Consider the following 144,179-nt stretch of genomic DNA (forward strand, 5'->3'; position numbering starts at 1 on the left):
CATGATCCTGGTACAGAGGGAGCCACCAGATGCCATGCCGCAGGAGAGGCGGGGTGCAAAGACCTGGCCAACGCTTGGCACCTCCTCATGTGACTAGATGGTGTGCGCCCGTGGACATGTTTTGTCTCTATTTGGACGATATTCAAATTTTGCTAGTGTGAATTGCTAGAATTAGCATATTCCTGGGTTCTACTTTATTTCCCAATGCTCCAGAAATTAAATTTCTGAATGTGTGGGAAAGGGTAGATAAACCTGGTCTCTGGAACAATGCATTCCCATGAATCCTGAATATTTATCTAGCTCAAATTGAAGCACTAACAAAGCTATGAACCTTGTAACTTCCACTTTTGCTTCCCTGTGACTCCAGTGTGGAATTAGCTAGTTGTTTCTGGACTAAGCAGCCATTTTTTGGGGGGAGGAGAGCCTATCTGATAAGGGACCTTCATTTGCTGGCTTCTAAATGTTCTGGAGTTGGGTGTTAAAAATAAGTCTGAGCCTAAGGAGTTGGCAGGATTTTGTCAGTGAGATCCTTGTTCTTTAGTTAGGTTGGCAAGAGCCGTGAGGCATCCAAGGATGAGGAAGGCTCCCAAATCAGCTGTTAATAATATCACAGTCCCAGAATATTGGTTGTGGTTAAACCCTGGGTTCTTTACACTGCTTGGTGTGCAGGGATAGAGTTGATTGGCAACATCTATCTACACAGGTTTGGTGCCAGTTTAAGAAAACCAGAGTATAACTCTGCTTAGAATTGTACTGTTAACACAGAGTTATTCTTTGATTTTATTAGACTGGAGTTGCAGTCTGTTTTTAAATATCATTTTGCCTTAATACATTGGTTACTACTAGCAATACTAATTTTAGAAGAGGATCTCTGGTTGAGAGTGAAAACCTGTCTCTGGAAATGATTAAATCCTGCAAATTTCTTGGTCTATCATCAGACAGCTCAGACCTCTGTTTTAGTTTCAGGATTTTTTCCCCCCAGGTGTAAAACTTTATAACTTTTTTTGAAAAGGAATCTGTGACTTGAAGGAATTTTTCCTGTAACTTTCTTTTTGAAGGATTCTGTATCAAGAATGCATTATAATGAATTTGGTGTCAGGTATGGTTAAAAAGGTACTCAACAGCATTTAGAAAATATTAAATTTTGTACAGGCAAAACCACCTTTAAAATATTGCTCTAAAATCAAATTTAAGTTTGAACCATGGGATAAAGGAATAATAGGGTTATATTGCATATTATAAATGCCTAATATTGGCCTGGAGCTATTGGTAGAGATTGATTGAAACATCACCTGAACTCAGTAATAATGCCCAGCAGAATAAAATGGTACTGTTGAAAAGATTGATCAATAAAGATGCTCTCAGAGATCTCTAATGTGTGACATGCTTGTGAATGCTATGAACTTAATGCATACTGGCTGCTGTAAAATAACATGCAATCCATATACCAAAGGCTGTTTTTTGTTGTTATTGATAGTTTATTTAGGGAAAGAAAGGTATTTTGCATTTGACACCATAATCATATCAGTACTTAAAGCTAAATTCATGAGAAAGCACTGCATTACTGTTAAATCCATCATTTTGTATGTGAACAAACAAAACTGAGAGTTCTTCTTTCCTCTCCTTTTTTGAAATAAAATTGATAAACTGTAATTAACACATAAATTATTTAAAACTTGCCTGCTGGCATAAGACCTGCCAAGCAATTCAATTTAGGGCAGACTCAAGGGACTGATGAGGGAATGTGGACAAAGCTAGAATTTTATGAAAACTGAAAACAAGCTTAAGGTAGAAATCTCAGTCCCTGGATAATTTTTCCCAGTGTTATATAGGCTTAACCAGCTATATAACAAGTCATATTACACAGCTAAATATCTCTGTCATTGTTTACAGGACACTCTAATGCTGCTTCTTCATGAACATGAAAGGCACTGCAGACTAATTCAGCCAGAAAAATCAGCAATAGCAGAACACTTGATAAACAAAGCTGGGAAGAGAATATTACTTGAAAACACAGAAATTCTGGACCACTCTGACAACCACTATGTCACTACACAAAGAAGCCATTAAAATCCACAAGTACATGGACAATTTCAACAGAAAGGAAGAAACCATGAAAATGAACAAAATTTGGCTACCTGTACTGAAAAACAATAGAATCAAGACAGTGACTAATGAACACCAACCAGACAAAGGATGTCTCCAGGCAGTAAGCAATCAAAGGGCTAGTGAACACCACTCGAAACACCACCCACCACTCTAGGCAGTAAGCAATCAAAGGGATCAAAAGGCCAGGCTACTACAATGCAGATACCTTCACTATTGATTATGCTAAATTCATGGTTACTCACATGCTAAATAGGTGAATCCCACCCAACACATGCAAATCAAGCTTGCTATTTTCACCCTTTACACTTGTTAACAGGCAAATGGTTCTTTCTCCCACCTTTGACATCCCACAGGTATATATACTCCACTTGCTTTACTACCATCAAATCCTCTGAAGATGCCAGGCACAGATGCAGGGGAAATGTCAGGAGAAAATGCTACTAGAACACAGCCATACAGCCTGGAAACTACACAACAACCCCAAAATGACAACACCTCTGCATTATGTATTGTGAAACTATGGCTTCACATAACTTCATGTAATACCAGCAGAGGTGTATCTAGGGAATATGCAGCCCAGTGAAAAATCTGAGCCCTCCCCCCCCCATGGGCAGCCGCCCTCCCCCACCACGACCAAACACCAGGTCTTGAAGTCAGTGTATGGACCCAAGGGGAAGGAGGAGGGGTGTGGGGGCAGACTAAATGGCCACAGTCTGGGGACATTTGTCCCCATATGTCCCCCTGTGTGGTATCTCCTGAATACCAGCCCTGTATAATAAGCACTGAAGATTGGGTATGTTCTAGGGCACATTCCCTTGTCAGCTCCTCAAATCTTTCATAGGACTTTGTTTCTCTATCAATTCTGTACTCACTATCTTTTGTGTATTTGGGAGATGAACCCTCTTTGCAACTGTTAAGTTAATTTATCCAAAATGAAGGTCAGAAAAGGCCCTGATCTTTGCGCAAAATTTTAATTCTCTCAGAATTCACTTTGAGCGTCAGTTCACTTCCTTAAATATGTATACAAGACAGAGGCTTAAAAAAATCTGGAGATATTTTTAGTGTTCCAGAACAATATATTAATTCTACCCTGAGCTGTTTTGACTTCTAATAATGAGTTACTGGCTATAGCTTGTTTGCATGGAAATAGAACATCAGCTTAATCAGTGTTGTTAAAGAAGTCAATGCTGCAGCAGAGGTCTGAAGACTAACAGTCCCTAAGAAATGGTAAGACAAAGGTTATTGGGCTATAATGCTAACTGTAAGAGCTAATGTTCTAAAATGTAATGTGTTGATCCCTTAAGGGAGTTGCTGGAGACTTAGTGTCAGCCAAAACAGCAATCCAACCATAGGTGTGTGTGCGTGCACCAAGTCTTTATTGGCATATAAGACAGCAATCAAAGCCCCATGGAGTAAACAACCTAAACAAAGAAAAAGTTAGAGGACAGAAGCTAAATAATTGAATAATAATCAGATGCTGATAAAATGGGTGGAGTCAGTTGTAGTTCAGAATATGAATGTTAAACAAAAGCAATATGTAAGAGCTAAAGTATCTTTTGTTTCAAAAAGCAGTAATGTAGAATGTTACACATGTATTATATGTTGGAGGTGCTGCTGCTGTTGACAATAGGTACTCCCACAATGCCTTACTAAGGACATGTCCAGTTCTGAGGCTCTATACCTAATGTTGAGATTGAGAGATGGTATTGGTGACCCACCCAATGCCACTGCCTAAAAGGCTTCCTGTCTGAACTAATAGAGGTCTCGAGGTAGGGCTGAAGCCTCCCCAGTCTGATTGTCAGGGGAACTTTAACATTCATGCTGAGATTGTGTTGTTGGGAGAAGCTCAAGATTTGATGGCCTCCATAATAACCATGGACATGTCTCAGGTAATAACTGATCATACACATTATTCAGGTCACATTCTTGATCTGCTATTTTGCTCTGGCCAGGATGAATGTGATTTGAGGGTGGAGGAATTGATGATAGGAACTGATGATATTTGTCATGGACAGATAACCATTTTCTTGGGTTTAGACTTATAGGGGTACCAAAACTCAGCAGGGACAAAGAATCTATTAAAACAATCTGCACCTGGAACCAAATGGATTCTAATGGTTTTCTGATGGCTCTAGGATTTTCCTGTTGTTATGATTGGTACTGCTGTCAACCCAATGCTTCTCAATGGGAGGAAGACTGGTCTTCCAAACAGCTAAGATTCTCACATTTGTATCTGAGTAGAGCTATGGAGATAGCTCATTGTAAATTAAAAAAAGGTGGAAAACTATATATTGCTGGAAACGGCAGGACCAAAGAAGTACAACTATGTACTGGATCCCTTCCAGTCCTGTTTCTGTGCTGGCCATGGGACAGAGACAGTTCTGGTGGCCGTTGTGGACAAACTCTGACTCCAGGTAGATTCTAATGGCCATTGTTAGGTCTCACCACAGCACTCAATACAGCAGATCACAACCTTATGGTCCGCCGCCTCACTGAGATTGGAGTCTGTGGGACAGTCTTGAATTGGCTGTCCTCATAAAGTCGGGGGGAAAGAAATCCAAGTGGCACCCCATGATGTGTGGGGTGCCGCAAGGGGCAATCCTCTCCCCAATGCTTTTTAACATCTACATGTGTCCCTGGCTGGATTAGTTCAGAGTTTTGGGCTGTGGTGTCACCAATATGCGCATGACATCCAACTCGTGTTCACAATGGCAGGCCACCTGGCTTCTGCCCCGGGGCTCTCCAACATTGTTTAGAGGCTGTGGCTGGTTGGTTGAGTGTGAGCTGACTGAAGCTGAATCCAGTGAAGATGAAGGTTCTGCGGGTGGGTTGGGGAAAGGTTGGTTGACTTTTGCCTGCCTATTCTTGATGGTGAGGTCTTGCAATTGGCCTTGTCAGTCAAAAGCCTGGGGGTGACCTTGGACTCAGCCTTGTCGCTAGAGGCCTAGGTCACCAAAGCTATCCAGGTGGCTTTTTACCATCAGTGCAGGCATAGCAACTGGCTCCGTACCGTTCCCATTATGACCTTGCTACAGTAATCCATGCAATAGTCACCTTCAGATTGGATTATTGTTAACTCACTTTACGCTGGTCTTCCTTTGTCTGTGTTCTGGAAATTAAAGCTCATTCAGCATGCAGCAGCCAGGCTCATTTCTGGAGTGTCTAATGGAGACCAGATTACTCTAGTCCTATACCAACTCCATTGGCTGCTGATTGAGTTCCAGATCATATTCAAAGTGTTGGTATTAACATTTAAGACTGTAAACGGTTTTGGACCTGCATACCTACAGGACCGCCTCTCCCTGTACTGTCCCTCTAGATCCCTCCGCTCGTTGGAGGGGAACCTGCTGGAGATCCCTGGCCCAAAGGCAGTTCGGCTGGCTTCTACAAGGGCCAAGGCTTTTTCAGCCTTGGCCCCTATCTGGTGGAATTATCTCCCTGGTGAGATCAGGACCCTGTGGGACTTGTATGAGCTCCGCAGGACCTGTAAGATGGAGCTTTTCTGCCAGGCATTTCCATTTAGCCAGCTGACCTGAGCACTATCATCATTGGCCTCCCAGGAGCCTCTGTGTGTGTGTGTGTGTGTGTGTGTGTGTGTGTGTGTGTGTGTGTGTGTGTGTGTGTGTGTGTGTGTGTAGGGGGGTTCTTGTTATCTGAGCTGCTTTTTATGGTTGTTGTTTTCACTATTGTTTTATTATTGTTTTTTTTACTATTGCTGTTGTTCAGCACCCTGAGCCCTGTTGGGGAGGTTGGGGTATAAATAGAACTATTAAAAATACTTTTGGGGCTGAAAAGGTACCCAAGATCAGAGCCTGCAGAGCAAAGGTCCTGCAGCTACCTTCAGTAAATGATGCAAGGGAGAATCCCTTCTGTTGCACACAATATGTCAGCACAAGCTGGGGGTGATGCTGATCTGAGAGCAAAACTGTCAGGCAGGAAAAATAAGATACCTCATGAGCTCTGCATTCCACAGACCAGACAAAAGACATCTTGCAGGCTACTTAGGGGGAAAAGGTGCACTTTGAAGAGTTCTCTGAAAAGGACCCCTTGAGCTATAATAATGCATCCTGAGGATGTCTTGGGAAGAAATCTGAGTGGAGTGCCTTTCCAGGATGCCCTTTTTAGTGGGACATCTTATTTAGACTGTGCAGAACAGACTAATATTTTTCTGCTGCCCTTGTGTCTTCACAGTGTGGGACAACCCAGATATTCCAGGTTGTCAGGGGCCTACTGAGATCTGGTCTACAAAAGGACTGTTTGATAACCTCTTCCACTTAGGTAGCAATTTACTTTTATCTGTATCCAACCAGTGGTTGGAGGTCCTTTGTTTTGGGCCTTCTCCCCTGAGCACTGTCTAGTTGGCCAATGGGGATCTAACCAGGCTTAAAATGAGGTCTAGAAGTGACATCATCACACAGGGGATGACAGGGGAGACAGTGTATTTGGAAAAATTCTGTGGCCATTTATGCATGCAGTATGAATGTGGCTATGTGCTTCGCAGTGAGGTTTTCTAAAGGTTTTCTGTCTCAGTGGGTTTCTCCTGCTGTGAAGTGAACACAGCTGATCTTTTGCCTCCCCTTCACTTCCTTTTCTATTCGTGTGGGGAGGAACTGCTGTTGTGTGGGCAGGGAAAGCCAGGAGGAGCAAGGAAACCCAAAGCAAGTGAAGGAGGGATTCACGTTGTGCCAGGTTTCAAAAACTATGGGGCTTCTTTGATCTGTGGCATTATGAGTTTGGGTGAGGAGGGAAAGAATCCAGCCTGAAGGGAACCAGAAGAGCACAAACGGCCTATGGCTTTTAAAAAAAAGCTTTTACTGAAGTTTTGTACAAATAACAGAGTGTCTCCTTTATCACATCATGTCTGAAAGTGATGTCATCATGCAGAAGATATCAAAGTCTAAGCCTCATTTGAAGCCTAGTAAGATACCCCCCTGCCTTTTCAATGGCCAGGAGCAAGCTGGCAACCCTGTGTTCGCTCTACAAAAAGATTAGTATACATCAGGATGCCATGAAAGTATATTTAGAATTACTTCAGTGATTTACAATCTAATACATGCAGAGACATTCTTTGTATACCACTAACCAAATACTGCTCATAGAAGGTGTTTTTTTACTCTTTTTCTGAGTTTACACCTATGTCTTTATCAGCAGTCCAACTCTTAGATTAGAGATTCATGATGTTGTATCCATGGGCACCATGGTGCCCCTGAATTTTTCTTGGAGCCCATCAAATGTTTTAGAAAGAAGGCAGGGCCAGGAAGGGCTTTTGTCCAACAGGATTTCTGATTGGCCATTGGAAATCTGATAGGCTGTGCAGGTTGTTTGAGGGGACTCAGTGAGTTGCCTGTGATATGACTGGAATGCAGGAAAGCTGCTTTGCAAATTCTATGGATACTGCATGGAGGAAAAGTTTCCTCCAACTTCAGACTCTAGTCTGGCACACAGCGTTTCCTTCTATGCATCCCTTGTCTACAGTATTGCCTATGTATGCAAACAAAGCAATTGCCCTAGTATCTAAACCAGGGGTAGGGAACCTGCGGCTCTCCAGATGTTCAGGAACTACAATTCCCATCAGCCTCTGTCAGCATGGCCAATTGGCCATGCTGGTAGGGGCTGATGGGAATTGTAGTTCCTGAACATCTTGAGAGCCGCAGGTTCCCTACCCCTGATCTAGACAGATCAAAAGCCAATTGATCAGCAGATAAAATGGGAGTCACTATGCTTTTTTATAGACTCAAAGTCCTATTGAAGAGGGACTTATCAGGGCAATCCTGCTCTGTGGCAGCATCTGTTTCTAACTCTGTTGATTGGTCAACATGAAGTTTCTCTCTCTCCCTGTGCCTGACTTTTTTGAATGCTAACCCAGAAAGCCAATGAATAGAACAGCACAGAGATCTGAAGTTTTCTGGATATTACGGACTGTTATTGATAGCTCAATTTGAATAACTGTATTAAAGAATGGAGTGTTTGGGGGTCAAAATTATGATTACTTAAAATTCTGCTGAATCTACCTATTGAAAATAGATGGTTGGTTCCTTCAAAGAACTATGAGCTAAAGGAAAATAAAATAACATGGCTAATGGGTATTATTGTCAAGATTTTTTGTCATCATAAATTTCAGAAACCTGCTGACAAAAAATTTCAATTATTAGTTTTATCCTTAGAGACTTGGTTCTCAGTAATTAAAGCAATTTCAATTTTTTAAATTAATGATGGTCCTTGGATAAGGATATTGTTAGTAATAATTGATATATTTTAAAAAAGTCCAATAAACTCCATTTATCTCAAACATATCAATGGCCTTGTTTTTTTAATTATGTATTGCATTTTACAGCAAATTTAAGTATGATATAATTGATATGACCAGCATCTTTTTCTCAGAAATAACTGGCAGATTCAATAATTCTGTTTTGTAATATTTGTATAAATTGTCTAAATGTGTGCATTAGATTGGATTCCAAGACCCAGGATATGCAGCTATCGAAGATTTCATTTGAAAACTGATCTCTGGAAGTTAAGTCATCTGTGTGGAAGATGGCCCGTGTGAGGATCAGCATTGGAAGAGCTTCACCAAAGTGAAGAGGTGAATTGCCAGAGATGGCATGAAGGGTTTACATGCTGATTTGCTGCCCCTCCTTGGCACTATTTCCATTGGCTACCAAGGAGGAGAGGACGGAGGTGACTGAGGTTTCTTGGGTAACTATTACTGGTAACCCACCCATAGACTGGACAATTACAACAACAAGGCTATTACCTCTGTGAGAATTAGGAGAATTAGAGGAAAAAGTATGCAAACAATCAGGCAAGAACTGCTACTGATACTTGCTGCTTGCTTCCAATTATTTGGGGAAACAAACAGATACAGGAAGCAAATTGGGCCTCTGAAGGGCTTCTGTATCTGTCCCCATATTTGTTTACTTATAAGAAGACTTCTAATATGTTTTGTTTTTTCAAAAGTGACATAATGGGTGTTTAACCGCATGTTTGTGTGATCATTTTGAGAACTTCAGTTTTCAAGACTGCTTTAATTAGCCATAACCTATGCAGACTCGCTTAACCACAATAAGTGCCTCCTTGATACTTTTCACCAGTGATCTTAGGGCTGGTTATATCCACAGAGAAAGAAATTCTATAGCAGATCAGGAGATAGATTTGCCATATGGATGATTTCACTTTGTAAGCAGAGGACAATGGTAAGAACACTTCTTGAAATGCATGCTGTGTTACTCTTTTCAACACCTAGTTTAATCCTGACTTGCCATGTTGTGGTAATGGTATTGATTCTGTCCCAGGAGCTTGACTCAGAGTTCGCTACCATAGTTTCAGTTAGCTCCATCAAACCAATCTTTTTAATGGCAGCTTTTCCAATGTCAGCTACGATTTTTTGGATGCAAGGGTTATGTATTAGTGATTTACAGTGTGGTACTGGAATGCCGCTTAGATATCTGATACCATGTTTAAAACAATGAAAATTGTGCTTTTCTGTGGCTGGTTTCTCTGGCTTGTTTTAGCAAACTTTCCAAAGGTGAAGAAAAGGGAAAATTCCAGCATTTGCATAGTGTATTGCTTCACTTTGGCTAATTTTTTCTGGCTCCACAATTGATATATTAGATAGATTTTTTTAAAAAAAAGAAAGCTTTCTTTATTGATGTAACTAGTCCTATGCAGCTCAGCCGAGACACAATGGCAAACAGTAGAAATAAGCTAATATGGCAGCTGGAAGTTTAGTGGAAGAAACAGAAGAACTTTGCAGAACCTGTTTGAATAGGGACCCCGAGGAAAAAGCATGAGCCAACTTTTCTTTCTCTAATTTTCTCCTTTTGACTATGTTTGACATGTTTCCAGGTCTGAGAGCTTTTAAAAAAATTCAGTAGTTTATGGCAGCAAGATGACAAAGTAAGATTTTCTTACAGTTAGTAGAACAAAATGCTTCTTAAAAAACAGCATTTTGAAGGAAGGTAAGTTCCTTTGGCACATTCCAGGCCAGATCCTGTAAAGTAGTTAAAGTCTCCTTGGTTTCATACTAACTCTTGTGGAAACAGATGCTTCCATTGATTACAAAAGCTAAAATAGTCCCCTGCATATCCCAGTATGTATAATATTTATGGCATGCAATGGGGAACATTACATTATGATGTGGGGGTGTTAGCAACCAAGTATCACAAACAATCTTTACTCATCAAGTTGGATCATGCTGCAGTATCAACCATTGTTTTGCAGTAATTCTCTTCTAGTCAGCAGGCAATACAGACATAAGAAGAGCCTGGTGGATCAAATTAGTGGTCCATCTAGTCCAGCATACTTTTTTCACACAGTGAAAATGCAGCACATGTGATAGAGACTGTGGGCAGCAGGGATATAGAGGATCATTATATTCACCTCTGGCCAGTAGCCATTGATGGATTTCTTCCATGAATTCTATTTCCATATACCCCCCCTCTTTTCAGCTAAGTTCATGCTTATGCCTACTCCTATCCCCCCCTCACCAGTGAGTCCCACAATTTAATTCCTTTATTGAAAGTAAAGAACTATTTACTTCTTTGTCTGTTATGAGAACTTGTTTCCCCAGCAATTTCACTGCGTGCTGCCTGAGTTCTGGTGGCATTAGTGGGATAGGGAGTAAAAGTGCCTCCCTAGCTGCTTCCCTCCCACACACAATGTGTATAATTTCCTATAAATCCAATATTATGTCTCCCTCTTAACCATTTTAGTTTCTAGGCTGAAAAGTCTCAGACGCTTCTTAGCCTTTTCCCATGGGAATGATACTCAACCTCCCTAATCATCTTGGTCATCCTCCTTTGTACTGTAGTCCAGTTCTGCAGATTATCTTTTTTTAAATATATATATATAAATAAGCATATATATGTATGGTGACCAGAACAGCATATGATATTCCAAACGAAGTTTCTACTAATTTATCTTGGAATAGATGTTGTTAACTGGCTTATAATTCTACTGAATCCCTCCTCTGGACCCTTCTTAAAAAATTGGTGAGTGATTTGCTATTTTCCAGTCATCTGGAAAATAGATTTATTTTAGAGAGAGTTTAATATGCATGTTGGTAGAACAACACTTTCATATTTGGAGTTCTTTTGAATGTATGCTATTTTGATCTGTAAAATTCTGGTTTTCACTTTTGCCTAGTAACTTCCATTTTCCTTTGCTCTAGAACGCCATATGTTCATCACCTGAATTTGACTCAGGTCTTCAGACACCTTCCTCAAAACAGTGCGGCTTCAGTGTGGTTATGCACCCCTATACTTTCCACAAAGGAAAACATATGCAAATAATTCAAATACAATTCATAATTTATACAAATTATTATCCCAGCACCCCTGTACCCTTTTAAGCATCCCTTTTATTCCCTTTGTCTCCCAAAAAAGCTTAGTCTCCTGGGGTTTTTTGGCATATCTGCTCCTCAGATCTTTTTTTGTTTGCTTTTTCTGCCAACTTACAGTTGTTGTGCTAGATACAGGGTCGGGAACCTCTTCCCTCAAAGAGCCATTTGGCTCATCCCCCCCACTTACTCCTCCCACTGGCCATCCAAGACTTCCCCTGCCCACCTCCCTGCCCCACTTGGTCGCCGCCTCTCTCGCTCCGCCACCCCTTTCCCTTCGGGCTGGCGGAGGCAACCAGTGGGCGTGGGATGGGAGGCAAAGCCTCCAAGCTGCAGCCAGCCTAGCCAGCCATGGGCGATGGATGCGCCTGCCCTGCTGGCCCTGCCTTCGCAGGGCGGCTTAAGATGGGGCCGGGCGGCTCAGCCTCGGCTCGGCCGGCCGCCAGGAGAGCTCTCACCCCACAACCACAGCAGGGTGGGCTGGAGGGCAAAGCCCACGGGCGCAGCCCAGCCGGGCCGTGGGCGATGGATGCACTCCCTCGCCTGCTGCCTGCAGGGCGGGCGCATGGTGATGGGGCCAGTAGCTCGTGGTTCATGTGAGCCGCAGAACAGCGGCGAAGAGCTGCATATGCTCGTGGAGCCGCAGGTTCCTCTTAACCCCTGTGTTAGAACTTCTTGTGTTCTTTTCTTAGTTCATTCAGTGAAAACCCTTCTATCTCTTAAAAAAAGAAGCCTTTTTTGATTTTTATTGTTTCTTTGGTCTGACTTGTTAACCACACAGAACTCCTTTTTTGACTTTTTTTTTTATTTTTAAAAAAATTACATAGATTTTTATAACTCACACCCCTCAAGGGTTCTGTTGGTAACTTTCCCTCTTGAGCTGTGGGTAAATCTCTATCTGGGCCTCCCAATTAATGTAATATTAAATAGTTTCTGGGCATCTTGAAAATACAAACTCTACTCTTTAATTCTATGTTTTAACTTCCCTTCTGACTAGCCCCCACATTGTAGCAAAGTTTTTAAATCAAAATGTGATTTTTTTGGACTTTGGAAACAAAATGTCTGTTGCCATGATTCATCATGCACAGCAGTATCATAACTGTTCCCAGCAGGTACAACAATACAATATTTTGCAGCAGTTCTTGAGACCGTCTCAGAACCACCTCTGCTCAAGACCTGCTCAGAACAAAGTTAGCTTTCTCTGACCAACCGTTTCACAGTGCAGAGTTATTTATGATATCTAGGTATGCGTTTTGTCTCTCTGAGACATGACTCAGGTACACACGCTTGTCCTTAATCAGTAAGGAGTGGATAGCTAAGCCTCACCTGGTATTACAAACACTGTACTCTTTTTTAATCACTACTCTCATTTGTCTCTCATCTCAAGATCTGCCTGCCTGATTTTAAAGGTTCAAGGGACAATAGTATATTCCCATTTTTGGGCAACCCTTGGGGCTGGCATCTCTACCAAGTAGTTATCTGTGGAAGAGTTTATTTCTCAAATGCTTTTTTTTAGTTTATCTCGACTCTTGTGCTGTCTGATATATAGAATAATACCTCCTCCAACACATTCCTCCCTCCTGTGTACAGAGTTTATGCCTAGAGATATCTGTGTCTCCATTTGATTTTCCCCCCTCATTCCACCAGGTTTTTTGAAAGACTCCAGTATACTTATATTGTCACTTAACTGCTTTCAGTACAATAGTATGATGGTTTCAGCAAACAGGAGGAGCTACAGTTCAAATCAGGGACATAGGATAAGTGCTTTTCATGGGTTTTAAAATCTAGCATTACCTCAATTTAAGATTTGCATCTGGAAATATTCCATACCAGAAAGTTTCAAACTAACAAATAAAAACAATGACGTACAGGGCACCAAAAAAGCAGTAGTATGTGAGGAAGTTAAGAGCTCATGTATCTAATCTGGAGGAAGCTGGCTTGATTCCCAGTTCTTGCTGCTACCTGAGCTGTGAGGCTTATCTTGGGGAATTCAAATTAGCCTGTACACTCCCTACACATGCCAGCTGGGTGACCTTGGGCTTAGTCACAGCTCGGAGTTTCTTGAGCCCCACCCAACGCCCCAATTGATGTTTGTTGTGAGTGAGGGGAGGGCAAGGAGATTGTCAGCCCCTTTGAGTCTCCTGCAGGAGAGAAAGGGGAGATATAAAACCAAATCCAAACTCTTCTAAAGAAAAACAAAACTGATGGAAATACAGTGGTTTGGCCCCTTAACACAATTTTTTTTTTGACTAAACAATCATTGTGCCATTTGAGTTGGAGGGGCACTCTGCAAACAACATAACCATGGAGGAATAATAATTATGATATATTAGGAAATATTTTCATGGAAATATTCTTTTTAATTTAATAAAATGGAGGTATACTTTTTTGAACTCCTTGCTGGGAACCTCTTGTGGTGCAACTTCCGTTGCTTGTAGGGATGCATTGTAATTTCTGAACAGTCACTTTCTAGCTGTAAGACTTAATTGGATAGTCTGATATTGCTGGCTGCATTGAATCCACAGAATGAAAAAAATGTGGAGAAAAAATAATCACTGCAGCAAGGTTTTAATAGCAGAAGGGGGGGATGAAAAATAATTGTGTAGCCTTGATTTGCAAAGAATGCAGATGAGGCTACCTAACTCTCCCTCAGCAAGTTCATAACGCTGTTAGCATTATGTTGAGAAAATCAAGAGTCTTAACACTTAGAGAAGTTCAGTGGGGATGATATTCAAAATGAAACACAATTTTGAAACTGCCTACCTATTTTCTACTAGAAGTTAGGACACAGAGTGTGGTATTATCACATCTCAAGAAATTCAATTGTTGCTAAATTGTGTTCCTGAACTTTCCTAACCACCATTCCTAAGACATATTTTAGAAGGCTGAGTAATAAATCATGCCCACATGCACTTCACAGTTAAGACCATATTAGATTACATTACCTGTTTTATCAGGTTTTATCCAGAATTTGGGCATGCCACACAGCACCTACATTTGGCCCATATTAGTTGGCCAGCTTGCTTTTTTCTTTTTTTTTCCCTTGAAGTCTCTAGACTTTCTTGGTCTGGTAAAAGAAGGCAAACAGTGTAGTACAGTTTTCTTCCTAATTTCATGCAGCTGGAAACAGGGCCTCTTTCTTTGTATTTTTTTTTTGTACACCCAAGGATTGACAGGGAAGCAAGAATGGGATGTTGTGCTTCCTAATTGTGTAAGGAATCTATAGAAACAGAAATAAAAGGCTTTTTTGGGAGTAAAAGTCCATTTATTACATTATCATCTTAGAAAGCTCTGTACATCGCAGTGGCAGGGAATGGCACTTCCCCGCCAGAAGCACAGGTTATAACACCATTCCACCCCCCATCCCTCTTCCTGCTTCCCATGGGAACGGAGTTCTCATCTCCCTACAAGAAAGATAAAGTCTCCGGCCGATGCATCTGGCCCATCGCCTCGGGCTGTGGAATGCACTCAAGGTTACTTGCACCATCAACACCATTGAATCCTTTACACTCTGCCTCCCTAGCAGCGACCCTTCCCCAGGTTTATGCGAGCATGTGGAAAGCAGAAATAAGGTGGGGGGCTTCAATAACATTTTCGAATAAACCCATTGATTATACCTAGAGGAATATCCTACCTAAGAGACCACAAATATTGCAAGCGCTATGCATTAAAGCGCAGAGTCCAGGGATAGCGCCACTCTCTGTGAGTGCTTGTGGCCATCAATAATAGTTTCGGTGGGGCCTTCTCCCGCTGGTCGCGGGCAGGCATCGGAAGCGGAGCCTCCCTTTGAGCAAAGCTTCGGAATGGAAGACAGGATGGATGTTACTAAGAGAGTTATGAAAATCTAAGATAGCAGTGACATCATTAATCACTTTAGGTAATCTGAAAAGGTCCCACAAATCTCTTTGCCAAGTTTGGAATACTTTATGCACCTTCTGAGATTTTTTTTTTGTAGATAAATACACCCTAAAGAGCCCACACGCGAGAGGAAAACTGAAAGCGTAAGTTTATCCGCTTTGCAGTTTTTTGGGAGTCCTTGCTTGTTGTGTTGGGCATGGTCTGGACCGGACTTCCATCCCTCGGCTAGGGATGAAATCCATTGTTCTGAAATTCTGGGGGGGTCCAAAGCTGCCAAGCTGGTAGTTGTAGGGTAACGGGCGGGAAGGAGCCACCAGACACAATTTCAAAGGGGCTTCTTTGTACTACTATGGAACCGTGCATTGTTAGTGAGTATGCGATTCGCAAACGTGGAATAAGCTCTGCGACTAACTGTCTTGGTGGTAGCTGCGTGTAACAACGCAAATACTCGCTCTAGGGTTCTTGTTCCGCTCTCTCCGCATTCTCGCCACTTTGAACGCAGTAGGGCGGCGATTTAATGGGCGGCCCCCAACAACCTTCCAAAAAAACGCTTCCAGAACTTCTTGAGATGAATTGGGGGTCAAGGGTCGGAGACCACCTTAACGGGGCGGAATGGAGACGGTAAACACAAGTTGAATAAACAGCCGTACAACTTAGGAGCCGGAGGGGATGGAAGCACATGGAATAAAATGGGCTTGTTGAGAATAAGTCTACCACCACCCATAAAACCGCGGTGCTGCTGACTTTCGGCAAATCTGTGATAAAATCCATGGAGATGACTTCCCAAGGAGCGGAGGCCACCGAGAGGTTTCCCACAGCCCATGGGGCTTTCCCGATGGTTTTGGCTTCTGCACAAACCGAGCAGCCTTTAATGTATGCCTCCTAATGTCTTTATGGCGACAGGCCACCAGAACTGCCGGGCGCGGGCTAAATGCAGAGTTTTCAAAGCCAAAATGTCCAGCCGAACGGGCATCGCGGGCAAGCTTCAAGAACCTGCTTGGCGGGGGGGGGAGGCACGCATCAACATTCCCTCCGCCAAACTCCATTCTCCAAACGCACTGGGAGTCACCTTCGCCGCTGAGGTTTCCTCAGGTAGCCCCTCGGGCCTCCAGTTCCCTTCCGCAGGGAAAGGAGACGACGACTGGGAATGGGGTGGAGGAGAAGTGGACGCTTGAGATCGGGCGACAGCCAACCCCAACTGGGAGGGGAAAGAACAGTGCGGAATGTCTCTCGGTGGCAGCTCCACTCCCTCCTCGGTAGATGTAGAGCTGCCAGCTAGTTTGTTGGTTTTCCCAGGGAAAAAATGGACTGTAAAGAGAAACGAAAAGAAATCGGCCCAACGGGTTGTTTTGCGGACATCTTGAGGGGGGGTGGAAAGAGCTGCCAGGTTTTATGATCCACCAAAACTTGAAAGGGTGCTTTAGCCCCTCCAGCCAGTGGTGGCTGGCCAAGTGGAGAGTGCTACTTTGATGGCCGCAGTCTCTTTGTCTCCCACAGTCCAGTTGAGTTCGGCACCAGAGAATTTTTTAGGACAAATAGCACACCGGAACCAGCCTACCATCTTTATTTTTCTGCAACAGGGTTGCCCCAAGTGCTTTGTCCGAGGCATCCACGTGAACCACAAACGGGAGATCTGGGTCAGTGCTTTTAGGATAGGTTCGTGGTAAACGCAGATTTTAATAGTTGAAAGGCTGTTTGACATTCCTCAGACCAGGAAAGCTGGGGCCCCGGCTTGCATGGACTGTGGATCTTTACCCTGAGTGCGTAAGAGGTCTGTGAGAGGGAGAGTCAGTTCAGCTTAATTGGGGTATAAAGTCACGATAGAAATTAGCAAAACCAAGAAACGACTGGAGTTCTTGCGGTTGGTGGGGTATACATTGAGGACTGCCAATTTTAGCAGGATCCATTTTTAAGCTCCTCGGGCGATCCGTAACCCAAATAGTCAATGGAGGTCTGATGAAACAGCGCATTTGGAGAGTTTGGCAAAGAGAGAGTTGTCACAAGCTGCTTCAATACCTTCCTCGAACCAATATTTCATGCTCTTCTATGGTTTGTGAGTAAATTAAAACGCTATCTACATACAACAACTCCCTTTGTACAGTAAATCATGGAGAACTTCGCTGATAAGGGCCATAAAAGCCTGGGCCCCACTTAACCCGTAATGGCATTATTAAATATTCAAACTGTCCAAACTTTGTGTTAAACGCAGCTTCAGGTGTTCATATAACCTTCAGCAATTCTGACTTCCTGTAGTAAGCTTCTCTCAAGTCCAATTTAGTAAAATGCGCCCTTTGCCGAAAGTGCATCTAAAAGGTCCTTGATCAAAGGCAAAGGATATTTATTGGACAGGGAGACCGCATTGAGACCTCGATAATCTGTGCAAAGTCAGAAGACCCATCTTCTTTTGACAAAACAAACGGGAGCAGCGCGGTGTGTTTGGTAGCCCGCTGTATGAACCCGCTGAAAGCAAGGTTCTTGTCCAAGAAGGCACGGTTCCTTCTCCTCATTGGGACTCAGCGCGTAGATTCTACCTTGGTAGTTGTGCCCTGGTTGCATGACAATTTACAGTCAGTGTCTCTGTGGGTGGCAACTGATCGCATTCCTGCCCTGAAAACTCTGGCTAGATCATGATATGCAGGTGTGGATGCCAATAGAATCGGGAGCAATCACTGGAAGCCAGGAGGGGTGTCAGGAGATCGCTAGTTTTCTCCCAATTCATGTGTTCACCGCAGGGAGGGTCAGGTGAATCTTCTAGGATCCGTTTCTTCCAAAATGAACTTCTCTTGGTTCATGTAACAATAACCAAGGCATGCCTAAAACTAAGTGGAGTGTTTGAATACACTGGCTTTCAAAAATAAACTAATTTTCTCCCAATGGTCGGGCGCTATCGGAGGAGAACCGGCTGTGTTTTTATACCGGGCCGGGTCCTTCGCTCCCCGTAGGGGCTGCCGTCCATTTGGGTGAATGGTATGGGCTTAGCCAGGGGAATTCGGTCCAGACCTAGCCCTCTGCCACCCAAATGGGGCCGTGATTAAGCAGTGGGGAGCAGCCGGAATCCACAAGGGCCGCAGGCTATACGCGAAAAGTGTGTTTAGCGGGTCAGCCAGAAATGCTTCAACACGTATCAGAGCGCTTCGCCTTCACCACCGCCGACGGGCTCCTATGTCCATGGGGCTGAAGAAAAGGCAAACAGCTGCTTCTCCTCTGGGTCACGCCTTCGGTAACCGGGCTTAGACGAGCCTGTGGGAGGCGGCCCTGCGACTCCGGGCGTGGTGGTTTGGCAGGACGGAGTGGAGCTGGAGCGGGGTTGGTTTTTGTTTCTTGGGACAGTTGGCTATGCTAGATGACCTGGCTCCTCCGCAGTAAAGACATTAATCCCAGTCGGCGACGGTATGCTTCAGAGGTGGTTTTTTTCGTAGGGCGGCTGGCTTGGACTTTGGGTGGACACAGTAGTGGTTTTAGCGGGCAAGGCCTCCTTGACGAAGCCGCCAGATTCCAAACGAGACGCCTACTCTGGGACCCCAACTGGATCCAATCTGCAATAGTACGATGAACCCGAATTAAAAAACACCGCTTCATCGTGAAGCTTGTCAGTCTACAGCATCCTCGAGAAGTATTCGTGCATTTCATGGCGCGCTCAGGCCACTCAGGAGGAAGCTTCCAGCAGCCGCCGCATCTAAATTCACGGGCAAATTCTGCAAACGGGCGGTTGCCTTGCTGGATGGTTTTGACGGTGCGCGGATAGCTTCATTCTCGGCGCTTGGATCTGGAAGGCTTCTTAAGGTTTTGCAGAATGTTCGCGTACCAGTGCCAGAGCCCTCATCCTGCAAACTGCAAAGAGTCAATTAACCAGTCGGGTTGCTGCCCCTATCCAGGACTGAGCCGATGTCCCGATTTTTTTTTCACGCCAGACCGGGTGGCAACCATCATAGTCTCCCAAGTGGGTATTGAGCGGGCAAGATGAAGCGTAGGGAAGTTTGGAAGCTGGGTCCCATCAAAACGGGCTGGTATCGGGGTTTCCATAGTAGCCCCGCTCGACGGCTCTTGCCTCGCTGGGGAGGTGGTTGGCGCTGGGCCATGAGCAGGTTGGGCAGGCAGCTGTTGTACCGGGGGGCTGGAATCGGGCTGGCAGAGCCATGCTTAGTGGTGGTGCATCCAGGTACTCGGCCCCCCCTGGGTAACCGCATGATCAGTAAATAACAGCATAGACTCCAACTTCTGGGGCTTCCTGGTCTGCTGCCTCTTAGTTCCCTCTCTCCAACGCAGCCAGCTCCCCTCTCCTGGGCGCAGTCAATGCATCCTGCGCGCATGCAAAGCAGCTTTTCTCGCTCCAATTTAGCCAAGCCAGTTCGTCTGCTTAAGGGCTTCAGTGAGCTCATACTTTATGCAGCAAGAGAGCCTGAACGCTTGCTGTCAGCAAATCCAGTCTGGAATGTTCCAGGACTTTTTTATCATGGACTGACAGATTCTGGGCATATTGTCGCTTGGAGCTGCCAGTTTCGGCACGGTCCAACTCGAAGCTGGACTTCTTTTATGCTGCTGTTCCCCGGGTCCCTCTGTGGTTTCGGCCTTGTTGCAATCTGTGCCCGCTTCCTCCTCCCCATAGCGCTGGCGCTTCACGGGTTCCATGCCGCTTGGCATCTCGCGCAGAGTCGCCTCTGCACTTCTCATATCCTAAAGGCCCCTTCTCGGCGGGGAGAGGAACCAACCGTCCTGCTGGGAATGCAGGCTTTTCTTCGACTTTCTTCGCCGTCCAGGAAGCGAGACATCGGAGACACCAGAGTCAGTCAGGTAGCCACCGGGTGGCTCCTCGAGGCACTACCTCAGGTGCGGTCGCCCGGTCTGGATTAGGGGTCGGGTCCGATTGGAAGCTGCATGCGGATACCCTCCCAATTCCAGAGTTTAGTCCCGTGTCGCTTTGGACGGGCCCCAGTGCTGTGCCACGGTGGTTCCTTTGGGAGCATCAAATTAAATATTTCAGTCCAGGAATGCGCTCAATGGATTCCTGGGTTGTCAGATGAAAGGTGGTCAAAGTCTGCCTCTCCATGACAGGGTTGCATCTGAGGTTTGTAATCCACCACGAAAGCGGGTAGAGATCCGGGATCCACAGGCCGATCCATAGAACCAGCTACCCAATCCACTCATGGAAGTCCCCATGGTGCGCCGCCACGCCCCTCGTTCCAACGGGTAGGCAAGAGGAAGACTCCGTGCTGATAATGGTGGACGGGGAAAGAGCCACCAGCGAGGCCCGCTTCTCCTGCCGGGTTCCTCCAGATCCAGAAGGGGAAAGGTCGAGCTCCCTCTTTGGGGCTACCGCGCACCTTCGCTCGCAGGGCAACATTCAACCTCTCCATCGCATAGAGACAAGAGGTCCACTCGCACAGGAATATAGATGAATTCTAAGTTTCCTGCCTTACGAAATGTAAGGGAATTCCATAGAAGCAGAAATAAAAGGCTTTTGGGAGTAAAAGTCCATTTATTAAGACATCTTAGAAAGCTCAGAAGAATTACACGAGGTGGCAGGGAATGGCACTTCCCGGGCCATGAAGCACCAGGTTATAACACCATTCACCCCATCCCCCCCTTCCTTAAGCTTCCTATGGGAACGGAGTCTTCATCTCAGCAAGAAAGATAAAAGTCTCCCCGGCCGATGCATCTGGCCCATCGCCCGGGCTGTGGAATGCACTCAAGGTTACTTCACCATCAACACCATTGAATCCTTTACAATTGTCCTTCCTGTTTGCATTAGTTTCAATTAGTAGCTCAGTCTGTTTTTTCTGCTTCTGAGACATTCGCTGATTTCTAAAAGTAAGTACTTCAAACTTGCTTCTAAGTTTCCAAACTATTTAAAAAATAATAGTAACAAGTGACAGAGACCAACGATACGGATGGTGCAGAATCTCTTCCTGTTCTAACCTTTATTCTACCTCCACTACACAGTCATCCAAATACCCCTAACAAAGAGCAGCTTTGTGCAGGTCCAGAACTCTGCCCTCCCCCTGATACTGGCAAAGGAGGTGCAGTTCTGACCTTTGAGGCTTCTCCCCATGATGATGTAGGCGCAGAAGGCATGAGAGGGATATATTTTACTATATGCAAAGGTTTTCTTCTTGCCCCCCATTACTTTCTTTCTGTAATGGAGAGTTGGCAACCATAATGCAGCTAAGCAAAGAAAAGATGCAGGCCTGAAAGTCTATTCTCTTCTTTCTGTTACTAGAGCAGAAGCTTGATAGTTTAAACGCAGAATACCCTTTGTACAGAATATATAAAATGTGCAGATTCAACTGTTTTGAGGCCCCTTTACAGTTCCTAATGTCCAGGACACCTTTGAATTTGGCTCCTTCTTTTAGAGACAGAAGAAAGAAACATAAAGATGTTTAGGCTCTCTTTCTGAGAAGAAGAATAACAAGAGGCAAAATAGATAGGAAAGAAACAGGTCCTATTTCATCTTGCGTCAAAAGATCAGGTGTTCCCACCTTCCAATAAGGGTCTCAGAAAGTTTAATTGTTTTGGAAAAAGGGAAATTTCCACCTTTTTGTATGACTAATTGATGATGATGAATTTTGGGGTGTATCCTTTTTTACTGCTATTCTGATGTAACTTATAAAAGTAAGAACACACTGCTTTTCTATAGAGGCTCCCTGGTACTCTATTGCCCATTGTTGGCTGAATAAAATTCCAAAAAAGATTTTTATTCTGTATCGGCTTGAGCTTTCTTGAGCTTCTTTTATTTACTGGTTAACCTGCGTTAACAATGACACCACCATTAGAGACTGAAAACCACATGACTCCCAACCTCCAAGGCTTCCCACAGCAATGTAGCAGCAAGAGCTGCTCAGTTCCTGACCTCAGAGATCCCCATCAAAAAGCGCGGGCAGGAGGAATCTGCTTGAGGGAGCAGTGCACCAGCCACACTGGTGGATTTGTCCTACCAGGGTCATTTGCCCTGGTGGAGAGGAGAATCAGGCGGTATGGAATCCCCCACCCTGGCTGTAGTGGGGGCAGCACCAAATGCAGTGCCAGCTTCCCAGCACCTCTGCCATAGTGGCAGAGGTCATTTGGCTTGCTATGCTGGTGGACTGAAATTGAGACTTTCACTACCCTTTTGGGAAGTGTTATTCTATGAAACCCAGTAGGGGCTTCTCACCAGTGGAAGACTGTCACACTTTTGCAGTCTTCCCATGCTACCAGGAAGCCCCTTTGGGAGTGACAGGGTAGTGCAGCCATAGTACTGCAACCGGCTGCCTGGAACTGTGGATGGGGCTGAAAGGCTCCACCCACTGATACCAGCATTGGAAACCAAGAGCCATGCAACTTCCTACCCCACTCCATCAACAACAACAGCATCAGAAACCAAAGGCTTCTGACCCTTGAAGATTGTCTTCCACGCTTTCACAAATGGTGCTGGCACATGGCTCTTTGCCTTCACAGTCAACAGACAAATGCCCCCTTTTTATTGATTCTGTAATTTATAATGCCAATAAAGGCTTTGGAATTAGTCAGAAAGCTTTCACTGTAGGGAACACCATGGCTTCCTACTCCCTCCTCCACAGTGACGATGTTGACAAGACCAATGCATCACCACCAATTGCCAGCTGCTGAGACTCCCCCCACCATATTATCATCACTGCAATTTGACATGGGAAGAGGAAGTAAGTGCACAAGTGCAGACAACATTCTTTTATTGGGGGAGGCATTTAATCCCCCAATGTATTTTTTCAAAGTTTTCACATTTTTCTGAAAATATGGGAGTTTTCTTTGTCTTCTTTAAACTTGGCCCTGATCAGTAGATTTAGATATTTGCAGATGGAGGCCACACTTCACTTTTAGATATACAGATGTTAAAAAAACTGACAAAATCTTGGAGGATTGGTCTATTGGTGACCATCCACTGTAATGTTCAAAAGCCGTTTATTTCTGGATACCAGTTGTTGGGGGCAAGAAGAGGGCAACCTTTAACCTTTGTGCTGTGACAGTTTAGGCTAAACTTTTTAGCTATTGTGCCCAGATGTGCAGAGGTGAATAACCACAGGACACATCTTGGAGTTAAAATGGGCTGTAGCCCTTTTTATGGAGGCAGAAGCTGGGCAAGCAAGAGGAGCACATCCGATCATCCATGGCTGAACCCTGGCACCAACCCCAATTCATATTGGGGAGGACAGAGAATGTACTGTGCCACCTGGTCGCCCATCCACTGTGGCCCCCTTCCTGCTGGGGTGTCAGGCTCAATTGCACAGGCCTCCGCAGCATGCGGCATGAGCCCACCCCACCCCAAGCCTCTTATGGAGGCCCCCAACTGCAAGGAGGTCCGGCATGCAAGTTTGGCCTCCCCATAAGGATGCGCCCCTCTGCACAAACCACCAGGGCTGCGACAAAATGAGCAGCAAAAAACCCTGCCCAAATAGAGAGGGAGGGTGGGTCAGTTTGCTCCAGGCGTTGAAGAAGGCTGGAGCAACCGTGTGCTGCCTAATATATAGGGAGTGTGCTCCACACCTTGCGCTCATAGGCCAACACAATCAGGCCAGGTGTGGCTCGGCCGCACGGCCCACTCAGGGCACGCATGCTCACTGCTCCGGAGCTCACCATGTGCCCTGCCCCCTGTCGCAATTACGGCCTAGTTGACTCTAGTGCCGTTATTTGTGCAAAACAAGAAGCAGTTCTAAATGGATCTTTATTCTGATCCATGAGATAATTTCTTACGTAAAGTTTGGTACATTGTGACGTTGTCTTTGGCTACAGTCCATATATATGTCTGTCAAAAATTTTAAAGCCTCCCCATGCTACATTGTGTCTTATTTAGAAATATATGCACACAGAATAGCATCACTATTTTGGCAGATCACTATCTGAATACACCTGGATTCCATTATTACTAAATCATGAATGTTCAAAAATATTTTCCAGGGTGTGTGCGATGTGTGGGTTGCAAATATCAGAAATAATGAGTTCTAAGATATGGGTGCTGTGTGGTTTCCGGGCTGTATGGCCGTGTTCTAGCAGCATTCTCTCCTGACATTTCACCTGCATCTGTGGCTGGCATCTTCAGAGGATCAGGAGAGAATGCTGCTAGAACACGGACACGGCCATACAGCCCGGAAACCACACAGCACCCAAGTGATTCCAGCCATGAAAGCCTTCGACAATACAGTTCTAAGATACATGCACTGAAACTTCTTGTTTACCAGTACTAGAATGAGGACACTGATTTGCATTTTTAGGGTTTGTTTTCCTCCCTGGTATCAGTACTGTAAGTTTCTTGTTACCAGTATGAGTAATCCACAGCTACATTAGCTTCCAGGTCACAGACACATTCTGGCATTACTTGTTACATAAGACCTCAGTTAACTGAACTGACAACAAATTCAAATAATTTAACAACTGGTTCCGGTGGTGGGATTCAAATAATGTAACAACTGGTTGTTTATAAGCACCATTTTAACAACTGGTTCGTCGAAGTGATGCAAACCTTCTGAATCCCACCACTTTATGCATCTTCTATAGACACAGGAGTGCTTGCCTCTGCCAGATTTAATTTTATTTTCAATAGACTGTCCCTTTTCTGCCCAGTTCATTTCAGCAAGATATAAAGAGGGACTAATACAGAACCAAGGAGACTTTTCAAATAGTGGGAGATAGGGCACTGACCTGTCAGTTAAAATAGAATTGTAGGAAATGTATGTCAGCCAGATCGGGTACATGACAGCAGCATTACTAAAGAAAAAACTAGGTCACCACTGATCTGTATACAATAAGATTAGATTTCTCTGTGCTATTAAGAGCCTAGTAACAAGAAGAAGAAATTAAAGGTGATAATAGTCCTAAAAATGTTGCAATTGTAATAATGAGAATTTTAAAAGGCTATTACATATAAATGGTTACCTGAACAATCCTGCTTTCAGTGTCTTCCTATTCACTTCAGTGGAAAGTCAGCCATCCTACTTTCAAAATGTGTTATAACAGGATTACCACTTACAACTGAGAAAAATGAGGAAGTTCATGCATATACATGAAGAACCTATGTATGTGTGCATTAAGTGCCTGAGTATGAAATGGTTTATGCTTTATAACAGTCTTTTTAACAGTCCCAAAAACTCATACTGGGTATGTGTGAATTCCGATCAACTATGATCTTCATGTTATTTTAACATTATATGTATCAATGCCAATATCATACACTTCTTACTCACTTCTGCATTAATGATTCTCTGCCTTTGTGTGTATGGACATTTTATATCTTAAATATATTACTATATTATTGTTTTATTATTATATAGAAAATGTTACCCAATGTTAATGAAATTTGGTGGTAGCCACTGACTGCTTGACTTGGTAGAGCAGATTATGTGAAAATCCTAGCTTGAGTATAACGTTTCTACATAGTGACAAAATTTGCCAAGTTTTCTTTACCATTTATTGAATGTAAAATATGGATTTGCATTTTGAATGTGAATTTTTTCCCCTTTAGATTTGATATAGGAATGCTTGAAAAGTGTTGGCATCTGTTCATTGTTTTCTTAGGCATCAAATGTCTTCAACATGAGAAGCCTGAAACAGCCTTTCATGAACTCATCCTGCCTGCTTGGTGGATGAACTCATTCTTCCTCTCTGCTTGGTCAAGGAATGTCAAATCAAAAGAATATGGAGGAGTGAAAGTAGGGCAGCTGGATGGAGTAAAGGAGTTGTGAGTCACATACCCCAACATACTATCCTAAACAATAAATGGCTAAGACATTGAATGCAACAACAATGAACCCTCCCGCACTGGTGGCCGATATTCTATTCCCTCCTGACCATGGAAGTGCCACTACTCTGCGGGGGGCCCAAAACCCTCCCACCCCCACAGTCAGCCTGGGTCTTCAGAACAGCTGATCTGCAGGGCTGGCAAAACCTTCCCCCACCCCAAGACTCATCTTCTAACCTTCTCCCACTCCAAGCCTCACCTTGCCATCCTCATCCCACCCCAAGCCTCACTTTGCCACCCTCCCCCATGAGAACCCTCACCTTTTTACCTCTCTCACTCAAAGCCACTCAGTTCCACTCTCCCCCATCCACCACCCAAGCCTCACCTGCCACACCAAGCCACTTCATTCCATCCTCCCCCACCGAAAGCCTCGTCTTGCCACCCTTCCCCACCCCAAGCCACTCCTTTCTACCCTCCCTCTACCCTCACCTTCCCATCTGCCTCAAGCCATGATTGTCCAACCTTTCCCATTCTAAACCACAGATCCAGAATGATGTAGGTGACAAACATCGCAGGGGGGTGGGGGTGGTTCAGTTCCAGTAAAGCCCATTGCAGAGAGAGATGCTTCCTCTTCCACCCTTTGCTAGGGCCCATAGCATCTCTCCTGCAATGGAATTTGCTGCTAGTTCTTCATAAAGGCCTATCATAGTGATGCCCAATGTGAGTACCAGGGTTCCTTTTTTTAAAAAAATAAAATTTATTGAAATGTTAAAAAAAAGAGGTGGTTTACACAGATATGTAACAAAAACTTATACCATATTTGGTTACAATACCACACAAATATCTAACATTATAACTCATTTTATACAACAAAATTAAAGGACTTACTTGCTGTACTTCAGGAGTAATTTTCCTTTGATTATTCATTAATCCTTCCTTAATGGATAGGTTCTTTGATCAACTTCAATAGTATTGTTACAGTCTTAAGTGCTTTATACATTTGTATTTAACCCTTTCAATCTATCTTTAAACTTACTTCTAAGATTAATTAATCTATTACATATCTATTTCCTAATTTCAAATATAAAAAGTGTTAATGTGTTTAAAAGAAACATTCAAAATTAATTGTTATTCTTATTATTATTTTTAAATTAAAAAATTGTGTACATAAAATATATATGTCAAACTATAACAAAATAGGACATCACGTTCTTAGAGCGCCTTTGCTTACAGAGTGACAAAGAAAAAAAACCCCTTCCCTTAATCTATGGGGTTTGTCTATTCAGCGTGTTGTATAGACAGTCTGATTTTTAGTGATTTCATTGTGGCAAAGAGGAACAAGAACAGATTAATTTTAACTAATTTTTCCATCTTTTCTCTAAGTATAAGTTGAAGTTCTTCCAGGTTTTTTCATATCTTGAGAGTGGTAAGTCTTTCAGATGAGTGGAGAGTTTGTCTATGTCCTAGTACCAGGGTTTCTTAGTGTCTACTTGCTTTTAGGAATATGCATAATGAAACTGCAGAGTCGATATTCAAGGCTGGTTTGGGTTAGTACTGTGATTTGTTTTTATCCCAAAGAAACTAATGTTAATGGAATGCTCCTTAGCAAGTACTCTTTTCTGGAAACACATCTAGTAAAACAAATGCAAAGCAACTGTGAGCACATCCACTCCTGTAAGGTATTTCTGGATCAGGGCAAACATTTACAGATGTGTAATTTTAAAAGGTTTTGGACAATGATTCAGCCTAAAAATATTTGCTATTTGTTAAACATAAATCAAGATAATTCATACTGTGATATTCCCCATTCCTATGTATATGTGCAAAAACTGAATAAAGAGAAAGCTGACAGGTAAATAGTTGATTAATTTTAAATGTAGTATTGGGAGAGAGTTTTATGGATACTATAGGCCATCAAATAAACAAATAAATGGGGAAGCTAAAGGGACTAAACTGAGGCTATCATACTTTGGTCGCATTAGGAAAAGACAATCCTGCTAGGAAAAGTTGAAGATAGCAGGAAAAAAAATACACCCACCTTGAGATGAATTGACTCAATGAAGCAAGACCTAAGCAAGGCTTTTAATGATAGAAGGGCTTGATGGCACTTAACACAACCATTTAGTCATTACCCTGCTGGCAGCCATTTTATGGTGATGGAAACAATCCTTTTTTTAGAATTTCAAAAGTGTCCACCAGCTCAACAATATTGTAGAATCCTTGCCTTTGGGTTGCCAACAGTTTGATGGAAAATGTTTTGCCTCTTTAATAGAGGCCTACTGTTAGGTAGTCGATGTTTTTCCTAGCATGAATATAAAGAACATTACCTAATAAATAATATCCCAAATAAACTCTGGGACACAGCCTCAAGGACTTTGGAAGCTCATCTGGTTCAAAATACAACTGCCTGGATCCTGTAAAGGCCTATATGGTCTGAGCCGTTTATACCTTTATACCTTTGTGGCAGCCAGCATGGCATAGTGATTAAAAGCAGTAGACTCTAATCTGGAGAACCAGGTTGGATTCCCCCCTCCTCCACGTGATCATCAGACTCTAATCAACCAGGTTGGTTTCCCCACTCTTAAACATGAAGCCTTCGGGGTGACCTTGGGCTAGTCACAGTTTTCTCAGAACTCTCTCAGCCTCACTTACCTCACAAGGCCTTCCGTGGGGGGAGGAAAGGAAGGAGTTTGTAAGCTGCTTTTTTACCATTGAGAAAAGCAGGGTATGAATCCAAACTCTTCTTCCCTCTTCTTCCCACCAGTACACAAAACCTACCCCAGCTGATAAGATGACTTATTTTTTCACTTTTGACCTGCAAACTATCTCAAATGACAGGAAGTTAGAAAAGAACTTCAGCACTCCAAGAAGAAGTTAACCATGGCACAGATTCTAAGTGTTGATGATAAAATACCCTATGCCAAGGAGAGTTACATTCAAGTCCTCTAGCATTTTAGAGCCCAACAAGATGTTCAAGGTATAACATGTTGACAGTTAAAGCTCTCTTTGTTAGATACCTTTTGTCAGATGCCAAGGAATGTAGTGCTCATAATTCAAGAGAAAGAATAATCTGAAGATATAGTTTCATGGCTGTAAGCATAAGAACTCTTTTTCTGGGAGCAAGCCCAATTTAATAAAATTGGACTTACCTCTCAGTAGTCCCAATCAGGTTTGAACTAACACATTGTGTATTGTGGTGACCATTCCAAAAAGAAAATCATGTTCAACAGATTGCCACATTTGATGTTGAGTAAACAGGATTTGCAAACCTTACAATCTCATTTGTAAATGAATTATTACGGATTCAAGGCATATTTGTTTTTATGTTCCCAATTAATCACAAAATTGAGGAATGTTTAAACAATACATTTTAAGATGCTTCTGTTTTATTGCCTGTGAGATTTATAGAAGGGGAGTGGTAGGATTTTTTTTTTAAAAAAAGATGAGCTGCAAATGTATTCCTATCAGGGCCCCAAGTGTAAATTAATAATTCATCCATCTGCATCTTCTTGCACTTTGCTGGCAATCCCTAACGAAATTAATGGTCACACATGGCAGAATGACTCCACTGTGGTCTCCCAGGATAGCAGCTGCATTGCTTTACAAATGACACAGGTCCCACGGGTTGATGTGTTGCAGGCTCACAGAGCAGAAGCCAATTCATACTTAATACTAACAAAAGAATGGAGGAGTTCTTGTAAGATTTTCCCAACTAATTCAGGACCTGACTTGAACCAAAACACAACAGGGATTAGACTTTAGTGGTATATTTTCCCCAGGAGTAAGTTCCACTGCGTGTACTTGAGAAGGATTTTCAGAAGGAAGGATTAGGATAGCCAAAAACTGTTACAGTGTCAGGTCTCAGCTTTATCCATCCATCCCATCCGTTTACTGTACCAGATCCTCCATAAACATAACCTAATTTGCATATCAAGTTTTGCAAATATGCATGCTTAATTTCTCTCTCTCTCTCTCTCTCTCTCTCTCTCTCTCTCTCTCTCTCTCTCACACACACACACACACACACACACACACACAAATATTTTATATGTTCCATCCTTCAAACATCCTTTAAAGAATCAATGAATGATGATTGGTTCAAAGGATTTTGTTCTAAATACAGAACAGCATAACTCAATAAGTGAGAGATACAAATCTGACCAGTATAAGAAAGTTATATATAGTAGTTTGAACAAGCTCATTCCCTTGACAAACATACACAGATTTTAAGAGTTTGTTTTTGGCTTCATTTTTTTCAATTTTTATAAAAGACAGAATATTGAAAACTGTAGATGTTGCTTTTTTACAAGTATTGATTGAAAAGAAGTAACTCTTTTAAATTTTTAATTTCAGTCTCTGTAGGATAAGATCAATCTCTGAACGTGATTACTCAATTTGACATGTAAGGTTATTGATTCATTACAAGGTCAGATCTGAGACTTACCAGTGCAGCTCAAAGCTGTAAACAGACTGAAGTGTCTAATTTTCAGCTTTATCCTGAAGACTGGAAATGTATAAGGGAACCTACATCAGTGATTACAAAATGTGAGCCGATCTAAGAAGTCATATATTCTTTAAGGAACCAGGTACATGTTAGACTACAGTATGTAGAAGATTAGTAATAAAACTAAGTAAGCTGTTATTTCCAAGACAGATTATTTAACCATAGAGCATTATGGAATTTCCCCCCTATGTATAAAGTACCTTCACAGTTCCAAATATAATTGTAATTGTTTTACAGTCACAAGCATGCAATACTGCAGCATTGGTTCTTCCAAATTTTTCCAAGTTTATAGTCATTTTAAATCTATCTAGGGCTAGTTAGAGGCATATAGAAGCAAAAAGGTCATTGTGGGGCCAAAATGATGGACAAGGATATACTGTGATACTTCCCTGAGTTTCCTGGAGGAAGGATGGGATAGTAGGTAGATCATTGCTGCTGTTCCCATTGTTATTAGTTGTTTTGGAGGTTAAGTTGAGTAGCAGTGTTGGTGGTGACTGGAGATCACTGTTTCTACATAGTGGAAAGTCAGTGTGGACATTACTCTTCAGCCACCATAGCTGATCCCAGTCTGTTCCAGCCACTTCTGTTGTTTTCATTGTCCCTCTCACTTGTTTCCCCAGTCCTGTCTCCAGCCTCAAGCTCAGTGCAATTTGCAATCCCTAGTATCTATTAAAGAAACAAATGCTCTTCCTATTGTTGCCAAGAAGGTATAATGCTTCAAATAGACCAAGGTCCAAAGAGGTACACAAAATAGATCTGAATGCATGTGGTTCCAAAACAAGCAATTCACAGAATGGGAGGCTCAACAGTATAAAAACAGCAAGGGTGATACTTGTTCTGTTTGTAACTGCCTGGTGGAATGGTAAACACTGTTGTGTGAGTATAAAACAAGCAAAATTGTCTCAGCTTGACTGGATAGTTCTGTAAGTTGGACAGGCCCCTTAAAACTAGGACTTATAATAGTAGAAGAAGCCAAAATGGAATATTGATTTTAATGGCAGAAAGCTGAGCTTGTGACTATTTCTTACTATAATCAGTGGGTCTTGAAAGGTTGAATTGTGTTCTAAGCATACATATCAAGATTATAACCTTGCTTTCACACATTTTTCCTGCTTACACTTTCCCATCAGGTTACTTATTCATCGAAAGATATATTCAAATTTACTTCTAACCTTCAAGTTGCTAAATTGAGAAAGAGACACTTATATTTTTGTTTTCCAATGTCTATTTATTATTAAAGTCATAGTATAGAGAAACATTCTCATGTGTTCCTTAAGACTAATATGTACAATCAGGTGGAATACATTTTAGTCATGTTATTACATTTTTATTCTACCTGTCATCTAAGAAAGGAGATTAGGGCAGTATACATGATTCAAACTCTCTTCTTCCATTTTACTGGTCCAATGATCCTGTGAATTAAACAAGGCTGAGAAGTGATACTACAAGAACATTATTGCCCATGGTTTCAAATCCAGGTCTCTCCAACCCAATTGCACACTAAGCACTACACCACACTGGTTCTTTCTTTTCTACTATCTCCACAGTTTTTATTTAAAATGAACTTATGTTTGAAAATGTATTCCATATAGCTGCCGGTATGTTAATCCTGCTGGTATGTTGGTATATTTGGCCATGTTGATCTTGCCTGTTGGAAAAATAGAATTTTTTTTAAAAAAATGAGAGGAGCAGATTATTTTAGTCTAGAGGTTAGATATTTTAAACTGAAAAATTACCTGACAGAAGAATTACAAATAAGCTTATCTTAATCAGATACACGGCTATACATACTTTTCTCAACAGCATATTGCTTTGTACACCAAATATATTGACCAATTTGCTGGGTTACAAATAGTGGGTTTTTGTCAGCAGAGAAACTTTGGTTTTTGGTAATGCCTTTCACATTCTCCCAGAACTGCTGAACCTATTTAGTAATAGGATCAAGAAGATCATATTCCCACCTGTTACTGGGAACAGATGCTGAGCAGTTATGCAGTTGTGCTAACCCAGGAGCTTTATAAAAAGTCTTGGGAAGCTGTCTTCAAAGCATGTCAGATAGTAACTTCCCTGCTTTTGGCTGCCCATTGGAACATAAAGCAAGGAACATCACATTCTAAGGCAAGGTGCACAGCATGTAGTCACCCCAGAAAGCCAATGAACTCCTGATCAGTTGTGAATGGTACAAAATACTGTGAACATCTGCACTGTGGAGATGATAGCACAGAAAGGGCACATCTGCTCACAACAGTGAGAGGCATCTGTTGTTCTATTTAATTGTGTGCAAAGATTGACTGGGATCTCTAGTATAGATAGCAGAACCAGCATTAATTCCTGCTTTTTAAGCATTTAGAGAGTGTTAGCACACCTAATGGCATGTAGATGCAAATGGAAAACAAAACCATTTGCAATAGCAGAGGAACAGCGGACGAAGGTACGAAGTGAGATGGATACATCCAAAACCAGAGAGTTAAAAATGATCTTTTGCCCAATAAGAGATCAGCCCTTCTATAAAAAGCTGAGAACAAGTCACTACAAAATCTTATTTTGTTAACATTGATTCACAATGTTGCATAGATGTCATGATAAGCTCAAACTGAGAAAACTGTGAAACCTCTAAAAGTCAATTGTTACCCTGTGAATAGTTAGCATGCTTGCCTGTACTTTTTATGCCACTATTTCAAATTACTACAGAGAGGATTTCATTCCTTTTTACAGCTCCTTTAATCTGAGGAAGTAGATATAGAGACTTGCAAAAATTCACTACAACTGTGAGAAAAATATCTAGTAAGCCAGTATGATATGGGAGCAGACCCTAAGGCCTTTTCTGCATGGGCCAGAATCACCAATTCCGGTCTGGTAAAACATCATTTGGGGGGGGGAGGACAGCTCACACAGGGGGCACTGCGAATACGATGCAGCGCCGCTCTTTCCCTCCCCAAACGATGTATTCCAATCTCACTCAGGGAGCGAGGTTGTCAGAATACACCGGCTTCCACTCATTGCCGAGCGAACGGCAGCAGGTGGAAGCCGGCATATTCCCTGCGCTGGCCCCAAATGCCCCCTGGCCTCTGTTGCTGCAGCCGTCGTGCTGGCCATGGGGGCGTGTCCCCTGACCTCCTCAGAGTGCCAGACACCCGGACAAGGTAGGAAGGGGGCTGCACGGCTGTGCGGAGCCTGCTCTGCCAGCTGCGCAACCCGTGGGGCCGTTCGTGCAAATGGCCCCAGGGCTAGCATTCCGCAAATCTGGCCATGCAGAAATGGCCTAAAAGAGTTTTACAGTAAACTGAATATTTAATATTCTGTTCTAAAGGTGTTAAATAAAGCTTTGGATGACTTTGCGTCAGTGCTTACACTCTGACTACTGGTCAGAAAGTACTTTGAATGTGAGTGTCACCATGCATATGTTGAACACTTTGGGTGCCCCACCTCACTATGCAAGTAAAGCTGCCAAGAAGATTAACTATTGTTATGTTTTCTTTTTAACAGCCTTTAATTCATGTTACAAAAAAAGAGAGCTTTGAGTTGTCCCTTTGACGAAAAATCCATGATGGATGTTTGTATCTTCATGAAGATCATGTTGATTCTCAGAAAGTTTCTCACAAACACCACCCTGTCAATATTGGAAAAAGAATGAAACAATTACACAAAGCCGTTAGTTAGAATGGAGAAATGTTAAGAGTCAATCCCCATTCCAGCTCCACACTCTATTATTTATTTCAGTGACACCCCACTTTTCTCCCCAGCAGGGACCAAAAGCACCCTAAAATTTAAACTTGGCTATCATGCCACCATTTAACTTTCTCTTTCCCAGATCCCTAAGTCTCTCTTCAGAATGCATGGATTCCAGACCTTTTACCATTTTAACTGCCCTCCTCTGGACCTGTTCCAGCTTGTCGATATCTTCTTGAATAGTGGTGGCCTGCGCTGGACATAGTATTGTGAGTTCTGACAAACACAGAATAGGGTGGTACAATTACTTCCCTTGATTTGGACACTATACTCCTGTTGATGCAGCCCAGAATTACATTGGCTTTCTTAGCTGCCACATCACACTGTTGACTCATGTTCACCTTGTGGTCTACTAAGACTCCCAGATGCCTTTCACATATACTGTTATCAAGCCATGTGTCACCCATCCTATACCTGTGCATTTCATTTTTTCTACATAAGTATAGTACCTTACATTTCTCCCTGTTGAAATTTGTTTTGTTAGTTTTGGTCCAACTCTCTAAACTCAAAGTATTTTTGAATTCTGATCCTGATAGGATTAGCTCCTCCTCCTAATTTGATGTCATCTGCCAATTTGAATAGCAAGCTCTCTATTCCAACATCCAAGTCATTGATAAAAAATACTGAATAGCACTGGATAGAACACTAGTCCCTCCTCTCCAGGATGAAAATGAACCATTGGTGAGTACCCTTTGGGTTCAGTAAGACAACTAATTACAAATCCACCTAGCAGAAGAATTGTCTAACCCACATTTTACAGCCACGTTTGTTTCTGTGTTTGCCCCTCTCCCCAGCATATGTTTTAAAAGTATACAGATATATTCTGACCCAACCTAGGAAGCTGAGGAACTGAAAACTTCTTTGTTGGTATATATCTGAATATGATACATGAGAGGATGATATGAATTCACAACATATACACTTTTATTTCACTTTTACAAGGAAATGGTCAAGTCAGATTGCTAGGGAGGTTTCCATTTTACATTTAGCAAGTGAAAAGGAAACAAGAATGAAGAAACTTCATATAATTATATACAGCAGATAATTTGATGCAAAAAGTAGCTGTTTTGTTCTAACAGCAGGTATTTGTAACCAGAGACCTAGCTAGGGAAAATGGAGCCTGGGGCAAAATCTGAATTTTCCACCACCACCATATGGGCAGCTACCCTCCCACATCACAACAAAAGAACGATTTTTTGCACCAAGTCATTTCAAAGTCACCATCACATTATAGACAAATGGCCCTCCCAGGGCATTTGTCCCTAGGGTGCCCTGTTGAAACTATTCCTCTGTAACTGCTGAGAGAGATCACTTGGCTGCCACTGCTTATGTACACAGGCACTACCTATTTGACACAAATTTTCAAAAGTCTGTGTATTCTGGAACATACACACAGGTTCCAATTTTCCTTCTTTAACACTTCATTGGGATCACCACCGCTCCCTTTCTAGGAGCTATTTCTCTCTGGGAAGGATTACCAATTTCACTTCCCTATTTCAGGATGCTCTTCAATCTTTTACTCCCCTCTTTTTCTGCCCTACTACCCCCACCTTCCTTCCAAACTGCCACTCCCTCAGGTCAATCAATCAATCAATCAATCAATCAATCAATCAATCAATCAATCAATCAATCAATCATGCCTTTATTGGCATAAAGTCAGGATAAAACAAGCTCATATATAAAAAAGACAAGTTAATTCGTGCAGAAGAATGTTTGGGCACTCATGTGGATATGCTTATAATGTGTACCCTCTTCTAAAATGCTTTGGAGGGGGCAGTCTACTAATATACTCTTCTAATGCTATAATTAAAAAATATGTTGGTGTAGTTATAATATATAATATTAATTACTTTTTGTACCCTGTCATGAAGGAAACAAAACTTCACTACAAAAAACCCACTAACTTAAATGGTGGATGATGTGTGTGTGTGTGTGTGTGTGTGTGTGTGTGTGTGTGTGTGTGTGTGTGTGTGTGTGTGTGTGTGTGAGAGAGAGAGAGAGAGAGAGAGAGAGAGAGATTCTCAGATTATCAAAGCTAACCCAGAAAAGAACAAAACCTTCTTTTATCTCTCTGTGGCAGTGGCTTCAAACTTTGATGTGATCTTTCAAATGGTGCAGCTTTCAATTGTGACATTTCTTCTGCATTCAGCATTTGTTCCCATTCTTTATTTCCCAATGAAAGAAAATTCTAATACACAGATATTCTTTTGTGACTGATATTCAACTATTACCTTTTTCACTTGAAAAGGCTGCTTCCCTTGGAATTTACTGTGCTAAATTTCTTGGCCAAATATAATTGAAAATCATTTCTCTTCTGCAAAAACAACAGTAATATTTATGTTATCACTGGTTTTGCTGCTGGGTTTGCTAGTAGGAAATGTGCTTCAGTGTAATGACAGCACTTATCGACACGACTGCAGAAACAAAATTAAGGCAATTTTCCATTAATCCTCTCACTGAAAAGGTAAGTGAAGATTTCAGGTATGGTGATTCTTATTTTCTACCTTTTCCTAGTCAACTTTGCTATCATTTCAGGCTGCAAACTGATTGCTAACATTAAAATACATACTTTGGGAGCTCAGCTGTAATCCTTGGCCTTATATTGACAAAACAGAGGTGCTCTAGGTTAGTAGAAATGCAAACCAGGAATTTCAGATCTTTTATGTCTTGGATGGGATTACAATCCCCTAGAAAAGTCAGGTTAGTAGCTTGGAAGTGCTACTTAACACAAGTCATCTTAGATAAATCAAGTGGTTGATGTGGTTTTGAATACTTTCACGCAGTTTTGTCTGTTCTTGTTCCTGGCTCAGTCTGCTCTAGTTACAGCTTGACTGGACTATGCAATGCACCTTACTTGGTGATACCCTTGAAGAGTATTCAGAGGCTGCAGATAGTATAGAATTCTGCAGCTTGACAGCTAGTTGGGGTCAACTGTTGAGAGCTTGTGCCCCTAATTTTACAACAATTCCATATGCTTCTGGTCCAGTTTAAGTTTTTAAAAAATCTTTTACACTTACTTAGCTTGGGACTGGGGTATCTGGAAAATTGTCTTCACCCACAAGTTCCTGCTCAGGAAGAAAGATCATGGGGAGAGGCCTTCTTCATTGACCTAAGAACCTAAGAAGAGAGATGGCTTTTTCAGTCACATGATTATGGAACACCTTTCCCAGGGAAGTGTGCCTGATTCCCTCACTTTTGATCCTTAGGAGGCAGCCAAAGACAGTTTTGTTCATGGCAGCATTTGATTAGTTCTGCCTACTGGTCTGTTAGTTCTGCCTACTTGTTGATTAGTTCTGCCTACTTGTTTGTTTAGTTATTTACATTCTAAGCTACCTTCAATTGTTATAAGCTATGTTAAGGTAGAAAGGCAGCTAATAAATGTTTTTATTGCATTCTATTGCTTTTCTGCCCTCCCCGCCAACTTTTACTCCAAGGAATACTGGATTGTGTACCTCATTCTTTCCTTTTCCATTTGACCTTCGCAGCAAACATGTGAGGCAGAATAAGCTAAAAGTCCAAAAGTCAGCTAATGAGTTGCACAGCTGAGCAAGGATTGAATTCAGAAACATATGGAGCTGACTTGTACTAGATCAAACCACTGGTCCATCAAAGTCAGTACTGTCTACTCAGATTGGCACCAACCAGCTCTTCTGGATTTCCAGCAGAGGTCTTTCACATCATCTCTTACCTGATCCTAAACTGGAGATGCCAGGGATTGCATCTGAGACCTTCTGCATGCTAAGAAGATGCTCTTCCAATGAGCTGCAGCCCCACCCCCTAAGCCACTCCCCAAAGGGGAGATTCATCCTCAAAGCTGATCAATCCTTAATTAGCGGTATATCCACCATACTTGTTCCATACCAGCATGGGGGTATTGGTTAGAGTGCTGAAGTAGGATCTGGAAGATCCAGGTTGAGTTCATATTCTACCATGGAAGCTCACTGGCCATGAGATCCTAAGCAGAGCTAGGCCCTCTTAAGCAAATTGACTTTAATGAACTTAAAGGCTGTATCTCTGGTTAGGATTGCACTATTGGTAGTGTGAGCAACTGCCTGTAGGAAAAATGGCCTGGCCCTATAATGGCAGTTTAATAGATTTTCTAGGTGTTATTTTCCTTCAGGCCATGAAGAGATTCAGTCCATTCCCATATATTAAACCTCCATTAAAGGCCTGTTGGCAACCGTAACTGTGAGTGACCTCAGGCCAGTTGCTTTTCTGTAGTCTAACCTACCACACTAGTGGCTGTTGTGAAGATCAAATGAAGGAAAGGAGAACCACACTGTAACTTCATGGGCTCCCCATTAGGGAGAAAAGTGCTATACAAATATCGAAAGAAATATGAAGCCCCGTGGGGCTGTGTGGTAAGCTGCAGTATTGCAGACAAAGTTCTACTCATGACCTGAGTTTGAGCTCAGTGGAAATCAGTTTCAAGTAACCGGCTCAAGGTTGACTCAGCCTTCCATGCTTCCAAGGTCAGTAAAATGATTACTCAGCTTGCCACTAATAAAGTGTAGACAACTGAAGAAGTCAATGGCAAACCACTTTGTAAAAATAATCTTATCTAGTAAATATTATGTGATGTTACTCTGTGGTTCAGTAATGACCAAGTGCTTGCTTGCACAGGGGACAACTATCTTTACACCAAGGGATGACTTGTTTGTTGCAGAAGAGCCATTGCAGATCTGTGTCTCATAAACACCTCAAATACAATGCTATTCAATAGGATCATTCTGCATGTTTAATTTGTAAGTTCTCCACAATCTGAAGAACGAAGCAGCAAACTCTTCTGAGGTTCATGAGCTTTTAAAGTAATGAGGATAATAAAACCTAGAACAGGAAGGAAAATTCTCAAGAACCTCCTGCTTTCATCATGTGAATCTTAGACCTTCCATTAAAAATGAAAGTTGTGTTTACACCCACCTTGTTTTTCTCATTCCATCTTTGTTGTTTCAGGAACTATTAAAAAGATTCCTCCCCCCCACCCCCGATCCCTATCAAACCCTAACCTTCTGTTTCTAAATATGGATTCAGAAAAGAATATATTGTTCACTTTTCAGTTACTTTTCAGTCCATTTTCTGCAGGAATTAGTCATCACAAGAATTAATTATGTGACCCAGATAACAAAGAAAGAGGAGGAGGTGGTGGTGGTGGGGAGCTCTTCTTGCAGTGAATGTAAATATTTGTTTTTGTATGTTTCCAATTGTGAGGTTCTTGACAAATTATTTTGGAGGAAGTAGTGTACTAATTTTTCTTTTTATTCACTAAAATATTCCTGTTGTGTCATGTAGAAAATGCTGAGGAATGCCAAAGAGACAGGAGCAGAATTGAAGTGAAATATGTTGAAGACAAAGCTGTAGCTGAGCACAAGAAAAAAAACCTTCAGGAGTGGAGTAAAAGTTTAAAAGAAAGATGTGTAAAAAGAAAACATCAAACTGTTTCCAAAATTTGCTCTGAAGATCTATTTCATATTACAAGAAATACCGTTCACTGATAATATTATGCAAAAAGTTTCTAGATAGCACAAAATGTCCCAAAACATGTTGTTTTAGTGCTATGAAATTCTATAACACAAAACAATTGCAGTCCAGTTCCTGAAGAAATGAGTTAAACAAATCCTGGAAGATAATCCAGCTCTATTTAATGGTGATATTGTTAGAGGTCAGACCACGCCCTACAGGGCAGTTATGAGAATGTTGGCACTTTTCCTGTGTACAGTGTGCACATTTTGAATCCTTGATTCAGCATGGCTCCAGCAGGTACAAAATGGAGTCCAAGCAAAGGCCAGCTGATATCTAAGGAGGGCTGACCCAACACTAACCATGTCATCCCCCCCCCCCGCCCCACACACACCCTTAATAGAAAACAAGCTATAGGACAATGGGTTTCCTGCAAGACACTACTAATTCCATCCGGATGTTATCTTTCCCCTCTGAAAACACCCCTTAAATATAACTATTATCAACATACTTTGCAGCACCCATCCCTCCATCAAAGTTTTGCCTCACCTTAAAATCAATTTCTAGTGAATTGGATTCACACCCAGCTGCTTAACGTGTCTTTTTGTTACGACTAGAGACTAGTATTCAGAAGTCTCTGGGAACATGCATCACACACAGATAATTTCATCAACATGTTGTCCTCATGCTGGCATAAGAGGAAATTACAATGGTACTGGGGAACTTTGACTGACTGCAAGGAGTGGCGCTGCATCACCATGCATGGGTGCTGGTGCAGCTGTGGTGGCCACACATGCAAGCACACCTCTGACACAGAGGTTTGCACTGGTGTCAATGGGGCTGTGCCTTGTAAGGACAGGGTTGGTGTTAGCTTCATGAGCCCCTTGTGCATGGGAATGTTCACATTTGTCAGTACAAACTTGCAACATTGAAAAAGAAGGCACAAGGCAAGAGCACATGCACAAATGCACCAGAGCTACATACAGCAATTCAGTGGGGGTTGAGGGAGTGTCCTTATTAGGTTGTTGGCTGTGGGACAGCTAACTGCTTAGGAAATGGCTTGACTGCACCATCACTGTGCAGTTCCTGGCTGTAGTGTAGCCCCCACCCCACCCCCAGATTGTGCTGTTAAGTGCCTTGTAGCTGTGAGGCTAAGGAGTACAGATGACAAATAAACCTCTGGATTGTTGCTTGAGACTGCTGCAAAGTATTGGAAAAAGAATACAACTCTGAAACTACAGACTGTACAAGCAGAAATCACAAATATGGCTTTTGTTATATAGAAAAGGATAAATAGAGCATTTATTAACACTTTTTTTGCAGCAACGAAAGTGACACAGTCCACATCTTTTCACAGCAAAGGCTATGATCACGTTTTACATCACTTTGAGGCACAAAGCAAAATATATCATTGATTTTTCTTCAGATCAACATATGGTTCATTTTATTTTATTCTCATTTAAATAAAAAGGAAGAAAATAAAAACAATCCTCGAGTTGTATATTGCAATAGCAGGGCCTTAAAATACTAGCACAATACAAGGAGCAGATCAAAAAACCCAGAATGGCTTCTTAACATACAATGATAGTTGTTTCATAGAAGTTGGGAAATGGATACTTGTTAGAGCATTAAGTGGTCTGGTATTATGCTGAAGTTCCCTGTTGACTGGTCTGGTCTGGTCTGTTTTTATTTTTCATTTTTTTACTATCCCAACTGTCTCAAGGATCTAGAATAAGTTCAATAGTGACAGTAACAAAGAGATTAAAAGAGCATGCACTTAATCGCGCATTGCACTTATTGCTTGGTACACTAACATTACAATTCTTGTTGAACAATGCTTAAAAAACACAAGGCCTCAATCTAGAGCTCCATGCTCATTGGCGTGAATACAAAATTCCTACTTCCATAGACTTCCCTGCTCACTTCAATAGGGAAGGCAGGTCTGCATGTGCAAAGGGGTGCACAGTCTGAATTGTCTTCTCCCTTGAAACAAACTGAGAGGCCTGTTTATGCACCAGTTCAGGATTCACATTGAAGCACTCAAGGTTACCAACCTCAGGGTGGGATCTGGAGTTCTCCTGGAATTACAAACTGATCTCCAGACTAGAGAGATCACCTCCCTTGAAAAAAAAAGTCAATTTCAGAGGGCATGTAGAGGAATTGTCATATTAGATTTTACATCTAATTCTCTCTGAGCTCCCATCCTATCCCAAACTCTGCCCTTCCCAGGCATCACCCTCAAATCTCCAGAAATTTCCTAAAATGGGGTTGGCAACCCAAATGCTGGACCTGTAAAGAATTTCTATATCAGAGAACTACAGCCCACAGCCCCCTGAAGCCAATGGCAAACTTTCAATTGATCTTGATGGATCTGAATTGCACTTGAGCTCTGTATAAGTAGAAATGACTCTCTTCCTAAGTCCAATTCACATTAGATGCCACCTTTGGCTCACCAGGAAGATAGTTGCTCATCTTCAGTGTCCTTTATAATTCTATTTATTTGAAAGAGAAATACATCTTTTAAATTCAGAAATCTTTAAAATAGTACTATTTTTTTAAATTATACAGCATCTTCAATAAACTATGACTTTATATAATTGTGGCACAGCATCGGAAAATATGAAAAACTACCCCAGGATTCAACAAATAGCTAATTTCTTCCCTGATTCTTGCATTTACCTCCTAACAGGTGCCAAAAAAAATACATCCATGTTTGTTCTAGGGCTACTTTTCTGCAGTTTCATTTTCTTTGGATTTTGTTTGGGCCAGAAGATTTCTGGCTAGCCATTTGCTGCAGATATTGAACATTCCAAAGACATTGCTGCCTTGCTTGGCTTTTTTGTTTGTTTTTGTTTGTTTGAACATTTTGTATGGAAGTTCAGATTTAGTACGACTTTATACTGGTTGGTACATGTAAGGAAGAACATGATACATACAACAACCATATGAGTCTGTAAAGAATAGAAATAAAATATTTGTGCCTAAACAACCAATTTGCATCTTTATCACAGAGTAGCCTGCAGCATACAATCACAATAAACATATGCTGTTCCTTCATTTGTTCTGCAAAGGCTTGATTCAGCTCTCTTGGAAAAGGGACTGAATTGGGGCTTCATGATAATCTAAAACAGAATCTTCCTGCCTTAGTATAGCAAGAATGAGAAATTCTTGCCTAAGAACAACCATACGTCTCTTAAATTGTACCAAGTAAACATGTGGATAACTTCACACAATCATTTTTTCTCTTTCAATACAGTGTAACAAATATGTAAGTGCATTTATTTATTTCTGAACAATCAAGTACTTTTGGCTTTCTAAACTGAAGAGTTGATTTCCCAACATGGTTGGTAGTTGTGCTTTAATCCTTTGTTATGAGCTTTCAGCTCATATATACTGAAAGAACCAATTTCCCCTAGTAGTTTTGACCAGTAAACCCTTAAAACTCTACAGAATGGATACATCCAAATGGAGGTGATGAGATGTCACAAACTCATACAGATTGCACTTTAATGGATTGTTTTTAAAGTTTTACAGTAAGACCTTCTGTTTGATATGTGTTTACATGTCTATACCACATTTGTGAGTGTGTGTCTCTCTGCATGTGCAAACAATCACAATGAATAAATCACAAACACTACAAAATATATCCAATATAGGTCTGTTATGAATAATCTTCTCCTTCCTTATAGCTATATGAGTCTTGTACTTCTTCTTGTACAAATTCTTCTCTCTTCTCCCAACCATTTGGCCAGCCACCATTGACCTGGGTCATAGCACCATAAGATTTAGTGGTACCATAATTTACATAATTCTGAGTGATGTCCCCTGTTTCTTCATCAAGTTCATCTTCATGTATGAAACCACATTTTTCTTCACTCGTCTGTTCTGGATCTGCCCATGGCTGTTTTTCTCCAGATGCAAATACTCCATAGAATATGACTCCTCCATAATGGACCAAAGCAGCAATAAGGAAGACGTACTGCCACTCCTCACGTGTCTGCGAGAAAGAAGATTGCCATTTCAGAATAGCTGTCTAGAGGGGGCAGATCTGTTGAATGAAAAACTACTCTTTATGAGAACTATGGTTTGTCAACATTGCACCTATGGGTTGGCTTTATTGTCACAGAAGTTATATCAGCTTTCTATATTTCACGTCAGGCAGAATCTTCCTACAATTTGTGAACATACTAATAAATTTAGCTGCATTGTACTGAGCCCTAACATTGATTGAAGTTGACAAAAAATGTTTATTATGATTCACAGGGGATTGGTAGAAGTCCTCATCCCAAGATCCTTTTAACCAGAGATACCAATGACTGAATCTGGGACTTTCTCCATATTGAGAATATGCTCTACTTCTGAATTTTTATTTTTATTTAGTTGCTCTTTCTGCTATGAAAAAAAGTGGACTTGAGCCCTCTTGGACTGCATAACATCCTATATTAAGGTTGAAACAGATGTGATAAAGTTCTTGGATCTCTGTCAATCCATTGTGTACTCTTGCAACTATGATTCAGAATTAAGCTATGGAGGAATGGAAGTGACTTAACACTTCATGCCTCAGTTGGTTTTGTTATTGGTAGTGGTTTAAAAGAGGAAAAGAATGTGTTCCTTCTAAAATGCTGTATCTTTTTTTACAAAAGCCACTATTATTAGCATAAAAACTCCAGTTTCAGTTGGCAAAATTGATGAATATTTGAATGTTAAATCATCTTTACTCATCCCATAAGGCCCCAATCACAATCATAACTGTGTGCAAACTCAATTTACTTTTAAAAGACTGGAAGAGATTTGTGACCTTCAGAGCATCTCTTTTGATCTTGAGTTAGGCTATCACTGGTACTTGTCCTCGACAATGCCATGCATGCTCCTCTCACAGAATAACAATGTTGCATTAATGTTTGGGTAGAAACCAATGACATTGTTAAACCTTTCCTTAAAATGGATTGGGAATCAGTTTGAGCAAGATTAGGCTGAAGATCGAAACCCAGAATTCTAACCTGAAATTATAATCTGAAGGTGTTGTCTAGAATTTATTCACTCTTGCTAAAATATTATTTAAACGATGCAGTGTATGCTAACAAAATGTCAGTGTTTATAATTCAACCTGTCACCAGTTCTGCTTCAGCAAAATAAATATGATCTTAGAATTACAATAACTAGTATACCTACTATTGGAATCTTTTGAATGAGGGAGAAAAGACATAGCCAAAAGAGATAGTAAAGTCAGAAAGGACTTCTGGGAATGAAATGTAATGGGAAAAGTGTAAACAGTGGATTACTATAATTTTACTTTTAACAATAGTCACACTTTTTATAATGAAACACTTGCATAGGATACGACAAAATATTTGGTGATTTTCAGCCATTTAAAAACATTATAGCCAATTGATGTTATTATTTTCCCAAGATGAATTTACATTTCTATTTTGTGGTAAAGTTGTCACTGGTTTTTTTGATACAGTAACAATATATCTTATCCCAACTCTGTTTACTGGTGTAATAGAATGACAGAGTAACCTAAAGAAGAGATGTTTCATTCATTGTCAAACTTTTAATCAATATTTTAGCCCGATACAAGGGGGGGGGGGAGTGAATCCACTAGTGAGAGTGATGCTGCACTGCGGCAGTGGATTTGCCCTCCCACAGGCACTTGCTCTAGCAGAGGAGCTAATCCACTGGCATGCAGTTACCACGGCTCTCCCCAACAGTGGGACGTAGCATAACATGCTGCACCAGTATTCCTGCTTTTCTGCGGTCTCAGGGCTGCAGGCGTATGCTGCAAAATGGTGGCATAAGTCTATTCATTCCAACAGAGGTTTCCCAGTGGGGAGGCTTTTTGGCATTTTCAGCCTTTTCACACCACTGGGAAGCCTCCATGGGAGCAGCAGCCCGGTGTGGCTGTAGTGCCCAAGACTGGGCTTCTGGTGTCTTGGATGGGGTTGTTCCTGTAGTACTGCAGTCATAAAGCTATGTTCACAACCTGAGTCTGATCTTGATGGAAGTTGATTTCAAGTAGCTGGCTCAAGGTTCACTCAGTCTTCCATCCATCTTAGGTTGGTAAAATGAATACCCAGCTTGCTGAAGGGAAAGTGTAGATGACAGGAGAAGGCAATGGCAAACCACCCATCAAACTAGCCTGCCTAGTAAACATTGTGACATGACTTACCCCATGGATCAGTAATGACCTGTGCTAGCACAAAGGACTACCTTTACCTTTAATTAAACTCACCTTATTCTTTGTCATTGCTCCAACAATTATAGGACACACCATTCCAGACAGTGTCCCAACTCCATTTGAAATCCCCATTAAGATACTAGCATATCTTGGAGCAATATCTAAATGATTAACATTGAATCCTGCAACATAAAAATAGTATTAATTGGTCAGCAAAGAATGTACTACGCTGATCCCATTTAAAGTGGTGTTTCTGACTATTGATATTCTTTTCATATTCACAGAAACCCCGGGCATTGTTTGATTACTCATGACCTCATATTTTAAAATTTTGATAAAATAGTGATGGTCAGTAAAAATGATCACTTACCAGATATGGCAAAGCCACTGAAACCCACAGCTAGCACTAAGAATGAAATGGCCACACCTTTACTATGAGAATAGCCAACCACCAAGAGAAGGGTTGCTTCCATTCCAAAACCTTGAACAATTAAAAGAAGAAGAAAGAACAAATGCTAGTCATGCAATCTGTTAAAAATTCTGGATGGACAGATGGTATTTCTAACACAGCATCCACTTAATTAACAAACTCAAAGGTGAAGTTTCAGTTTTCAACTGACATAATTCAGGATTCAGTTAACATGTAACAATGTTCAGCAAAGATTTCGGGGACTGGTAAGAGACAAAGGTTTCTATAGCCATTCTGGTGCTACCTTAGAACTTACTAGAAAGGGAATGTACTACAGCTGCCCAAACACTGTTAGGGTAGTATACCCATCCAAGGCAGGAACATAGGAAAACCTATATATACTTTAAATGAATTCAAATCTCCAGGCCCTGATAAACTACATCCCAGGGTATTAAAAGAAGTGGCAGAAGTAATCTCAAAACTGCTTGCTATAATCTTGGAGAACTCCTGGAAAACAGGAGAAATCCCAGAGGACTGGAGGAGAGCTAATGTTGTCCCCATCTTCAAAAAGAGGAAAAAAAGTCAGTCTGACATCTATACCAGGAAACGTTCTAGAGCATATAATTAAGGAGACAGTCTGTAAGCACTTGGAAGGGAATAATGTGATCACTGAAAATCAGCATGGGTTTCTCAAAAACAAGTCATACCAGACTAATCTTATCTCTTTTTTTGATAGAGTGACAAACTTGGTAGATGAGGGGAATGCTGTGGACGTAGCATACCTTGATTTTAGTAAGGCTTTTGACAAGGTGCCCCACAATATTCTTGCGAGTAAGCTGGAAAGATGTGGATTAGACAATGCAACTGTTAGACGGATTTGTAATTGGCTGACTGCCAAACACAAAGAGTGCTCATCAATGGCTCATTTTCATCCTGGAGAGAAGTGAGCAGTGGAGTGCCACAGGATTCTGCCCTGTTGGATTTATATCCCCCTTTCTCTCCTGTAAGGTGACTCAAAGGGGCTGACAATCTCCTTTCCCTTCCTCCCCCCACCCTGTGAAGTAGGTGGGGCTGAGAGCACTCAGAAGAACTGTGACTAGCCCAAGGTCACCCAGCTGGCATGTGCTGGAGTGCACAAATTAATCTGAATTCCCCAGATGAGCCTTTACAGGTCAAGTGGCAGAGCAGGGAATCAAAACCAGTTCCTCCAAGTTAGAGTGCACTTGCTGTTAATCACTACACCACCACTGCTCTTGGAACTATGAGTATAGATCTTTAGATAAGCCTAACTGCAACCTAGTTCATAATCTCACCTGCTTCTAAACTAGCTTTTTTCTAGATGTATGTGATTCTCTCTGCTTCTTCAAATACTACCATGTATTGGCCTGATATATACAAGTCCCTATTCCCCATTTTTGAGGAGTAAGAATCATGTGAAGTAAGACTATCCACAAAGCCCTCATGTCATGCTGATATACATGTTTTCTATATTCTTTTGATGATATGGCTATATGTTTATCACAATAACTTACCAAAACATTTTATGTTAGTATAGGGCATCATTTAAATATTATTGGTCTGTGAGTTTTATACCCTAGTATATTCAACATCTGTTTAAAGTGCCTAAATAAAAAAATATTAAGAATTCAGTTGCACCTTTTAAATTAATGTTTTATTTACCAAGTTTAGATTATTATCTGTTTGATCAGATCTGCTGTTAGGTGCAAGCTAGAAAAATCACTTGGTGGAATGTTTATGCAAAGGGTGTTGACTAATAAGAAACCAAGATTCAGGAAACCAAGATTCAGGAAACCAAGATTCAGACATACCATTATTCCCGGCTGTTAAATTACACTATGATCCTCCTTAAGTCTTGATTGACCCAGTCAAAATGAATTATTTTCTGCTCTACCATCTCCCATTCCACATGTCCACCCAAATACAGCTGTTGGAGAATGACTCTTATGTTGCTGATGGAATGACCAGGAAAGTTAAAATGTTCACTCTCAGGCTATAGTATGAATAAAGTGTGAATATAGTATGAATAGTATGAATAAAGCTTACCTCCACAGTTCATTATCTTTCTGACAGTAGTGGTTGAAAGAATTTCCTTGCTCCTTAGAAAGTCTGCAATTTGCCCACCTATGGGCACAATTATAGTCATCACTAAATGTGGTAAAGCAGATAACATGCCGACCTAAGGTTAGAATGAGAAACTTCATGTAAGGGGAAAATCAGGAGATAAACCTTTGTATCTGAGCAGGTTCAAGAAATGGCACCTTGATGATGCTAACCAATATGGGAAAATTTTGATCTCCAAGATGGGAAGCCCCATCCAAAATTGGTGGAGGTGAGCCATGGTGCTGATGTGGTGCCACCCCATTACTCCCATGAAGGCTTCCCAGTGGGGTGGGGAAGTTTGAACAGTAAAAAAACCCTCTCACTGCCAAGAAGTTCCCACTGAGCTGAACTGACTTTTTGGCAGCATAAGTCTGAGGCCCAAGACACCCGTATAACACCTACAAAGGCCAGGAGGGAGCCAACACTGGCCATCCCCCCGGCCCACTCCTGCTATGCCACCACCGCCATCAGGGGCCCTGGGATGCTAGTACGGCATCTAGTATGGTTTTCTAGTGCTGGGGGAGGGGTCATGGTGGGTGCATGCCAGTGAAATCACTCCTCCACTTGGACAAGTGCTTGGGGGGAGGACAAATTTACTGGTGCAGCCACACGCTGCTTCCACATGCGGATTCAGCCTCTCCCTTTGGATGGGGCTGTAATCATCAACCAGTGACTTGATATCACATGTATTTCTTATTGCGAACTATTAGCAATGCTGAAACTTCATGGATCAAAAGATAGATTAGAACAAGAATGGACTTGTTAGGGCCTAGATGCATAATTTCAGCAAAAATTTTGCAAAGCTAGTTCAGGTATATTCTGACTACCTGATAATCAGTTCAGAGAAGCAGCATTATAGCATAAAGCAGTTTAAGACATTGTTTTTTTGACCGCATAACGTATGTCTTGTGAACATGTTCTGCCACAAACTGATCCGAATATTCAATATTCCACTTAAAACGATATTAAACATTTGTTGGACCAAGTACTGAATCTATCTCAGTTTTGCCTGTGGTAGACCATGCATGTGATTGGCTAAACAAATATGGTACAAGTTCCTAAATCTGTGGAAACTAGGGTTTTCTAGTGATAGCCGCATCCTAAAATAACCACATGAATTGGATGACATCTATAACCATGTTTGGACTGTTTCTGGTACACAATGGAACATAACAAGGACAGCATAGCTGGTGGAGGTATATTCTGATCATAGAATTTTTCTTCTTCTATGCAGTTTGTCTCAAATTATGCAAAAAAGGAAAGCTTGTGCACCAAGAAGTACATTTTTGTGCAGTTGGAATATGATGTTTAATGTGGAACCACTTCAAAATAAATAAAGAAAAGTAGACAAAAAAGAAAATGAACATAAATACAGTCTCTCTGTCCTGTCATTTTTTCATTCCTGCTTTTTTCTTTTTTCTTTTCTGAGGTAAACTCTGGGCAAAGTCTAGACTGAGTGGCTGAGACTAGTGACAAGGGTCTCAGGCCACCCGTTGTTTAGTCGGGCCTCCCAGCGACCTGGAGTTTTCCAACTGGAGGTTCCCGGAACCATTCAGCCGGCAGTGTGAGGGTTGAGAAGGCTGGGACCAGAGAAGAGTCCAAGAGGTGCCGAGAGCTGAATTCAATGACCACGATCCAGGGGGGGAGCTGGTGGCAGGAACTCCCCAGTTCCTTCTCTCTGATGGCACCTTGCTGAGGGTACAGAATTGTACTAGTGAGTGACACCAAGTGGGAGAGCAGTGACCCCTGGATGGTGAGAATCCTCAGACCTGATGTTCCCTCTTAATTTAGCGACCACTAGGGGGCATTAGGAGTTGGTGGCAGCAGCTCCTGTCCAGCTTTTGACAGGTGCTCCCTTTCAGGCTATTAACTTTAAAATTCACACTTCCCCACAGGAATTTGACATTAACATCTGTCATCAGTGGCTGCAGCCCTCCACTGGTGAGAGTATTGGTGGGCTGAGCCGAAAGATCATTAGTTCCAAGGCCTTTGCGTTATTACACCTGATTCTTCTCCATTCCTTAGTTTTGACCTGCAGATTAAAGAAGATTGAGGTAGTGCAGGTTAGTTGTAGGTGTAACGGTTTGTTAGGTCTGCTGTGTTATTGATGCTTTTAGTTTAGTGGATAGTTAGATTAGATGGTTAGTATTGTATGTTTAGGTTTAGTTGTTAGGCTTAACTTTTAGAATTAGGTATGATAGATTGTTAGTGGCTAGGCTGGGTTGTTTTTACTAACTGTTAAGTTCTGATTGTCTTGGGTCGCTGTGATGGGAGGGGATGGTGGGGGCATGGGGGCATGGGGGCGGCACTATTCGGGCAGGGGATTCCAGTACTGATGGGACAGTGTAGATATGATGGTAAGCAGAAGCCATATGAGAGAAGGTGGGTGAGAGGTGGTGATACTTGACCTCCTACAGACCTCTGACCTATCCCGAGGAATGAAGGCTGTGGGGTTCAAGTATCCCCTGCTTCGTCCTTGGTGCTGATCAATGCCAGGTCCATTAATAACAAGACCATGATCCTCAGGGATTATCTTGGGACTCAGCAAATGGACCTTGCTTGTATTACCAAAACCTGGGTGCGTGATGGTGAGATGGTTGCCTTAGGTGAAATCTTGCCCTCAGGTTTCACGTCTATCCATCAATCTTGAACCCAGGACTGTGGGGCCGGTGTGGTAATGTTAATTCAGGATTCAATCCCTGTCAGGGCTGTCCCTGTCCCAAGGATCACCAGTATAAAGTGTGCTGGCCTGGAGTGGGTGTCCTTGGAGAGGTTGGCTGTCTTCCTGGTGTACCAGTCACCTAGCATGCCTGGGAAAAGCCTGCCACAGCTGCTGGAGGCAGTGGCTGACTAGATGTTGCAGTTTCCCAGACTTACTGTCTTGGGTGATTTCAATGTCCATGTTGATACTGCCTCATGTTCAGTGATTGTGAATCTATAGTGTCATCCATGGTGATACTAGACCTCTCCCTGATAAACTCTGGCCCCACCCATGAGGCTGGCCACGCTTTGAATTTGGTCTTTGGGTCAGGAATTGATATGACAGTATCCTCTATTGATAGAGTGCCATGGTCCGACCATTATGTCCCGAAGGTTCCGGTGGACTTACCGCGCCAACCCTGTCTAGGCGATGGGCTGATTTCAGGGGAGTCCTGAGCCCTTCGGGGGAGGGCGGTATATAAGTTTAAATAACAACAACAACAACAACAACAACAACAACAACAACAACAACAACAACAACAATTTATGTCTGCCCTTGGAGACTTATGGATCCTGTTGGATTCCTGAATGCTCTGCAGGATCCTGAACCCCCTGGCACCCTTGATGAGCAGGTGGAGGACTGGAATTCCAGGCTCTCCAATACCATCAAGGTGATTGCTCCCCGACATCCTCTGCGCCCCGTTCTCGCCAGACTCCCTGGTATACTGAGGAGCTACACCAAATGAAATGGGAGCTCAGACGTCTAGAGTGAGTGTGGAGGAAGTCTCGTGATGAGACTGTGCAAACATCTTATAGGACATTTATGGAACCCCATGAGATGGCGACAAAAAGGGAGAAGAAGGAGTATTTTTCATCCTCTCTCGTGTCCACTAGCTCTTGCCCAGCACAATTGTTTCGTATTATTCAGTCGCTCTCCTCGTTAACTGAAGGTTCAAAAAATACCCAATTGGCTCTTGGCTGTGAGGCATTTATGAGCTTTTTTGCAGATAAAGTCATGTCGCTCCACCAGGACCTTCCTGCCACCTTTGTTACAATTAATGAACTAGAGGCTCCGTTGCTGTCTTCAGGCCCTCGTTTGGACCAGTTTTCCCTGCTCGCTGAAACCGATTTCGACAGGACTCTGGCTGCTGTTAGACCTACTACCTGTCCCCTGGATCTGTGTCCCAACCCTGCCAAATTAGACCATGCCAGGAGGAGTTATGACCCCACATGTTGAATATCATCAACTGCTCCCTTGAGCAAGGAGAGTTTCCAGGTAGGTTGAAAGAGGAAGTGGTTCACCCACTTTTAAAAAGACCATTGTTAGATCCTGGTGATCTGGCCAATTACTGCCCCATTTCTTTCGTTACTGGGGAAAGTAACTGAGAGGGTGGTGTTGGAGCAGCTTCAGGACTTCCTGGAGAGCACATAGGCACTCAATCCCTTCCAGCTTCCACGCTGGGTTTCCACATTGGGGATGGGATGGAGACCATCCTCGTTAAAGATACATTTTGCATGCAGCTTGACCGAGGCGGATTGGTGCTGCTGGTATTATTAGACCTTACCGCAGCACTTGATGTGATCGATCATGACCTTTTGATCCACTGCCTTGCCATTTCCAGAGTGCAGGGCACTGTTCTTCAATGGATTACCTTGTTTCTTCAAGACTGGAGTCAGCGTGTCATGGGGACAAGGCCTCCCAGAGGTTCCCTCTTAGTTACAGTGTGCCCCAGGTGGCTCCCCCCCCCCCGCTGTTGTTTAACATCTACATGCGACCCCTTGCTCAGTTGGTGTGGAGTTTTGGGCTGATCTGTCATCAATATGCTGATGACACTTAGCTTATTCTGTTGATGGAGAGGGGGCGGCCGCTGCCCCTGCAGCTCTACAGCATTGTCTGGAAATGGTCACTTGTTGGTTTAAGCAGAGCAGGTTAAAACTTAATCCATCAAAGACGGAGATCCCTTGGCTGGGTCATGGGGAGGGGATTGGAGATTTCCAGCCACTGGTGTTGGAAGGGGTCCCTTTGGTACGGACCTCTTCGACCTGCAACCTGGGGGTCCACCTGGACTCATCGCTTTCTATGTAGACCCAGGTGGCCTATGTTACCCAGGTTGCTTTCGTCCACATTCGCCAGGCCCAGTGGCTGGCCCCATACCTCTCCCAGACTGACCTGGCCATGCAATAGTCACCTCCAGCTTAGAATATGGGCCTTTGGTGAGACCAGCCGCTGATATGGGTGCCCAAAACAGCCTAAGAAATATTCTGAGACCCACTGTCCCCCCCCTTTTTTAAAGAGGAGTTTTAAATAACTGGATGCCATCTATTTTAAATATTTAAACTTATTTAGATTTGAAAATTGTATGCTGCATTTTAAAATTTTAAACTTCTTGCTTTATCTGTTTGTTAATGTTGTACACCGCCCTGAGCCCTCCGGGGGAGGGTGGTATAAAAATGAATGAATGAATGAATGAATGAATGAATGAATGAATGAATGAATGAATGAATAAATAAATAAATAAATAAATAAATAAATAAATAAATATTGTAACTCCCTCTACGTGGGCCTTCCCTTGTGGCTGATCCGGAAACTGAAGCTGGTCCAGCATATGGCAGATTGTCTTCTTGCAGGTGGTTCTATTAGAGATCACATCTCTCCCATGCTGTGCCACCTGCACTGGCTCCTGGTGGAATTTGAGATCATCTTCAAGGTGTTGGTGTTGACCATTAAGGGCCTTCATTGGCTGGGGCCCTCATACCTTCAAGACTGTCTTACCCCATATGTCCCAGTTAGGCCTCTGTGCTCTGCAGAGGTGAATTTACTGGTAGTCCCTCACACCTCAATGATGCAGCTAGCCTCTACCTGGGCTTTTACAGTCCTGATCCCTGCCTGATGGAACACTCTTTCTTTAGCTGTTAGGGCCCTGCAGGACCATGGTGAGTTCCGTAGGGCTTGTAAAACTGAGTTGTTCAAGCAGGCTTTTGGGAAGGCTGGCCGCAGATTGCACATCCCCTCTTGATGCCCCAGGTACCATCTGTTATACCATCTTCAGCACTTTGCCAGTCTTTTCCCCAGCATGAGTTCAGACACCGTCAACAAATGTGGTGGGTATTATGATGCTGCTATTGTTTTTAAGGGATTTTAATGTGTTGTTCTATATTTCTATATTTTGTTATATGTTCTTGTTTTACCTTTTGCTTTACTGTACAGACCCCTTTGGGGGTTGGGCAGTATATGAGATGATGATGATGATGATGATGATGATGATGATGATGATGATGATGATGATGATTGAACTAGAAGAAGTCCAGGAAAAATTGCGAAAAGAAAATAACTGTAACACCGGAAGAAAGAACAGTACATACTCCAGAAACAGCAGGAGAGATAATAGTAGAACTGCTAGATGAAAACACCAGCACAGGGGAGAAAATAATAGTACAACTACCAGAGAAAGTCCCCATGGAAAAAACTGATAGACTGACAGAAAGACAAATAGAACTAAGGGAAAAGATCATTCACTGTGGACAATCAAATGAGGAAAGACAACGGCTCCCAGCATTGAAAATGATGCCCAAAAAAGACCTGGCAACCATAACGAGGGATGTAAACATTGCACTGATGACAATTGAAACAACTTCCATCAAAAAAACCATACAGCACATGTACAGTACAGCACAAGTGGTCACAACAGAACTGGGCATTGAAATACCTAAACCCAAGATAAATTATCCATCAAAACAAAGTGGAAAATTAGACTGAAACAGAAGATCAAAAAACTAAGATCAGATGCCAGTAACCTGAAAAATATGAAAGGACTAATATTAAAGAATGGCAAGATCATGAAAGAATTAATTAGAAGGTACTGACACTAGAGCAATTGAAAAAGCACTGGAGATCACCAAACAAATAACAGCCACAGCAAGAAAAATTGAAAGATATGAAGCAAGAAACATCCAGTACAGACAAAATCAGCAATTTAGATCAGACCAAAGGCATTTCTACCAAAGCCTCAACACAAAAATCAATGTCAAAAGCAAAAACCAGAGAAAAATGCGACACTTCGGTTTTGAAAAGATCTGTGGGAAAATGAGAAGGATTACAACAGGAAGGTGCAGTGGATAAAAGATTTTGAGAAAGATGTTGGCCAAAAACAAATGCAAGAGCTGGAAATAACAACTGATATGATAACAAGTCGAAGCAAGAAAGTGAAAAACTGGACAGCACCAGGACATGATCAATTACATGGCTTCTGGCTCAAATACCTAACCAGTTTGCATCTGACAGTGGCCAAGCAGTTCAATGAAGCCAATGTCAAGAGCCACTTGACCAGACAATGCAGACACTTGTAGGAGTACAAAGATCTCTTTATTGCAGGCAGAAAGACAGATCAGGAACAGCTAAAAGAAAGCTCTGCCTGACAAGCAGAGCTTTCTCCAATATAAGCAATACTTCCTTTCCCCTCCCTTGGAAGCGAAGACACAGTTATGAGAACCGAAAGCATTTGGCCTTCATGCGGCCAACACCAGGAACAGTTAAATATCACACCTGGCTACCAGCAAGTACAAGAATTCACACAGAGCAAAGTCTTCCCATCCCCACAGAAAGCAGTCTTGAGAGCCATGCAAAATGGTGAAATCAATGAATGGCTAACAACTGGGAAGACATACTTGATTCAGAAAGATCCAGCCAAAGGAACAACACCTGGAAACTACAGGCCAATCACATGTTTACCCACGATGCTCAAACTGCTCACTGGCATAATAGCAGATGGACTACTTGGAAGTCCTGTCAGTGGAGCAAAAAGGGAACAAAAGAAGGAGCAGGAGTACAAAAGATCAACTCCTGATAGACAAAATGATAATGGAGAACTGCAAGAATCGAAGAATGAATTTGCATATGGTCTGGAACGATTACAAGAAGACATTTGACTCACTGCTCCATAGTTGGATCATGAAATGCTTGGAAACAATTGGTGCTTCCAGCTTAAAACATCTCGAAAGTATTCACTGAGAAAAAAAGTGGATGAGACAGTGGAAAATCTGAACTGACAGTTGGAGATGAAAAAACTTTGGAACAGTCAACATTATGCGAGGTGAGAATCTTTCCAAAGTTGGATTCACTTCATCACCTTTACTGTTTATCATTGCCATGATCCCACTAACAGTAATTTTAAAGAAAACAAAGTTGGGCTATCAAATGGCCAAAGATTTGGAAAAAACCTCACATCTGCTGTACATGGATGATTTGAAGCTGTATAGGAAATCAGACACAGAAATTCAGTCACTAGTAAACACAGTCTGAATATTCAGCACAGGTATTTTGATGAAGTTTGGCCTGGAAAAGTGTGCTACTGTGGCAATAAAGAGGGGGGAGATCACCGAGAGTGATGGGATTTAAATGCCTGATGGCCAACTGATCAAGTGCAACCAGGAGGGAGCTTATAAATACCTGGGCATTTTGCAGCTGGATAACATCAAGCACGGGCAAGTGAAGACTGTTGCCAGCAGAGAGTACACCCAGAGGGTCAGGAAAATTTTGAAATCTAAATTAAACGGCAGGAATACCATCAAGGTCATCAACACCTGGGCCATATCTGTGATCAGATACACTGCAGGAATCATCAACTGGACATAGGATGAGTTGAATGCATTGGACAGAAAAACTCAGAAGCTTATGACAATGCACCATGTCTTACACCCATGCAGTGATACTGATAGATTATTCATTCCCTGGAGAACTGGTGGCAGAGGTTTACTGCAAGTACAGCAAACAGTGGAAAAGGAGAAGCAAGCACTGGCTGATTATGTGAATGAAAGTCAAGAACAGGCATTGATTTAAGTGAAGAACAGACATTTGCTGAAGACCCAGAAAACCAAACAAGAATACAGAAAAAATGTGATTAAAATGAGGACTGAAAGCTGGCACAACAAAGCACTGCACGACCAATTTCTGAAGAAGATCAAGGACAAGGTGGACAACGAAAAAACCTGGCTGTGATTAACAACTGGAACTCTGAAAAAGGAAACTGAATCTCTGATTTTAGCTGCTCAAGAGCAAGCCATTAGAACAAATTTGATCAAGGCCAAAATCGAAAAATCCTTGAATGATTGAAGATTGAAGATTGTGGAAAGAAGATTGTGGAAAGAAGCTGATGAAACTGTAGATCATGTCCTCAGCTGCTGCAAAAAGATTGCCCAGACTGAGTACAAACAGAGGCACAACTGGATGATCCTCTGGAATTTATGCAAGAATTACAACATAAGAACAGCTAAGAACTGGTGGGACCATTGTCCAAAGAAAGTAATGGAAAATGAGAAGGTCAAGATCCTGTGAGACTTTCGAATCCAAATGGACAAAGTGTTGAAACACAATACACCAGACACCACCGTGATTGAGGACAAGAAAATGACCATCATTGACATAGCAATACCCGGTGACATCAGGGTTGTTGAAAAAGAACACAAGAAGGTCACTAGATACCACGATTTAAAAATCAAGCTTCAGCATCTATGGCACAAACCAGTTGTCCCAGTGGTAATCGGCATGCTGAGAGCCATCCCGAAAACATTAGGGTAACACTTGAAACATCTTCAAATCATCAAAATTAACATGTGTCAAATTCAGAAGGCAGCCCTACTGTGATCCACACGAATACTACATCAATACATTACAACTTCCTAGGCCTCTGGGTGAGGCTCGAATTGTAATGAAGGCCAACAACCAGCTAAAGATCTGGCAGCTGTGAAATCTACCATCATCATCATCATCATCATCATCATCATCATCATCATCATCATCATCATCATCATCATCATCATCATCATCATCATCATCATCATCATCATCATCAAAATAAATTGTCAAGAACAATAAAGTATGGATTATTGACATTGCACTACCCAATGACATCCAGGTCGAAGAAAAGCAACTAGAAAAAAATTACAAAATATCAAGATTTAAAAATTGAACTGCAGTGTCTATGGCACAAAGCAGCAGCAGTGATCCCAGTGGTGATCAGCACACTGGGTGCTGTCCCAAAATCCCTGGGACAGTACTTGCAACAACTTAATAAAAATAAAATCACTGTCTGCCAAATGCAGAAAGCTGTTCTACTCGGCTCTGCAAACATTTTACGTCTAAGTTCTAGGGTAGAACTCGAAGTGGGTAGAAGGCCAACACCAACCAGTGATCTGGCAGTTGTGCTACCATGGGCTTGTTGTTTTTGTCAACAACAACAACAACAACAACAACAACAACAACAACAACAACAACAACAACAACAACGGACTGCAGGAAGTCACCATCTGTCCCCAGATAAAGGTGTCCTCTGGGCTCTTTCTCCCCACCCAGATCCAACGCAAATATCATATAAAAACAAATCTGCCCAATAGCTCTTGAAAGTGGTCAGGGACTCTTACGCCTCTGTTGTTCCTCTTACGCCTCTGGGCCACCATCTTGGAGGTCAGTGTTACAAGTCTCCCGTGGTCCTTTCCTCCCCACCTCCCCAACGAAACTTTGCAAAATCTACTCAGAAAATCCTAGGGAAACAGACAGTGTGTAAAGTTACTCCAGTCAGAGACTCCAAGGGGGAGGGGGGTGATGCACCGGGCGTGTACTCCTGTAGTGGTGTGGCAAGAGTGTGGCGGGGGCATTCCAGGATGGGACAGGGGTGGAGGACGCACCAGTGCACCAGGCGCTTTCCCCCCTTGCTGCGCCTCTGACTCCAGTCTATGTCCACTAAAACCAATGGAAGAAAAAAGAGGACAGCCATACAGAGAGGAAAAATATTCCTGCAATGTGGAGACAGATAGATACTGAGGTTTAGAATATAGCAAAACTCAAGCAGTGTTACAGCAACAAACTTGGAATTAATTGTTCGATAATACTTTTTTGTGACATTCTTTGCAATAATATCTGAATATTAAACAAGCTATTAAATTGAGGGACTCGAGGATTTTGGAAATTACTCAATGTCAATATTGTATCTTTGTCTGCTTCCACACATAGGTGAGAAAAGGTGCATCCTGTTGCACAAGCAGCGGAAAGAGTGTGGAAATGGGCAGGAACATCGGCATGGCCCATCTCTGTTGCTTTCAGCTGTTGTCATCCCCTCTCCTTTCCCTCCATATAGTGGTATAGAAAAATACTCTTGGCCTTTCCCATTGGAAACATGGACATGTAAAATTAATTGATGTTAGAAACATTTATGAAAAATTGATGGCTTGGTATTCATGCCTTCCAGGAATGTTCATTTCAATATTTTAAATTCAATAATATAAATACCTTGCTAATTTCAAAGCCAAACACCTCTTCAAAGTAAGCAGGTTGACTAATGAGCAGCAGGTAAAAAGTCCAACTTCTGCAGAAGTTTGCAACAATTATTGCATAGACAGGCATAGAAGTAAAAAATTTTCTCCATGGAGTCTTAAATTTCTGAAACAAATAAAAGCAGCATTTCACTGGCTTTTGTGTACTTTTATAGTTTTAGCAAACTGTCAAAAACTTTGGGTTGCTCGTATCTGTCACCAAGGCTGACTGATTTTTGTGTACTTGTAAAGTTTTCTCCAAGGAACAAGTAGAAAAAAATACACAAATATTTGGAAGATAATGTACTAATGTTTATGACACATAAAGAAAACAATTTGTAAAACCTTTTTGTTTTAGTTTCTCAAGTTGTAATCATGAAACAAGATTCATTTAAAGACTAGGCTCCTTTCTGTTAGTTGGCTCCTTTTTATTAGTTCATTGTTCATTGAAAGGGGGGGTGCGTCATGCACTGGGCGCATGCCTGGGGGTGGAAAATCATCCCCAGCCCCTCCCCCTTTCCCCACACCCCCACAGCCCTCCACGGTGCCCCCCACGGCACACACATACCGCCCCCCTTTCCACACTTACCTATGTTCCTTTTCTTTTTTAGTACTTTTTGAGGCTGAAAAAAGCAGCCTATTTACAGTTCAGGCTAAAAACTGCCTGAGGAACTACAGTTCCCAGGAGACCTTGGGACTCACAAGGTCTCCTGGGAAGTACAGTTCGTCAGGCAGTTTTTTCCCTGAGCACTAATGTGAAGGGGGCCGCTTTTCAGCCTCAAAAAAGTACTTCAAACAGAAAGGAAGGGAATGTGAAGGTAAAGATGTGGGAAGGGGGGCGGTGTGTGTGCGCCATGGGGGGGCTCCATGGGGGGTGGTGGGGGAGCCACGGGAAAGCCATGGGGGTGGAAAAAACACACTGCGCACTGGGCGCAGTTTGGCCCAGCTACGCTTCTGCTCTGAGCAACTGCAATTCTCACATGGTGTCATTGTAGTTACAAAGACACCTCCCTCAAAAACCAAATTTAAAAATGACATGTGTGTGGGATCACCAGGAAAAATTAACTTTATTCATTAACTGGTTGTTGTGGGTTTTGCAGGCTGTGTGGTCGTGGTCTGGTAGATCTTGTTCCTAATGTTTCACCTGCATCTGTGGCTGGCATCTTCAGAAGTGTATCACAGAGAGAAGTGTGTTGATACACCTCTGAAGATGCCGGCCACAGATGCAGGTGAAATGTTAGGAACAAGATCTACCAGACCACGGCCACACAGCCCAGAAAACCCTCCAGAACCAGTTGAATCCGGCCGTGAAATCCTTCGACAATACATTTATTCATTTTTTCAGGGAAATAGCAAGCAAATAAGCTGCTAGCAGAAGTAACCTCTGTGGAAAACCTTCAGCAAATGATGGCTGCAAGGAGACTCCTGGAACTGACAGAAAATGGCAGGCACAAGCTGCAGTGAAAATGGAAGCAAGAGCTTGAAGGGGGAGGTGGAAAAAAAGAAGCATTTTGACTTGCAATGCTTCATTTCTGCCATTCCATGCAGGAGAAAAAAGCCAAAACAGTTCATTTTAAAACATCTGCAGGACTTTTTAATTCCTTTGTGCAAAATGGACCAGGGTTAGATTTACGAAACACAGTATATTTCTTTTTCATTCTCTCAAGTGAAAATAGACATTGTAGCACCAGTCTGCTATTAATTTTTCAGTTAATATTAATAGTTCAGTTAATAGACATTTCAGTTAATAGTTCAGTTCAGTTAATAGACATTGTAGCCCCAGCCTGCTTCTCCTTACAGTGGGACAAATATTAATTTTTCAGTCCATCCTTTGACCAAACTACAAGATGATTTGTTTCCACACTAACAACCAGAGACAAAGTCCTTACTTCCATTGCTCCTAAAAGATTGGCACTCTCTCCAATACTCTCTTCTATGTATCTGCGTTCTTCATCTGTAATTGTAGGATGTTTTGCAGGACTCTCATATGATACCAAAAGCCAAAACATGTACCAAACCATGCCAAAACTTCCTGTTGAATATATAAAGAAAGGAAGGATTTAAAAACAAACTCTGAAGTAGATGATGCAAAATATACATTTGCTTGTATAGCATTTTCCTTATAGTATTGTATAGCATTTTCCTTATATCTTGATACTTCTCTTGATACTCTTTTGATACTTCTGAGATGGATGTGAGTTCTGATAAGTCTGAGACCATAATGAAGTTGTCTTTTCCTTAAAGTCACTGGAAATGTTTGCATAAATTAGTGACTCCAAATGGAGGTGGGCACACATTTGCTGCAATTTGTGAGTTCAACACAGTTGAGGAAAGGGTTGCTTTAATGGGAAAATTGCAGAGGCCAAAAACATAGTCCTGCCACAATGAGGCTGGTAGTTTGTAAACCAACATTTTTTGTACAATTTTGTCTTGAGTACAAGCCTACAGATGTATGCATTCCTGTTCTCTCTCTCTCTCTCTCTCTCTGTGTGTGTGTGTGTGTGTGTGTGTTTGTGTGTGTGTATGTGCACTGATTTGGGATGCAATCCATTGCAGCTCTTTGTCATCTTTATTTTACCAAAATAAAGTTACCTTTTTATATTTCTACTTAACTGAAACACCTCTTGTTTTAACCCTGCAAGATCTTGCTAAACTAAAAAAAAATCACCACCATAGTGGAGCTGTGACAGTCTGTCTGACAGTGTCGCACACTTCTGTGCTAATTTGAAGGCTTCTCTCTTCGTAGCAAGATAAAAACAGGCACATGAAATATCTAATCTCAGCAACACTTCTGATGCAATGTGTCAGAGCTTCTGTTAGCAAGAGGCATTTGAAATACACAGCACTGATTAGTGCAGAATGAGCACCCTGGGTTTTTATTCTATTATTAACTGGGACATGCTTAAAGAAAATCCTTCATTAATTGTTGATTCTAAATGGAATTATATTTTGAGGCATATTAATTGGTGTGTCCAATGAAGAAGGCGCATGGGCTCTTTCCTTATACTTTTAAACCTCACTACTCTTTGGCATTATTTATTTAATTTTTAAACCCTTAGAAATTATTAAAATTAAGGAGGAATAATTAGAAAATTATTCCTCCTAAATTTTAAAAGCACACAGTGGTTATTCTCCAGTCTTATTCCCTCCTTGACAGAATCAACAGTTGGCTTTAATAATGGTAAGCAACTAAAATGCTCTCCTTTGTAACCATTGATGAAACAAAAGATACATTTGTGAACAAGGAGAGCCCCTTTCACAGCTAAAGGTGCCTTTGAAGTTTTTTGGCAGTAGCTTTCACTCCCAAAGAAGCAACTCAAATATTCACCTGTCTCTTTAGGAGGTGCTGCAAAACAAACTTCAAACAAATCTCTGGTACTGTGACGGCTCCCTAATTTTTATTTCAGTGTTTGGTACCTGCCAGTTCAAAGGCAAAATCTGACCCCCTCATAGGCCCCTTCCGCACACGCAAAATAATGCGTTTTCAAACCACTTTCACAACTGTTTGAAAGTGGATTTTGCTATTCCGCACAGCTTCAAAGAGCACTGAAAGCAGTTTGAAAGTGCATTATTCTACATGTGCGGAATGAGCCATAGAGTCTGTCAGCTGCTTGCAATATTGATCCACACACACCTCTTCTCCTCAAGGGCAGTGGATATAGAAATGAGAAATAATGGACAACTAGAAGGGGACACAGCAAATGAAAGTGGAGTACATCTTACAGTCCTTATGGGCATCCCAGAGAACACCAGAGCAATCAACAGAGTCAGAAGGGATGCCCAACTCGCACTATTTTCATGTTGACTGATGCCATGAACTTTCACAAGTGAGTTGAGGTATCTTCTGTGCTATTCAGAAGACTCAAATGTGCATTCCAACCATGTAGGATAGTGCCAAGCTGAAATAGGCCTCCCATTTACCTACCTAGGACAGGTAAATGGACTTCACAGACTTCATTACCCACCTCAGAGTAGTTAGGAATAAGAGGAAAAAAATGTCTTCCATATAGTTATGCTCAAGACCATACATACTAGGGAAACAGCCCATAACATTAGCCAGGACATCACAACTTACCCAAACTCAACCCTCCCCAGGGACTCTTCCCAAATCTTCCAGCATTTGCCATAGAAGTGTGGAAAACTTAGGGTTGCCAATCTCTAGGGGGATCTGGAGATCTCCCAGAAGTACAGCTGATCTCCTGATGAAAATTGCAGCTTCGGAAGGTGAATCTGGTGTTATACCCTACTGAGGTATCTCCGTTCCCCAAACTCTGCCTTCCCAGCCACTCCCCAGATATCTTCAGAAATTTCCCAAGGTAGAGTTGGCAGCCATATGGGAAACTTATGCTGAAAGGACTCCAGAATGCACTCCGTCTTTGTGGAAGGGAGCAGCACCAGCCAGCCAGAAAGCAAGCAGTACAATGTATGAAAAGTCGCTTCTTATTGTTACTCCATCTGATTGAGAATTAGGGTTGCCAACTCTACCTTGGGAAATTCCTTGAGATTTGGAGATTGAGCCTGGGGACAGGGAAGGGAAAGAGCTGAGCAGTGATGTGATGCCACACCCTCTGAAGACACAATTTCCTCCAGGGCAACTCTTCAGCCTGGAGCTCAGTTGTAATTCCAGAATAACCCCAGGTCCCACCTTGACGTTCTAGACTACTAGAAGGGAACACAGCATATGGAGAATACATTCTGGAATTTTGTGTGATACTGCGAAAAACTGTAGGACATCATCCAATTTGTGCCCTGCTCCCTATCTCATCTTGACCTTGTCATTAAGAAATAAGGGAATGAAAGCATCAGCCAGACAGTGTCAGAAACAGAATGGGGGAGGATAAACGACACATTTTTCACTTCTTGTCCCCATGGGAAGTATGTGTATGACAATTGTTACTCACTGGAATGTATATCCTTTAAAGCCATTTCTGGGTAAACTTCAATATTTCAATACTACTTCAGAAATGCATGTCCAGAATTTTCATATTTTATTTATTTTAAACTGATTGGCACCAGTTTAAAATGTCTAAAAAGCTGTTTCTTTCCCCATCCCAATCTAGCCTTCCCTTCCAAGCAGATCCCCTCAAGCATGGTATAATGGTTAGGAGCAAGCAGTGGACTCTAATTTGTAGAATTGGGTTTGATTCCGCACTCTTCCACATGAGCAGCAGACTCTTATCTGGTAAACTGGATTTGCTTCCCTGTTCTTACACATGAAGTCTGCTGTATGACCTTGGTCTAGTCACACTTCTTCAGGAGGCCTTCAGCTCCACATACCTCAAAAGGTTTCTGTTGTAGGGAGAGGAAGGAAAGGAGTCTGTAAGGCGCTTTGAGACTCCTTACAGGAGAAAAAGGCGGGGTATAAATCTAAACTCCTCCTTCTCCTCTTCTTCCCCTTTTGCTCTTCTCTTCAATGGGGACCCAAAGCAGCTTATATAACTGTCACCTCCATTTTATTCACACAACCACAGTCCTGTGAGGTAGAGAAAGTGCTGAGAATAAATGACTGGCTTCAGGTCACTTATACATAACAGTGGGGATTTGAACCTAAGGCTGTTTCTGCACAGCCAGAGCAGCGGGGCTGCATCAGCATGATTCATGCCGATGCAAGCCCTGGGGTTGTTCACACAAATGGCTTTGCTGGCTGCGCAGCTGGCAGAGCAAGCTCCGCACAGCTGTGCAACCCTCCAAATGCCTCCTTACCTTTTCCTGACATCCATAACTCTGTGGAGGCCAGGGGACACACCTCCATGGCCAGAGCAATGGCTGCAGGAACGGAGGCCAGGAGCCATGTCCCCAGGCCTCCACAGAGGGACGAAAGCCAGGAGGAGGCAAGGAGGCATTTGGGGCCGGTGCAGGGAAAACGCCACCTTCCACTCGCTGCCATTCGCATGGCAACCTTGTTGAGCGAGGTTCAAAAGCAGCATTTTCATGCTGCTTGAGGGGGCGAGCATGGTGCTGCTGCAATTCAGCAGCACCAGCTGTGCGAACAGCGCCCCAGGGATGGTGTTTTTACCATCCCTAGGGTGCTGTTTTCTGCCCGTGCAAAAACAGCCTAAGTCTCCCACATCCTAGTCTTATACTCTTACCACTAAACCGCAATGGTTTATATGCCCACCCCTCTTGCAGATCCCTTTTTATGTAGGGTTGACAGCTTTCAGGTGGAGTCTGTAGACCTCATGGAATTACAATGGATCTTCAGGCAATAGAGATTAGTTCCCCTGGATTAAATGGTAACTTTCGAGGTTTCAATCCATAGCATTATATCCACATTGAGCTCCCTCCAAATTATTCTTTCCCCATGCTCTGCTCCCAATTATCTAGAAATTTCCTGAGTCAGAGCGGTTTCTGAGCTAGTCAGTATAATTAAATTATTTTCAATCTAGCTTTATACATTTGTTCTAAGTAAAGATCTAGTTCACTGACTTTTGTTCAGCTTCCACTGTTTTACACTGAGGTAAGCGCAATGTGAGTCATTGTCCTCATTTAGGCCTAATTTGGCAGTTTGTACAATTTTGCTGTTTTGAAAATTATTAGGCTTCTTCCTGACCTATTTTCTCTCTGCTACTTGTGATGTTATTCCTCCTCAAAATCCCTCCTAGAGCTTTTCCCCTCCCTACTTCCAAAAAAAATATTAAAGGTTAGGGTAGCCATCATCTGAACCTTCTATCTGGCCGTAAACCTTTCTTCTTCAAGCAACACTTCGATATCCACAGAGAGATTCCCCCTCATTTCCCACTATTTGGGACTCTTTCCTACTATAAGAGAATGCATGTATACTAAGAATGCCTGTATACTAAGAAGTTTACCCTTTGCACAGATTACATTCCCATGAACACAAAGTGCAGAATAAATAATGATATTACCTTACATTAAGAAGGCAAGTAAAATAACAAAGGGACATTCCAAGAGCTCCATCTGGGACTATGACTATCTGAAGAGATGGAATTTGATGACTGTCATATGTATTTTTGAAACATTCAGTCTTGACTGCTAAATGCATTCTATGTGGGGCTGTCTCTTACTATTCAGAATTCTCAGAGTAGAAAGTGACTGTAAATCTCATGTGCAACTTTGGAATACTTAATCAGTGCCCATTTCAGGATGCTAGTTTTGACCTTTAAAACACTAGGCAGCTAAGGATCAGCCTAGGAAGTATTTCCTCTCAGAAGAAATGTGGTCACTTGCAATCATTAAATCATCTAGGAACCTCCCTTTCAGCAGATAATTCAATCTTTCTGCTGTTTCATGCTTTTAGATAATGTACTTGATTATTTTATTTTTTCAAATCAATAGAAATAATATATTTATTTATTTATTTATAATATAACAGATGCCAGTTCTTTTAGTCAGTTGTTGACCTTTTATTACAATTTGAGCCTCTCCCAGAGGCCTAGGAAGTTGTAATGTATCAGTATAATATTCATGAGGATTCAAAAAGGAGTGCCTTCTGAATCTGACAGATGTTGTTGATTTGAAGATGTTTCAAGTGTCACCCTAGTGTTTTTGGAATGGCACCCAGGATGCCAATAACCACTGGGAAAATCTCAGCTGGTTTGTTCCATAGTCGCTGTATCTTGATTTTCAAATCATGGTATTTAGTATTTGATCTTCTTCAGAAATTCACCATGCAGTGCTTTGTTGTGCCAGCGATCAGTTCTTGTTTTAATGACACTTTTTCTGTACTCCGGTTTGGTTCTCTGAGCTTTCAGTAAATCTTCACTTCAATCAATGCCTGTTCTTGACTAATTCACATAATTGGCCACTGCATGTTTCTGCTCTTCCACTGTTTGCTTTATTTGCAGTAACCCTCTGCCACCAGATCTCCAGAGAAGGTATAATCTATCAGTATCACTACGTGGGTGGAATATTGTCAGTCTTCTGAGTTTTTATTGTCAGTCTTCTGAGTTCTTCTATCCAGTGCATCCAAATCACCTGTGTCCAGTTGATGAATCCTGCAGTGTGCCTGATGATGGGTATGACCCAGGTGTTGATAGCTAGACTTGGCGATTCGGCATGGCCAAATTGCCAAAACAGCCCAATCAGGTTTGATTCAGGAGATTCAGCTCGAATTCAGGCTGAATTCAAGCAGCCCGAATCTGAATCCATTTGAATGCTTGAATCCGAATCGCAATATGGGCATTCAAATGAATAAGGGTGGGTGGGTGGTTTAGGAGCCTTTTGGGCTCCCTTTAAACATCACTGAAAGCAGTGTTGTTTTGTTTGCCTAAATTTGGCATGGATGGGGGGGGGAGGAAATTTAAAGGGAGCTCTCCCTTTAAATCTCCCCCAATCCATGCCAAATTTAGGCAAACAATGCTGCTTTCAATGCTGCTTTCCCTCCCCTCCCTTCCTCCCCCCTTCCCCGGATTTCCACCCCTCCACCTTCTTCTCCCACTGCCACTGCTTGCTTTTCCCCCCACCTTCCTCTCCCACTGCCCCTGCTTGCACCCCCACACCTTCCATTCCCAATGCCCTTGCTTGCTACCCCCACACCGTCCTCTCCCACTGCTCCTGCTTGTTAAACCAAAGCTTCCTCTCACACTGCCCCTGCTTGCTACCCCCACACCGTCCTCTCCCACTGCCCCTGCTTGCCACCCCCCACCTTCCTCTCTCAGTGCCCCTGCTTGCCACCCCTCACAAAAATCATGCATCCCATGCTTCGTGGCACCATAGTGGCACAAAAATGGGGTAAAAAAGCAAAGATCCTCACGGATCCTCCTGATTTTTTCACTTGGTCACCCCAAAATTACCATCACATCACAGTTCATGCCCCTAGCCACTTGTCTGAACACAACAGTCACACATCTCATGCTCCATGGTGCCACAATGGCACAAACACCTGCTTAAAAAGCAAGGATCCTTGTGGATCCTCATGATTTTTGCACTAAGTTATCCCCCAAATCACCATCACATCACAGCTCATGCCCCTAGCCACTTGTCTGAACACAGCAATCACACATTCCAGGCTCTGTAGTGCCACAGTGGTGCATTTCTATGCCAACACTCTCAGTGATCTTGCCCCTTTTTATTGCCACAGTGGTGCACAAGGTGACTGGTGTGCAATAGGGGCAAATGTCTGTTGCGGCAAGATTTCTTGTACAGATGTATTCTGTCACATTAAGCAAAACCACTTCTAGCACAAGTTTTAATTTGCTTTGCCTCCAGAACAAAAATATTTGCTAATGAGCACAGTTTTGATATAATAATAACACAGAGTGCTTTTCCAAAGTACAGTACAAGCAGGGTCTCTTTTTGACTCCTCTTTACCTACCACCCCCCCCCCGCCCCACTTCTGTTCTTCTTGATGACTGGGAGGGCTTTTTAAAACTTTGTTTCAAATATGTCTTTATTTTAAAAGGAGCCTTTCTGTTCTCCTGTAACATCAGCAGTGGCAGGAAGTATGTGGCAGGGGAGAGGAGAGGGAGAGAATTACAGGTCTAGACATGGTCTCCTTCAGCAGCATGAGGTCTAGGGAACTGCTTTGACTCTGTAGTGCCACATTTGGGTGGATTATTTTTGAGAAGAGTTGCAATACCGATATAACTGCATTAACAGAAATATTGATATAACAATGATTTAAAAGCTTTTACAAACCCAGCCAAATCTTGGCAATACTGGGTGTGATGAGATCTGTGCCCATGAAGGGGAAGAAGGGAAGGCATCAGCCCAACTGGGGGCTATGGGTGAGGCACCTGCTCATAGTATTTAAGCTATTTATTGTCATAGCCACAGACTGTACAGCAACATTAAATAGAATATTTTTAATTTCATTCTGTAGACTGGTAGGAAATTTTGGTTTTCCTAAGGCCATACAATAAGCTTGTGAACTTGCTGAAATTTGATCTAATGACATACAGTTTCTATGCTGAACTTGTCTGGGAATTGTCATCATATCGTATAGGTAATGTGGTTGGATTTTCTGTGGTAGAATTTCAAAGGATTATATTATAGGCAGCAAGTAAACAGAGTTCCATTGTTTATTCCATTGCATACATAGACTTATTGGTCAATTTCTATGCTTTTTTTTTTTTTATCTCCCATCTTCCAAGAAGTTTGGAAGTATATAATCATACATAGCTTCCCACCCTTCAAATAAGTCTCCCAACTGTGTGAGGTAGATTAGGCTGAGAAAAAGCAACAAATTGACGCGAAGTCTGCAATGAACTTCATGGCTGACTTGAAGTGAGAACTATCTAGCCTTAATCCCCTTTTTACACACACTGGTGCTCACACTATGCTTTTGATGTAATGAAATCTAACAGTAAAATATCCCATTTATATTAATAATAAAATAGTATTTAAAATCCAGTTGGGCTGTGGTAATAGACAGGGTATGAGGCAGATAGTCAATAACCTACCATACACATAGAACACAGAAGACCATCCAGTATATTGCACTAATATCCCAGCCAAAGGCATTGCAATAACTGCACCTGCATAGGAACCTGGAAAAGAAGGTAGACTTTTATGAAGTGGAAATACTTACAGGGGTGGCTATGGAGCCAAAATGAATATTCATATGAAGTCACGTGTATAGCGTGTGCGCAAGTTGAGTATACTAAGCCCCATAAAGCAAATTGCTTACTTGCACAGTATAAACAAACCTGTGATTTTGCATACCTTTGAAGAAAACTATTCATTGATATCTTTCTGGACAAAATATCCAAATGTAGATTATACAGATAATCTTATAAATGTTAATTGACTGATACTCTCATGTGATTGAATTACATAACTTTATCATATGATGTCATAAAAAATACACCAAAGAGAGCAACCAACTTACGTGAAATTCTTTTGAGTGCATTTAGGGTTTTTTTTCAAACTGGAATGTAGGTGGGTAAGGTGATGTGATCGTCTACATGTTCCATATTGTCTTCAGATTGTTTATTTACTATCATAGTTTTCTATCATAGTTTTAAGTGCGTAACAGTGTGATTCTATGCAAGTGCCCATTTTTCTTAACAGATCTAGAAATGTGAGATTGCTATCCTAATCACTCTTAGAATCATAGAATCATAGAGTTGGAAGAGACCACAAGGGCCATCAGATTCAACCCCCTGCCATGCAGAAACACACAATCAAAGCACTCCCAACATATGTTCATCCAGCTTCTGTTTAAAAACCTCCAAAGAAGGAAACTCCATCACTCTCTGAGGTAGTGTATTCTACTGTCGAACAGCCCTGACAGTCAGAAAGTTCTTCCTAATGTTTAGATGGAATCTCTTTTTAGGTGAATCTCTTTTCCTGCACCTTGAATCCATTGCTCCATGTCCTAGTCTCTGGAGCAGCAGAAATCAAGCTTGCTCCCTCACCAACATGACATCCCTTCATATATTTAAACATAGGTATCATGCCCCCCTCCCCCCCTCAATCTTCACTTCTCCACACTAAGCATTCCCAGTTCCTTGAATCTCTCTTTGTAGGGCATGGATTCCAGACCTTTTATCATTTTATCAGACCTTTTATTATTTTTATCATTTATCCAGACCTTTTATCATTTATCACGTTCCAGCTTGTCAATATCCTTCTTAAATTGCTGTACCCAGAACTGAGCACAGCACTCTAGGTGAGGTCTGACCAATGCAGAGTAGAGTGATACAATTACTACCTTCGATCTAGACACTATACTCTTATTGATGCATCCCAGAATTGTATTGGCTTTCTTGGCTGCCATATCACACTACTGACTCATGTTCAGTTTGTAGTCTAGTAAGACTCCCAGATCCCTCTTATGTGAAAGTGAATTCCATAGCAAACCAGAGGTGTGATTATTGTAGATGAATCAAATAAAGCAAAAATATTGTTAAATTCAGATGAAGTGATAACAAGAACTTAAGATGTTACTTACCACAGAAAGATGTAGTTGCTAGTCTACTTCTCTCTAGAGGAGGTGCCCACTTGCTCCATATTCCATGGCAGGCTGGATAAGTTACACCCTGTGGAATAAATTGCTTATTTACTGTTTATTTGATTTTATATTAGTTGTAATCAGTGTATGGGACTAACAGGACTTGTCATGGAATTCATGATAATTCTCAAAACATGGGACAAATCAACTAGAAGGAAGAGGTTCATAAATTTCTGATAAAATAGAACATGCTGGTTGCAGTACATTCTCATTTTTCCACTTTGCTTATGCCTGCCCTGGATAAGGGGGGAAAGGGTTACCTTCTTTGAACAGGTCTCTTCTGTAGATCTGCTGATGGCTACAGTAGTCCTCAAGACTATAATTTCATCCTGACCCACACAGAAGTGTGAAAGGAGATCACATGACTTGCCCAGCTTCATGGAACTTTGGAATGACCAGGGCCTGGAATTTGTCTGCATAATCTCCTCCTCTAGGCAGCCCTAAGAACTGCTTGTGGGACACTAACTCTGTATCTGTTTACCTGGTGCCTCATATTTTGCATTTCAGATGCCAGGTGAAGAGACTTCTGTATTCTGGGGCTCCAATGGGTAAATAAAGAGATTTTTCATTCTCAGTCCTTGAGACTTGTTCATAGATGGTGAGTTGCTAAAAACTGTCAATTTTAGTGGGGTCAGTAATGTAATAATCACCCTTTTATGCAGTTGTGTTTTATTGTAAGTGACAGTTATTGATCTTTTTTGGTAGAAGGGAGTATAAGGAAAATCTATCAGATGAATACACAAATCATGTCTCCTGACCATTCCTTTAGTAGCTTCAGAATGGATTTCCACCCATTAGTTCCAGTGCAACCCCAGCACAGTTCCTCCTGGTCATTCCTAGGAGAGAAGAGCAGCACCAAAATAGAACAGACACAAAAAAAGATCTTTGTCAGAAAAAGTGAGGGAGATCGTGAGCAGTAGCGCTTTCTCCTATCCATGTTGATGGTGGAAATAGCAAAATAATTTTTAATTATTTTCCATACCTCAACAAGGCCTTGCAAGATTCTAACAAAGATAACACATCCAAAATGCACTCGAGCCGCAGATGGTATTAGCATGTTGAGAGTGGAAGTCAGGAGTATAGCTGCCCCAAAAACTCTGTAAGAGAACAGAAAGGTGACAAATATGTAATAGTTCTTTTTTATATTTATGCCTGTACTGCACACATATTGATCAAGTTCAGTATCTTCTTCTCTGACTGACAGTGATTCTCTGAGATTTCAGGTACAAGAAGTTCATTGTGCTTACTGAAATCTGTTATTGGCTGACGTTGGTCACTCATACAATCTCAGCCTGACAGGGTTACTGCAAACCTGAAGATGGGGAAAATCATATATACTACCTTGATTTCCACAGGGGAAAAACAGGGGGAAAATTAAAAGGGGGGGGGTTAAATATATTCAGGAAAGCATTGCTTAACTATTAACTCCTACTGATGAAGCATCAACCAACTACTTTTGACTAATAACAATATATCATCCTAAAAACAGATAGCCACTCAGCAACTATTGTACTTATTCAACATTAAGTACCATACATGTTTATTTGTCTCCCTATCTCTTCAATCTTTATGCAGAACATATTTTAAGGAAAGCTAGATTATATTTAGATGAAGGTGGATTGAAAATTGTTGGAAGGAACATTAACAATCTGAGATATGCAGACGATACCACATTATAGTCAGAAAATAGTGGAGACTTGAAATGTCTACTGATGAAGGTGAAAGAAGAAAGTGCCAAAGCAAGAGGACAGTTGAACATCAAGAATTAAACAACTTTGAAAATGAAGACATTACAATTGTTTAAGATTTTCTATTCTTTGTCTACCACATCAATCAAAAGTGAGACCACAATCAAGAAATCACAAGGAGATTGAAACTAGGAAGGGCAGTGAAGGAGCTAGAAAAAATCCTTACATGTAAGGATGTGTTACTGGCAGACAAATTTAAGATAATCAAAATAATACATGGCAAAGTATTCCCCATTACTATGTATGGATGTGAGCAAATAGAACTAATATTAAAATCATCTCCAAAGTCTGAAGTGTACAGTGTCAGTGTTGAACCATTATCTTAGTCAAGATGTTACTCCTTGACCTTGAACAAGTCATCTGTTTTCTCATAACACTGTTAAAGGTAAATGAAATAAGGATGTCCTGTTGCCTTTAACAGGAAAGAGTGTTTGGAGGGCAGTCATCAGCAGTCGCAAACACTTTAAGAAGAGTGGTTTGTCGCTTATTTTTTAAAGAACTAAATATGCTGAAACAGTAAGGAGAAAAACATTGCAAGGCACACTTCCAGTGCATTACGTCCATGTATCTGTTTATTCACACAAGCAGTTAGAAATCTTGAACTGGAAATAGGATTGATTTTGTTTGAAAAGTCAGACAAATGGCTTAAGGCAGCTGCACAGGAAAAGGTCATTTGGTCCATGGAGGATGCTCCACTGAGATGGGCTTCCACTGCTCTCTCTCTTATTATTATTAATACATCCCATCCAGCCTCTTTCTATATAAACAATATCTCAGTCTCCTGAGAGAAATAGAGAGCCAGAGTGTGTGACAGACTGCATATCCTTGTGTCTGACAGCTTTTCCTCACAAGTTTCCTACAATTTTTATCCTCCCGGGATCAACAATTCTGGCCTGAATTCAATATTTACTTTTAACATATAGGTTATATTTCCTGAACAATGAAATTTATAACAAAGCATGAGTGGTTCATTTCCTTATATTTTATTTCTAGGCTATCCCTTACAGTACATTTAACCTCATGCAAGTATCAATATACACAATAAAAGTAGCTATTTTTATTACATATGTTTCCTATATTTATATATAGTCACATCTGCTGTATGCAGGTACTGTAATCATATGTTGATTCAGAAATGAGATCCACTGATTACAGTGAGCTTATTCACAGGTAGGTGTGCATAGAATTGCAATATGGCAGAGATTCTGTGCACAATTTTCTGAGAGTAATCCCACTGAATTCAGTAAAACTCAGTACACAATGTCTTTGATTTGTAACCAACACCATGAGGTATAAAAGGCAAAAGATGACAGGGGGGTATCTAGGGTAGGGAAACCAAGGTGCATGCCCTGGGTGCCATTTAAAGGGACACTCTCAGCAGACCAGTCCCCTTCCTGCCAAGAACTCCACTTCGCCTGGATATGGTGGTAGGGGACTCCCTGATAAGGGTGGTGGTAGGGGACTCCCTGCTAAGGGGGACAGAAGCAGCAATTTGCTGGCCTGACAAGATCTATCAAGAGATGTGCTGTCCCCCTGGGGCAAAAATCCATGATGACACAGAGAGGCTAAGAAGATTTGTTAAGCCCACTGACCATTATCCCCTCCTTTAAATCCATTTTGGAACAGATGACACTGCTAGATGTAGCTTTCATGACATCAAAAAGGATTTTGAGGCTCTCGGAAGTAAGCTGAAGGAACTGGATGCACAGGTTGTCCTTCCATCTCTATTTCCAGTTGAAGGACATGGCCCAGGGAGGGAAAGAAGAATAGTGGAGGTGAATAAGTGGCTTCGCAGGTGGTGCCGCCAGGAATGTTTTGGCTTCTTGGTCCATGGTCTGCAGTTTCATGAACAGTGACTACTGGCAAGGGATGGGTTACACCTCATGGCTGTAAGGAAGAACATTTTTGCTAGGAGATTGACAAATCTTATCAGGGGGGCTTTAAACTGAGTGAAGTGGGGGATGGAGACAATATTCAAGTGGGAAGGAGTTCACCTAGTACTAGAGAGAACAGGCTGAAGGATATAGGCATGAATCAAAGCCTTAGATGTCTCTACACTATTGCTCAAAGCATGAGTAATAAACAGGATGAACTGGAACTCTTAACATGGCATAATAAATATGATATAACAGACATCACTGAAACCTGGTGGGATGAATCTCATGACTGGAATGTAATAATTGAGGGGTACAACCTATTCCGGAGAAATAGATCAACTAGGAAAGGTAATGGAATAGCACTATATGTCAGGGATGATTACACCTGTGAGCATGATGGCTTCTTGGAGCAGATGACCAAACTTTCACAAAGAAGAGAAATAGTAGAAATGGGAGATTTCAATTATCCAAATATTTGCTGGGAGTCAAACACTGCCAGGACTACCAGGTGAAACAATTTCCTTACTTGCCTTGCAGACAATTTCATGGTCCAGAAGGTGGATGAGGCAACAAGGGGATCGGCTATTTTAGATCTGCTCCTCACCAACAATGATAACCTGATTAATGGGGTGGAAGTGGTAGGGTTCTTAGATGGGTGTGACCATGTTCTACTGGAGTTTGTTATACAGTGGAAACGGAATGCCATGTCTAGTCAGACACATGTTCTAGACATTAAGAAAGCTTATTTCAGTAAACTTAAGAAACTACTAGGTGTGACCCCATGGTTAAGAATATTAAAAGAGAAGGAAGTAGAAGATGGATGGAGTTTCTTAAAAGTGAGATCTTGAAGGCACAATTTCAAACAGTTCCAATGAGGAGAAAAAATGGGAGGTGTCTATAGAAACCTGGATGGATGTCTAAAGAACTCTCAAATGAGCTAAGATATAAAAGAGACATGAACAAAAAATAGAAAAGGAGGGAAATCACTAAAGAGGAATTTAAACAAATAGTCAAGACATGGAGGGAGAAAGTCAGAAAAGCTAAAGCTCACAATGAGCTCAGACTTGCGAGAGATGTTAAAAATCATAAAAAGGGTTTTTTTGGTTATGTCTGTACAAAAGGAAGAAAAAGGATGATAGGGTCACTGCGTAAAGAAGATGGTGAAATTCTAACAGGGGACAGAGAAAAGGCAGAACTACCCAATACCTTCTTTGCCTCGGTTTTTCCCCCCCAAAAGTAAAAACAGTGCTCAACTGGGGAGAAATGGATCAGAAGATACAGTAGGGGAAATTCAGCACAGATAAATAAAGAACTAGTACAGGAATACCTGAATACTTTAAATGAATTCAAATCTCCGGGCCCTGATTAACTACATCCCAGGGTATTAAAAGAACAGGAAGAAGTAATCTCAGAACTGCTTGCTATAATCTTGGAGAACTCCTGGAGAACAGGAGAAGTCCCAGAGGACTGAAGGAGAGCTAATGTTGCCCACATCTTCAAAAGGGGGGAAAAAGAGGACATCCAGTCAGCCTGACATCAATACCAGGAAAGATTCTAGAGCAGATCGTTAAGGAGACAGTCTGTAAGCACTTGGAAAGGAATAATGTGATCACTGAAAATCAGCAGTAGAGTGTCACAGGGTTATGTCCTGGGCCCAGTGCTATTCAATATTTTTATCAATGACTTGGATAATAAAATAGAGGGCATGATGATCAAATTTGCAGATGATACTAAATTAGGAGGGGTAGGTAATACCCTGGAAGCAGGATTCAAAATGAACTGGACAGATTAGAGAGCTGGGCCAAAACTAACAAAATGAATTTCAACAGAGATAAATGTGAGATTTTACACTTAGGCAGAAAAAAAGAAATGCACAGATATAGGATGTGTGGCACCTGGCTTGACAACAGTGCATGTTAAATGGATCTGGGAGTCTTAGTAGACCACAAACTGAACATGAGTCAGCAATGTGAAATGGCAATTCTGGGATGCAATTCTGGGATATGCAATTCTGGGAATCAAGGGAAGTAATTGTACCACTCTACTCTGAACTGTGGGTCAGCCTGGCCGGGTCCAGCTTCATACTGCTGGCTTTGCCCTTGAAGCTGCACCTTCAAAGTCAGGTGCACTTTGGAGGTGGAGCCTGCAGTTCAACACTAGATAAGCAGATATGTTTTGTTGTTGCCTTTCTCTCCATAGCAAACCTATATTTTCCTTGGTCCTCCCATCCAAATATTAAGATGCAGATCTCTCTACTTAGCTTTCCAGATCTGATCAGTTCAGATTAAGCTGGGCCATTTGGGAGGCTGAAGACAACAATTTTTATACAAAAGTAGAAACTATACTATGTGTTAAATCTGTGGTTTTCAAATGTTTTACCTTAGTAACTATGTCTATATTAAAAAATTTGGTGAGTAACCTCCACACAGTAGCCTTCCCACATCTACCACAGACCCTCTGAACATTGCAGAAGATTCTGGAAAGTGTTATAAAGAAATAAGCTCATCTCATTCAGAGAGTTAACCAGGCCTCATCAACTTCATGTGTATCCTGTGTGACCTAAGAATGCATCCTAGAACATGCCTAACACTTTCCAGTAGTTGTACACTGCATGGGAACATTAACAGTAAGGCATAAGAAGTAATTTTTAGATACATTTTTTAACCGTTACAGGTCATCTTAATTACTTTTTGTGGAACCCCAGGGATTTTTTATTTAAAAACACAGTCACAAAAGCTCAGCTGGAATGTGTTCCGCAGGTTAGGAAAGGCAGCGCCCAGTCCAAAAGAAAGCCACCATGGTTAACAAGGGACGTTGAGGAAATTATTAGGGAAAAAAAGATGTCTTTTAGAAAATGGAAGTCCAACTTAACTGATAAAGAATACCAGAGAGAACACAAATGGTGGCAAAAGAGAAGCAAGTTAGCTGTAAGGGAGGCAAAAAAAAAGCGATTTCGTGAGAGAACACATGGCTGTGAACATCAAAAAAACCAGCAACATAAACAGTTCTTCAAGTACATCAAAAAAGCAGGGGAAGCCAGCAAGGAAGCGGTAGACCCGTTAGATGACAAAGGAACAAAAGGGGTGTGCTAAAAGATGACAGAGGAGATTGCAGAAAAGCTGAATGAGATTCTTTGCATCTGTCTTCACCCTGTATAAGAGGAGGTGAGGAAAATTCCTGCACCTGAACCAAGCTTCTTAGGAGGCTGAAGATCCGAGGAACTAACAAAGATAGTGGTAGACAAGGAAGAAAGTTCTGGCAGCCATTGATAAACTAAAATGTTACCAAAATCCCCTGGCCCCAGATTGCATTCACCCAAGGAGGTTCTTAAAAGAGCTCCAAAGCACGAAGATTGCTGATCTTCTCACTTTAATATGCAGGCTCCATCCCTGAAGACTGGAAGATGGCCAATGTCACACCAATCTTTAAGACAGGATCTAGGGGGGACCCGGGAAATTACAAGGCCAGTCAGTTTTGACATCTGTTCCTGGTAAATTAGTAGAATCTGTCATTAAAGATAAAAAATTATAAAACATGTAGAAAAGCAGAGACTCTGCTGAGAAAGAGTTCAAGCATGGCTTTTGCAGAGGAGACCAAATCCTGGGTCTTACAAACTTACTAGAGTTCTTTTGAGGATGTAAACAGGCATGTGGATAAGGGAAACCAGTGGACATTGTCTACTTGGATTTTCCAAAAGGCTTTTGACAAAGTTCCTCACCAGAGACTATTGAGAAAACTCAGCAATGAAGGAATAAGAGGGGAAGTCCTCCTATGGATTAAAAACTGGTTGAGAAACAGGGAAGAAGCAAAAGAGTAAAGGGTGTAAATGGGAAATTCTCACAATGGAGAGATGTAGGGAGTGGTGTCTCCCAAGCGATCCCGTATTGGGACCAGTGCTCTTTAACCTATTCATAAATGACCTGGAAGTAGGGGTGGGTAAGCGTGGTGTGCCAAGTTTGCAGATGATACCAAATTATGTAGGGTGGGTGAGAACCACAAAGGGATTATGAGAGGAGCTCCAAGCGGACCTTGATAAATTAGGTGAGTGGGCTAAGAAATGGCAAATGCAGTTCAATGTATGCAAAATGCAAAGTGATGCACATAGGGGCAAAAAATCCAAACTTCACATACACGCTACAGGGGGTCCAGTGCTATCAGTCACAGACCAGGCAAAAGTGGGATTTGGGCGTCTTAGTTGACAGTTCCATGGGAATGTCCAACTCAATGTATGGCAGCTGTGAAAAAAGAGCAAACTCTATGCTGGGGATAATTAGAGGAAAGGAATTGAGAATAAAACTGCAAAGATTGTGTCATGCCCTTATATAAAGCTGTGGTGCGACCGCGACTTGGAATTACTTGTGTTCAGTTCTTGGTCGCTCACATCTCAAAAAAGGATATTGAAGAGATAGAAAAAGCGCAGAGAAGGGCTTAATGCAGGGATGATTGAGGACTGCAGCACCTTCCCTATATGAGGAAAGGCTGCAGCGTTTGGGGACTCTTTAGTTTGGAGAGGAGACGTCTGAGGGGGGGATATGATTGAAGTCCTATAAAAATTATGCATGGGGTAGAAAAGAAATGTTGACAGAGAGAGAATTTTTCTCTCTAACATCACAATACTAGGAACCAGGGGCATTCATTGAAAATGCTGGGGGAAGAAGGGTAGAACTAATAAAAGGGGAAACACTTCTTCACGCTAACGATGGTGATTGGTGTTTGGAATATGCTGCCACAGGAGGTGGTGATGGCCACCTAACCCGGAGTAGCTTTAAAAGGGGCTTGGACAGATTTATGGAGAGAGAAGTCGATTTATGGCTACCAATCTTGATCCTCTTTGATCTGAGATTGCAAATGCCTTAACAGTCCAGGTGCTCGGAGAGCAACAGCCACAGAAGGCCATTGCTTTCACATCCTACATGTGAACTCCCAAAGGCACCTGGTGGGCCACTGCGAGTAGCAGAGAGCTGGACTAGATGGACTCTGGTCTGATCCAGCTGGCTTGTTCTTATGTTCTTATGTTCTTATGTTCTTATCCCTCAAATGCAATTGGAAAAGCACCATATTGGACACTGTGATGAATCTGATAATACAGTACCACTTGTTCTATATTTCTTATTCTGTGGGTTCAGCAGTCTGATCAAGCAGACTGATCCAGCAGTCTGATCAAACACTGAGAAAAAAGGGACATTACACTTTTTGATCATTTCTTACATGGATATTCTTACTTGGTTTTTCTCACTAGACCACCTACCCTTCTCTGGACCTCTATGGTTTAGATAGTTTTCCTTTGAATTATTAAACTGAACAGAAATAAAAGTGTCCAGTTGAAGTTGCTTTTGATGATTTCCCATTGTTTTCTTTCTCTTTAGAGGCCATAGAGCAGCATTTCATGCCTTTTTAAAATCTTTGTTCTGTAACATATTTCAGCTTCTCACAATGGCAACTACACAATTGCCATCAAAACCAGGACACAAGAAGTGCCTAAAGTCCACAATGATTATAGACAATTTCTTCATATTTACTAAAATCATTGCCTAAATGTTTGTACAGGTATATTTTCCTCAGTTGCAGTGTGTGTCGCCTGGAATGAGATGGCACTATTCTGATACAATGGATGATAGGTAGCAAAGCATTTTAATTGAATGCATTGATCAGATCCTATCAAAATAGCCGAAAATGGCAGTGGCATACCACTAATGGTTGTGGTGGGTTTTCCGGGCTTTGTGGCCATGGTCTGGTGGAGCTTGTTCCTAATGTTTCGCCTGCATCTGTGGCTGACATCTTCAGAGGTGTATCACAGAGGGTGTGTAACAGAGTTCCCTCTGTGATACACCTCTGAAGATGCCAGCCACAGATGCAGGCGAAATGTTAGGAACAAGATCCACCAGACTATGGCCACACAGCCCAGAAAACCCACTGCATTTTACATGTTTGTTCAACCCAGCCTCTGGCCAAAAATCATGGTCCTAATCCTGAAATTACTTTTAGACAAACTTCTAATGGAACAGCTTAATGACTTCTGGTTCCCATATTCTTTTCTTGGAGTCTAGAGTAAGTCCATGTCCTTGTTCCTGTCCTCTAAATCCCAGCAATCAGGCGAAGGCACAACAGTGTTGCATTTAGCAACTCTTTCTGTTATGTGCTTCATTCTATAGTTTGAAATTACTGCCCAATCATGCTCCCCCCAAAAAACCTTGAAAGATATTGATTTATTATCAAAAATATCTACCAAATATTGTTTGAGTTTCACAACTATGAATATACAATCATAACGCATTTTCTCCTGGATGTTGTGATTGAAGTATTACAGGTAAGTTTATATTTAGTGCAATTTTTTGTGTGTTGATAGCAAGAGACATGCTTGCCAAGGATGTAGGTAAGGGTTTTTTTTCCCAGATTCAACCACCCCATTACATGTCTGAAGCTCCACCCCCCGTTAGGTGAGGTTTGGTTCAGGTGGTCAAAAGTTATGGACTCCCAAAGGGGGTGCCCCATCCCCCATTGTTTCCAATGGGAGCTAATAGAAGATGGGGGCTACACCTTTGAGGGTCCATAACTTTGGACCCCTGACCCAAACACCACCAAACCTGGGTGGTATCATAAGGAGAGTCTCCTAAAGATATCCTGAAAGTTTGGTGATGCTAGCTTAAGAATTGCACCCCTGACAGCAGACGCCCCCAAATTTCCCCAGATTCTCCTTTTAAATCCACCCTCTTTTGGCATGGATTTAAAGGGAGAATCTGAGGTCCCCAGTTTAAACACTGAAAGTGATGTTGTTTCAGAGTGTGGGATAATCTACCTCAAAATAGCATCACTTTCAATGTTGTTTTAACTAGGACCCCAGATTCTCCCTTTAAGGTGGATTTAAAAGGAGAATCTGGGCTCCCTAGTCTAAACACCATTGAAAGTGATGCTGTTTGGGGGTGGATTCCAGCATCACAGCGGCCGCCCATAGAGGGACCCCACAAAACTCAGATTTTGCACCAGGCTCCAGTTTCCTTAGCTATGCCTTTGCCCGGAGGGGAGGGCAGAAGGGACTGCCAGCTGCCAGCTGGGAGCCCAGCTGGTGGGGTGGGGGGGGCGGGGGGCAGGTGGGGCAGGGGAGTCTTCCATCCCTGGCCTTGGAGAGCTGCTTTTATAAGCACTGAGGCTGGAGGCTTGCCTTAGGGAGGCGGGGCTCTGCCCCCCCCCCCAACCCACCCCATTAAAAATCTACAGCTTTGTCTTTGATGGCTGCAGCCCAGTTGTGTGGGATCTGGTGATCTCCTAGAATTATAGTGGATCTCCAGACATATCCCTGCTGAACTCCCTTTTTTCTCCAAACTCTCCCCATGTTCTGCCCCTAAATCTGCAGAAATTTCCCACCCCTGAGTAGGCTATCCTGACTTTGACCCTATCTTAATATAGCATATGTTTATATGGGAACCACACAGGGAGAGCTAATTTATTAATGGGTATCCCTCCCCTCTACCTGGTTCGTCTGCCTTGGAAATAGTTTGGGGAAATTATTGCTGAGCATGCTCCAGACATTTGGCAACATAATCTAAGTTCAAATCAGCAGACAGTCTCTACCATATAATTTACCATCTTACTATGAGATAGCATCCCTGGATATTGATTCAGATGTTTGTAGGGGTTTATAAGGCTGTTATCACTGTTATCATTACTGTTATCACTGAAGGCTTCCTCACACTATGAAACAGCCGGGATGCTATTGTAACTGAAAATAAACAAACTCCTCATGCTTCACAATAATAAATTTATTTTTGAAAGGATATATATATGCTTACAGATGTGTTGTATTAATGTTTTCCCTTGTTATATTAAACTTGTGATAAAGTAGGCTATTTCTGTTCAGTTTTAAACATATATCCCTTTTTGCAGTATACAGGAATAGAAGCATCTGGGTATATTTTTACCACTAAATACTATTTTAAACCTTTCACAAAGGATTAATATGTATAAGCTGATCTTCCACCACCACCTCTAATCCAATAAAGACCCAAATACATTATTAATTTTTGTCACACATCTGAGGCCCACTTCTGTGAAACAAATCCCTCGTCCTCCACTCCCCCTCCCCAAATCCCTTGGTACATCATTAAGTTGTGAAAATGGCTTCATCACCTATGAGAGAAAAATGGAAGCCCTGCAGGCCATATGGCAGAGCAAATTCACTTGCTATTTTGTTAGCCCCCTCTGTTGGGAAACTGGTACAAAAAGGCTAGATAATAATGAGTGGTTGAAACACTTCAATATATCTTCTACCATACTGGCTGATATGTCCTGAAAACAAAGAAACATGTGGATTGTCTGGGATCTTAGCCCAACTCAAACATGTGAGACGATGCTGGTAGGCTGTAACTCTGACTGTTTTTCATCTTGCATGAAGAGGTTTAGAAATCTATGGCATTAGCTGCTTAAACAGACATGTATGTTCAAATGTCCATTTTACATAGGTGATCATAACGTACAAAAATCTTATGTGCATATAAATCAGATAAGGAGCATCAATACTTTCTGAAATTATCAAGTGGGAGAGCCCTATGAAACAATTTTCAAATGCCAGATTTTATTATCAGAATTATGATCATGCTTCTCATCCAAAATATAACAACTTCAAAAAATGAATAGAGGCTCAAGATAGTTTGCTTCATTTGAAGGTCTATATTCCTATTGACTTTTCCATTCTTTTGCAACTGCTCAAGAATGAAAACCCTTGTAATTAGAGAAAGCACAAGTCAAAAGGTTTCCTAAATCTCAGTTTTCCTCAATTGATGGAGTAGTATGAGTTTCATTAATACAAAGGTTTTTTTTCATTTTAATCATAATAATTTGCATATTTCTTCTCTTTTTCCTTTTTTATGATTTCAGAAACAACTACCAGGTCAGGCTTCCAAAATACATTATAATACATATATTATTGGGAAGTGGGTTTTAACCTTGCATATTGGTGACCACTGAAGAAGGTGCAAGTAGCTGAAACATGTCAGGTCTTTTGTTTAATTGTGTAATTCAAGTTTCATCAACTTTGTAAGTTATAGTTTTTATGTCAGCAAGACATAGACCTGTAGTTATTTCACTGAAACCCATTTTTTAGGCCCTCGGTTTTAATCATTAGTTGGTGCTATATAATAAATATATTCTATCATTTTCTATTTTTGTTGTCTTTAGCTCAAATTCTTAGACTTTTCAGTGGATTTTAGTTGAGTTTGCTCCCCTTTATCTTTTGTTGCAGTGTAGATGCATTTTTGTAGCTTGTTGTTTTAAATGTGTGTTTAAACTAGTACTAGTTATTAGCACTGGAATGAGAGAGAGCTATTGCTATTCATAACATCCAAAGCAAGAAATGCAATAAAGTTTACATGATGGGGTACTATGGGTAGGAAGAAAATAATTTTGTTAGTAGATATAATATACTGTATGTATATCAGTTAAAATTTTCCAAAAGTGACTTTTAGCAATAGCACAGTGCAACTTAAAATAAAACAATAGAGGATAATGACAGCAGAAAATAAAATCTGAAGGAAATCTAGCAGTAATAAAATAATTATAAGGAGATAATATAGTAAACAGATTAATTACTATAGCTAACAATAAACCAACTCAAATTGAAAAATAACAATACAATCGCAAAGAAAAAAAATAGCAGAGAAAAAGCAGTGGTAACATCACAACAGATACTATTCGATACAGGAAATTAACTAATCAAAATCAACACAAAAATGCCAGAGCAAACAACATAGTTTAAAACTGGGCACTGAAAAATCATCAAATTTGGCACTAGACCTAGGGTCGAGAGAAAAGTGTTCCACAACCAAGATGCCAAAACAGAAAAGGCCCTGTGCTAAGTCATGACCACTTCACCTCTGAAAGCCAGCACACACATTACAGAGCTTCAGACACAGAATCAAGAGTTATGCTGCTCTTCATCAAGGTCTCTCTAAGCCAGGCAACATCAACATACTACCCATTTGCAAATTTTTATTTTGCACTTTGCAAGTCGGAAGGAGTTGCATGCAGATGTGCTGAATATGGAAACCCCAAACTCAGCCATCAGAAAATTAACTCTGGTTTGTGACATTACAGCAGGTGTTGCTGAGACACTTTTAAATAAATTTTTATAGCCACAGGGTTTATATTTTTTAAATGCTGAGTTTCCCAAAAAGATGTATGCAGTCTTATATTCCATACCGTTTTATGCTTTTACAAAATCACAACTTATACACATGGCCTTGCCTTTAGAGCACTGTTTTTAAAATTGTACTAATAGTTTTACCCAGAGAAAATGCATAAACATTTCAGATTGAAGTATCCGTCCATTTACTTGACATAATCCTACTAGTGATTTTTAATTTAAATGCTCTAAGGAAGGTTTGCTGAGAAGGCATTGGAAGAACATCAAGGAAATTACATATTTCCAACTGAGGCAGGATGAGGTCATCAACACTGCCAGGGGAGAGACAGAAAATGAGAATCTCAAATGATATATGCATGTGCATGTATGTGAAGTTGGATAGTTTAGCATGTAGATAAGTGTTTACAGAAAATTTAAATTGTTCTTGGAGCAGTGCTTTGGAGCAGCCAATGTTATGGTCTCCCTTTGCTGGGGGATGCTATGCCAGAACTCATGCTGATTGAACATGTCAAGCACACTATCTGATACAGCTAATTAGCGGAACTGAAAGAAAGCATCCCACAATCTCTGGCATCTCTGCCACTATCCACCAACCACAATGTGTATTCATAACCACATATTTAGCACAGAAAGTAAAAATCTACATATGGCTACATCCAAGCAACACCATGATGTCATTCCAAGCCACATTCTGGTGTTCTCCCCTTTAAGAAACAATAGAAACAAGAATGACTGGGGGCACCTTTTTCAGGGGTGTATAAAATTGGATCTCTTTATTCAACTTCCTTCAGACTTGGGAGGCTGTTAGAAGAAAGAGAGAGAGTACTGGGATTCTTTAAAATTTGGTGCCATCTGCTTTAAAAGCAGCCATTGTGGAAACTCAACTTCACTTCCCCATACAAAATAATGGGTAGGTATCCAATGTCCATGAAAACGGAAATTGTTCCTGATATGACTTTCCAATACAATAACAATGTTCCCAATATTTAACTGTTATAAGTTATAAGAATAACATAAATCTGCAGATCTTGGCCACAATAATGCTAAACAGGTTTTTCTTCAAACTTTGGGGACTCTCCAAGCATTTAGAAAAACCTGAAATTAACAATTATATATATAGGGGGGATTAAATCCCCCAAAATACATTTGTGTTGTCTGAGCACATGCCTACAATGCACTCACCAGAACAGAATGGAGTCACTCTGGACTGACCTTGATATTAAAGGATGGTGGCAGCTGTTTCAGGCCCAGATGTGGCAACAAAAGATGCCAGCAGCCACTCTGGACACAGCAGCAGTGATAGATGCGAGGAAAAGCTCTGGATCCAGAGGTGACAGATGCTGGGAAGGCCAGAGGCAATGGATACTCTGGGCCCATAGGCAATAGATCCTCCAGACCCAGTCATGCTGCTGGCAGATACCAAGAGCAGCTCTGAGCCAGGACATTGCTAGGATCTACTATAGACTTGGAGTTAGTCTCAAAGATAGGGGAAAAGAAGAGGATAGAGACAGAGAAAGAAGGGAAGAGTGGCTGGGAAAGAGATAAAGAGAAAGAAATTGATGGGGATGGGACAAAAAGAGAAAGAGTGGTGAACTAGGGGGCAGAAACAGTGATAGTAATGGGGGAAAGAATAAGATAAAAGCTGGCAAGATGGAGAAAGAATGAGAAGTGAAAATGTAATGGGAAAGTGGAGGAAACGAAGGTGGGGGAATGCCCCTTCCCACAAGTTTCTGGCAGATCCCCACTTGTCTATATACTAATAGCAAAGTAAGCCAAATCTGAGGATACTTAAATTTAGCACTGGAGCACTGGAGCACTGGAGCAAGACAGATCTTTCCACAAACCTAAAAAAATGCTTCAGGTTTCAGAAATACCTTTCATCATAAAGCCACTTGGGCCAGACACAGGGAGTTTCCCCACTCACCCTGATCCCCACTATGCTGCGCACTGCTCTCAGCTCGCGGCATCCCAGGCGCGCGCCCGGGCATCCCCACGACGGGGTCATCAAAAGGCGCCCTTTGCAAGAGCACCAGGAATGCCACGCGCTGAGGGGGCGTGACAGCGGCAGCGTCGGGGCGGCTGCGCTGTCGCTGCCCCTCTCGTGGGGAGTGCCGGGGGACCCCGCGCTACTCTCCTCAAGTAGCGCAGGGCTTAAGGTAAGTGGAGAAAGGCCCACAGAGACATTGCTATAAAAGGAAGCTATCACACTGCTTCAGTGGTGGTAAGTTTTTATATTCCAAGGGAAGGGGATATGTCTCAGCAGCTCTAAAGGTTTTCAACTCCAAGGTAGTTCAGCAACTTCTGTATGGAGTTCCTTTATGGATAACTGCATGGAACAATTCTGTTGAAAGAATACAATCTGGCTTCCTCTATAAAAATACTTGGCTTACCACACTCTGTACTATATGCTGTACTATGCTTAGAAACTGGTCAGAACCTACTTGATACAAGAGCATGGCTGAATACATTCAAGTACTGGATCAAATTATGTTTTAACTCTGATGCGCACAGTTTAACATATGCTGCATGCCCAGACCTATTTGCCTCCTAATGGTATCAACTTCTTAAATTAAAAATTTACTCACTAGGTTTATTACTTGAAGATCTCTGTATGCTGTCACCCAAAGAGAGTCTCTGAACCTTAAAAAGCAGACTTTTAGAAAAGGAATACCATATCTTGTTGGGGCAAGCAAATAAATCATGCTCACCCCTTTCTGTTGGAATAGTACCAGAACAGGGGCACATAGCCAAATATCTTGAACTAGTAACTGAACCCCAACAAAGATGAATTATTACAAGGGCCAGATGCAATACTTTTCCATTTGCCATTACAAAGGGTTGCTACTTATCTATCCCTCTCCAGGATCGGGTTTGTCCACACTGTAAAAACCAAGTGGAGACTCTTGCTCACATTATACTCAATTGTCCGAGATATATGAGTATTAGGAATTTCTCTCCTTGGCTGGCCTTAGAAAAATCTGAAAGAGACTCTGGGCCTTTCCCCACTTTTCCCTCGGCTGCCGTCGCTGCGCGCAATTCCCAGCGCGCGGCATCCCGTCCCCACGACCCCATGCTCTGTGCGGGGTCATCAAAAGGCGTCCTTTGCAAGAGCGCCAGGGATGCCTCGCGCTGAGGGGGTGCGACAGCAGTAGCATCGGGGTGGCTGCGCTGTCGCTGCCCCTCTCGTGGGGAGTGCCGGGGAACCCCACACTACTCTCCTCAAGTAGTGCGGGGCTTAAGGTAAGTGGGGAAAGGCCTTCTGACAGTTCTGTTGTGGAGCTTCTGTTAAACAATACAGATGTTGTGCTCTTAGAAAAAGTAGCAACATTTCTTTTACGAGTGACAGATCTTTCTAGTACCGTCCAATGCTAGATACAGTTTCTCTGTCTGTGTTTTGAACGTATTCTTGTTTTATACTTCACAAATGTCTGGTAACATTCTAGAGCCTATTTTATATGCCTAATGAAGGTTGTTGTTGTAAAGAGTCCTCAGTAGCTATTGCTAGGAAGCCATTTTGTCAGTAAAAGACAGGAGAATAGGCAGGGTTCTTTTGGGGACTGTTTTGACCTCTGATGAAAGACTTATTGGGACCAGGCCTTGCAGCAACCACCAGGCAATTTGACACCTCCAGAACTGTTTGACTCACTCAGGCCTGGCTGCATGTTCATGTTCAACAGCCATCCCACAAATGCCAGTGCAATGTAGAGATTAGCATTACAGACTAAATCCCCTTTCTGCTTCGGAAACTCCCTGGATGACTGTGGTCCATTACACATTATCAGGCTAACCTACTTGACAGGGTTGGTGTGAGGAAAAAAATGGAGAAGAAAAGAATGATGTGAGCAGTGTTGGGTCTGTGGAGAAAGGTGGGATATAAATTGTATTTATTTATTTATTTATTTCCCACATGTCTCTATGACTCAATGCGGCTTACAACAAAAGTAAACAAACAAAATAGTAAATGAAGTTAGTGAATAAAATAGAGGAAGCAAATAAAAGGTGGGTGGGTGTGAAGGAGAGGTTGGTGGGTGGGTGTGAAGAAGAGAAGAAAGCATGAAGAGCTGAGGTTCTTGAAGTTGCCAGGATGAGGATAAGATGAAATAATGGGTGGATGGGATGCAGGGTTAAGTTAACAGCTCCCCACCGCTAGCAGGATCCTTCCAGTGCAAATTGGCCCAGCTCAGCTGACAATTAGGCCATAGTTTACCTGAGGAGTGGCTACTAGGAGGAGGACAGGAAGGAAAGCTGAAGGCTGGTAGGTTGGTTAGTGGTGGAAAAGACTGAAGGAAGCACGGAAGGGTGAGATGCTATGGGGGCTTTCAGGGAAGGGAATGAGAATGTATTGAGGGAGGGGAAAATGAGATGCCCTTTTTGCAGGTCCCCCACTTATTATTATCTCTGGAGCTTTGTTATTCACGTTTCCTACCACCTTTCACTTTATGCAGTACCATTGCTGGGTTTATCATCGCACAAGCAGTATCTAGAGATACCCAAAAGAACAGTGAGCTGTTAGTACTTTCTTTCTCATACTTTCTACGGTTTCTGTGGCAAGGCATTTGCTAATTACATTTCTTGTGGATGGAGCACTACTGCCCTGATTCCCAGTAAGTATGTTCCATCATGGATTCTTATGGTTTCCCATTACTAATAATCACAAGAACAGACACACAGCTGAATGGCCACCATTTTTATTTGTTTATTTGCAACATTTCTGTCAGGTCAGGGACACGAAGGTGGCTATTATTAAGTACTGTTAGTTGTATAATGAAATCTAACAGTATATAGAACAATAACTTGTAACGTTTTTTCTACAGTCATGCTGTGTGTCTGAAAGTTACATGACACACAATTATCAGTAGGTGAAGCTGTATTTATCACTGTATCTCCATTTGTTATGCACTCTGGAAAACTCATAGGAGCCTTTCTTAAACAGGAAACTGAAGCTCTATAAAAGAGTAGCTGGTTTCTAGTTGGTCACTGTTGCTATTGTAGACCAAAGTCTGCATGAGTCTAGAGGGTGGAGAATCCTTGTCTGTGTATGTATGAAGTGGGTGCCTGTCTATCTGTGAAGAGACAAGAGAAATGCATATGTGATTATGAATTATAGCTAGTGGTATTATAAATAATCTTTGGTGCTTAGTGAAGCATGATACTATCATCTAAGTTAATTTCATTCTTTTTTCCTTAGCCTAGGTGCCCAATCTGCCAGTCTGATATTTGTCTGAGAAGACATCTGTTGGGGTAGATAATGTAGTGATTAAGGAAGTTGCATATAGGAAGTTGATTCTCAATGGTGTCAGCAGTTCTTATTCAGCTCCAAGTATTTTAGTTTACATGCAGAATTAAAAGCACATTTCTTTGGATCCAGCAATATATTAATGGAAGGAGCTGACAGTCATGGATGTTTGCCCTGTTCCTTCCTTTCTTCCCAGCAGTCCTGTCCAACAACCCCTGGCAAGTTGATTCTTAGAGTTATAGGATTAATAGCCAGATGGCTTGGGGAGGCTACAGTTCAGTAAGGCAAACAAATTACATTACTCTTTCTGCCCCTTTTATCAGTGGAACAATGCTGATGGGAAAGGGTGGCAACAGTTATTTCACCTCTTTCACCTCTTAAGGGCAGCCCATTAACGACATGTCTGTTAGTCTATGAGGATCCTGCTACCCTGAGACCCAACTTTCCTAAGGTTGGGAAAGGCTGGTGGGGGGTGAGAGATGTGGATATTTAGCATTAGTAATCTTTACACCCAGGTTGATCCAAATGATTAGTCTGGGACTATAGAACCAATGGGTAGAGTGGGGTCTTTGAGTATTAGTAAAGTTTGATGATGCTCTCCCATTTCATTCACTGATGTATGGTGAGAATTTACCTATGTTGCTCTCATACCACCTCTTCTTGAAGACTGCAATCTTATCCTATATCCACTTTAAGAGAGACACTACTTCCATTCACTGAATGAGGGCAGTAAACAGTTTCTCTTTTTCATAGTAGTAATGCAAGAGAAGTAATGGGTGCTTGCATGCCCATCTCTTCTTTTGAGGGGATGGTCTGGTGGTTGTTAGAGAAAGTGCAGGTTTCATTCTTTGAGACATGGTCCACCATTCCCTAACTTACCTGTATGGGTCAATTTCTTCCTGTACTCCTAGTAGAGTTGAGATTCGTGGTGGGTGTTTAGGTCTGTGGTAGGGTATCTGTGAAGATTCTGAGAAGTGTCATTCATATTCCCTTCATTTCTTCTTGATTCTCCTGGAAGTTGAGTGTGTACTATTTTAGCAAAATTCTCCATTTCTGAAATCTGTCCATTACCAAAATTAACATCACCAACAACCGCTCTTGTTTGCTATTTATTTTCTGTTCATGGGAACAAAATAATATAGTCTCATGCTTACTCCATATGTCCCAGTTCGGCCTCTGCATTCTGCAGAGATCAACTTGCTAGTGGTCTCCGGTCCCTCAATGATGCGGTTGGCCTCTACACTCTTCCTTCAGCAGTCCAGGCCCTGCGGGATCTTGGTGAGTTCCGCAGGGCCTGTAAGACTGAGTTGTTCCACTGGGCTTTTGGAGAGGCTGGCCGCTGATAGGTGCCCCCCCTCCTTCTCTTAAATTATATGGTCCTATAACATCTGCGGGACCTGCCATTCCGCTCTTGGGAGGGTTTTAGCTGTCGGATGCTATATATTGTATATTGGAACGCTGTATTTTAATTAGTTATTTTAAAGTTAATAGAGCCTATATTTATATTTCTGATGTTGTCTAAATTGTGTTCTATTTTGTATATTTATTATGTTGTGCACTGCCTGGAGCCCTTCGGGGGAGGACGGTATATAAGATGATAGATGGATAGATGGATAGATGGATAGATAGATTTAATAATAATAATAACTTAATTTCTGAAGTGTGTGTATCCTGACTGAGGTTTAAATGGCTGTTGTTTTGCCATGATTGGTTGCATAGTTGCTTGGAATCTTCCTTAGCAGCTGTTGACTGGAGAAGGAACCAGGAAAGCATTCATCTGGGACTAACCATTGATTCCAGCATTCATCTGGGACTAACCACTGATTCCTGTCTGAACTTTTGCAGGATTGTTTGCAGGATTAACATTGTAGCATTGCTGAAGCCTGATTTGACTCACAATGAGCAGACAGTTTGACCATCTCATTGTCCAACTCCATATAGTTTTCTTAAATGCTAATACAACCTGTCATAGCCCCCCATTCCCCCCGCCACCAGAATTGCATTGTATTCCATTGGTAGAGGGGTATGTGTGCAGAAATGATCTCTATCAAATCATGTGGGTGAAACTTGTGAATAATATCACTTGTTTATCTAGTATCATTTATTGTTTGCTTAATGTATGTATATTCTGCCTTTTTCACTGAAACTCAAGACAGACTATACAGTGCAAGTGGATACAGTAAATAGAATCTAAAAACAATGTACAAAGACTAGGACTACAGAAATCAGAAACAGCATAAAGCATTATTCATTAAATAATGTAGAAAATGGTATTACATTAGTAGAAAATAATGTAGTGAGAAAAGGATAATGTACACAGCAAACAGTTAACAGTCCCCATTACCTTACCATTTATAATGTTCCTTTCTGACCCACTCTGTTGTAATATAGCCCTATTACCATTATAAACACACCCTCCTAACGATTATGTTGTACATAGTTTGCAGAATGACAGAAGTGTTGGGACCTTCTTGATCTCCTCAGGCAGGACTTTACACAAGGTGGGAATCACAATAAATAGTGCACATGTACAAGCAGTTGTTTGTCTTGCATATAGTCTAAGTTAAAGTAAAGAACCAGGTAAAGCTGGAATAAATGCCTGTTTTTTGCTGCAGCAGTAGAATTAACTTGCTTGCAGAAATACTAGGTCTAAAATAAACCCCAAAGCACTTGGGTGAGTCAGCAAAGGTCACCTCAACCCCATCAAAATGGGGGGAGGGGGGAAGTACAATTTCCTTCAAGACCTCAGCCTTCCCAACCAGCATTACCTCCAACGTGTCATGATTCAGTTTCAATTTCCTTCACTCAGTGGCGTTCCTGCCTAGGGACAGGGGGTACCCTTTGTCCCCGGGCGCCCCCCATTTGGTCACATGGGGGGGGCGCCAACATTTCAGGGTCGTTTGTGTGTTTTTTAATGTTTTAAGTGTTTTTTCACGTTCCGGCCTGCAGGGGGCGCATTTTTAAGGCTAGCGGCACCAAAATTTCAGGGTACCATCCAGAGACTGCCCTGATGATACCACCCAAATTTGGTGATGTTTGGTCCAGGGGTAGCAAAGTTATGGGCCCCCAAAGGGGGTGCCCCCATCCCCATTGTTTTCAATGGGAGCTAACCTGAGATGGGGGCTACCCATTTGAGGGACCATAACTTTGGTCCCCCTGAACATAACTTCACCAAACTTGGGTGGCATCATAAGAATAGTTAACAGATGATACCCTGAACATTTGGTGTCACTAGCTTTAAAAATACACCCCTTCCAGGCACCCCAATAAATTTGGCCAAGATTCTTTGTTTTGCAGCGACTTTGCTCCATTGTAGCCAATGGGGAATTTCTGAGTGTGTAGGCAGGCTGCACATTTTTGAAGATAGAGGCACCAGACTTTCAGGGTGGCTCCAGGAGGGCCTCCTGGTAATAGCATCCAGGTTTGGAAACCTTTGCTTCTGGGGGTTCAATTTTATGGGCCCCCAAAAGGCTTATTTTGTTTCCCCGCTCCTGCATAAGAAAGCCTGTGGGCTGAGTTCTCTCAGAACTCTCTCAAACCCCCCCCCCCCCACTCCAGAAGAAAAGCTCACCAAGCTTGGATGCTATTACTCAAGGCCTCTTGGAGCCACCTTGAAAGTCTGGCACCTCTATCTTCAAAAATGTGCAGCCTGCCTCAGAAATTCCTCATTAGCTACAATGGAGCAAAGTCACTGCAAAACCAAGAACCGTGGCCACTTTTTTTGGGGTGCCTGGAAGGGGTGTATTTTTAAAGCTAGTGACACCAAAATTTCAGGGTATCATCTGTTAACTATTCTTAGGATTGTCACCCAAGTTTGGTGAAGTTATGTTCAGGGGGACCAAAGTTATGGTCCCTCAAAGGGGTAGCCCGCATCTCAGGTTAGCTCCCATTGAAAACAATGGGGATGGGGGCATTCCATTTGGGCATCCATAACTTTGCTGCCCCTGAACCAAACATCACCAAACTCGGGTGGTATCATCAGGACAGTCTCTGGATGATGCCCTGAAATCATGGTGCCGCTAGCTTTAAAAATGCGCTCCATGCAGGCCGAAAACCCCCCCAAAATACCCCCCAAAACCCCAAATACCTTGCATTCGCATTTGTTCATATTTGGGCAGGACATAACCGGACAATTTTTGTCCGAATGTGCCCAAATTTGCCCAGATTCCAGCCAAAACTGCTATTTGTTTCATCAGAATCTCCAACCCTCAAAAGTGATGCTGTTTCAGGGTGGGGGAGAATCCACCCCCAAACAGCATCACTTTCAATTTTGTTTTAACTGGGGACCCCAGATTCTCCCTTTAAGGTAGATTTAAAAGAAGAATTTGACCTAGTTTAAACACCATTGAAAGTGATTCTGTTTGGGGGTGGATTCCACTGGAGGTGTTTTGTGAGAGATGATGCTGACATTTGTTTGGTAAATGTTTTACTGGGGGTGATTTGTGAGAGATTTACATGCTTAATACCCACTTGCACTGGCTTGGAGTTGTTTCTCAGGCTAACAACCTACCTCATAGGGTTGTTGTGATTAGGAAATTAGGAAAAGAGTTGGTGGGGAGAGAGCCATGTATGTTTTGATGGGAGTGGGAGGTGTTTTGTGAGCTGGTACAAAAAATCATTGTTTGGTCATGGTGGGGGAGGGTGGCCGCCCATACGCTGGGCGGGGGGGGGGGGCGCCAAACTCAGGTTTTGTCCCCGGGCACCAGTGTGCCTAGGTACGCCCCTGCCTTCACTCTTAGCCATTTAACCACAGTAATCAGGTAGAGGCTCAAGACTTCTACTAAAGCAAAATATAGAACTATAAGTGATTTATCCTAAGGCCTTTACATAAATATTGATTAGCAAGGGGAATAGGACAGTGCCCTGTGGAACCAAATGGAAAAAGTCTCACACTTGTCACAGCTGGCTTCCAGTAATAATCTTTTGAGATTGATCTACAAGGAACAATCTAAAACTGTCCAAAGCACATTCCCTGTCATCACTTCTACCTCTAAATCTCTCAGCAAATGACATAGCCTCATTTAGATTTAGACTGAGATGTATTGGGAAAATATTTGAAATATGAAATTTTAAAGGAAAAATAGACATTTACTTTTACACATAGTTTGTCTTTTTCTATTTCTCTAATGTTTTAATCAAATTTAATTAATATTCTACATCAATGACACATGACACCACATGAAATAGCAAAAAATATATTTTTTAAAAAAAATCATGTGATGCATGTTGGTATTGGAAACTACCAAATGTGGACTATTTGCATATGTGTTGGATGTTCAGACAGGTCAAAAATACTTGCAATCACTTGTTGACATTTGCCATTTGCACACTTGTGTTCTTCGCATTGAGCATACATTGCATTTGGGTTTGATTCTGGTTACACGCACATTTTTCCCTCTTCAGAACTCATTACATTCCCAGATCATAGAATCCCTGCAGTTTCTAAAACCTGTCCAAATGTGATTTTCCCCCCTCTCTGTTCACAGAGGAAGTGAAGGAGATCACTGTGCATTAAGCTTTCTCCCAATTTTCTCCCTCCACCCTACCTTCCTTTATATAACAGCAGTTTCTCCGACTTTTTGGGTCACCATTTCAAAATGATCATAAAGGTTTTCTTTTTTCTTTTAACCCTTGAAATTAACATGAAATTTACTTGGTCTAACAAAGTAATGCTAAACCAAAGATGGCACCCACAAAGGCAGCAGGCCATTTCCCCACACTGAGGTTTCATGGAAAAATCAAAGAAGCAGTGGGCAGGCAAAATGGCAGATTGCCTTGGCAAGGGACACTTCATAGGGGGATAATCTCAGTGTAAATAAAAAACCACGGGGAAACCCCACAGCAAAGCAAACAGCCATAGTATAAGTAATGCATACTTAAATAGCCATTGTGAAATGTTGATTAGGTACAGAGTTTCCCTATTCCTTGGAGGTATCTTCTTAAATTATGTACCCACGATTCCAAGAGACTTTCAAGCTATGATCTTTCATACGATAACAAAAGTTAGAATTGCCTTCACAAGATATTGGAAGTCAGATAATATTCCACCAATGGGAAAAAATGTATAATGAAATGTTAGGAAAGCTTTTGTGTAATCTGACAAATTTAAAAAGAAGAGAGAATATATCTCAACTGAATAGTCTGGCAAACCTTTGTTTCAAGAGTTGCTCAGTGGATGAATCAAGTGGAGTATGAAGATTTCAGTAAAATGTTGTTTCAAATATTTCTCTTAACTTATGTACATATAGTTCTATTTGTATAAAGATGGCATGATCTGTTGCATCAAAGGCCTCAGATGAACTCAGTAGGAGCAATAAAGAGGCATGGCCTTTGTTTACATTCAGGTGAAGCTCATCTGCTAAGGCCACCAGAGTCATCTTCATACATAGTCTAGCCTGAAACCAAACTGAAAAGAATCCAGAGCAGATGAGTTCTTCAAAAAGACCTGGATGTTTTGAGCTGGAGATAAGACATTATTATTTGTTTGTTTAATGTTTTTATGGGTTCATAGTTATGGATTATTTATGTTGTAAGGCACTCTGAATATGGTTTTATAGACAGGCAGACTATAAGTGTTTTGTAGTCCAATCTAGAGGGCTGTGGCAGTCGCAGACAGCACAGCTGCCATGTTGCCAGCCATCACTGCAGGGGATTCAGGAAGTATGGGGAAAAAATAAGGAAAACCTTGATTGTCTTAAACCACACTTTTGGGTGGTGTAAGTTGGACTCCTGTGCTGGCAGCATTCCTGGGCCAAAAGCCTGGTGGAAGCTAACTAAAGTCAGCTCCACCTCTAGGAATATCCCCGGACCTCTTCCAGCCACGCTAGCATGTTTTTCTATGCTTCTGGGTTTGGAAATAGTGGCCACTTCCAGAGCTGGGTGCCATAGAGCCATGTGACACCCAGCCATTCAGATATTTGCCCCTGCCACCTGCACACTTGTGCCAGCAAGGTGGGCACTCACATCAATGTAAGCCTGCACTCCAGGAGTCCCTTCACCTTCCTCAATTGGGCTGCTCAACAAATATTTGATTCAACCACAGCTAATCCATACATTGTTTAATTTCAGAACATAGGCATAATTTTAATTATTACAGAAACGAAACATGATCAGAATTGTATAAAATCTGGGAAGAACTGGAAGCATTCATTTTGACATGGCAAATGAAATCCTCCAGCATTATCAAAGCTCTGCACTGCTTGCATTGCCAAGAGTATGTAATAAACTGAGTTAATTCAGAATGTCATTTGTTTTTATATTATAATCAGACAGTGTGCAATTAATAAACAAAATCCTATATTTCATATTTGCCTTCCTATCACCCAAGAATGCATAGGGCAAACATTCTTTTCACATAGCAGAATGAAACATACAGTTTCATATGGGAGAATAATGGCACACTTTCCTACACAATCTATGCACATTCATTAAACATTCATAAACTGACTCACATACAAATGTATTCAGGGGACTTTCTCTATGGTTGTCTACATGTGGCATTTAGCATGGTGAAATCAATGTGTATAGAGTGATGATGGGCATGCACATACTGCCCCTATATCCAGTTGCTGCCTTAGGAACATGGAACCTATGAATGTAGAATTCTCTGTTCACAGACTCCATCCTTGAGACTAGAAACCTTCCTTTTCTAAATGTTTCACAATTTCTGACTCCTAAGAACAGAATTTCAGGGGGCGGGTCATGGGTTGCTGCAGGATGGAGAAGTGGAAAAGTTCTGTTTGATGAGGCCCACAGATAGAAATACTAATTTACATTATGTTACAATTTTGTTTCATATAGTCACACATCATTACTAGTTATCAGACTTTGGAAAAATAGCCAAAAATCTATACCCTGTTCGTCATGCAAAGAACCTTTCCAGTCAACCTTGTTCTACTGGAATTGCAATTCTGCATGACAAAAATATGTAATCAAAAGTAACTCCCAGGAGGTGACTGATGCACCTTCCCTACTAATGACTATGGATTGGGCTCTTATATAGTGACACCCTGCCTACGATCTCTCTGAATATGCAGCAAAAACTACAGTGGTACCTCAGTTATCGTTGACTTCGGTTTTCATTGGTTTTGGTTTTTGTCGACTTTTTCTAGGCAAAATTTGTCTCGGTTTTCGTCGATTGCCTCGGTTTTCATCCTCAAACCTGGAAACGTTTGCCCAGAAAAAGTCCATGAAAATTGAAACTGGCTGGGGTTTAAGGAAGCCCAGCCGGGAGGCAAGGAAGCTCCTTATTTGGGCAGTGACACCCCCTGATGTCACTGCCCAAATAAGGAGCTCCCTCTGCCTCCTGGCTGGGGTTTGAGGAAGCCAATTAATCCATTGGAGGCACTTTTGGGAGTGCCTCGAACGGATTAATTGGATTTACATAGATTCCTATGAAAAATGGTGCCTCGGTTTTCATTGATTTTGGTTTTCATCAATTCCTTTCGGACGAATTATAGATGAAAGCCGAGTTACCAGTGTACCATGTTTCCCCAAAAATCAGACAGGGACTTATATTAATTTTTGCACCAAAATATGCATTAGGGTTTATTTTCGGGGTAGGGCTTATTTTAGGGGAAATACGGTACCTTCACAATTCATTAAGGTGTGCTCTCGACAGCCCCGTTGCTTCCCCGTCACATGTGATGCAAGCTGCATCCTCATTGGCAGGGAGCACCCTGCTGGATCACACCATCCTGATCTGTAACTACTGGTAGGGTTTATTTTTAGAGTAGGGCTTATATTTTAAACCTCCTACAAAAATCATGAAAAATCATGATAGGGCTTATTTTCAGGGTAGGTCTTATTTTTGGGGTAACACGGTAGGAGACTCACAGCCCATTCGGTGAATACATCCAACAGTTACATGGAAAAGGGAATTAGTTATCAAGAGTAATGTTTCAACAGCATTTATGTGGCAATAGTAACATATGTTCCAGTCTGAAGTCCTTATGTTCATATTCTGCATTTGTTTAAACGTTCACATGCTGTTGTGTACTTTTCAGTTCTCATATGCAAATCTTCCAATTGTTCCTTTGCCATTCTACTCAGGACAAAATATATGACTCTTGGTCAAAATATATTGGCCTATGAAATTATTTTAACATCCCAGAACATTATCTGCTTGGTGACCTTGGGCTAGTCACAGTTTCTTCAGAACTTTTCCAGCCTCACTGACCTCACAAGGTGTCTGATCTGGGGAGAGGAAGGGAAGGAGTTTGTAAGCCCCTTACAGGAAAGAAAGGGGAGAAGGGTATAAATCCAAACACTGTATTATTATTATTATTATTATTATTATTATTATTATTATTATTATTATTATTATTATTATTATTATTATTATTATTATTATTATTATTATTATTATTATTATCGTTATTGTTATTATTATTATCATTATTGTTGTTGTGGTTGTTGTGGTTGTGGTGGTGGTGGTTGTTGTTGTTGTTGTTGTTGTTGTTGTTGTTGTTGTTGTTGTTATTATTATTATTATTATTATTATTATTATTATTATTATTATTATTATTATTATTATTATTATTATTATTATTATTATTGGCAGCCTCACCCCCGAAAGGCTCGAGGCGGTTCACAGGTACAGCAATATCCAATACTGCAACATATAAAACATAGATTAACCCCATTAAACAAACAATAATACAGCAGCAAATACTTTAAAATTGAATAAAACAGAAATAAGAAAAGAAGAACATAAGAATGGCGCCTGATCTAAAAGGCCGGGAGGGGAAAGGCAGGACCCAAAACGGAATCCCGGCCCTGCCAGAATGGAAAATGGCAGTCTCATTGGGGGGCAATAAATCCACGACCAGCCCCGTCAAAGGCCCGGAAAAATTGCTCGGTCTTACAGGCCCTGCAGAACTCACCAAGGTCCCGCAGGGGCCGGACAGCTGGAGGAAGAGCATTCCACCAGGCAGGGGCCAGAGCCGTAAAGGCCCTGGCCCGGGTCGAGGCCAGCCGCATCATTGAAAGGCGGGGGTTTGCAGCAGATCTGCCGCTGCCAAACACAGCGGCCTATTTGGGGCATAAGGGGTGATGCGGTCCCACAGGTATGAGGGCCCCATGCCACTTAAGGCCTTAAAGGTCAAAACCAACACCTTGAAAACGATCCGGAACTCCAATGGGAGCCAGTGCAGACGGCGAAGAACGGAGGTGATATGGTCTACATAACCAACACCCGTCAAAAGCCGAGCCGCCGCATTCTGAACCAGTTTCAACTTCCAGATCAGTCGCAAGGGAAGACCCGCCTAGAGCAGGTTACAATAATCCAACCTCGAGGTGACCATCGCATGGATCACAGTGGCCAGATCCGACTGGGAGAGATAGGGGGCCAGCCGCCGAACCTGGCGAAGATGGAAAAACACAACCTGGGTAACATGGGCCACCTGGCCCTCCATAGATAAAGAAGAGTCCAGGCAGACCCCCAGGCTGCAGGCCTGGGTCGTCGGGGCCAGCATGACCCCATCCAAAACATGTGGCTGGAAATCCCCTGGTCTCTCCCCCCAGCCTAACCAGAGGACCTTCGTCTTTGTTGGATTAAGTTTTAACCTGCTCTGCCTCAACCAAGCAGCAACCGACTCCAAACATTGCTGTAGAGCTGCAGGGGCAGAGGCCGCCGCCCCCCATCAACAGAATGAGCATATTGGTGACAGACCAGCCCCAAACTCCACACCAGCCGAGCAAGGGGTCACATGTAGATGTTAAATAAGAGCGGGGAGAGCAAGGCCCCCTGCGGGACCCCACAACTAAGTGGGGCCCTACGAGAGGCCTGATCCACGCACCCCACCTGCTGACCCCGCCCCTGGAGAAACGAGGCAATCCGCTGAAGGACAGTGCCCCGCACCCCAGATGCAGCCAGGCGGTGGATCAAAAGGTCATGATCAACCATATCAAACACTACAGTGAGGTCAAGTAACACTAGCAGCGCCGATCCACCTTGATCAAACTGCATGAGAAGTGTATCTGTGACGGCTGGTACTTTTCCTTCTCCTTCCTCCTGCCCGCCTGCCTGCCCTCCTGGTCTCTGCTGGGTCTTTGCCAGGCCTGGTTTCTGGTGGGCCTGACTTTAATGACTTGAGCAAACACCTGGGCCAGATTGGAACAGTGGATATAGGTCATTTCAGCTTGAAGATCAAAGGGAGAGGCCGGTGGCAGGGGCCTCCTCCTCTGCCATCCAGTCGCCTGGTACCGCTATTGGATAGTGGAGATTGCATTTACTGGCCTTTGTATGGGTCCAGTGGCAGTGGGCCCGGACCTTTGCTTCAGATGATACTTCTATTGCCTTGGACTTTTTGTAAACTGCTGGGTGACCGGTGGCAGTGGTCCCCCTATTTCCTGTGGCAATATCGGACTGGGACGTTGGCATCATTGGTGGGGAGAAGTGGCAGTGACTCCCGACTGATGTAAATTGCATTATATGTAGCCTGGTCCGCTAATTAATGCATTGGCCTTCAGCACTTGCCATCTGGGCAGTCATGTTGCACTGCACATGCACTTTATTAGGCTATTATTTATTTATCCTATTTCATTTTATGCTATGGTGTATGATGCTTAGGATTCAGTAGCAGTTTAGGGTAGGATAGTTAGTGGGTTAGGTGTCAGTAGGTAGTTAGTTTATTAACAGGATCTAGCTAGGGGAATTGGTTGCCCTATATTAGATGGTAGGTTAGTGGGGGGGGGTGTTTGTTGTAGGGTTAGAAGGTTTTACTAGGCCTTTGCTAAGGGAGGGGATGGCATGGGAGGCAATGTATCAAGGCCGGGGGATCCCAGCAATATGAGGGCAGGATAGATATGACGATAGGCAAAGGTCATATGAGAGAAGGGGGAGGAGATGCATTCATGCTCATCCCCCTTCTGACTTCTGACCTATCCCAAGGAATGCGGGTTGTGGGACTCAAGCATACTCTGCTTTGAGCCTGGTGTTGATCAACGCCAGGTCCATTAACAACAAGGCTGTGACGCTCCGGGATTTTCTCGGGGTGCAGCAGATAGACCTGGCTTGTATCACCGAGACCTGGGTGCGAGAAGGAGAGACTGTTGCCTTGGGCGAAGTCTCACCCCCAGGTTTCGCATGTGTCCACCAGCCTTGAACACAGGGCCAGGGGGGAGGAGTGGCAATGTTCATCCGGGATTCCATCACCTTCAGGGCAATCCCTGTCTCTCAGATCTCTGGGTTAGAGTTTGCCGGTCTGGAGTGGCTGTCCTGGGAGAGGTTGGTCGTCTTCCTGGTGTACTGGTCACCTAGCGCACCAGGGGATGGATTACCACAGCTGCTGGAGGCGGTGGCCAAGTGGGAGTTGCGATTCCCTCGACTGATTGTTTTGGGGGACTTCAATGTCCATGTGGACACCGCCTCGTGTTCAGCGGCAGTTGATCTAGTGTCATCCATGGCGATGCTAGGACTCTCCCTATTAAATTCTGGCGCCACCCATGAGGCCGGTCACACCTTGGATCTGATTTTTGGGTCAGGAGCGGATATGGTCATATCCTGTATTAGTAGAGTGTCATGGTCCGATCAATTTGCCTTGAAGGTCCGAATGGACCTGCCGCGCCAACCCTGTCTAGGCGACAGACCTATTTATGTCTGCCCGCGGAGATTAATGGAACCGATTGATTTCCTGAATGCTCTGCGGGATCCTGAGCCTTCTTCTTTTACATAGTGAAAGCCATCCTAAGTAGGAAGCAATTCTATTTAATTCTATGAGGCTTATTTCCAAGCAGTTGCCACAGTCAGCAAACTGCTCAATCAGTGGTCAGAGCTTATGATATTTAAAGGAACTCCAGTGTTGATTGGTCTAATACTAGCTAAGACATAGTTCTGTATAGTTTTGGACAAACAGAGAGAGAGCATAAAGCCTGGCCAACTTCCTGACTTGTAAAATGGCTGTGAAAGACCACAGACATGTTGTAAAGCTAGCAATTCACTTCAGCTATTCATTTCTACTTTTTTAAACTGCACTCCTTTGTACCCCATGATTTCAATCAGTGAGTTGTTTTGGCCATCATTTTTTTCATTTTTGACAAAAACAGTAAGCTTTGCTTGAAATATCACTTAATTAAATATCATAAATTTAACAAAATTGTTTTTCACATAAATGCTTAATTTCATGATAATAATGTACAAATCAAACATTTGGGCTTTCAAAACAAGATAGGTTTAGCATCAGTAAGCCTAATTAAGGTTTAAAATTGAAAGGTCAAAAGGCCAGAAGTATTGCATATTGCATACAATGGATTACAAGGCAAAAGCCCTCTCAAATATCATCCACTCTGATAGGATCAACTATAATATCAGTGTTCAAGCCTGCACTTTAAGAACAGACAAATGAGTTTTACATTGCTTTGTGGTACTATCAATGTACTAATTTTTGAATTATATCTGACTTGATTAGATACTAGAGAAATATGATACTAATGAAACTTTGTATGAATTTGACCACAGTTAATATTCTAAATAACATGGAAAAACAGGACAGTGCTCTCCTTTTGTTTCTTTGTTTTTAGTCTTCCCTTCCTGCAAGGTGCTCAGGGAGGCTTACATGTTCCTTCCCCCTTATCCTCATACTGTAGGTGGTCAGACAGTGATCGGCTTAAGGTCACTCAGCTAGCTGGCTGTGGACGGATTCAAATGCAGGTCTCCCTCATAGTTGTGTGATATACTAATCAGTTCACAATACTAGATGTCCTTCAGAAGCAGTCCCTTTTGTGGAATAACACCTCATTGAGAAAGACACCCAGCAATGCATTGTACTAAGTATCATATTTTTGGGACTGCCCCCTGATTAAAGTAGGAACTGTTGATTCATTGTACAAGTTTTGATCAATTAATTGATTTGCTTGTATAAATTTGCACATAAGTGAAAGCAATAGGTTCGATCAAAAATATACTTTGTTTCTCAATGAGGAAAACACTTAACTTAGCAAATGACATCTTAGAAGAAGGAATTCTAAGGAGACGAATTTCTTCTTAGGACAGGAATCTGATGGCTGCTGCTGCCCATGACTTTTATCCATAATTCTTTTAAAAATAACATTTCTATATTCAGAATCTTCTCCATGGTTATATGGCAGCACCTTTTTAACTATTGAAAATACTTTGAATTAGCTCATCTGATTTGTGAATCTGAACTTAATAGAATGATTTCTGGCACTATGACCCTAGGCATGTTTCAGAGATATTCCAGGGTAGCTTAGGTGATAGTGCTGTGCATTAGTAAGGTGCTGAAAACAATCCTGCACAGATAGTCCAAGAGACAGCCAGTAGGGTAACAGGCTACACAAATCTGCATTCAGATTCCCTTCCCATAGCCTTACTGTGTAAGATCTTAAACCAGTTTGTCAATCTCTTCTTCATCCTTGCCTTCCTCAAAGGTGCTCTGTAGGGATTGATGTATGTTGCCCTAAGGTTTTAGGATAAAATCCAATTGTAATGATTAAAGGCTATTTGGTTTGTTTGTTTGTTTTTTACTCTTTCCTTAGTTAAATGTATCTATGGGTTATATCCTGGAGAGACTGATATTGTTCAGAATGATTTGAAGCTACTCTGTGCATTATGGAACATTTATTTATCAAGCACATTTTTTGTCCCACAGGGATCTTAGGGCACTGTACATTATTCAATGCCCATTTTGTCTTATTGTTAGAAGAGTTTGGATTTTCTTTCTCTCCTGTAAAGAGTCTCAAGGTGGTTTACAAACTCATTTTCCCTTCCTCTCCCCACAATAGGCATCTTGTGAGGTAGGTGAGGCTGAGAGAGTTCTGAGAGAACTGTGACTAGCCCTAAGTCACCCAGCAGGCTTCATGTGGAGGAGTGGAGAAGCAAATCCAGTTCACCAGATAAGAGTCCATTGCTCATGTATAGCAGTGGGAAATCAAAGCTGGTTCTCCATATTAGAATCCACCTGCTCTTAACCCCTCTACAACACTGGCTCTCTTGCAACAGCCCTATGAGGCAGGTTAGGGTGAGAGAGTGTGACTGGCCCAAAGTCACCCAGCAATTCCATGAACTTGAATCTGGGTCTCCCAGATCCTAGTCCAACACACTAACAATTATACCACACTAGCTTTTATGAATTTTATTAACATTTGAATTCATACTTTGAATTCCTCAGAAATGTTGCCATTCAATCTCACTGAAAATTAAATGGCCTTGATATAATTTCTGTAGGTACATTTACTGGCACCTGCAACACATGTCACTGCAACACACTCTTTAGGCACCATTACAATCAGAATACTGCATTCTGCTTTGGATTTCTGCATTAGATCATTGCCTCAAGGCTAAGGAGGGCACTTCAGGCGTAATTTATTCAGAAGAGGAGATGATGAAATGATACATTGTATGCAAATAACAGGAAGAAGTTGCACAATGTTTGCTTAGAGGGAAGAAAGACTTTACTTTCAAGTGAAGTACAAAATATACATTGAAAGCTATAGAAAGTCTGACACTATGGGCTTAGGGCAGTTTAATCAAATGAAAGTGGATTGTAGGTTACCAGTTTCTCACTGAGGATTTCCCCCCAAGCTGACTGTATTAAATCATACCCTTGTGACTGTACAGCCAGCAGCCTTCTGTTCATATTATCTGCCCTGAGTGAATTCATGATGATGTCACAAATGTCCTCTTCCAATAGCAGATCTCTCTGCTTTTGTGGGAAGAAAGATGTCTCTAAGGAAAGGAAACCCTGTTCCACTTTTAGATGCAACACAGGCAGATATTGTTTTGTTCAAACTGTGTACAGTACAAAAGGATAATTGGCAGTAATTATCATCCCATGGTCTTATTTCTTCTCTTATCGGTAGGAACTGAGCCATCTTGTGCATCTTCACACTGGCAATAAACTGAGTTCTAAGTATTTTAAATAAATATTATGCTAGTTTTATCAGAATTAAGTCCAGGTTCCAATAATCTCATCCTGAACACAATAATCTCATCCTGAACACCTTAAAAATATCAATCTCATTTTCAAGTAAGGTGATTATGGATAGGATCACTGGTATAACATAGGATATCCTATAGTCGTTGGATTCAAATGCTGTTGGGAGTATTAAATATGTTTATGTACTTCTGTAGCTCAAACATTTTGCCAGAAGGTTCCCCAGTTTTGAGTATGTACAGCTAAAAGTAAGCCACAATTATTTTAAATATAGATATTAGTTGAAAGTGATGGGCATATTCCATGGTACATATTCACTCAAGAATTCCACCCAAATCAGAAGTCTAATCATATCTGGTGTGCTACCAGAATAAAATCTGCTATGTGCTATTGGGGTAATGTATCAGATTCGGATGTATTCCCCCCTTTTCAGACAGTTCTCCAGGTCTTATAGTCTTCTGAAGAGTTTTCACCTTATAATATACAGGCTGGCTCTTTTCTAAAGTCCCAGTGAAGACATCTGAAGGGCTGAGGATCACAGGGAGAATCCAGCCTATCCTGCTGAAGCCAAAGGCAGAACAATGACCCTGAATTATCCTAGATTTCATAGCTGTTTGCTTGACTTCTTCAACACAGAACCCAGCAGTGGCAAGACCAAAACTCTGTAACAATGACAATCCACTCTCCCCATTAGGTAACATAGCATTTCCCCACATAATTTCTTCTAGCCTTTTGCCTACCTCTGGTTAGTAATAGTATGAAATACAAAATGTATGTCATAATGGTTCTCATAATCATTATGCAAACTATAACCAGACAATAATTCTTCGTTAATTTCTATGATCATTTTGTGTGCCTCAAACAGAGAAGTTCTGTACTTTGTATACTTTCTTCTGCAGCTCCATAATCCAGCAAAACTGAGCAATTTCAAAGCAAAACATTGCATCTTCACTTAATCATGGAGGGTTGCATTTATTTTGATAAAATTGCTTCCAAATAAATGCATTACATAGTCCCACCGATTTTAGTATAACTTCCTTTTATGGAGTGCTCTTAGAAGTAAGAAATGTCTAGTTTCTTTCCATTGGTATGATCAAATCAGAAAAAAATCTAAGTAACATTTTGTTAATGTAATGTTTGTGAATAATAGTAGATTTTCACAAGAAAAACTGGATTTGAATTTTGCATTTGAACATAAAACTCGTTCTTACAATGGTCCACACTCACTTTCTGCCCATAACTAATTTAATAAGTGACACATATTTTAAAAAAAAAACAATCTAAACTCATGTTACATGTCCCAGTTCAATTATTTGCTGCATTAACCTTGTTATTGAAGAATCACACACATGCTCTTCTACTCTCTACTTCTTTTGAAGTGAATGGAGCCACTGAAACACACAAGAGATATGTGCATCCATGACACTGCACATATATCTATGGGTGACAGAAGAGTGACACCACATAATTTTTATGGCAGGAAGGAAATTTGTGGAAATAACTGTGACTTGCTTCCAGTCAGTGGAGTAACTAGGCAAACTGGAGCCCTGGGCAAAACCTGAGTTTGATGCCCCCCCAGGCGCGTGCCCGGTGCAATGTGCACCCCCAGCCCCCTTGTAGCTACGCCCAGTGGCATATCTAGGCAAACTGGAGTTTGGCGCCCCCCCCCCCAATGGGCAGCTGCCCTCCCCCACTGTGACCAAACAATGATTTTTTACACCAGGTCGTTTCAAAGTCACCATCACATTATAGAACATGCCCCAACTCACAAATCTGAACAAAGCAATAGGCCATGCCACACAGCAGAAATAATTTTTTGAAAACATTTTCAAAATGCTTTCAAAATGTTTTATTACTGCTATGGAAACTTTTTATGGTGTTGTATCCAGTCCCTCCAACTGGGGGAAACAGCATCACTTTCAATGTTATTTAGACTGGGAACCCCAGATTCTCCCTTTAAGGTGGATTTAAAAGGAGAATCTGAGCTCCCCTAGATTTAGAAACAAAAGTGATGCTTTGGAATCCACCCCCCAAAACAGCATCATTTTCAGTGGTGTTTAAACTAAGGGAGCCCAGATTCTCCTTTTAAATCCACCTTAAAGGGAGAATCTGGGGTTCCCAGTTTAAACAACATTGAAAGTGATGCTATTTTGGGGTTGATTCTCCCCCATGCTGAAACAGCATCACTTTCAATGTTTAAACTGGGGACCTCAGATTCTCCCTTTAAATCCATGCCAAAGGGGGGTGATTTAAAAGGAAAATCTGGGGAAATCTGGGGGGTGCCTGCTGTCAGGGGTGCAATTGTTAAGCTAGCAGCACCAAACCTTCAGGGTATTTTTAGGAGACTCTCCTAATGATACCACCCAGGTTTAGTGAAGTTTGGTTCAGGGGGCTCAAAGTTATGGACCTTCAAAAGTGTAGCCCCCATCTTCTGTTAGCTCCCATTGGAAACAATGGGGGATAGGGCATCCCCTTTGGAAGTCCATAACTTTGGACTCCCTGAACCAAACCTCACCAAACCTGGGTGATAGCATCAGGAGAGTCTCCCGAAACATCCCTGAAATGTTGGTGCTGCTAGCCAAAAAACTGCGCCCTCTGCAGGCCGAAAACAGAAAAACACTGAAAATACAAAAAATACCACAAATGAACCTGCAGTTCCCCCCCTCACACACACACAAGGGGTGCCCTAGGCAACTGCCAACTTTGCCCAATGGGAGGAACACCGCTGCTTCCAGTAATGTATATATGGCGGGGTGTATATAAACTCAATATTAAAAGTAAAGTCTTGGCATATTACCAGCATATAAAATCACAAACCTGTATCCATTCTCCTTCGTCCAGACTTTATAACTCGGCATCAGAGAAATGAAACCACTCCACCTCTCCATATATGGTTATCCTCTCATTTTCCTCCTCATTGCCCCTTAGGTACTTCCTAATTACTAGATCTGTTTTGCTAGAGCACTTTGGTATTGTGTCCAATAACTGCAGCTCATTAAAGTCCGGATTGGTGTGATTGATTTATTAATTAATCACAGATGAATGACGGGTCTGAACAGGAACTACCCCTGTTGCCGAATTGTACAGCGTTGACAAAGTGGGCCAAGCTGTGTCTGCCCTTTTCTTGTACAGAATGTCCAGTTTGGGACAGATGTTTCCTGTTGTTTCCTCTCTTGGCCGTCTCCTAAAATCCCGAACTCTAATCAGGATCGAACTGAATCAGGCGGGCGATCGGTTAAATCGTTCAAACGCGAGGTGGAGGCAACCGACTGAAATGGTTGACTGACTGGCTACTAACAAGAGCAGAGACGTTCTGGGAGCCCCGGGCTGAAAATAGCCTTCGTGCCATGGACCTCTTTCTGCAAAGGGGCCCCACTCCACCGCTACCAACCGCCCGCCACCGTGCAAGCCGAGCTCCCTACGAGACCTCAGGCGCAACTCCGGTGCCTCTCGCTCGGTGGAACGCACAGAGCTAGCGCAGTGGAAGTCTGGCCCTATCGTTGGCACCTTTAAAGAACCACCTAACAGGATAATCACTGTTTTGCATTGAAGGCGAGATGGAAAAGGGTTCTCTGGCGGGAGCCTGAATTAAGTGCCAACTGGAGCCTTCTTACCCTTTCTCTGGTGTAAAGAGATGCCATTGTAGGAAAATCGGTGCAATTATAGCTTAAAGCCCCGCTTACAATGCAGAGCCTTTGCGCTTACAGGTTCGGCAGTTTCTTGCCGCCGTTGGGCAGCCAAACAGCCAGTGTTTGAAATCCCTTTCTTCTCCGGGACATCGCCCCTTGGGTGCGCGTGAGGTCTGCTGTTCTCCGTGGATCCTGTTGCCCTGACCTCGAACGCAGAAGCTCCACACAATACAGCCATCACGGGGTGCATAATAATTAACGTGGGGAACTCACTTCCACAGAGCGTGGTCACTAGTTTACACGGCTTCAAAAGATAACGTCTGATAGAAGGTCTGGGCCACCCTACCCGTTATTCACATGACTAAAAAGGAAACTCCATATGCAGAGGCAGCATCTTTGCTGGGGGGCAGGCTGTGACCTCCCTGACTGTTGGTCAGTCTTCTTGAACCAGCTAGTTGGGCACCACAGAACACAGAATTCTGTATTCTATGGCCTGATGCAACACCATTCTTCTCACGTTCCTTCCATTCACCATTTTGTTGTTAATTTTGTTTTTAAAAAAGATATTTCACATATATGACGCAGGAGGGGGAAATCCCTCCTGGATAAACACTCTATTGTTCAGAATGGGATATGAGGGTCCCACCCACCACTAACATTCGTAGTGTTCTCAGCTTTAGAAGTCATTTGGATTGGAGGATGGGTGCTGTCGCAAGGAAATCCCTGGCTGTTCCCTCCTCTACCACAAGAGGGTGACAAATTTCCCTATAAATATTTACGAAAGTCCTTTTTTTGGGTGCTAAAGACCGGCCAGTCAGACTGCCGGGTCTCGGCGTGTAGTGTGGATACAGGATTGGTGAATACATGCCTAGGGGTGCAACCTGTAGATCAACTACCTTCCTTGCTCGTAAAGCCAGTGGGCTGCTGTAAGCACCTAAATTGTTGCTCAGTAAGGGCCATAATCAATGTATGCTGCATAACAAAAGCTACAAATTGAGAATTTGAAACCTATTTTCTTTTCACAGCCTCATGGTGAGACACATTTATGGTACCAACTATACAGCGACGATTTTATTTTCAGTACTCAAGAACAGCAGGTTTCTATTTCTTCAGCTGGCTGCTCTCTCCTTTTCCATTCCAAAATAACAGCGAAATCCCCCCTTTCACCCCGACACGCACAATTTTCACTCCCACCACCGTAGACCTTGAATCAACAAAAGTCTGGCCTACCCACCCTGAATTGTTCCCATTGATCTCAATGGGGCCGAAGCGACAACCTTATGCACAGGTTCATGACATATTGGACCCCATGGGACTTACTTCCGAGAAAATATGCATAGGATCCATGCTACAGACTTGTTTTAAAAGGATGCGTGTAATCCAGTTTGAATGATGTGTGAATCTAGCACAGGATTTGGATGTCAAGTGCAGCAGGAGGAATTAGCGTTAAGGATATACTTGAAGGGCTGTATGCACATGGCGTGTGTGGATGCCACCTTTCTCTCCTGCAGCGCTGTGCAAACGTTACGTCTGGTTTCCGTCTCTCCTCGCCCCTCCCCCCGCGTCACGTAACCCTGGTTAAGTCCCTTCCTATTTCAACGGATGCACATGAAAAGTACCTGGGAGAAGGGCAGTGGCTGGATTTATCTTAGAGAAATGAAGACAGAATTCGGGAGGGAGAGGGGGACGGGGAGTTCTGTTTGCTTTAACGGGCCAGAGAGAGGTGCCCCACCCACGTATCTGAAACGGATCTTGCTGAAAGAGACAGTAGGTTAGATGGGAGATGTTGTTATAGCAACGTATAAAAAGCAATGCAATTGAAATTGGGGGCTGTGGAGTGCGAACCGCTCTTGAATCCGCTGACAACCGGACGGCGAAGGCGGCTGACTGTTTTTCCTTGAATGGAGCTTCGGCTCTCGAGGGGCCGGCGGGCCAAGGCGGGGCGACTTTGTTCACGAGCACTCGCTGCCTTCCAGTGGCTTCGGAGCCTGTGAAGTGCTCCACGCTCCCATCTGCGCCCAGCTCCGCGCGGCTCTCCAAAGCGGCCCCAGGACCTTTTCCCGCCCCCTCCGAGCCTGCCTCTGAATGCTTCGTGCGCTCGGAAAGCTCCGAGGATCTAATTAACAGGTAGACTCACCCCCTGGGTGCCTGAAACCTCCGGGCCAGACACCATAGAAACGAAGCCTTAAGACCCTGCGCCATCTGCACTTCCTTTTCATTGTGCAAAGCTCTTGGAAACCAATTCTTTTTTCCCTTCCTCTCGCTTCATGCAGAGGGCATCTCATTCGGGCTGCTCGGATCCATTAATGGCCACTTTTCGTTTCAGAGAGATATACGCTCTTTGTTAAGAGTGGAGAAAAATAATTAATCATAACTTACTCAACTCCGTATCAGTCCTTTTAAGAAAGCCCTACTGGAAAACCCAGGCCAGATGGAGGGAGGAGGGGGGGGGGGCTCCACTGTTTGCAGCCAACACGAGTTGAGTGGCCAACAAGCCTGCTAGAATGAGTTTGCCTGTCAAGCAACTGCATGAATGACTCCCATTCAGAATGCAAATGGCATCTAACACGTCGCTTGTGTTTTCACGTTTCTCTCCTGAAAGGCATCCTAATAATATCTGAATAATCATTTAATGAAGACTAAAGAATTGCAGGCCAATGAGAGGATGATGGTTTGATAAAGACGTTGTAATCTTTAAAGGAAGTCACGGCCCTCAGCTCGCAAAACCTGTTAAGAAGAGGACCTTTTGGAGGACGTCGATTCATGGGGTCACCATGAGTCGGAAGCGACTTGAGGGCACTTAACACACACACACATGCACACACACGGATCATATTGTTATTGCTGATTTAGCAGTAGAAGAAGATTCAGCAGCGTTGGGCACCACGATAGTCACCCACAGAAGCTGAAATGTTTGACTCCCCTGGGTGGATTTTGAAAGGTTTTCTCTGTGATGTTTGAGAGGGGGGGAAAGTCGAAAGGAAACCTAATTTCAAATGAAACTGACGTCCAAAGTCTCATGTTGAGTGTCATACTTAGAGTACGGGATACGAGGAGTCATTTCTCATGAAAAGTTGACTTTTGGCGCAGTACTAAACAGCTGCGCCCTTCAATTGACGAGTTAGAAGAGTGGGGACTCGATTTAGGAGCGAACTGTCAAATAGCAAAATGCAGTCCTGAACAGAGCTACACCATTCTAAACCCGTTGACTTCCATAAGGTTAGAAGGGTGCAACTCTGCTATGGATAGCCTTTAAAAGCAAAGCCTTTAAATTAGGGGTGGGAGGGGGGAAGAGGACAACCAGAATTTCAGGATCTGTCTGCCGGAGGTGCCCTCTGTTCAGCTGTGAAAAGTCCCTTTTGTGTAAATGTAGCCTAAATATTCTGGGGCGCCCAATGCAAAAACTGGTTGGGAAAGCCGTGCTCTCGCATATCCCGCTGCGTGCTTTCCCATTCTCTTCCTTCCAATACGATTTGCAAGCCCAAGGATCCCATGCATGTTTATTCGGAAGTAAGTGTTGTTCTGTGGTCAGAGGGGCTCTCTGCCCGGGAGGGATTCTTAGGATCACCACCCACGGGTCTCCGTGCCTCATCTGGCCAGTCCCCGCCCTGCAAGGCCAAGTGCTCTCTCGCTCGCTCGCTCGCTCAAGTGCTGCTCAGATCCAAACGCGTCTACAGCAACCAGCTGTCTTGGTCGGGAAGGAGCCCTGAGCCAACCCCGGCAGGTTGCCTGGCTCGACTCCCGCTGTTACATGTCTGCTTTTGCTGCAGACTGTTTAGAAACACGAGTCCGCCCCCAAAACAGGCAGCAGGCGCTTCCCCCTCTTGGTTGACTTGCACCGCACGCCTCGGAGAGATCGGAGGTTGCCGTTACCTGTTAGCTGCCAGACGGGATGCAATGTAGCCCCCAGGGATCTGCGTGATTATGTAGCCCCAGAAAAAAGAGCCGTGGATCATGCCGACTGTCTCGGGGTCCCAGTTAAACTTCGCTTTCTTCAAAAAGGGGGAGAGAAAAGAAAGAAGGTGGGCTTGTAAACAAGAAGGATCCAAGAACCTTTCAAGACCAGGCGAAAAGTCACGGGAATTAAGAGTTGATTGGATTTCGACAGCTTTACTTGTCTAAATCCAATCAACATGCCCTCTCCCCCCCCCCCCCCTTTAAAGCAATAGATCGGCTGCCGCAGAAATCAAGCACTTGGGGGTGGAGGAGATGGTGCTAAGGGATGGGTGGGTGACCAGTGCATTCTGAATGGCTAGTTACTTCATAATGGTTGCACACTTAAAAAATAAAATAATAAGAATAATGAATGGATCTGAACGGGTCTGGTGGGAATAGGACTCAAATAGTCCTGCCTCCAAAGGAAGGTGAGTGGGGGAGGGCTTTGTTCTGTTCTCCACGCACAGCTTCGACTAGACAGACGAAAATATTTCGTTTTGTCACCCTCTTGGTAAAGAAGGCTTGCCAGAGGAAGATGACGCTGGGCGAAGACTCGATTCAATCCCCCTCCCAAATAATTTTCGGACACAGTCCCGCAGGGCAGTTTCCTTGATGACGGGATTTTTGTTTTCTCCGTTTCAGTCTGATTCCTTTTAAAATGATTTTTAAGGGGGGAAAACGTGATCTATTTCATATTTTTTTCCATTGACTATATATCTCTTACTGGTCTGAGCTTTTGTATTTCAGTACTGTATACCAACCCGTCTGCAAACCCAGCTGCCCCACCTTTTTCGCATTTGGGGAGTTGCTGTCGATTTACCGAGCTTCCCCATGACCTACTTCTTCCATATTTCCTCTCCCCTTACCCGCTCTCACCCCCCCCACCTGTCACGCGCACATACCCACCCACGCACATTCTCTAGCTGTCTCGCTCTCCCCCAGCGCCCACCTCTTTCTCAGTTTTTAAAAAAGGAGCCGATCTTAAAAGTAGGCATGAAACCTCCCACAGAAATTGTGTCCGGTTAATTCCAAACACAGCCTAGCAGCAGCTGCTAGCTCTTTTTTCGGGAGTTTGCTACTTGGCATCGTATTAGGGCGAACACATATTTTGATCTACCATAGCTGTTTACAGTGAACAGATAGACGGGCCCTCCTTCACTGACAGGCATCAATTTTGCCCAGAGTTGGTATAGAATAGTAGTAATAGCTGCGCTCTGGATGAGTGTCTGGAACAACTTGTTTATCAGTACCAAAAAGGGTGTGAGGGGAGGGGAGCCCGTTGATCCAAACTGGCGCCTCTTGGGTCCCTTGAATGACTTGACTTTAAATCCACCTCGACTGCGATCCTGCGAGGCGCAACTACGGGTAAATGGGTTTACTTGAAATAAATGACCCTGCCTGTACAATAAATGATTCCAGGACGGGGTGTTAGTCCCACTGGTTTGGAGAGAACTTTAACTTGAAAGCCTTGCGAGGAGAGTTTTTTGCTTTGATTTGCTTGTACCCAAAGTAACAGCACTGTGTTGAAGCAGGGAAATAATGTACAAAAATAGGGGAGATAACTTGGAAGGGGTGATGGAGGAGAATGAAAAGTAGGCATACATGCTTTAGCTGCTACACTTTCGCCTATGAATTGATTTTATTTTGGCGAATGCCCAGTTATGACGACTGAACGTTCCCCAGATCTGAAGACCAAAGTCGCAACACACGGGGAATGGCTGGGCTGCGGGTTTCTGGAAGGTGGGCAGTGGGGTGGGCACGTGGAAGTCACGCTGGGGGCTGGACAGGCGCTCAGGACGATCGTCCCTGGGTGTCTCACCTCTTTGATGATGATTTTCCCTCCTCGGTGTATAGTGCTATTATTGACCATGTCTACGATAGCTACTCCCAGGTTGCAGCGGATTCCGAAAGAGATACAGAAGCCCAGTCCACTCATGATGGCAATGATGTATCTCCGGGGAAGCCCAAAGCAGGTGCAATCGCACACGGGTGCTTTCTTCTCCGGGACGTCCAAAGGTTTCCCATCTTCAGTCAACTCGATGTCTCCAGGCTTCTGTCTCTTCTCGAGGACTCTGGCCAACCAAAGGAGACAAGTCAGTTAAAGGGCTCCAAGAAAAAAACGACTCCAAGAAAAAAAAACTGTGAATTCCCTTCATTTTTTTTAATGTCATGTACATTTTTCTGTTTTTAGAACGTTTTATCAGTTGCTTGATTTGATCCAGGCCTTAGCCTGATCCAGCATTTCAAGGTCAATACTTGATGATCCTCATGAAGGACAGCGCTCTTCTGAGCATGTTCGGAGCGCATATCCCTCCGCAATGAACCCCCTCATACATCTGAGATAACAAACAGGGACTGCTAGCCTTATAGGATTTAAGCAGCAGAAGACCTAACCATTTACAGAAATTAACATTTGCATGGGATTCACAATTGTGTTACTTAGGACAGTCACATGTTCTTTCAATTCCTTGTACACTTCTTAACTGCTTATAAGATGCTCCTGCATCACGTCCAACTACTACTGCAGAGACGCCATGTTGGATAGCTCAGAGAAGTACAGAATGATCTTGGAAGCTGAAAACAGCGATCTGGGAATGGGTGTAACTGTCTTATAATTAATGTCCAACACTAGGGGGAAACGTGCAAAACCATGCATCCCAGTTGGGCATATAGAGAGGAAAGAACAACTATTGGAAAAGGCTGGATGGAGTCTGCTTTGATTCCAGAGGACAAAATGGCTGTCTCGCACGTTTCCAGCAAACCACTCCTGTAGTTCAGCTGCACACCAATGACTTTGCAAGTGCGTGCCTTTCATACCATGCAATGTGATATTTATTTGAAGCTCCGAAGAGTATTAAACCGGCTTCATTCTCTGTATGTCGACACGAACGCTTAGGTCAAGGCTTCGGTGTATTAAACAAAAATACACGAATATCAAATCGACCACATCTGTCTAATTTTACTATTCCGCGATTAACATCAGCAAAAACCCATACGGGCTTGCATTTTAGCCAACAGTTACTTTGCTATATTTCATACTGCGAACTCAGTTCTGAACCGTGAGAAGATGGGATGTCATTGAGTGTCATACCATCCTTTAATTAGCGCTGACTTTTGTGCTAGAAGTATTTGGAGAACTGGGGAGTTCTCCCAAACATTCCTTCATAGTATGGTTTTATACTTGGGGTCTCGTTGCCAGGAATCTCCCCCCACCCCCCTTACTCGAGTCATCTTGTACAGCACAGAGGTTAACGCAATGGCGGAAAAGAACATTGAAAATTGACATGCTTGTTTCCGGAATCTGGATCAAGCGCTTTTCGGAGTCAGGTCCATTTTCAGAAGTTCATTTCATACTATTCTCTATATCCCGGGAACCTCAGATCCAGTGGGGGCCGAACTTGCAGGTTCACCTATCAACTAATTTAAGGGTGCAGATTATTTCCCCAATGAAATCGATTATAAACCTCCATTTAAAATACGGATTGAATTTATGCCTAAAACATAGCTCCTGCATCCCAACTAGCCCGATTCCATGCTTGTCCAAGGAAGTACCTGAGACAATAGACAATCATGTAAGATTGCATCTCCTTATTTCAGTGACTCAAAGATTGCATCTCCTTATTTCAGCAGTCATCTCTATTATTTTGAACATCCACGAAAGAAAGAAATAAGGTAATATTTGATGACAAATTAACGTGAAGACAAGAAAATTAAAATTTGATTTCATTACAACTATTTCATTTCTAAAGGTCATGAGAAATCGAACATTGCTTGAAAAGGAGCAGGCCTAATACAATGTTTTAAACCTAGTCATTTAACGTTTTGCTCTCTCCCAGTAATTTAAAGTAGCCAGTGACAGGGATAGGCATGATAAATACGTGATTCGGTAGGTTAAAAAACAAAACAAAAATAGTACCGTCTTCATCTTCTAAATGTTACCAAAAATCGAAATACCACGATGTTTTCAGCGGTGCAGCATGGCTTCCCAAGGAGTGCCGCATTGTTAGATTTCATTAAAAGATGACCTTCCCGTGCAGGTATTTTAAAAAAATCTGCCACCCTTGTTAAGCATGGGGGGGGGGGGGGCTGACGATTGTTTTAAAAGAAGCGTTGTGAAACTGTTGAAATAATTATTTTGACTTTCCCATTGCCTTCTAAGATTCAATTATTTAATTTATAGGTGACATTCGTTTTGGATTTTGCTCTAATTCAGATCAAAGATTGCGGTACCTTTCAGTTCCATTGACATTGTTTACAGATTGCTAGTCAGATTTAGGAGATTATTGACAACGAGAAACCTCTGCTTTTGAAGTTGTAATGTAATTTGATACATCATTCAACAGGAGGGTACATTTAATGGAACTCCCTTTCTCTTGGCCTCTACTGCTTGTGTGTTCCAGAGAGAAGTCACTGGATTATCAATTATGCATCTCCATGTTTTTCTTAATCTGAATGGTGATTACACAGGGGAATGGGTATTCCAAGTAGAAAACTATATTTTTGTTGTCTTTTGGAAGAGGGTAGGGAACTTTCCTATTAATCCATTGCAAAGTTAAAACCAAACAAAATAAAGTATGTTTATTTTTTTCAAATACAAGGAAGTATATGACCTTGGGTTTGAAATTCAAATTACATAAAACTGAATTAACGAGGAAAGCTTCCAGAACCGGTGTAATAGTTAAAACTATGATCTAAGAACACTTATTTACAAGCCAAATACATTAAAAACCAGTAATTCCTACTTCAAAATAAACGTGTGCAGGCAGAGATATTTAAATCTTTAAACATCCTAAACGTTTGGGTGCCATTTCATTTCAATTACAGTTAGGAAAACAGGAAGAGCACAAGGAAAACTCATAAATAAATTTTAATTTCTCCTCAGCCAAAGGTATACACAGGTACATAATTATCATCTTATCAGAAGAGTCCAGTCGTCTTAGCGCCACATTATTCACAGTACAACGTTCCTGCCAAAGAGAACCTCTTTCTTACCTGTAGAGTTGACCAAGCGATTTTCCAGCAAAATTTTTCAGTCCCTCCTTGCCGGGGGTCAGAATCCTTTGTTTTACCGACTCCATTTCTGTAAAGGTTCGAGCTGGCGTTTGCTTGGTTAACCTGAGCACTCTTACAAACAGCGATGATGGATCATATTGGTATCATCTCTAACTTTTCCCTTTAAAGTGGCTATTGGTGTGTATCTTGATAAGTGTGTGCTAGAGAGGGAGGAAGAGGGAGGGAGGAAGAGAGTCTGTGCGTGTGTGACTGTGGAGAGGGGAAGAGAAAGAGCGAGAACCAGAAAGAGGCGATTCAACGTCTACATGCAGCCCACGGATTTCTTAATATGAGAGGAGATTCAACTAGATCGTCTGCTTAAGAGTGAAAGGTCCTCTACCCGAAGGTATCATGGTTATCTTGGGTAAGGCAGCAGTCTTGCATGAAAGTCCAGTGTATCAAAAAACAAATCCCAGTTTTGTCCCGATTATTTTCCTGCCCTTGAAATATGAAGAGAGCCGTCAGATATAGTGGATTTCAAAAGAGGATGCGTACAAACCTTCTCATTGGCCACCTGCAAGCAGTTTAAGTGAATTTCTTGCTGATTTTTTTTTTTTTTTGCAATCTCTGGCGCAGGGTCAGAGCTAGCATTACTAGTGTTCAACTCATCGGCCACTTGTTCCAGTGCTGGAAAGAGTAATGTGAAGCAGACTTGGAGGTCAATATGCCGCGTATGTTGGCGGCTCCCGTCCACCACCCCCTCTATCACGCCCGTGCGTTCCAGAGGGATTTTAGCACCATAGACAGCGCCTCGTAAACACTGCATGCGCCTGGGTTTTCTCAGCACCATGGAAAGCTCAATCGGAAGCTTTCTTCCATCAGCGTTCTAGGGGAATTGGGCGGACTCATTACAATGAAGTCAATGAAGAACGGGTGCCATGGAAACCAAACAGGAGCCGTATCAAGGTCCCTCTCCAGGTTTTCCAGAGAGCAGTACACGTCTCCAAGAAAACGGGGATTTACAGGACGCTGACAATTAACTTTCGGATTTCCATGTCTGCCCTTTTTTCCTGACGCATAGGCTGACCCAGTTGCGCAGTGCAAGCACCATACAGCATTTCAGGAGCGGTTGCTGCAGTATAACTCTTCCCCCCCCCCCTCACTCCCCCGCCTCCGAATATTTCCTGCAAAAGAAAAGATACAATCTCTTTAAAAAACAAACAACTAAGTCGTTCTTGTAGACAAACAGGACAGCAACATCAGAACTTTGGAGAAAACTATAATTCAGCACTGGGTAGATTTGCATCTTGGATTACATTATTAGTATCAATCTGAATCTGATCTAAATGAAGAATATGATTAAATATTTGTCACATAAAGTATGTTCTAAAACTGACCAGTGTTACTGCTATTAACTGTTTCTTTAATACATATATTTTCCTCAGTAGATATAATACATTGACATATTGATGTCCTTGAAAATATATTCACATTGTATTTTTCAGATGTGGCCTTCTTGCCATTTATTTCATGGCAGGAAGACTTTGGTGGCTGTTTTAGAAATTATAGTTTGGTGAGACTGAAGGTGTAAGTGTACATAGTGTATAAAGGGTAGTAAGAATGTACATATTTCACCAGTCTCATCAAACATGCTACCATTTATTATTTATTTTAATAACATTATAAATCATTATAAATCATTATAATTTCCTAGAAAGCAACTATATATCTTTAAATGTAAATGCTGTACACTGAATATTGATAATTTTATTCAAAACATAAATGTTGGGTCTACAAACATAATTACTTGAAAAATGTGTGTCCCTGTTGCTATGTTATAAATACACCATTGTTCATGTGATTAAAATATTTTACTAAGGATGCCCTCTGGTGGAAGGCCAATTAATTATTGTCATGATTCTTTTACTGGCCTTTAGTGGACACTTCTTTTCCTTGAGAATGAATTACATTACAATGACACTAATATATGAACATAAAATATGTATTTAGTAAAATATGTAAAACATGGTTGTAAATTATATTAGATCATACATTACAGTTTTATCCTTTTAAAAATGAAGAACTGTTTTAGTCTCTTAATTCATACTAATTCATTGTTCATGACATCTTAAGATATATATATATTTGAAAGGGATAATGAGCTGTGTGGTGTAGTGGTTATGAGCGGTGAATCTGGAGAACTGGATTTGATTCCTTTCTCCTCCTCATGAATGGTAGACCCTTGTATGGTGAACTAAATTTGTTTCCCTGCTCCTGCACATGATGCCTGCCAGATGACAGTTCTCTTCAAACTCTCTCAGTCCCACCTACCTCACAAGGTGTCTATTATAGGGAGAGGAAGGGAATAAATTTGTAAGCTGCTTTGAGACTTCTTATAGGAGAGAAAGGTGGAATATAAATCTAAACTCTTATTTTATTCTTAATTGAGAACTACCTTTTTAAGCAATCAAAATGTTTAAATAGACATACAGTGTAATTCTAAACAGAATACTTCCTTCTAAGTCTATTGAAATCAATAGGCTTAGAAGAGTGTATTTCTAGTTGGGGATGTCCTATTAATGCTGCAGTTATACTAAATGTAAGCATACAATCCCTATACATCTATTTCAATTGTTCATTATTGATATGTCATCAGTGTGCATGTTGTTTTATGTAGTAATTTGACTACAGCAGGTCCCTGCTTCAAGAAGCTTGCTTTAGATGGAAAGAAGGTATCAACGGGAAAGGACATTATTCATTTCCAGCTAATCAGAATAGTGACTGCTATTGCTAAGTCTCTTCCTAATCTTGATCTTGTTCTTCTAGTAGCAGCCTAACATGCAGAAATTGAGTGGTTTAATCTTTTTTCAATGCAAGGAAAAGCTTCCTGTATTTGATATCTGTGTGTTGAGCTGATGTTATTGGCATTCATTTTTAAAAGAAAATAATGTCATGTAGTTGAAAATGCATAGCATCTTAATGAAGTGTTTATGTTCTACACAGTATGATGTCTTTTTAGAGTCCCTGTCTGGTTATGGCTGTGCAGGGGTGACTCAGTGGTTTCTACTGCAGCTAGAATTCTGGATCACTATGCAGTAACTAATAATTCTGATATCACTGCCATAGTTTCAGGTATTGGTTGGAAGTGAACAAATCTGCCTCAAAAGCAGCCAATAAGAATGCAGTTCCCAAGGAAGCCCACAAGTTACTGCAGAATGATATGTTGATGGAGAGATGAGTCTGAGGTGTCAGAGCTCTGCTGTTTGTCCTGTACGTGCCATGCTTCTTCTCAGATGAATTGAATATAGGCTATTCTGGCTCCATAATGAACAAAAACCCCAGTGTAAAGATGGACTTCCTCTGCCCTGACATAGGCATCACCTAGTCAATTGTGTTTGTTTATTCTCTCTCTCTCTGTGTTTCTAATACATACCAACAGATCTAGTCTAGGTCAGATTAGTTAGTGTCAGTTTTGTAATTAGATTTAGAGTTCCTATATATTTTGGGCTTTGTTCCAGCTCTAACAGCAGACCATGATGCAGAAAGGAAGGATTAGAAATTTTTCCTAGCACAGAGATAAGATGATGGGGAAACCTGCTCTGTTCCAGTCTGGCAAAGGATTGGAACAGAAGACAAAGGAACTTGCAAACCCATGGCTTGGATTCTATAGCACAATGCTAAACAGAACATCTTAGGTAAAGTCATAGCCGTGGGGAGAGGGCTGCAGTTACTGACTTAATCTTTATTGAGCATGTAAAAATAACAGGGAGAAAAGTGAGGAAAAAGCAGACAGCTTAAGAAGGCAATGGAAGATACTGGGTTGGACAATGACACTGAACTGTGCTTAACTGGGCAGATATTAAATCCCACAAGCACTTTGGGAATGAACACTCAAGATTCCTAATAAGTCATTCAATTTATGCTAGATGTGTCTTCCCTTGGGCTAGTCCCAAAACTGGAATCTATCCTGGGTGTGCCTTATGAATATGTAGTATCTTCAGGAATTGGGTAGTGGTGGAGGGAACTGTGGATCAAGGTTTCCTTCAAAGAATGTGAGAGTTGGTGTGAGGGACAAGGAAGCTGGGCTTGGGAAGGAAGATTTAGGTGGAAAGATGGAGCAGATCAACAGAGCAGAGAAGGAAGTTCCATACATTGCCTGATCCTACTGCATAAAATTTAAAGTAATGGAGGAAGAGGCCAGAAGAGAAATGTCCTTGGATTATCAGTGAGGGTATGAGAAGGCAGTGGGGGTCCAAAAACAGCCTTCCCAGTTGTGGAGTGCTGTAGGGTATGATGTCTTGGTTTTTTCAATACCTGTAAATGCCACCTTGGTTTTGTAATGGAGATTTATGCACAATGGGACCCAAATGCAGCTTAAAACACTGTTCTCCCATCCTCCATTTTATCATTGCAGCCAACCATAGAGATAAATTAGGCTGAAAATGAGTGGCCCAATGAACATATATGGCAGAGTTGTTACCAGACCAACCCCTGGTTCTATTTTAAGACAACAGCATCTCTACCCATCCTGCTAACCCCTGGGGTGACTAGCAGTGCCTTGTCAAAATGGGGGCCCCATTCTCTATTTTGGCTGGTATACCCATAAGAACAGTAAAATCTTATCTGGACTTGCCCTCACCCATATCCATCTTGCAAAATACACACTTCTCCCTTCCTAAAGAGAATAAAATCTAAAATAATGCTCTAAGCCAGGAAAAGCCAATTCCCAACTCCAGCCCTGTTCAGTTTGCTTGAGTGAAACAAAGACTAAGTGTTCCTGCTCACAAAGTGTTTCTGCTATAGCCAGGTGGTACAATAAGATCACTGATACTGACTTTTATAATTATCTGTCCAGGAAACTTGGTCCCCCACCTCAATCTACTTATTAGGATTTAACACATACTTACTCCCTGCCCTCAAATCTTATATGAAAGGGCAGATAAATCTGGCCTTGCTATCTTGACAGCTGGAAATCTTGGTGCTGTTTGTGGTATAGTGTGTATGTTCCTTTAAGATATAAGTACTTAAGGACATGTAAAGAAGGGAAGTGCATGCAGCTGTTAGAGATAGAGTGCTATAGTGTGCTTGGTTGTACTTTTAATAAACATTGGATTACTGAAGTCTGGAGGCTTATTGTGAAAACATAACATTGGCGACTAAGGTGGGATGGCTTGTTTGCCTTTGAATCCGTTGGTACCTTTTCTGCAAAGTCCAGGTGAGCCTCCAACTCCTTTTACCTCGTGGATTCGCCTTTTTGATAATTACCTGCTTGCAATTAGTGACACAGAAGTGTCTGAAGAAAGGAAGCTTGCGCTGCTTGTCCACTCCTTGGGAGCAGAAGGACAATGTATTTTCTACACACTTTCCCTTAAGGATGATAAATATGAAACTGCTTTGGCTGCACTGAAGGATTTTTTTGTGCCCAAGGTTAATGTGATTGCTATGCGCTACAAGTTTCGGCAGTGGGCACAACAACCGGGGGAGTCAACCTTACAATATATTGCAGCTTTAAGAGACTTAGTTGGCCCCTGCGAGTTTGGAATGCTGGCTGACAAGATGATAAGAGACCAACTTGTAGAAAAAGCTAACAATCCTCGTGTTAAGGAAAGACTGCTTTTGAAATCAGAACTATCATTGGAGAACGCTATGATTATTGCAAACCAGATTGAAGCAGTCTTAAGTGACATTGATATGATGCACCTGGGCACTGGAGGAGGAATAGAGAAAGTGGAACTTTTGCAGAAAGCACCAAAATTAACTCAAGACACCACAAACGAACTGAAAGTATATACTGGACAGTCAGGGAGCCAACGAAGCAGAACACTGACAAAAGCATGTTTTCGTTGTGGCTCTCTACAACATATTGCAAGTTACTTTAAGTGCCCTGCAAAAGGTGTACAATGTAAATACTGTAAAAAGATTGGGCATTTTGCTAAAGTGTGCCAAGACCGATGGAACAGCCATCAAGTACATTCAATTCAAGTGCCTGATGTAACTGTTTTGAATGTTAATGGAAGTAGTCCTGTGTCTGGAGGGGGAAAAATCATGTGTATTGTAAATATAATTGCTACCTCATTGGGGAAGGGCCAGGATGTTGAGCTGATGTTAGATACTGGTTCAGCAGTCTCTATATTACCTGAGGCAATTTATTTGCAGTACTTTAAGCAGGCACCATTGGTAGAGCCAAAGTTGCAGCTGGTATGCTATTTAAAGAATCAAATACCAGTGTGTGGTTGTTTGCCTGTTAAAGTGAGTTTTGGAACATGCTGTGCATCAGTACAATTTTATATTTTGCCTAATGGTACCCCTATCCTTGGCAGAGACTTGTTTGCTGCATTAAGATTGATGGTGGTGGATGGATGCGTTATGGCCCCCCAAGATAAAGTGGATTTGCCACAAGGGGTTGCCTTGGCTGTGACCAGGGATAATTCCACGCAAGAAGTGGGTTGTGCTGTGGGGTTTACCCATAAGGTAAAAGTGAGACCTAATGTGGTCCCTGTGCAACAGAAGTTACGATGATTGCCATTTGCTGTAAGAGATGCTGTGTCAGAAGAGCTTAAGAAGCTGGTGCAGAATGACATTATTGAAGAGGTGGAGTCATCAGAATGGGTTTCACCTATAGTTGTGGTAAGAAAAAAAGATGGGAAAATACGACTTTGTGTAGACCTGAGAGAACCAAACAAAGCTATAGTCATTGATAGCCACCCATTGCCTCATATAGAGGAGATATTTTCTGACTTGGCAGGGTCAAAAATGTTTTCTGCCCTTGACTTACAGAGTGCATATCACCAAGTTATATTGCATGAAGAAAGCAGGGACCTTACAGCATTTATTACACATGATGGATTGTTTCGATTTAAACGTGTCCCATATGGGTTGGCCTCAGCTCCTGCTGCTTTTCAAAGGATGATGTCCTTAATATTAAAAAGGGCAGAAAGGAGTCCAGTGTTATTTAGATGACATTATTGTGTTTGGAAAGACTCCTGAAGAACATGAGAGTAATTTACAATCTGTATTACAGTGTATTAGTGTAGCTGGGCTGAAACTTAATATGGAAAAATGTAAACTTGGGCAGAAAGAACTTTCTTTTTTGGGACATAATGTGTCATCAGCTGGGTTGAAACCAGATTTAGATCATGTGGAAGCTATTTTACAGGCACCACCCCCAAGTGATTTACAAAAGCTGCGTTCCTTTTTGGGTCTGACCTCATGGTATGCAAAGTTTGTTCCTAATTATGCTTCAATTACTGAACCACTTAGAGAGTTGTTGCGGGGGAATGTAGAGTGGGCATGGTCAACTGAGGCCCAGGCCAGTTTTGATACTGTAAAAGACCTGATTGTCCATAGCCCAGCTTTAGCATTGTTTGATCCATCACTGCCCACAATTGTAACAACGGATGCCTCAGAATATGGCTTGGGAGCTGTAATGACCCAGCTCCATGAAAGTAAGGTAGAAAAAACAGTTGCATTTGCATCAAGGACGTTAACCCAGATTGAAAGGAAATATTCCATGGTTGAAAAAGAGGTGCGTGCTTGTGTCTGGGCTATAGAAAAGTGGAGAACTTACTTGTGGGGCCATGCTTTTAAATTGCGTACTGATTATTGTCCCCTGACAACGTTGTTGACATCAAAAGGATTAGGAAGGGCAGGGAATCGAATTGCTAGATGATCAGCACAGTTGCTTTCCTTTACTTTTGAGATAGAATATAAACCAGGAAAGGAGAATGTAACTGCAGATTGCTTGTCTCGATTGCCTTTGCCATCTCCAGAGACATCGCTAGAGGAGGATATAGAAGTAGTAGCACTCCTTTCAGGCAGTCCAATTGCAGTTACACTGGAAAAAACTTCAGGCTGCATGTTCAGCATGTCCAACCCAGCAGAAGTTAAGAAGGGTTTTGATGACAAAATGGCCTAGTAAAGAAAAAGGGCTTGAGGCAGAATTGATGCCCTATTTTAGGGTACGTGAGGAGTTATCCTTACAAAATGGCTGTATATTACGAGGAACACATCGACTGCTGGTCCCAGAATCGTTGCGGCCTACGCTGATACAGCTTGCGCATGATACACATCAAGGTATTGTGCGGACTAAGCAGAGATTGAGGGATCTGTATTGGTGGCCTGGGGTGGATGTTGAAGTAGAGGTGGCCATTAAGGCTTGCGTGACTTGTCAATCTCATGACAAAACAGCAAAAACGCACCCAGCACCATTGCAGCCAGTTCCGTTCCCCCATTCTGCGTGGGAGAAGCTTGCTATTGATATTGTGGGACCTTTTGAGAATGCCCCTATTGAGTGTCGCTATGCTATTACTCTAATAGTCTATTTCAGTAAGTGGCCAGAAATAGCATTTACATCAGGAGCAACTTCTGCTGCTATAATTAAGTTCCTCTCTGTAGTTTTCAGTAGAGAAGGTGACCCCAAAGAGCTGGTTTCTGATAATGGTGCTCAATTTACTTCCAGGGAGTTTAAAACCTTCCTGGCAGAATGAAATATTATACATGGGAAATCATCAGTGTATTACCCACAAGCGAATGGAGAAATTGAGCGCTTTAATAGAAGTTTGAAAGATAGTTTGCAGACAGCTAGATTGGAAGGGAAGGCATGGGTTGCGTTTACCACTGAATTTCTGCAAGCTTATAGGGCAACTAAACATGCGACAACTCAGAGATCACCAGCAGAATTGTTGCATGGGAGAGAAATGCATACTAAGTTGAATATTAGCGGATTCCCAAAAGTAAGAACCGTTGTACCATCTGAAGCTGGTCTGAGGAAAAGAGTGGAGCAGAGGCAAAAGCAGTATAAAGCTTATGCTGATGAGCGTAGGGGGGCTAAGGATATTTCATTTGAATGTGGATCATTGGTGAGAGTAAGAAGACCAGGTATTGTGCGAAAGGGAGAATGTAAATTTACACCACCCTTTAGGATAGTGGAAAGGAAAGGACTATATACTTATAAATTGTCAGATGGTCGTATATGGAATGTTTCACATTTGGTACCTGTACATGGTAATGGTAGCAAAGTGGGTTCTGAAATAGAGGATGCCTTTTTGTTGCCAGTAACGAATGAGGATGAATTGGTTGGGGGAGAAAATAACTCTGATTCGCACCCAGGATCTTCAGGCGTGTCCCGACAGATGCCACCAGGACAACAAGGACCTTTGGATGCGCCTACACAGATACCATCATCACCACTGACCCACAATATACCACCTGTTGCAGTAAACAGAAGTAACAGAATGAGACGACCACCTGTTTGGACTAAGGACTATGTTTTGGGTTAAAAAAAATTATAAAAAGGGAAATGTGGTATAGTGTGTATGTTCCTTTAAGATATAAGTACTTAAGGACATGTAAAGAAGGGAAGTGCATGCAGCTGTTAGAGATAGAGTGCTATAGTGTGCTTGGTTGTACTTTTAATAAACATTGGATTACTGAAGTCTGGAGGCTTATTGTGAAGACATAACACTGTTGTCACAGAATTTGTCCCATATGAGCATGGGCTCAGATGCTGTTTCTCACTGACATTACACCCACCTTCCTATTGGTCAATATTTACCTTCCTTCATGTTTACAGACCTCAAAAGGGGACCAATTGTGATTCGATCTTCACTACTATCTTTCTGACCTTTGCCAGACCCATCAACCTGACATGGTGCTTCTAGCTGGTGACTTTAATGCTAAAAGTGGCAAGGATGAGTATAACTTCCAGTCCTCGATGGGCTTAGACCTTGAGCTATTGTCATGGCATTTTGCTTTACCCAGGCAATCCAAAGACACCTCTGTTAACTCTGCGGGTGAAAACTTTGTTAAATTCAGCCCTGCCTAGACATTATTCAGTCCTTAACAATCTCACTACAAGTTTGGAGTGATCACATGCCCCTTGTGGTTCAGTTGACTTTATGGCCATCGAGAGCTGTGACTTCAACTGTGCCGACTTCACACTGCACAAAATCAGGTGGAATGAGCATTCTAGACAGGCCACTGACTCCCTTCTTCATAGTCCTTTATTGATGCATTGCAGATCTTTTCTGATGTCATCTACATCCATGAATGGCTACATTTCCAAATTTGAAAATCTGACCCAATCAATGGTTAGGCCCCTTGAAACCCCAATCAAAGCTTATGCTTCCTCTAAGGTAACATCAGATATTAATTTCACTGTGGAATGCAAGGCAACTAAAAAACTTATGAGAAAGCTCTTTTCTGTCTATAGGCACTAGGGTGCTGCTAACATACCCGTGAAATATTTTACACTCAAAAGTTGCCTATCTTTTCTCCGACGTGAAAATCTCCATAGGCAAATTAATATAAAATGGAGCGCTCTCATTCAAGCAGCCCAATCTAATGATGCCAGAGGCTTCTGGCACCTAGTCATTAACGGAATGCATACTTCTGTTCCGCGTATCTCCAGCATTGATTCTCAAACTTGGCGTAAGTACTTCTGTGACCTGTTTGGTAATGTGACAGGGAAGTTTTTCCTTTTGCTGGGGATGTTCCCTGCTGGCCTCCAGTCACTGAAGATGAAATAAGGTTATTAATTAATGACCTTAATCCAACAAGGCACCTGGCCCGATGTCATCCCAGCTGAAATCTACACATCGTTCGTCGACTGGTGGTCTCCACTATTAGCTGCCCTATTCACCATGGTGAATAACTTGAGTCTGGTTCCTCCCTCCTGGACAAATGCCACCATTTTCCCTTTGTTCAATAAAGGTGATCACAATCTGCCAGCTAACTATAGTCTCCTGGCGATTTCTGGCAGATTGTATGCCAAATTTTTACTAAATCACCTTCTTCCATGGATCATTGGCATCTAACAGATTGGCTTTATGAAAGGGAAGTCTATCCTAGATCATTGCATGATTCTGAGTATGCTCACCTCAAAATATGTGCAGTCCAGCTTCCTATATAAAATCTCTGGACATCCCCTGTGCAGTCCTTTGCCTTGAGGCAAGACAGTACCTTTTGGAAACCAAAGTGTGGGACGTCACTTTCAAATTCTGGGTATGTCTCTGTTTCCACTCTGACTCACACAGCTTGGTCCAACTAGTGATGCATGAGCTCCAGACCTCTGACTGGTGGCTACTAATCGTGGCTAAGATCATCTCATTATGCCTTGTCTGGGACTCCCTGCTCATGCTCACTGCTAATGAGGTTTTTCATCAACTAAAAATAAATTATTTGATCAGAAATTTCAATACCTTTTGAGCAAGGCACAGAGTTCTTGTTCTCCCTTGTGTAGTCGGCCCACGCGGTCAACGTAAGAACGAGACGAGACGTGGAGATAACATCTGGTGGAGATCGCCAGCAGCGGGAGACCGGAGGTCCGTGTTCCTAGCGAGTCTCTCGTCTGCCGGTTCCTGGCACCTTTTATTGTTATTCTATTGGGGGCGTGTAGGAGGGAGGACCGGGGGGAGTTCCGGGAGAGCGGGAGGTCGGGAGATCATCATGTGATGCATGATCTCATCTGGCTACGTGCGGAGAGGAGCGTAAGCGTCTGAGCCTAATCCTCACCTGGGGGGCAAGACCATTGTCCCTGCGCCCGGTGATTGAGCCAGGCAGTTCATGACCCGTGACTCATGGGGGGATGAGGAGTGGGGGTGTGACTCCAGCAAGGTCAGAGGTCCAACGTTTCCCCACGGTGCTGCTGGGTCAGCAGTGCATCACTACACCCTTGTACTTTGGGATCACTCCCTGAAAGCTCTGTGTTGCCTATTATCTGAACCAACTCCCAAACCATAAACTTAGGTGGGCACTTTCAAGAGCAAGATGCAATTCCTTTCCATCATCTTTACTTCAAGGTCAGTTCTTAAACATCCCTTGGCATGATCGACATTGTTCTTTCTGCCTTTCCTATACTCTCTTGAACACATCTTACTGTTCTGCCCGAAGTATAACAGCTTTAGGCCCGATTGTTCTGCCTTAACCTCAGCTGGGTTCTTGGATCTTTCTACCAATACAAAGATTATTCTTCTGCTCAACAATTCCGAGGCTGAAATAATGAAAATCGTAGTCAAATTTTTGCTGCGCACTTTGAACTAGGTTCCCTTGGCTTCTGTTCACACTATTTTCACTATTTTCAATTAGATTTACTCTTTCCTTTTTCCTTTTGTCTCCATGCTGTGTATGCCCAATAAAGGTCTGTGAATCTGAAGTGTTCCTGCTGACTTTCTTTCTCTTACTAATGGCTCTCCAAACCATGTTATTTGCAATTGTCATTGTTTAGGAGCTGTAATTTCATCAGCTTCCTTACACCTTTTGGGCATTTTCAAGCTTAGTCTATCAAGCTAATGATCCAACCACTAGACTAATGATTCAACACTTCATTGATGTCTCCCCTCTTTTTTCCCTTCAGAAGATAGGAATCTCATTTGCCCTGGGAGATTAAGCTCTCTTAGCATGGCTAGTGAACCAGATCTCCCCTATAAAATAGATCCTTGCCCAACATTCAGGGTTCAGTGTATCTAAACTGCTGGTCTAGCAACACTGTGCCACCCAGCACTTCTGAGCCTGCCATTGGGTTTAGTTGTGCTGTGTGCCACATGCTTTCCACCTCACTTCTTTGGAGCCCAGTGCAGGCTTCATAAACCCAAAGCCACTTCAGGATCTGGTACAGCATTACCCATAAGAATTCCCCCAATTCCTCCACTATTCCCAATCTATCCCCCTCAACACTGCTTATATCCTAGGACTGCTGCTTTGATTGTGTGCTTGCATTTTTATTATTTTTCCTTTAATAAAATTGTTAAACTTTATTTTGCTCTCCTGCGGATCTCTAAAAAAACCTGACCTTGGTATACATTAGAAAAAAAGGTTCCGAGCTTCCCCAACCTGTTGCTAAGACAAAGAGTCTGCTCTCACTAATTCCCCCACTCTAAAAGGGACATCCCCCCCCCCGATTTCAGGTAACACAAACTAGGGATTTTCACCTGGATCTCCCAGATTCTAGTCTTACATTTGAACCATCACCATTCTGTGCATATTTAAAACATCCCTCAGAAATCATACACCTGGGAAAAATCTTGTCATCATGCTATCACTACAAATACCTCCTCCTCCTCCTCCTCCTCCTCCTCCTCCTTTTACTACTACTACTGCTGCTGCTGCTGCTGCTGCTGCTGCTGCTGCTACTACTACTACTACTACTACTACAAATGGGACAGTTCCTGCACTCATCTCTTAATTTAGGAATATTGAGTTGTTCTTTTATGTATTTTGATTAATCTAGCATGTTGAGTGGGAGCAGAAAGGAACAAAGATAAATTAAAATTGTCTCTTCAGTGACAATTTAAAATGATAAAAACAGGGCAGGAGCCCACAGACTACCATTGTAAAATTAGACAGGCATTGCATCAAGGAAAATAAAACTACAGAAATTACAGCGTTTTTGGATGTGCCCTATAGAGCCCCATTCAGGGTCTCTTAAAATAATCCCCTCTATTAGTGGTGGATGCCTAAAAGGGTGAATGCTCATCACCATTTTTCTTTGGAGAAAAAGTATTAATAGAATAAAAGAAACAGGGGAGTCAATGTTCTTTTCTCTCCAGAAGCTATGAAGTAACATTAGGGGCTTTGGGGGCTTTTGAGAGTTTGAATAGAACCTAGTCAATGGAATGGCTTGTTATTTTAGAAGCCTAGACTGTTTCTTCTCTTGCTCCCTAGGAAATGTTTGAATTACACCTTGTTCAAAGCAGGAGCAAAAAAAGTCATGGCTTCTTTAAGTCACCATTAATGAGCCAATCAGCAGACAGGACCTGGTAAGAAAACAAGTCTTGGGAAATGTCAAGATGAGCACATCCCCCTTGTTATGCAATTTTTTTTAAAAAAAGACAGGTTTGGATTTGGAGTGGGGTTGTTAACTGTCGTCTAAACAAATGGAGTCAGTCTTTAATATTAGAGGTAAAGCTAATCAAATTTTGAAATAAAATAGTTTCAATCAGAAATATATACCTGGGTGTAATTTCTGCCACCCACCCAAGTGAGATGGACATCTCATTGGGTTGGCTCCAAACTAAGTTTTCCACTAACAAAAGGCACTTCCATCAGGGGAATAGAACTTCCCTGCCTTCCCCCTTCCATAATAGTCCATTGATCTCCCTGAAATGTTGCTCCTAGGGAACAAAGGCCCCTCAGGAATACATTCATGAGCAAATTGTGGATCTGCAGTAGGAAGGAGATGTTGATGGAAAATGTAGACTTAATTCAACCCATTTATTAGATAATTCAGACAAGGAATCTTCCCTCCAAAATTCAGACAAGCTGAGTAAGTATCTCTGGTCTAGAGGCAATCAAACTTCTGATTTGCAGAGGAGGTCTGAACATCCAAGTGACCTTCCCTTCCTTTCTCCAAAGCTTCAACTGATAGACGTTGTTGCTGTTTTAGTAAAATAGTTATGAGAACAGTATTGATTGTTCTTAGCTCTAAGCTGGTCGTTATCAATGAATGTCTTAAATGATACATTGTCACCCTCACATCAGTTGTCAAGTACTGAGCCCCAAGGGATCAGCAATATTGCTCAGCTTTTTTGGCTATAGTCAACAGTGGATTTTATTAAGAGCAATCAAAATTTGCAAAGTTAACAAGCATTTGATTTCCACAAGAAACTTTGTCAGGCTGTGTTAAACAAAAGCAAAACAAGAACAGGCAGCCCCAGCTAAAAGCTGTTTCTGGGCATGATTGGAAAATACCACATTCATTAAGAAAGACTCTCACCATGGGGTGATATTCACAGATTTGTCCAGAATGCCCAGTGATTATGGTTTCCTCCTCGATCGATCGATCGATTGATTGATTGATTGAGGGTAATGGGCGAATTCTGAAATTGATTTCTGAAATTGGGTTCAGGAAAAAAGTTAGTTTCCATTTTTTTAAAAAGAGCTCAATTTCCTGAATTTTCTAATTCAGGAAATTGAGCTCTTTTTTTTTTTAAAAAAATGGAAACTAACTTTTTTTCCTGAACCCAATTTCAGAAATCAATTTCAGAAATTATTAATCACTCAACAGTAAGCTGAGCACTGCTGTACCTCTCCCTAGGTCCAGCAGAATGTTTTATGATTGCCAGGAAGTGATGAAATCTATTTTCCCCCCTGTGAAACAGAAGATCCAGTTTCAGATCTTTAATAAAGTATACTGAAAATGAATCCAATAAACATGTGAATGCAGCTGGAATCTGTAGAAGCTTCCCTCCCTTTGCTGGGGAAGGATCATATTCATATCTCAGTGGCAGAGTGCATGCTTTGCATGAAATGGTTTTCATGTTCAGCCAGTAGGGGCCATAACAGCACTTTCAGTTAAGGAGTCTCAGTTAACTGGACTTTGAATGACACGTCTACCACTGATCTTGAGAGATAAAGCCCATTAGAGGAGACAGTATTGCTTTAAATAATCTGACTTATTGAAAGGCGCCTTCACATACATATGTTTTCTTCTCCCTCTTCCTGCTGAAACTCCTCTCAGCTCAACCACACAAGGAACATCTCTTAGACTGCAAAGATCCTGGAGCACTAACATTTCAGGCACCAACGATGACAGGACATCCTATTAAGCCTCCAGATCTATCTCATTCCTGTTAGAATGACCACTATTCTCGTGCTTGGATAAATGAGTGGAAAGAATGATAGGTCATGATCTGATGAGGAGAGGAACTGGAGGGGGGCAGAAAATAGCACTAGTTTGGAGCATCTTTCCCCCACATGTAGCCCTATCACTAGCTAAGTTTTTGAAGGTTGTGTTTCTTTACATTCAGCCTTATGAAGGATTCTGGGGAAACTTGAAGCTTACTGAGATATTTTAGTCAGTACTAATAAAAACTGATGCCTTCTTGAGTCCCAGATGTTGGGAGAAAGGGATTTCTAAATGAATATATGAGTGGATAGTGTTAAAGTACAGCACCTTAGTGAATGGACCCCTTCAATATTTATTTTTCCTTTTTGCTCGATCATTTTTTTACCTTCTTATAAACTACAGCCCTTTAATCCAAACATCATGTTTCCTGTGTAATGAGAAGATAATACCCCAAAATCAGTTTACTCAACACTCATGCAGATGGTGAGAAATCTTTACTTGAAGATAATAATGCTGAAAAATTTCTGACTGCATTCACAGCTACCAGCAGGTCCAGCACATGAAGCTACTAACCAGCTGTTAAACAGCTGTTCACATGAAGCCACTATATACACCCTAGGTGGGATTGCCATCAGTAAGAATTTTTGAAATGTTAACCTTCCTGTGACCAAGTCAAGAGCTAGGTCTTTCCATTAGCATTTTTTGAAGTAATGAATGGCTAAAGTGGCATTAATGTCAGGGTACAAAGAGTAAGCAGTGTATCTACTTGGGTTACAGCGAACATTCAAGAATTGGGTAAACATTGGCAGTGATATCAGAATAATAACATCCCAGACTATTTTGTAAATGTAAAGAGATCATCAAGCTTCTTGAGAGTAGGAAGACAGTGGGAACTGCATAACTGACTACAGCTGGAATTTAAATGGAAAATATTCAACTATGCAAATATTTGAATGTGTTGGAATGCTCCAGACCTAATGAAGATCAAGCATGAGTCAGAGTGTGACTATATGCTACAGGGCTCTCAGGTTGTGCCCAAGACCATCATAAGGGCTTCCAGTCAGATGTGTGTTTCAAGTTTTCTGCTAGGAACGTAATCCCCAAAAGTGGAGGTCCCAATTCAGATCAGGATTGTGGCATGTGGGAAGAGGGTGCTTAAGCATCCGACCCACACCATTTTAATGCAACATTCCTGAGGATGGATTTTGCTGCATTGAAGAAGAAGAAGAAAAGAGTTTGGATTTATATCCCCCCTTTCTCTCCTGCAGGAGACTCAAAGGGGCTTACAATCTCCTTGCCCTTCCCCCCTTGCAACAAACACCCTGTGAGGTAGGTGGGGCTGAGAGAGCTCCGAGAAGCTGTGACTAGCCCAAGGTCACCCAGCTGGTGTGTGTGGGAGTGTACAGGCTAATCTGAATTCCCCAGAAAAGCCTCCACAGCTCAGGCGGCAGAGCTGAGAATCAAACCCGGTTCCTCCAGATTAGATACACGAGCTCTTAACCTCCTATGCCACTGCTGCTCCTTGGGGGGTCTTTACGTGTACTGGTGGGGTATATATAGGGTTTATGAGGTAAATGGCACCCCATGAGGTAAATGGCACCCCTCGTCATTTCAGGACAATAAAAATAGGACAGAGGGAGAAACATTTAACACCTACTTACAAATTATTATTAGGTCTCTGCACGTCTGGGAACTGTGTTTCCAGTGGATGACTTACAATGCAAGTCAAACTGAAGTCCAAGGACACTGTAACATGTAGTTATAAGTCATAAACTAGGTAATATTAGTGAAACTTGTTCAGGAATTTGAATTGAGTTAGAATTATAATTGAAAATTTGGAGGAGCAGAAGTAATTTAACTTGGCACAAGATGGCTCTGAGGTTGTTACAGAGGTAATACCATCCAGAAATACTTGTGTGCATATCATGAGTATTTGATCAAATGTGGCATAAAAATGACTTGGAACAATGATATGCTGAAAAGGCAGGCAACTATTATAGGCCGATTAATTGTGACCTGAGAGTCAAAGTATGTAGTTATCAGTATAATGAATTAACACTCCATTGCTATTTAATAATAAGAGAGGCAGATTACACAATCCAAAACTGTATTTCATAACCTTCAAGGACTGGATATTTAGTTGGTTGTCCAGTGCTCTGTTAAGTCCAGAAGGACAATGACAATGGAAATCACATTCATTGCAAGGAAAATTCCCTCTCTCATAGCTGTCACATACCCTGCTCAGAAGCTCTTTGCAGTTCCATTACGTCATCTGACCCCCCTTCCCAAGCTCTGTACACAACCACAAAGCTCTGAGTGCAAAACCATATGATCCCATTTATATTGAAGGGAACATTAATGTACAGCCCTTCACTTTCTGATTGGACAAGACAATCACCTTCCTTCATGTAGAACCTCTAAAATGTATAGCAGGAAAGGGTTCTACAAAACTTGGAATGTTTGGCTCACCTGAAAAAATATAAATCTCTTGTATGTTTTGAGTTAGAAACTTTTTCTTTTCTTTTATAAGTTCTGCATTTTGTTTCTCCGATTTTCTCTCATTTATCTATATCTGTATGCTTAGAATAAACTTATTAAAATTAGAAATTAGCATTGAGATACTACCTTTCATGCTACTAAATATACAGAAAGAGCTGAAGCGAAGGGATGGGAGCATTGTCATGCTAGGACAAGGTTGCTTGGTTCTTTCTCCAGGAGCAGAGAAAGAACTTTCTCTGAAATGTGCATGCTGACTACTGAACCTCAGGATTGTTCTGGGACAGTGGCGGATTCTGCATGGGCCAAAAACACCAGTGTGAAAACGGTGAAAACCCTTTTACAATGTTTTAAACCCTTTTACACTGTTTTTCACACTGCTGTTTTTGGTCCATGCAGAATCCGCCAGTCAGTCGGGGCCCCACAAAATTTCCACCCAAGATAATAGCATTTGAATCCTCCTTGGGTCAAAGTTGCCTGGGATACAAGAGAACCTATAAATGTTTGAAGCAAAAAAAAATCTATCAAAGAACAGAAGATCCAAAAGAAGTGGACATGGTACACAAATCTTCTTTAAAAACAGTGGTGTACATAAATCTTCTTTAAACAGAAGCACCCCAGGCCTTCTTTGTCCAGCCACTCTCTGCCAGTGTATTCACCTTCCAGTGAGAAAGTAATGGAACAGGAGAAAACCATGTAGGCCACCCTTGACATCATGGGAGTAAGGCTTAGATCAACAGGCAGACAGGTGAATTCTTACTCACCCTCCCATTGCTACCTGAGGGAAGTAGCTAATAACCTTCCTACCTTTTGAGAAAAATTGTAAATACAACAAACATTTGTGTGTGGTAAAAAGCATTTTATTAACGAAATTGGTTCAAGGTAAACAAAAGCGTAAGGCGCATCATGGAGGTCTGATCTTCTGATCTGTGTACTGGGCAGCACAAGTGCTGTCCCCCAGACACCTACATTTTTCTCAGCACGCCTGCCGATGAAAAATTATCACACACACTGGAGCAGCTGTGAGATTCCAGACAGGTGGTCGCCACTTCCTGAAGACTCTTTGCTGCCAGGGACGCAAGCCATAGAAGCCCACGTCTGAGCAGTTGACCCCTTGGCTTGCTCCACCCCAAACCTCCTGAGGAGGTTCCACTAAAGCAGGTATTTTGCCTGCTGCCCTCCAGCTAAAGATCAGTCCCCCATGCGCAAACCGCCAGAGAGCTGGGCCCCAGCTCCCACCAAATGGTGCTTATACCTTTAGCCAATCACAGAATTTGCCACATATGCTATGCAGCCAACAGGAAGATAAGTGTACCCCATCCTCCCTGTAAAGGGGGGCTAGTTTGTGGGAAATGTCCCAATGAGCGATGCACCAACCCCCCCAGTGACCGAATTCTTACTCACCCTTCCATTATTGCCATCCTGTTTGGCACTGAAATGAAATTGTTGGTGGCTCATCATAATATAATTTGAAGGGAAAGGAGGCAGTAGGCTTGCTAAGAGATGGATGTCCAAGTTGTGTCTCCTCACACCCCATTTGAATATATGTTTCTGCAGCTAGCTTTATTTTATTGTTAAATGTATAGCTTGTTAGAACACTAGAGTTTTCAAGTTGGCATGCAATCAAATTTTATCTAAAAATATCAACAAAACTGTAAAAGTACAGCAAAGGAACATAAGCGACACACAAACACAAAACAAAACAAAAAGGTTTCAAATATAGTATCAAAGAAAACTAAAAATAATTCAGCAAAGTGCTCCAAACATGACAAAAAGGAAATATCTTAGCAGCTCTTCTGAAAAGTTGAAAAGAACCAGCCTTGCAGGTGGCATGGGTTCACAGGCCCTGCTGAGGATGTTCATTGTTACTTGCTTCAAAGGAGCAATGTAGGACATTCTCTCTAGGGATAAAAAGAATAAAGGGGCTTCCTGTCTTTAAGTGCTTGTAACACTTTTGGATATCAAGCCAGTAAGCAGGTACTCATATCATCGGAAGAAGTCCAGAGAGGCCTGAGCTACTTCTAGCTTTTGAGAACTTAAACAAAAACAACAACAACAACAACAATAAAATTAAAAAGAAAATAAAGAAAAGACAATCCACATAAAAATAATCTGCAAAATGTATTAAATGCCAAAAATTAACAAGGATCAAAACTTGAGGTCCCCTTTGAGCTTGTCAAATGTCTTTCCTGGCCTTATTTCTCAAGGAAGATTGGCTGCACCAGCAAAGCTATGAACACCTTTGGTCCTGCAGGTAACTTGCATGCCCTTAAGTAGGGTGACTGTAAAGATCTGTGCACCACACAAAGAAAGAAAGCTTCATATTCAGTATTCTGGACCTTCAAACATCCAGTTGTTGGGTCAGACTAGGAAAAAGGGCCCCTGGATTTTAGAATACTATTTAGGATTAGGACAACATTTTCCGACCACCTGTTTTCAGATCACATGTGATTGTTTCTCACTGTGTAATCCTAAACAGTTACACCATTCTAAGCTCAGTGATTTCAAAGACTTGACTACTTGCATTATAAAGGATTGTTACCAGCCAGACCTGAAGTGGGATAGAGGTGGCCTATTTCTAGGAAGCAGTGTTCCTACCTGTCCCCTTCCCCTAAAAGGTGCCTTCACAGTACAGGCCAAAGATGAAAGCCATCTCCTGAATCTGCAAAGTAGTGCCAATTGGGAAAAGTTCTGCCTGTGCAAGTCTCCCTGTCAGTCATTAAAATGCACAACAGCCAGCTTCACTTTTCCTGAAGCAATCAGGAAAGACCAAGCCTAAGCCTGGGACAACCAGTTTCTGTCTTTGAACACACTTGCTCTCCAGTTTACAAAGAATATACCAGCTAAAGCAATCAAGATTCATGCTAGCTATTCTTTAACTCGCCAATCCTATCCTCCTTTTTCACCCTTACCTCTGGGAAAGATCACCTCCATTTGAATTGGAAAAACCCTGCAGTTGAAATTTCATAAATCCCACCTAAAATCTAATAATCTGCAGGATGCTCCCCATGTTTAAGCCATCAAGCAAAGTGTTTACTTTTTGTTTTCTGGAGGTCAAGAGCCTTTTTTGTGTGGGAAGGTTAGCTCTCAAAGGCCCCTTCCGCACGGGCCATAAACGGCGGCCAGGGGACGGCAAAAACAGCGGCCTGGGGACGGCAAAAATGCCATCCTCAGCCCGCCGTTCGCACAGGGGGCGCAGCTGCTTCACTGCGTACTAGCTGCTTTCGCTCAACACAGGGTCTGTTTCTTGGACCGTTCCTCTTCAAGAAGGAATGAGTGAGTACATTATTCACATCAACCTCAACTAATTCCAAACCCTAGCCTTCCTCCCTTTCTAAATCTTAGGATTCTTCAACATTCGCGTGTGTGTGTGTGTGTGTGTGTGTGTGTGTGAGAGAGAGAGAGAGAGAGAGAGAGAGAGAGAGAGAGAACTTGAGAAATAAGGCCAGGAAAGACATTTGACATTGCCTCAAGCTCAAAGGGTGTGCTTGTAAGTTTTTTTATTTTGTTTCTCAATAAAATTGGTTAAACCCTGGTATAAACAGATTGATCTGGTTACCCCCTCTCACTAAGCAAAGTCTGTCTCTCACTAATTTTCTCACTGGCCCAAGAGTTGAGCATATCATATCTGAAAGAAGTGACTGGCCCAAGGTCACTCTGCAGGCTTCCAAGGCAGAGTGGGGCTTCAAACCTGGGTGTCCCAGATCCTAGTCCAACATCCTAACTACTGCATCAAACAGCCTTTCATGAATGAATCTTCAACTGCTTCTGGACAAAGGTGCCAAAAGGCAGGAAGCACTGTTCACATTTAAGGGGAAAAAGAATTAGAAAATCCCATCTTTGATTATAGTTTCAAAATGTATATTTACTACTGAGGTCTGCCTGACTAATGATGATAAAAATCCATCTCAGAGTTTGCAGAGTGAGGGGGAGCTTCCTCTAATTGCGTTCACCTGGCACTATTCTGTTGCTCCTTCTACTGAGTACCCTGAGGTGCCGGAAAATGTATTATAATATTCATAATGAAACATTAGCCTACAGCAGATATGCTGCCTTTATCATGTACTGCCACTCACCTTGAAGCACCTGGATTTTTGTTGATGGGCCTAAACTTTAAGGAGGCTTGGTGGGTAAATGAGACTTACATCCAGAGTCTCATACACAAAAATACTTTCCCATTCATTTCCATTGAAGAGATTCACATATAGTCCTTTTCACGTGTAGCTTTCTCATCCAATGAATACTTTTTTTAGGAAGTATGTGAAACTGATTCTCCTCTAGTGAAATGGCTGGCTGGATCAGACAATTCAATAATTGGGGGGGAGGGGTCACAAAGTTAAGCAAAATGTGTATGCACAAAATAACTTCAATAGCAGGCAAAATGTAATACAATTTTTGTTCATAAAATTGGCTTCTAAGCAGTGATAACAGGTCTGTGGAGAAGGGGCGACTAGAACTCCCAGCAGGCTGCATGAGAATGTGCATGCACAGTACTGTAGTATACTATAGTTTGAATACATGAAACAACAACAAAAGCCTTTTATTGGCATGTCATAAAAATACAAAATTACATAGGATACAGAGCATAACAATTTATACAATAATCTGTAATAACAGAGCGTGGGTAGATGAGATTGGCCAAGTCTCATGGAGTGCTGCAAGAACTTTGCTGCCAATTGTATTATGTAATTTGAATCCATTAAAAGTAACCTTTAATGATGGTGTTTAATTAGCAACTTTTAATGTTTTAAGTTTCTATGTTTTATTTATATTTTATTTTATAAACTGCTTTGACAATATCTGTGAGAAGCATCATAAAATATTTTCAATAAATACATGCAGTAACAGCCTCGAGATGTCTGCTGTTCAGACCCCCTCAAATGCAAACAGGCAGACCTTCCAGTGCCTCCTGAAGATCTCCAAGGAGGGGGCCATTCTTGGCTATCTAGACTTAGAGGCCCCTTCCGCACATGCAAAATAATGCGTTTTCAAACCACTTTCACAACTGTTTGCAAGTGGATTTTGCCTTTCCACACAACTTCAAAGAGCACTGAAAGCAGTTTGAAAGTGCATTATTCTGCATGTGCGGAATGAGCCAGAGTCACTAAGGGAAAAGCCCAGGCCTTGGTCAATGCCAGATGGCCACCCAAAGTGGTTGGATAAAAGGCTAGTCAGAAAAGGCCACAAGTTCTTCCTTCTAGGTTAGTTTCCGGTAGCTTGGGATGCTGCAGGAATTCCAGTCAGGTGCACATTCATCCTGTTCTGTCCAATTACACTATTATCCTGTCCTCCCTCCAAAATTCTATCCTGCTTCATGTTACCCTCATAACAGGTTAGGCTGAGAGGGAGGCACTGGCCCAAACACTTCATGCTGGTTATGACTGGGTGAAAACTTAAATTCAAGTCTCCCAATGACTAGTCCATATCTCAGACCACTGGATCCTGTATCCTCCTACACAGAGGTCTCCCATGAGACTTTTTAGAGACATTAAAAAAGCCTAGTTAGTTACCCTGAGGAGTGCAGACAATGAATGATGTTTGTTTTCTAAGAAAAAGTTTGTGAAATTAGTAGTTCTCATTACTGGAATGTTCTCAGAAAATATAATTTAAAAAACCTGTCACTTTGAAATAATAATTGTATAGGTTCTATATTTGGAATACTAGGTGCTGATTGGATTTTTCATTTACTTCAGGTGATCTAATTTGTAGACTTTCAGTTCAAGTATCTGAAGAGCTTTTCAATTTTCTTTTTAAAAAACAGACTTTTATTATTAGCCATGATACACATGTACAGCACCATTCCTTCCCCTTGTAGTCTTGTTCTGTGAGTTTACACCCACACAGGTTGCCTCCTTTCTTTAGAGAAGATTTATACTGGATACACACAAGCTAATTTGTGTTGATTCCACCAGCATTTGAGGTTACAAAGAGGAGATGCTAGCTTGCATACTTCCTCTCGAAAATCTCCTCCAGCTAAGAAACAGAAGAGAGGGTTAAGACAGGTGTTCAGGCTGCAGATGGCCATCCCCAGAAGGAAAAGGGTGTCAGCGAGCTGGATGGACTGAGTGGCATCAGGCTGTACAGTTCTCAAGAAAATGCAGGTATTTCTTGAGAAGTGGTAAGGGAAGTACAAAAGAGCAAAAGAGATCAAGGCTGAGTACATGAGCTTGGTGAGTTTGTCCCTTTTCTGAAAGCGATGAGGACCAGCTTCTTGCAGTTTTCTAACGCTGCTGCAGTAACAGTAACAAATAGCAGCAAAAGGCAGAATGCAACCAGCCACTGAGTAGCACAAAGAGAGTGGAAGGGTGATATTAGTGGAGCTAGAAAATATATAGAGGGAACAAATGGTTTTGTTGTTTGGGCAAATCTGTGTTTCAGCAAGGTAAGTGACAGGCAAACTAACCAACCCTGTCACAGTCCAAATGCAGCAACAAATCCACAGGGAGTGTTGTTTGTTTAATATCCACAGGGACTTCAGTGGGTGCACAATGGCTAAATACCGGTCCATGCTCAGGCATGTGACGAAGTAAATGCTACAGTAATAGGACAGATGATAGGTGGTACGTGTCATCTTACATACAGCTTCTGCAAAAATCCATTGTAGCTGGTTGAAGTGGTAGTAGATCAGGAAAGGAAGGGTTAAGAGCCATGTGATATCAGCAAATACCAAGTTGCAGAGGAAAACAGTGCTTCTGTTCCAGCGCTTCATACGGAAAAAGAGGATCCAAATGATGGAGACATTCAGCAGCAAACCCACAACCAGGATGACAAGAAAAGTCCCTGGGATTAGAGTCCTTTGGATGGTGTCCAGAAGAGTGTTGGTACTTCCACAAAAGTCTGATTCTGCTTGCTGTTCAAGATAAAAATGGAAAAAGTAATGGTAAGGAGAATTTCCTAGGATAAGAAATAAGGGCTACAGTCCATACCTATTTGGGAGATGTTCCCATGTACAGCTGACTCACAGACACATGTTTGCCCCTTCACTTCAACATAATGTGATGGCTTGCACATGGGAAAGCAGCCATCCCAGATCACTCACTACAGTGTGCAATTTCATATCACCCCGCAACTCAAATTCAAAGTGTTAATGGCCAGTCAAATCCAGAGAATGCAAGTGATAGACATGCACACAACCGTTTGGCTCTAGGTAGGCTAAGGTGGCCTGAAGAGTTGAGCATATCATATCTGAAAGAAGTAATATCAACCTAGATAATAGAAACAGTCCTAAAATTATACACGCTGCTCATTTTTGCCTCATTAGCAGCATTTCTTGTTCCAGAAGTTATGGTAAAACATACTGACAATACTGTCCATATACTTAACTTAATTTCTCAAGAAATTTCTGATATTTTAATGATTGCAGATCAATTTTGG

The 144,179-nt window shown here is 42.1% G+C and overlaps 1 protein-coding gene across 1 annotated transcript; it reads right to left on the reverse strand.

Annotated features, from left to right (window-relative positions):
- Nucleotides 1–40,945: 40,945 nt before the first annotated feature.
- On the reverse strand, nucleotides 40,946–119,593 carry SLC17A6 (solute carrier family 17 member 6). Its single transcript, XM_048484028.1, has 12 exons — nucleotides 118,748–119,593; nucleotides 115,575–115,827; nucleotides 113,693–113,811; nucleotides 72,284–72,398; nucleotides 71,242–71,329; nucleotides 69,749–69,835; nucleotides 61,277–61,419; nucleotides 59,365–59,514; nucleotides 48,327–48,459; nucleotides 46,224–46,334; nucleotides 45,908–46,035; nucleotides 40,946–43,672 (listed from the first exon to the last, which is right to left on the reverse strand). Exons 1-12 carry the CDS (start codon nucleotides 118,831–118,833, stop codon nucleotides 43,337–43,339), a joined length of 1,749 nt encoding a protein of 582 aa, XP_048339985.1. The 5' UTR covers nucleotides 118,834–119,593; the 3' UTR covers nucleotides 40,946–43,336.
- Nucleotides 119,594–144,179: the final 24,586 nt, after the last annotated feature.

Source organism: Sphaerodactylus townsendi, linkage group LG02 (genome assembly GCF_021028975.2).
Source record: "Sphaerodactylus townsendi isolate TG3544 linkage group LG02, MPM_Stown_v2.3, whole genome shotgun sequence".
NCBI lineage: Eukaryota > Metazoa > Chordata > Lepidosauria > Squamata > Sphaerodactylidae > Sphaerodactylus > Sphaerodactylus townsendi.

Excerpts from the sequence above, each read along its gene's own strand:
- SLC17A6 (XM_048484028.1), bottom strand. The coding sequence starts at position 118,833 with ATGGAGTCGGTAAAACAAAGGATTCTGACCCCCGGCAAGGAGGGACTG. Across the intron at positions 71,330-72,283 it reads TCTTGCAAGGCCTTGTTGAG|GGTGTAACTTATCCAGCCTG; the intron begins GTATGGAAAATA and ends TTTATTCCACAG. Across the intron at positions 59,515-61,276 it reads ATCTTTTAGGAGCAATGGAA|AAATTTAAGACTCCATGGAG; the intron begins GTAAGGACTTTG and ends TATTTGTTTCAG.